Source organism: Pyrgilauda ruficollis, unplaced genomic scaffold (genome assembly GCF_017590135.1).
Source record: "Pyrgilauda ruficollis isolate IOZ18807 unplaced genomic scaffold, ASM1759013v1 scaffold14, whole genome shotgun sequence".
Taxonomy (NCBI): domain Eukaryota; kingdom Metazoa; phylum Chordata; class Aves; order Passeriformes; family Passeridae; genus Pyrgilauda; species Pyrgilauda ruficollis.
The window spans coordinates 8,106,532-8,230,788 of record NW_024512543.1 but is presented as its reverse complement, the minus strand read 5'-3'; the positions used below and the strand labels follow the sequence as shown (position 1 = coordinate 8,230,788).

The 124,257-nt window shown below is 40.6% G+C and overlaps 6 protein-coding genes and 1 long non-coding RNA gene across 12 annotated transcripts in view; 4 read left to right on the top strand and 3 right to left on the bottom strand.

The window, feature by feature from the left end:
• Nucleotides 1-345, bottom strand: part of INO80 (INO80 complex ATPase subunit) — a 63,214-nt gene extending 62,869 nt beyond the window's left edge. The window contains exon 1 of the mRNA XM_041460193.1: nt 207-345. The gene's annotated coding sequence lies outside the window, so the exon portion shown is untranslated. The remainder of the gene's footprint in view (nt 1-206) is intronic.
• Nucleotides 346-16,619: 16,274 nt separating this feature from the next.
• CHP1 (calcineurin like EF-hand protein 1) lies at nt 16,620-35,800 on the top strand. Its single transcript, XM_041460192.1, has 7 exons — nt 16,620-16,838; nt 22,901-22,973; nt 30,072-30,152; nt 31,323-31,450; nt 32,358-32,419; nt 33,365-33,487; nt 34,780-35,800. The coding sequence occupies exons 1-7, from the start codon at nt 16,772-16,774 to the stop codon at nt 34,831-34,833; spliced, it is 588 nt and encodes a 195-aa protein (XP_041316126.1). The 5' UTR covers nt 16,620-16,771; the 3' UTR covers nt 34,834-35,800.
• A 22-nt stretch (nt 35,801-35,822) lies between these two features.
• On the top strand, nt 35,823-58,569 carry LOC121349598. 2 transcript variants are annotated; one of them, XR_005954563.1, is made up of 5 exons: nt 35,823-39,328; nt 43,713-43,748; nt 44,303-44,531; nt 45,336-46,459; nt 57,967-58,569. It is a non-coding gene; the product is annotated as an uncharacterized LOC121349598 (long non-coding RNA). The 2 variants fall into 2 exon arrangements; XR_005954562.1 differs by lacking the exon at nt 57,967-58,569 and having other exon boundaries at nt 45,336-54,156.
• On the bottom strand, nt 51,004-60,151 carry OIP5 (Opa interacting protein 5). 4 transcript variants are annotated; one of them, XM_041460187.1, is made up of 5 exons: nt 59,798-60,151; nt 59,624-59,690; nt 58,552-58,674; nt 57,945-58,026; nt 51,004-56,663 (listed from the first exon to the last, which is right to left on the bottom strand). In XM_041460187.1, the coding sequence occupies exons 1-5, from the start codon at nt 60,135-60,137 to the stop codon at nt 56,589-56,591; spliced, it is 687 nt and encodes a 228-aa protein (XP_041316121.1). In that variant the 5' UTR covers nt 60,138-60,151; the 3' UTR covers nt 51,004-56,588. The 4 variants fall into 4 exon arrangements, with proteins under 4 accessions (XP_041316121.1, XP_041316123.1, XP_041316122.1 ...); XM_041460189.1 differs by having other exon boundaries at nt 58,552-58,605; XM_041460188.1 differs by having other exon boundaries at nt 59,822-60,151.
• A 253-nt stretch (nt 60,152-60,404) lies between these two features.
• On the top strand, nt 60,405-72,078 carry NUSAP1 (nucleolar and spindle associated protein 1). 2 transcript variants are annotated; one of them, XM_041460186.1, is made up of 11 exons: nt 60,405-60,612; nt 61,732-61,782; nt 62,852-63,043; nt 64,054-64,228; nt 66,186-66,269; nt 66,979-67,079; nt 68,029-68,216; nt 69,207-69,382; nt 70,333-70,443; nt 71,246-71,351; nt 71,822-72,078. In XM_041460186.1, the coding sequence occupies exons 1-11, from the start codon at nt 60,520-60,522 to the stop codon at nt 71,907-71,909; spliced, it is 1,365 nt and encodes a 454-aa protein (XP_041316120.1). In that variant the 5' UTR covers nt 60,405-60,519; the 3' UTR covers nt 71,910-72,078. The 2 variants fall into 2 exon arrangements, with proteins under 2 accessions (XP_041316120.1, XP_041316119.1); XM_041460185.1 differs by having other exon boundaries at nt 61,732-61,797.
• Nucleotides 72,079-74,616: 2,538 nt separating this feature from the next.
• On the bottom strand, nt 74,617-81,939 carry NDUFAF1 (NADH:ubiquinone oxidoreductase complex assembly factor 1). Its single transcript, XM_041459993.1, has 5 exons — nt 81,724-81,939; nt 79,775-80,376; nt 77,804-77,989; nt 76,538-76,612; nt 74,617-74,881 (listed from the first exon to the last, which is right to left on the bottom strand). Exons 2-5 carry the CDS (start codon nt 80,273-80,275, stop codon nt 74,741-74,743), a joined length of 903 nt encoding a protein of 300 aa, XP_041315927.1. The 5' UTR covers nt 80,276-80,376; nt 81,724-81,939; the 3' UTR covers nt 74,617-74,740.
• Nucleotides 81,940-81,987: 48 nt separating this feature from the next.
• Nucleotides 81,988-111,175, top strand: RTF1 (RTF1 homolog, Paf1/RNA polymerase II complex component). Its single transcript, XM_041459929.1, has 18 exons — nt 81,988-82,111; nt 84,687-84,797; nt 93,124-93,271; nt 94,747-94,951; nt 97,037-97,151; nt 98,716-98,827; nt 99,650-99,785; nt 100,394-100,571; nt 101,474-101,556; nt 101,891-101,978; nt 102,063-102,170; nt 102,674-102,751; nt 103,999-104,120; nt 104,493-104,550; nt 105,135-105,212; nt 106,284-106,379; nt 106,666-106,777; nt 108,407-111,175. The coding sequence occupies exons 1-18, from the start codon at nt 82,034-82,036 to the stop codon at nt 108,511-108,513; spliced, it is 2,013 nt and encodes a 670-aa protein (XP_041315863.1). The 5' UTR covers nt 81,988-82,033; the 3' UTR covers nt 108,514-111,175.
• The last annotated feature ends 13,082 nt before the right edge of the window (nt 111,176-124,257 follow it).

Genomic DNA, 124,257 nt, shown 5'->3' with positions numbered 1-124,257 from the left:
ACGGCGGCTCCACGGCCGCCGGTACCGCGAGGCGCATCCGGCGGGCAGGGCGGGGAAGGGGCCTGTCTCTTTAAGAAGAGGCCCGGCTGCTGCGGCCGCCGGTCGGCGCGGGGGGTGAAGCCGCGGCCTGCCCAGCCGGTGCCCCCACTGCCGCCTCCAGTAGCCCCGGCCCGGCGTGCCCTTGCGCAGTGGCCGCGGTGGCTCACCTGGGTAGCGGGCCCGGCGGCGACGCGGCGGCGGCGGCGGCGGGGGGCTGGGGGTGTCTCCCGGGCTCGCTCCCCCGCTTGCTCCACCCGGCCTCTCGCCCCGCGTTGCCGGGGCTGGCGTTGCCTGTCTCCTGCCGCGGGGCGCTCCCGGCTCCTGCCTCGCCAAGATGGCGCCCGCGCTGGTGCTGAGGAGGAGGCGGCGGCTGCGGGCGCTGGGACGGCGGCGGCGGCCACTTTCGCTCACTGAGAGGAGAGGAGCAGGGACACGGGGAGCCATGGCGGGGGGGAGGAGAGGCGCCATGCCCAGGCCTGATCAATCGAACCCCGCATGCCTCTCCGCCGCTCCGGCCCCGCGCCTGGGCCCCGCCGCCCCGTCCGCGCCGCCGTGGCCGCCGCACGGACCCCAGGCCCGTACGGCGGGGCTCGGCCCCGCAGGGACCCCGCGGGGGGCCCTTCCTCATCGATGCGCTCCTGCGGCCGATTGGTCGGGTCTGGCGATGACGGAAATTGCCGAAGGGACTCGGCCAGACGGCCGGGTGAGCCAGCGAGTCTCGCGCGAGGCGGGGCGGGGTCTCGCGATGCTGGCGCGGGGAGGCGGGTGCGTCCCGGAAGTGACGCGCGCTCGCCCTTGAGGCGGCGCGGGGGGCTCGGGTGGGCCCGGCCGCGCTCGGGGCTCGGGGCCGCTCGGTCCCGGGCCCGGGGCAGGCGGGGAGCTCCTGCCGGGCGTGTGTGCGTGTCGCGGAGGCCGCCCACGGCAGCCAGGCAGCTTGGCAGCCCCCGCAGATGACGAGAGCGGTGAGGGGCTGGCGGCGCTGGAAGCGGGGCGCTGTCAGGGTTAACACGTGCGGGCATTTGTGGGGCTCCGTGCGTTCTGCCGCTTGCGCTTTGTCATGCGCTAGGAGCTGCATTAGAGGAGCTCTGGAGGAAATAGGCCTGAAGGTTAATTGCGAACATGTTTTGCACCGTAAACGCGGTGTGGCCATCACCTGTTCGGCACCGCTGCCTCCCAAAACCCATTAACCAGTACACTTAGAGTAAATCCTTAAGTGGATGATTAATCCCCATCACCTACTGCACAGCGCTAAAAATCTGTATTTCATGCTAAGCTAGGTCATTCCAGCGCTCAGTAGGTACCAGTGTCCTGGTTTGGGCTGGATGGAGTTAATTCCTCAGTAGCTGGGACAGTACTGAGTTTTGCATGCAGAATAAAAAAACCTGATGTTTTGAGTTTTACTAAATCGTGTTTATCCTAAGTCAAACACTTGTCCTGTCTCATCCTCTGCCACTGAGAAGGAAATCTTGAGGGTGCACAGCCAGGACAGCTGACCAGAACTGACCAGAGGGATACTCCATACCACAGGACATCATGCCCAGTATAACTGAGGGCAGCTACTTGGAAATGAGGCCGATCTGGATTCAGGAAGGGAATCTGGAATTAGCATAGGGTGAGCAATTGTATTGTTTTTCTTTCCTTTTTTGTCATTCTTATTATTTACTCTATTTTTTTTTCAATTATTAAACTTTTCTTATCTTAAACTACACGTTTTACTTCTGATTCTCTGCCCCATTCCACTGGGGCAGGGTGGGAGGGAGCAGCTTCATCGTCCTTAGTTGCCAGCTGAGCTTAAACCACCACACACAGTTGCTAGGATATAAAAATAAGATCATTGCTACTGCTCCAGTAAAACTTCACTGGAGTTGTCCTTAACTAGTGATGCTGGTTGTACCCCTAAGCACAGCCAGGAATTGCTTTGTTTAGGAGGCATGCATGGTTTGGTTACCTGTTAGTACCACGCTCAGACAAACAGCTGGCACTGAGCAGCATCACTGCCTGATGGACCATTAAAAATAACTCTTTAATTCTTGAAGAAAATAGTAATTTTTAATCTTGTGCATCAGTGATGACTCCATTCCATTATATTTCTTTTCTCTATGCCATTCCCAAAAGAGAACCAAAGGGAAAACAGTACTTATATTTACCCAAGAAAATTCTGCTACTTTTTCCACACAGCAGGAATTTCCTCCAAAAGACAGACCATCATTATTTCCATTCAAAAATGGAATGTTGAATTACCTGTCATTGTAAAGTCAGGAGCTTTTGTTTGACACCTCTGCAAGGGGAATAGCCTCTTTTTTTCACTTGGATGTCTCCAAACACCCAGTCTAAGCTCATCAAATCATCTGTGTCAGAAATTAAATTCATACAGTCTGCTTGAGGTCAGTTTAAGGTCCTCCCACAGATTTTACATGAATTGGATTTTCAAGCTCTGCTTTGACAAAGTACATCCTTGATTGTTGAAGTATGTGTTTTGTTTGAGACCCTCCTTTTTTTTTTTTTTTTGTGGGAAAGCATTCACTATAACCTCTGTAGTTTCTGTCCTTCTGAGGATTGTTTCTCTTTATTAAATTCCATGGCTGATTGGATTAAAAGACCATCCTCATTTCATTCTGTAGTCTTCTATTGCTTTCTCCCTTCTCAGTTTCTGCATGTCTGCCAGCTGACACAGCTCCTCTGGCAGCTCCATGCAAGTGGGCTAATAACAAAAAAGAAACAGAAAAGAAATCAAATCAATAATACAAACTAACATACTGTAGTTTTGTTAGAACCAGGGCTGAGCTCCCTCTGTAATCAGCCAAAGGAGCACAACAATCCTGCTGTCACATACAGCCCAGCACCTTATCTACTGCAGCTTTACCCTAAGTGCACTGGGGATATCAACTGTGCTGCACGTGGGTGTGGTAATGGCTCTGTGGTACCAAAGCTCTGCACGTGAACTGGCACCTCTTAAACAAGAGGACTCTGCACTTCTAGGAAAATATTTGCTTCTGTACATCAACGGGTTCCCAGGCATCTGCTTCTTTGAATTTAAGTTCTAAACATGAGAACATGTCTGCATTTCCAAGTACCTAGCAACCATCAGTATGAACACGAGGAGGGTTAAACATGTAGCTCCTTTACTAGCTCTTTTCTAGTGACAGAGCTGCAGAGAAACAAACATTTTCCTAGGTGTCTGCATCCACAAGAACAATTACTGCTGGCAGACACTGAAAATGCAGGAACTGCCAAGCCTTTCAGGGTGGGAAGTTAGTGTTCACTCCTCCCCCTCAGCAGTGAGGAAGATTATCAGTTTCTGAAAGACACGGAAGAGGGAAGCTGAGGGTTTCGATAATGAAGTCCTGAGGATCAGAGGTCACTGCTTTGCATCTGGTTTGTGGGTGAAAAGTCAGGGAGTGTCCTCCCCTCCCCTTGCTTAGGAGGGAGCATCCACCATTCAGCAGACTCAGCTACCACTTGCAGATGATGACACAGGAAACCACAGGAAGTGTCAACATACCTTTCCAAAAACATCAGGATCAATGAGATGCCTTTCTTTTTATTTCCTTCCTTTTAATTATTTTCTCTATTTTCTTCTTCATCCTCTTCTGCCAGTACTACATCAACAAGAATGCTGCATTATCTCTTTTGGCTGCTGTGAACCACTGGCAACACTTTACTGTTGCTAGTAAATCAGACACAGGTACATGCAATGATGCAGAAGTCTGAAATCAAGCACTCCTGAATATGTTGAAGACCACAAGGATGATCTGACCCTAGTAGGAGCTCATTTAATCAGAAAGTGATTCTGGTGTTTTGCCACTCCACATTTGGAGTTTAAATATGTATTGCAAGCAGATTTCAAATAAAGTAGAAGAAACTTTTATTTGTGTGATCTACCCACAAGATACAGAAACAACAGAAAATTATTAACAGTGAAATGACAGTGAAAATGGCTCCTTTTGCTACCCATACTAGATTTCTAAAGCCAACTACTTTAGAATGCAGAAAGTATGACAAGCAGATGAGATATCAAATCAGTCTTCAGAATACCATTTGAAATACCCAGGATCAAGTTAATTCTTTGGCTAATATTATGGAATAGATGAATTTACAAAAGCATTGTCTTCAGCAAGCTGAGAACCCCTTTAAAAAATTCTACAAATAGCCCGATACAAAGCAGAATTTGTACTCTCTTCCTTTTAAAAAAACTGTTCTTTTCTCTTGTGCCATGCCTACTTTTGCATGCATTTCACATTGGAAATTCACATGCCAAGCGCTTTTTTTTTTTCCATGAACTAAGAACAACCTTATTTTTTGGCAGCTTTCCTCTAAAGAGAAAATATTTTCAAATATGGCCTCTTCTCTTATATCTGTGAAGCAACTATGACCTCTTGTGGTTATCTAATCTACTCCTAAATCCTCAATAATGGGATTTACAGCTCTGAGCCCTTAAGTAATTCCCAAAGGATCCAAGTCTGTGCTTCAGTGCTTTGTTAAACTAGGGCAAAGAAAAAGAGATTTTTTTCATGAAGATAGAGCTGCATTCTCTTTTCCTAATAAATACTTCAAGACATTTAAAACTGCAAAAATGAGGGCCTAAAAGGATTTAATCGTGTTAGTTCAGTCTCGTTCTTCTGAATGAGGATGTTTGACTACGTACTTTTCACCCAAATTTAATACCAACAATATCTTACACAGTTAGTGCAGGCTCTCACAAGATTATGTCATTGAGCAGACAGAAAAGGACCACACCAATACCACTGCTTGTTTGGTTTGCATGGACCTGTTCTTTCCAATAGTGCAATAAATCAAGCTCTTTCACCAAAAATCTCATTTCCTCCACTTTGTGCTTTAAAAATTAACAAGCAATTACAGAAGTCTCCACCATCCGACCTCTCCAAGGTACCTGAGCATACGCTACCACTGGTTCTGTGTAACCAAAGATGAAAAACATTACTTGATTTGATTTTTCACTTTTTTTTTTTTAAGATAACTATTGTGGGAATAAACAAGGATGACCAGATAACTCATGCTTTTACAGAAATAAAAATCTGTGGTGAACAAACGTTACTCAAAACCAGACTGTGCACAGACCAGCTCAGCAGTACAGTTGCTAGATCAGGAGAAAAACAGGACAAGATGTGGGGACCAAACACTCTCACCAAAAAAAAGCAACTCTGTCAGCTTCAGGTACCAGCACTTTGTGCCTGCCTGTCGCTCTTCATATCCTCACACACGTACCCTGTTGAGCCCAGTGGTTCTCAGTCTCTGAGGAGAGTGAACAGAAGGTGCAGTGACTGTGCTCATGCCTTAAGAGCTGCAACTCACCATCCATTGGGCAAACATGGGGTGGGTTCTGCTACTGAACTAACAGGAAATGGAGCTAGGGAGATACAGACACCAGCACTTCTGCTGCTGCACACAGGAAGCAAGGCATGTAGCATAAAGCAGGATGGACAGCTGCAGAAAAGGAAGCTGTAACTGGGTCCTCCAGAGTTTATCCATTAGAGCCTTAGATCCAATCACTAACCAGGGAAATAATCAAAGACGTACCTACCTCTGTGCTCACAAGGTGATCTCCAGACCCAGTCCAATAAGCATTTAAATAAGTTGTTAGGTCAGACATCAAGTTATCCATTAGAGATGAGTGATGAATATCCATTAGAAGGTACGTAGCTTTCAGAACAAATGCTTTAAGCAGAGAAGCTAGGAAGGGTCTCAAGGACCATATATCAGGATTCTCCTGCATTTCCCAGTGCAGATGAAAGCAGTTATTGTTGTGGTTTAATCCCAGCCACAAAATAAATACCATACAGCTGTAAGGTAACTCTCCTCAACCCCATCATGGTAGGGAGGAGAACTGGAAAGAAAAGGTAAACCTTGTGGGTTGAGATAAAAATAGTTTAATAATTGAAAAAACCAAAAAAGCTAATAATATAATAATGATAAGTGGGGGAAGAGAGAAATAAAATCCAAGAGAAAAAGTGATGCACAATGTGCCATCATTGAGCAGCATCAGCTCTCTTGCAGTAACTCCTCTGGTTTAAATACTGGGCATGGCATTCTGTGGTAGGGAGTATCCCTTTGCCCAGTTTGGATCACCTGTCCTAGCCATACTCCCACCTTTTTGTGCAGCTCCTCATGGCAGAGCATGGAAAATCAAAAAGCCCTTAGCTTAGGGTAAGCACTATTGAGTAACAACCAAATCATCAGTGTGTTGTCAACACTATTCTCATACTGAATCCAAAAACCACAGCACTGTACCAGTTACTAAGAAGAAAATGTACTCTGTCCCAAGACAGTTATTTCAGTTGAAAAAAAATTAAGAAAGCTTTTCATCATAGACTTCTGCAGTTTACAACATATTTCCTGATGTTGATCTTTATTTTCAGTGCAACTGAATGCTTTCAGTGTCTAAGGTCATCTGTGTTGGTTAGAGAAGCAGAAATTTGGAAGGAGGGATTGCTTCCTTAAAAAAAAAAAAAAAAAAAACAACAAACAAACATGCAAAAAACTCAACCAACAATAACACAAACCAAAAAACAACACACACCTATTCCAGCATTTAATGCTAGATTCTCTCTCATCTATCGCTGAAACTACATTGGATTCCTAAGAGCTGAAATAAAAGACATAAAGGCAAAAAACCTGCCTCCCATGAAGGGAGCTAGAGAAGCAGCTAGGGATAGTAACATCACCAGCAATCCCAACTGAAACCAGAAGAACATGAAAATAATCCCCAGTTAAACAGCATGGCCATGATACCCTGGTCAAAACTGCACTGTGGAGTGGTTTACACTGGTATACTTATTGCATACACATCACATGGTCATTTTCCACTTTTAGTATTCAAGGCAACGGGATGATTTGGTCTGGTACTAAGGAAGGCATCTTGTCATTTGGCTTAGGTTTGCTGTACAGAATTCTCAAAACAAATTTTGAGAGACACTATTGGAATTCTAAAACTTACATAAAAATAAAGCTGTGTTCCAATTAGAGGTTTCACTGAGTAGCTTTTATAGCAATATCAAATAACATTTAATCCAGGCTTTTGAAGAAGATTTTAAGTCTATGAACAGGCAGCACAAACCCACTTGTATTTACTGAGGAAGTTAAAAGACCAGAATGAAGGGATAAAAAATGCTCTTGTAGGAAAGGGATTGTTCCTATTTGGTAAAAAATCTTCCCTATATAGTGAGGTCTCGTTAAGTATCTGATATCCTTATTTAATAGCTTCTTTGGAAGTCTTCTCACCCTACCTCAACCCCTCCCCAGCACAAAAAAAGTAAGGCCATGTGATTAAAAATACTAGAAAAATGATAGAATCATTGAATCATTTAGCTTGGAAAAAACCTCAGAGATCATCAAGTCCAACTGTTCAGCCATCACTGACAAGTCCACCACGAAACCACATCCGTAAGTGCCACATCTACACATCTTTAGGGATGGTGACTACACAATTTTCCTGGACAGCCTGTTCCAGTGCCTGACCACCCTTTCAGTGAAGCAGCTTTTCCTCATATCCAATCTAAACCTCCCCTGGCACAACCTGAGTCCATTTCCTCTTCTCCTGTTGTTTATTACCAGAGGAAAGAGACCAATCCCCACCTCACTACAACCTCACTTCAGGTAATTGTAGAGAGCAATAAAGTGCCCTCTGAGCTTCCTTTCCTTCACACTAAACAACCCCAGCTCCCTCTGAGCAGCTCCCCAGCTGCTCCTCATAGGGCTTGTGCTTCAGACCCTTCACCAGCTCCGTTGCCTTTCTCTGGACATGCTGCAGCACCTCAATGTTGTTCTTGTAGTGAGGGGCCCAAAACTGAATGCAGGGTTTGAGGCATGACCTCACCAGTGCTGAGTACAGGGGGACAATCAATGCCCTGGTCCTGCTAGTCACCTTCTTTCTGGATTTTAGTAAGGCTTTTGATACTGCCCCTCAGAGCATCCTCCTGGACAAGTAGCCCAACTGTGGGATAAGCGGGTTCATGCTGGTCTGGGTGAAAAACTGGCTGAAGGACAGAGCTCAAAGGGTTCTAGTGAATGGAGCTACATCTATCTAGCTGACAACTGGCACCAGCTGAAGGATACTATGGTTATTTCTTGTGGTTCAGTTCCAGAACCTGTTTTGTTCAGTATATTTATCAACAATCTGGATGCAGGAGTTGAATGCACCATTAGGAAATTTGCCGATGGTACTAAACTGGAAGGTGTTGCTGACTCTTGAGGGACAAGAGGCCTTGGAGAGGGATCTACATAGATAGGAGCATTGGGCTACAATTAATGGAATGAAATTTTCCAAGTTGAAATGCCAGATTCTGCATCTAAGATGGAATAACATTGGACACAAGTATATATTGGGAGAGTGGCTGGGGAACAGCCATGCAGACAGGGATCTGACTGCCAGCAGGCTCAGTGGGAGTCAGCAGCGTGCCCTGGCATCTTGGGATGCATCAAACACAGCATCACCAGCTGCTCAGTGGAGATGAAGGTGCTGAGCTCATCTCCTGGTATCCAGTGACAGGACATGTGGGAATGGTTCCAAACTGCACCAGGGAAGGTTTAGGCTGGATATAAGGAAGAATTTCTTGGCTGAGAGGGTGTTCAAACACTGGAAGAAACTTCCTAGAGAGATGGTTGATGCTCCAAGCCTAACAGTTTTTAAGAGGCATTTGGACAATGTCCTTAATATCAGGCTTTAACTTGGCCAGCCATGAACTGGTCAGGCAGTTGGATTACATGCTCACTGTAGGTCCCTTCCGTATGAAACAGTTTGTTTTATGAAGCTTATATTCTCCAAATCTTAGAAGTTCTTAACCCATTAAGTTCTCCCTTGCTTGTTCCCATCTGAAAGATGAACAAAACCAAGGAAAATAGACAATGATAATTTGGGCTGCTGAACTGCACAAGAATTATTTCATTCTAACAGTGATGTCCATACAAGTTCCCTTTTCCCCCATTTGACTCAGGATTCATTTTAAGCAATATGCTCTGTTGAAACTAGGTTTCAGAATTAGTCAAAAATATTATCATATCCAGAACATTTTCCCACCCAAGTTATATATAGCCTGTATTGTACAATCTTTGTGGTTCTTCAAAACCTGAATTTCAAATGAGCTATTAGGAAATTCCAGCATAAGCACTGATTCGAACTAATGCTTGCACTTGTCTCTCAAGGCAGTGTTACAAAATGTCCGTAACTACAGCAATTTAATCATTGCTTACTGCCTTGCTCTTAAAAAAGAGCCTCACAGAAACATCTCAAGATGGGCAAAGGACAGCTCACAACTGAGTCTTCAGAAGGTGCCTCACTGAAGTCACCTGCTGTCTGCACTTCATGATGGCATCCCACTGGAAGGCATCTTCACCTGTAATGTGCAGACATGGTGCAGAAGGAAGCCACAAATGGTCACTGAAAACTGCAGAACAGTTGCAGAGCATCAGCAACCTGTGATGGAAGGGATCAATATGCCGTGATCAATGCCCATTAATCCAAGACAAAAGATTGTGGAGATTTGACAGTGGGGTTGCGTATTAGAAGTAAAGTATGCTATGAGCAAATTACTCACCCTTCTGACTGCATGCACTTGCAGAGCTAGCAGTTTGACTCCTTAAAGCTGTTATGTAAAAGAGTAGATTAGGTTTTAAGAATGACTTATATAAGTTTTGAGTTGTATTTGTCTATGGCTCCTTCTAGCCCAGTACTCTTAATATCAGAAGAGAGTAAACATACTTTCCCATGATGCAAGATAAGGAAAACATGGTGAATGAATAGGTAAGTTGTCAAACCTTTTGCCTATAAACTGATTTTGCCATTATGACTCATCTTTGACAACACATAGAGCCAGAAGGAAAGCAGGCAACAGAATAGTATGGTGTTTGCTTGTTTCTATTCCTGGTTTCATCCTTTTTGTATTGATCTGTGGAATCAGATAGCAGCAGTGAGTTCTTCACTTGTACATTTTATGGTTAAACCTTAACTCATAGACTCATGGACTTCTGTCTTATGGAAGGTCTCTCTCAAGCTGTCAAATTTTCTGTATTTTTTCAGCACACACCTTTAAGAAGAAGTGCACTATTGATTTTGGTAGTACACAGATATGCAACCCACATTTTACAAAGGCAGGAGTTTCAGAGTGTGAGGATGCCCAGGAAGCAAGGTTAGGGATGTAAGCACTGACAACAGCCAGTTGCCAGCTCACTATGCAGCTCTTTAGGCTCCTAGAGCCCAAGAGGTACACAACCCCTGCCCCCAAGGAAGACAAATGTAAAATAGCAGTATCAAACTTCCGCAAACTTTATTAAAAGTTACTTCAACAGGTGATTTTTTTAAGTATTATAAGAACACCAGTGGGGAAGACAGTGAACATCAGAACACTGCTACACTCTAAATAGTGTGTTAATTATATTAGTTTACGTATTGTAAGGAACAAACTGTTGCAGACACTGAATAAAACCAGGGATAACATTTTTCAAATTATGCAGGCAGGATTCCATGTAAACCAGAGTTCTTAATTCCACTGCTGCATTTTTACGCAGAGTCTCACTTGTGCACCCAGCCTGTTCCCATTTTAACAACACTGAGAAGCTTTCTCTAGGAAGCGCTTCACAAAAAGCATCTGTGAGAATTTGCTCAGAAGTACCTCCCAGTTATTCTTCCAGCAGTACAGAGCAGAAGACAAGACAGCTTAATTCAGGTACACTACAGGGTACCCAAAACCAGAGTCTGTCAGGCGCTTATTTCCATTAGAAGTAGGATTCAGGCCAAGGAATCAGAGTAATTGAGTCTCTGAGCATAGAGAACTATCAGTGTGAGGAAAGCAGGCACAGCAGCTCATACCAGGACAACAGAACAATGAGTGCAATTCTGTGTACCTTGGATCCTAGTGTGGGTAGTTCTGGTTAATAATTTCCACTGTTTCTGATGCATATTCTAGCCAGTACCTTTGGGAGTGCTGGTGGGAATTTTCAGCTCTACCTTTTTCATACAGTGAAGACTTAACACTGACTGATATTTGATCTGTAATGAAATAGCATAATTTTTAAGGGCAAAAGGCCAAACTAAGATTAGAAAGTAACTGAGAAAAACCTGTGCCATAGAAAGCTTACTACATACCCAGGTTAGGGATTTGAGGAGTTCCCACAGGCAGTCCTATCTACGACATGAAAAGTTAGTATGTATGCAAGCACAAGTCAGCTATGTATGACATATCCATGCCCATTATGAAGGATCATAGCCATTGTGTTACTTTCTTCTCTTCAAAAGGCTCTTAATTCTCCTGTTAGTCACATAAACACCACACAACCAGGGCCAGCACCAGCAAAATCAGATTTTTGTGATAACTTGGCCTGTTCCCTCATTTTCACCTCTGTTTTTACCAGCAGATGCTTCCCAGTGCTGGATGCCTGTATTTGAATCTGTTTCTACACTTGTGCAAGTGGCAGAAAAAACAAAGAACATAATGCACAAGCTGACCTGGCTCCTGCTTAAGTCACAGTAGCCTCAGGTTGTTCCAATTTGATCAAGAACAGCTAACACATCTTTAAAAAAAACAAGCACATTAAATCTGCTGCTATTATTGGGTAGTAACTACCTTTTAAAATGGGTCTACACAAGATTCTATCAGCCCTGCCTGCAGTTTCTTTCTAGCTAGAACAAAGCCACAGCATTCACATGGTTCAACAACCGTCACATTTTTGTAATGCTGACCTTCTCTGAGAGAATGCCCTGAAGTTTCTCTTGGTTAAATTTTTGTTCCCAACCAGAATACCTTTGAAGGGTACCTGTGTATCCAAGACACTGAAGGACACTGTACTGGTGAAAGAGACAGTCTGAGACACAGCAGCAGCCATGCATGACTTGAAGCATGAACGGTCTGATTTAAAGGCCTACAGTCTAGAGCATGACCCCAACTCTGTTATTTGACAAAGAAAAACCTGTCTGTTTAAAAGTGAACTGCAGCACTACTCTTTTTCATTATGATGCACAATGAAATAAAAAGGTTTCAGCTTTAAATATTATGTGCACTAAAAACAGAGTGCATCCCAATTTCCAGGCTTGGTTAGGGAACGGAAAAGATTGCTGCAAAGACAAAACTAACAGACAGATCACATCAACCCTTGCTTTTTTTTTTTTTTTTTTTACTCCTATACTTTGGTATCTGAACTGTTAAATATAAAAGTGAACGGACAGTGAAATACCTGAGACACTTAGACACTTAGCAACTCAGCTGTGGAGAATATGCAAACAGCAGACTACCCTAAAATGATCAAAGTATATATTTTATATGAAAGAAGATGTGGATTTCCTCTCCCTGGAATTGCTCAAGGCTAGAGCCTAACAGGTACACAAGCTCTACTTGGGGGTACACAACCAAAGCTGCTGGGTGGAGCTCTAAGCAATCTGGGCTAATACAAGGCGTCTCTAAAACCAGATAATCTTTAAGGTCCCTTCCAACCCAAACCATTCTATGATTGTATTTTCTCTCCCACTGCCCAGGTAAATGCAACTACCTGCTCTTTAGCCTATACAGGCTTTGCACTCTTGTCACCATTCTCTGGGAACAGAAGGAGCTGATTTCGGATCTGTGCCTGTATAAGCGTACACCTGCATATTGTCAGAGCAGGGACCACACAACCAGATCAGCCCCCGACAGCCAGCACAAACCCAAAGGGCAATAGTTGTTGCAGCATATGCCACAGTTGAGACAGCCATAATACACAAAGTATCACCACACAATTTCAGAAGGCTTGAAGCTTTCCCCCATACAGAGTATCACCACAGCACATCAGAATGCTTCAAGCGCCTGCCTGTACAGAGTAACATCCTATCACTTCAGAAGGCTGCAAGCATCTGCCTATCTTCTTTAGCCCAGCCCTTTAACCCCTCATGTTCATGCACTGCACCTGTGTGCCCTCTGCTCCCTTTGGTGGTTGGTCAGTGCCCCTGGGCACTCCATGGCTCATTGCTGTCAATGCTGCTCACCTGCTGCTCACAGCTGTGCCACTGGGGATGAGGCTCGGCTGCAGCCCCACCCCAATTACCACGAACTGTGTCCCTACAAATAGACTTTCTGAGCTTTGAGTTATCTATCATGCCATGTACATTTCAGGAATAAGTATAAGATTAAAATAGTCACCAAGAGGAATGCTCACTGGCTGAAGCACTTTGATTTCTCCAGAAGATCAGTTGTGCTGCTCAGCCACTTTTACAGTTGGTAAGAGCTACAGGATAAACATTTTGGAAAGCAGGCCAGTTTCCTTCCGATGTCTGCAGATAAAAAGCTCTGTACCTACCTTTCTGTTACCATTGTTCTCTTAGAATACATCCTGTTCTGATACAGACAAACCAAGAGATAACAATCTCTGGGAAAAATATTGTCTGACAAAGACTAAGTACATTGCTTGGCTAATATCCACATTACCTCAGAGGGAATATTTTGAGCTATCTGAAGCCCTGAGATGGTTCTCTAAGGAAACACAGGGAGAACTCCATGGGCCACAGTCTGCTTGGTTCTGTGTCTGCTTGTTTGTTCACTTCAACAGCTTAAAGTGCACCTGAGCAAGCAAGACAACCAAACCTAATACAGAATTCAAAACATTATTAAAATGACCATGCTGGTGCAATGTGAAAGAGAAATATTTCATGCAATGCCCTCTGCCTCTCTTCAGAAAATGAACTGCATTTGAAGCATATGAAGCAACTCCTTAATTCAGTGTGCATGGTTCTTAAACAAGATCCTGAAGCTAGCCAACAATAAGCTTATTTTCCACAAAAAAACCCTTATCTCAGATAAAACTGCACATTTATTCTGAAAATGTAAGGTGGAAGCAGAACCTGAATAGATGTTCACTGCAAAGATCAGCAACGGTCTTAAGGTAAACTGCAGTTCAAGGTACAAAGAATGAAGTGCCTGACCAGATCCCAAGATCGACGCAAATCAAATATCTGTCTGTAAGTCTTTACCCTGAATCAATAATATTCGATCCATTAGTTAGGTAGTGTAATTGGAGGACAATTATACAAGCTCACCAATATGAAAAAAACAGTTGCATCACTGAAACTTTACTGTAGTCAAATAGAAAAAAAAATCATAAAAAATGGTAACATCACAGGACCATAAAAAGAAATAAAATATTTGAATAAAATATTCAAATGTGGTCTTGTGAGAAGACTTAAAGTAAAACCATCTTGGAACATGGGTCTGCAGGAGGGAATTTGAAATATATTTTTACTAGTTTTCCGAAGGCACACTTACAAATGTTTTGAGAGCATCTATATAACTCTAACTTCCCTGTGCAATTGTTCTGGAACTGTTTCACCACAGGTGAAATGCTCATAGGAAATTCTCCCTGAAACCACAAGCTGACAAGGAAACAAACCAAGGAAATTCTTCTACCTAGGAACAGTACTGGGAAACAAGAAATAAAAAACAAAATCAAAACCAACGAACCAACCAAAACAAACAAACAAACAAAAATAAAAAAGAGAGGGAAAAATGTGAGAGAGAAGAATTGTAAACAATACTTCGGAGGAACCTTTTACCTTGGAAGAAGCCCTATACCCACCACCTTGTTCACTTTTTCAGAGCTGAGGAAAACAAACTTGGCACAACTGAGTTTGAAAATCAGAATTATAGTCAATGTGAGTTGTAGTTCCCCCAGCAAGTACCTCCCATCCCTTCTCCTCCTGTGAAAGGAACGAAACATTTCAATATACTCAAAAAGCATTGCTGTTCCCTTCCCTGAATCTGGTTAATTCAATGACAGAAACAATTTATATTTTAGTGCTGAAAAACAATGTTTGGGCACTTGTTAAAGACTAGTTAAGTCTAATGACTTAAGCATCCAATCAGAAACAAAGTCAGCATTGAACTACAACTAATTAATTTACAGACTATTACATATAAAGTAAAGCAAGCACAAAAAAAAAAGGCAGAATAAAATAAGTTAATCACTTGGTAAGTCCAGTAGATGCCTTCTAGCTAGTTGCCCCTCAGCACTTTGCTCCTATCCCTGAAGAAAGCAGATGCCAATAGAAATGCACAGGACCTTTATACACTAGAAATGTTTTTCTTAAATACTCCCATATTTATGCCATTAGTGAAGGAGGCTTAGATCAGATAAACAGATCATTTAGTAGAGATGCTTTTGCCTGTGTGAATAAAAGTAAGACCAATTTAACATGACCTTTAAGCATTTTAACTTCCCAGCACAGTCCCTAAGGGAAAGTCTCACACATGTACAACAACATATACAATGAACTTGCTTTCAGGTTGTAAACAGGGCACTCTTATCTCAACTGAATACCTTTGGAGGAGTTACTTTCATTAGCAGTCTCGTTGGACATTAACCATTGTTATTTAACCAGTAAGCTTTAATGCAATACAGTCCTAAGACTTTCCCAAAGCAAGTTGTTATTATTATTATTTCACTTGTAGATAATTGGGGAACAAAAGCTGTCTGATTTATACACCATTCTAATTCCTACCGATTTTAGGAGAAAAAAAGAAACTGAATAATTCAGATATGACCCAAAAAGGATTTAAAATGCTGAACTATTGGTGGGCATGACCCCCCTGCCCCAAAATGCAGTAAGCAAAGCCTCACCATTGATTATTCCATGACCAAAAATTATCCTTAATCCTGGAGTGCTTCTGCCAGTTTCCAAATTCTTCACTAACATGAAGGAGGGGAAAAAAATACAGACATACAGCAGGTTCCACTCTTTGGGGTAAAAGTTTATCATTACCACTGACCTACTGGAAAGCAGCTCTGCAGAGAAAGACCTGGGGGTCCTGGTGGACAACAAGCCACGAGCCAGCAGTGCCCTTGGGGCCGGGAAGGCCAATGGTGTCCTGTGCACTAGGAAGAGCACTGCCAGCAGATCGAGGGGGTTGATTCTGCTCCTCAACTCAGCCCTGGTGAGACTGCATCAGAAGTGGTGTGTTCAGTTCTTGGTTCCTCCGTACAATAGAGACATGGAGCTCCTGGAGCAACCAGTGGAGTGCAGTAAGGATGAATGGTCAACTGGAGGATAGGCTGAGGGAGCTGAGCCTGTTTGGCCTCGAGAAGAGATGATTGAGAGTGGATTTCTTCAGATGTCTATCAGTATCTGAAGGGAAGGCGTCAGAGGATGGAGCCAGGCCCTCCTCAGTGGAACTAAGCAACAGAACAAGGGGCAATGGGCAGAAATGGATACACAGAAGTTCCACCTGAACACGAGGGGAAACTCTATTGTGTGGGTGACCATGCACTGGAACAGGTTGCCCAGAGAGGTTGTGGAGTCTCCCTCACTGGAGACACTCAAGAATCATCTGGACGGGATCCTATGCCAAGTGCCGCTTGAGCAGGGAGCTTGGACCAGTTGACCCATTGCAGTCCCTTCCAACCTCACCCTTCTGCGATTCCGCGATTTGCAAAACAAAGCAAGACCGCAGGACCGGGAGCCGCTATCAGCCTGGGAGAGCAAGAACCACGCAGTTTCTTCAGGCGGCCGCTCTCCCGCTGTGCCCAGGAGCTTTCCACACGCGTGCGCGGGGGTTCGTGGGCGGCCGCCGGGTGAGGGCCGGGCGGAGGCGGCGGGCGGGGCCGCGGCAGTCGGTGCGCGCTCGCCTTCCGCCTCGGAGCAGCGGGGCGGCCGCGGTCGGGCCTGTGCCGGGGCGGCTGTGGCACCGCCGTCGCTGCTCTTCGGCTGCGTAACTCTTCCCCCGGCCCCTCCCTTCCCTTCCCCTCGGGTCCAGCGGCGGCGATGGGTTCCCGGGCGTCCACTCTGCTGCGGGACGAGGAGATCGAGGAGATCAAGAAGGAGACGGGCTGTGAGTGCGGGGGCCTGAGTGCGGCGGGGCGGGAAGGGAAGGGAAGGGAAGTCCGCGGTGTGGGCGGCCGGAGCGGGGCCGCTCGCAGTCCCTGGGGCCGGGCAGGCCCCGGCCGGCGCGGCCGCGGCGTTCGCGTCCGGGCAGTGCCCGGTCCCAGGCACCCGCAGCCCCCGGGGCCGGGCATGTCTGGCAGGCCAGCGGAAACCTGGGAAGCGCCTCTCGGTTCCCCCCCACCGCTGCTGGTAGCAGCAGCGAGATCCCAGTGGGACAGACGGGAAGCAGTGCTCTTGGTGTGTGCTGTATTGTATTCGGTCAGAGATAACTCCTTGGGTTTTGAAGAGTTGTCTGTCTCGATGTCTGGTGCTGGAGTTTCTCTCAGTTTTTAACCCAAAGAAGCTGTCGTTGGATAGTAATTTTTTTCTCCAAGTGTTATTTGTTTCATGGGCTAGTGCTAAAGTTGCCATAAGGGTATTCAGAATGAATGCTGAGTGGCATTTAAACCATAAAAGAAGTAATGTAACTCACAAGAGATAAGTGTTATTAACTAAAAACAAGTGAAAATTCCTGTACTAGTCAGCAACTGGGAGACTGGACTCTAATATTTAGGTACTTTACCCTACAGTATTTGATCGAGTTGTTCTGCATAAACATGAAGTAGCTTAGAGAAGGTGAAACTCCAGTGTTGTTAATTTGCCTGACAGAATGATTGCGTGAGAGTTCCAGCAAATGATAATAAATGATTTAGTTCCACTAAATGATAATAAATGCAGGATGCCTTCCTGACTATCTGGGAGCAGAGGTCATAACATCATAGGTATCACTTTGCTGTTTGTTCCCCAGGAAACTTCTCAGGTTAATATGCCTTGCCCAGCTGACAATTTTTCTTCTGAATATACTTCCTGAAAATGCTTTCTTCAATTTTCTTTCCAATATAAATGGTATCATATATTCTTCTAAAGTGTTAGTTTATTTGTGTCAGGAAAATGAGTGGCTACAGAAAAGGAGTAGAAGAAGATTAAGATAGTGCTGGAGTTACTGTAGTGGCAGGCTGAGTGAGTTAACATAGTTTCCATGATCCTTTTTCCATCTGTCATGAAAACCTTCTGCAGGAAGGCTGTGATAAACAAGTAGGAACGTCAAAGTCTGTTTATCCAGCAATAACTTTCTATTGCCTTTTTAATCACAAAGATCATGGAGTAAAGGTAGCCTCCTCTCATATATAAAGATGCTTCAAAATCCAAACCCCAAATCTGGACTATTTTTCCAGAAGGTTTTACATTTTTCCTCATGCTGCTACTTGATTTATTGTCTGCGGTGTTTTATTCCTTACTTACGTGATAGTTAAATAAATACCATTAAGATGGCTGTATAGGCATTGTAAGCAATAAATCCACTTGACTCTAGTTAGCCTCTAAATGCTTTTCTTGCATCATCAGAGGGTGATCAAAGTTATGACTGGTGGGTTTCAGCTTGGTGACCTGACGTCTGTTCATTTTCCCGTGGTTTTATCTAGTAAATTTTATAATTAATACCACTTTGTTAACCAACCATTGCTAATCTCTGATTCATGCTTGCTTGTAAGTCATCACAGTGTGTCTCATTGACATTATCAATCATTTTCTTCTTCTCCCCAGTCTGTAACTGCAGTTTAGGAATGTGATTTTTCTCTGCTTTTTATGCTTCTCTAGGTAGATGGAAAATTCCACCAAGTTGTTAGCACTGTTTTACACTTCATATAGGTGAAAATATTTATACAAGGTGGGGAAAAAACCCCAAACAAACACTGGTTGTCTGGATCAAAGTTCACAGGCAGAATGCTAAGGTGGTGTTACTGAATAGACTGCTGTGGTCTGTTGGAAACTTGATGCTGATGGTACTTCAGCTACTGAAGAGTTTGAGAAAGGGACTTTGTAGACGTGAAAAAATCTGGCAGCATTACAAGTCCATCTTGAACTGATGGTCTGATAAGTGCTCCCAAGGATTCCTTTTTGGCCTCTTTACTGTGAAATGTGTTTCCTACATTTCATCTGGGGTTGGTGTGAAGCACTGAGTAGGACACTTCACCAATTTGATTGAGTTCAGCTTTGGAATGAGATAATTTCTGCTCAGTTTCATGTAACACAAAACTGAATGGCTAATGATACTGACATGAGTGAGAAACTGTATGTTAATGTTCTTCAGCAGAACAGATGAAGAACATGTCTTTTAGGGCACTAGAAGCATAGTCTTTCAAAAGCTATGCAATGACACAATCTCTTGAATTAAATTTGCTTGGATTAAAATTATTTTTTTTTTTGTGGTAGTGAAAAGCACTTTGTAGCGTAAGTTCAGACACACGTGCAGAGGTAATGCATCAGGTTCTCAGCTGCAGGTGTGAAGCCTGAAGTTGACAGTCCTAAATCTCACATGATGTTGTCTGAAAATTGTTTGCTTTGCATATAAACGTTTTGAGATTTGAGCATGAAAACACCTTGAAGTCATCCTAATTGCTTTGATATTTCAGTAACAACTAAAAAAAACAGATGAGAGACCCGAGATGTTGCTTGTCTGCATTCTGTTGCAAGCTTTTGGAAAGCTGTTGGAATGTAACAGTATTCAAACTATTTGGTTCACACCCTTTGCTTCCATGCTTTGAAGCACTCTACCTAAGGATTAATAATAAATTAATGCTCATACCTTAATTTAGGAGGAAAAAAATGTTTGCATGGTAGCAGATAATAGTTTTTTCTGATGGATATTTATATATTTTTCTAAATACATAAATATATTTATATGAGTTTATGCTGCTGTTGTAGACAAGAACATGTAATTGCTAAAAACTTTACAGTGACTTAAGTAAAATAGAGAGAGCAACTCTTAATTTAGAGGTCTTGACCCTAAATTTTTAGGAGAATCTTAGTGGAGTAGCAGTATAGATAAAATGGTGTTTCAGCTAATTTTAAGGCTTAACCTTACATTTTCAGTCATAACCTTAGAAGCAGTAATAAATTGCAGATCTTAATTCTCCTGGGTATTCAGGAGAATCTTTATCTTTGTTTACAAATGCACTGAAAAATGTCCAGTGACACAGCTTTTGTGAGGGATGAGAGCCAAAGGAAATTACGACAGAGGACAGTGGTGAACCTGAATCATCCTCATTTTTCACAGAGCTATGATATGCTTTTTGTCTAGTGTGACGTTAATGAAAATATCACTTCTCCTGTCAACAGCTACGTAGTATTGCTCACATACTAGCTGTTACAGCGATGTTCCAAAAATGTAGATGCTGACATCAGTTTGGGAATGGTAGCTGAGTAGAATTCTCATCACCTTCTTTGTTTACAGGGAGGAGTGGGAGTATGGAGCTTCTAATAGGAGATCTAACTCCAGCCTTCTTTTTTTCACCATCAGTTGTTGTTATGGTATCTAAAACATTAACTCAGAAATGCTGAAGGTTGAAGTCTTTAGAGTACTGGTACTTGTTTTCTATGTGTGTGTTTCTTAACTTGAAAGTGAGCAAGCTGCCCAGTCTGATTGTAGAGAGTTGCCTGAGGTGCAACTGAGCAAATTGCCCAATCCTATGCAAAGAATGCAAGTTGCTGAGGAGACTAGAAGTCTGGGGGGGAGGGGGGGCATGTGTTTGAAAACCCAGTTCCTGGCAGGTCATGCTAAAGTAGGGAACTGTTGAACCTAAACAGATAGCCTTGAGAAAGAAAGAACAAACCTGAAAAAAGAAATTTGCCTCACTTGTCGCTGATCAAACAACTACTGTGCAACTTCTTGCCAAGTAAGTTTGAGCAAGTAGGAGAAGCATTGTGCATGTCCTGGTGAAGGCTTTTTAAACTACTTAATCTGAAAATCACAGTAAGTCCTAGTTTAACATTGTAGACTATCACACCTTTACTGAGTACACATAAACATTGAATTCAGTCTTATTTCATGTATTTATTAACTTTGTCAGACAAGACTGAAAAGCCAAGATCTCCTGTAGGGCCTTGTGGTTTAACCTCAGCTGATAACTAAGTACCATACAGATGCTTGCTTACTCCCTGGGTGGGGAGAGAGGGGAGGTAAAACCCATGGGTTGAGATAAAAAGTTTAATAGTTGAAATAAAGTAAAATATAATAATTTAAAAAATGTTAAGAATAACAGTGATAATACTAATTGCAATGAAAGAGAAATAAAACCCAAGAAAGACCAATGAAGCACAGTACAACTGCACACTCCCTGTTGACCAATGCCCAGCTTGTCCCCAAAATGTGATTGGCCCCTCCTGGCCAATTCCCTCAGTATACACCATGATGTTCTGTGATACAGAAGATCCCTTTGGCCCGATCAGCTGTTCTGGCTGTGCTCCCTCTCAGCTTTTTGTGCACCTCCTCACTGGCAGAGCCTGGGAAGCTGAGAAGCCCTTGGCTTAGGGTAAGCACTACCTAGCAACAGCCAAAACAGTGTGTTGTCATCGTTACTCTCCTATGAAATCCAAAAACCACAGCACTGTACCAGTTACTAAGAAGAAAATGAACTTCGTCCCAGCTGAAACCAGGTCAAGTGTTCGTTCAGTGTTAAAAGGAATTGCTATTCTATGTAGGTTTATCCCACTCACATCACAGACTTAGATCTAGTTGTCTGATATCTTGTATTGTCTAGTACCTTGGTAATATTGACACAGTTATGCTGAACTTAATACTGCCTTTTCTAAGTTATATTTCAAACTGCAATAAAGTTTAAAGACTTAAAGTCTGCAATAACTTTCTGCTTGCTTTGTAGCCCAACTCCTTCTCAAATTTCTTTAGAAATAAGCTTTCTAATTTTTAATTCCATGTCCTAGAAGCCTGGAAATTAATTTTGTGAGCAGTTGGCTCCTGGGTTGGGCACAAAGGTTTCAGTGAATGGGATAACATCAGCCCGGTGACCAGTCACTAATAGGGTTCTGCAGGGCTCTATTTCAGGGCGGGCTCCCGTTAACATCTTTGTGAAGGCATCCTAAGTAAGTTTGCCAGTGTCACTAAATTGGGAGGAGCTGTTGACTCGAGGAGCTGTTGACTCCCTCGAAGGCAGAGAGATCTTAACAGAGGGCTGGGCACCACAGTATTGCTGGTTTAATGAAGGATCTAAAAAATACGATTACATTTAATAATAAATCTATCTTTGGCTCCAAGTTATGGAACAAAGCCTTCTTCATCTCTCCTCTCTGCTGAGCAATGTTAGAACCTGAGGGGAAAGCATGAAGCTGTGACAGGGAATGTTTAGGTTGGATATTAGGACATGGTTCTTCACCCAGAGAGTGAATGGGCACTGGAATAGGCTCCCCAGGGAAGGAGTCACAGCACCAGCCTGACAGAATTCATTAAATGTTTGGACAATGCTCTCAGGCACATGGTGAGATTCTTGAGGATAGTGCTGTACAGGACCAGGAGCTGGACACCAGTGGTTCTTCTGGGTCCCTTCCAAGTCACATTATTCTCTTATTCTATGAGCCCCAAAGTGTTCAGATTTCAGCAGTCCTGTAAAGGAAGAAAAGTGAAGTAAAAATTAAAGCCTCTCTGACCACTTTCCAGATGCAGAGGAATTCAGTTCACTTTCTGTCTTTAGGTGGAAAACAAACAATGGGAATAGAGATAAGCAAAAGTGAAGGAAAGATCCTATAGCAGGGGTCTTTAGTGTCATGAGTGATACAGATGTCATCAGTGTAGGCTGTGTCCAGATTATTTCTAGCCATAAAGGAATGAAAGGAAATAAAGTGGAACTGTGAATCAAATATTTTTTATTTTTAATTGACATTTACTGAGCCAGGTAACCAAAAATTGTTAAAGATAAAAAATAGAAATGGGTAGAAGATAGAGTTAGACAGTTTTTTTGAAGAATGAGCTAATTTGTAGATTCTTGAATATTAAGCTGTGATTTATAGCTCACAAAATCCCTAAATGCTTCTTGTCATGTGCTTTTAATGTAATGGTTCTATGTGAACTCTTTTTTTGAATACAGCTTCTGGCAACAGTGCAGTTCAGTGTAATGAGGTTTTCTCCTGTGAGGAATCATTGACAGGCTAATTTGTCATCTTGTTTCTTTTTTTCTTCAGTCTCCCATAGTCAAATCACCCGCCTGTACAGTCGCTTCACCAGCCTGGACAAAGGAGAAAATGGCACTCTTAGGTGGGTAATTCAGCTGCACTTGCATTGGCACATCTGTATTAGTGGCTTGCTGTTGCAGGACATTTGCATGTTTTTCTCATTGGTAAATCACTGAGGCTTTCATACCTACTGCCTACATGATAGGTTTAATTGTTGAGCTGAGGTGCTCTAAGTACCAACTGTCTTTACTGTAGTGTTGAATGCGTGTTTTTCTTATTGGTAAATCACTGAGGCTGTTGTAACAAGTTCTTTCATACTTACTGCCTACATGATAGGTTTAATTGTTGAGCTGAGGTGCTCTAAGTACCAACTGTCTTTACTGTAGTGTTGAAGGTTTGTAGTAGTTAATAGGAGAAAGTTCAGATTTGGTATTCAAAGTCTTATAAAATTGTTCAGAATTGTGAAACAACACTTTCAGATTGTTATTTCTTATCTTTCTTTATATGTTGCTTCTACTGTTTAATACGAGAATGGTTCTGCTGTTTCATCTTTCTCCTGGCTTTCATTAAAAAAAAAGATCTATACTTGTTTCTGATATCCAGTATCTTTAAACACTACTTGGATCTGCAATCCATTTACTATATTTCACTTTGCACCTCTTGTTGAACACCCATATCTATTAGTATGCTTAAAAATAAAAAAAGAGCTGGAAACAAGTCATTGAGACTAAACAAACTTCTATTATTTAAAGTGGTGGTGCAGGACATCCTAAGATCTTTAGTTTGTTTCTTATCTACAACTCGAAAGCTACAGAACTGGTTTCTGACAGCTTAGTCAATTAAATAAAGATGAGTCTTCTATACGTTTCATTTTGATGGACCAAGTCTGCTAGAAAAGAGTATTCTCAACCAAAAAGTAAACTGTGGCTAGATGATGGCCTGTTAAAATATATCTCTGCCTGCTGTCATTCTGTAGCCTTCCCTGCTCTTGTGGATTTTGTTTCCCATTCACCATATAGCCACAGTGGCACAGGAAAGCTGGAGAAGAATGCAGGAGAGAGTAGAAAGGGGAAGGGGACATCGTTGTAGCGTAACATGAGATATGGCTCTTGCAGAGTTAATTTCTTTCATAGCAGCTCTATCCTAGTCAAATTCAGTGATTCAGGCATTACCTGAAGTTTTGTATGTTATCTTGTAAAATATAACTGCAGGATGCACTATAAACCCAGAAAAGCTATAGGCCTACCTATAAACCAATCTAACTGTAATGCTGGAATCAGCTCTGAACAGATCAAAGTGGCAAGTTGTAAGATACATGGTCTTTGGCAGTACTTTGGGCTTACTGCAGTTTCCTTTCCTGAGGGAAATGCGCAGTTCCTTCTGGTGCCACAAATTGCTGACTTCTCAGCATTTAAGTAATTGGATGTGGAATTGTATGGTAAACAGGACTACAGAGTGATTATTTTGGGTTAAAAATACTCTCCCTCCCCTTTTGCCTTTTGTAGGTTTTGAGGCTGATTGACTCCAGTGATTTGGACTGTGGCTATACTGTAAATTTCTAGACTTGCATAGCTGAAGGGATGATTAAATGGATTGTGCATGTAAAAAATTGGCTTGGGATGGGATATGCAGGAAGTTCAAAAGCCCACTCTGATACTTAAACCAATGCATTATATAAATTGTAGCATTGGCAATTCTGATGTAGAGATCAACTGATGAGATTGTGGATAAGCTTAAAGCTCCTTATGTTTAAAACTATTTGGAAAAGAACATTAACAGCCTTTTCAAACTTTATATGTGAACTTAATATTCATTGATGAATAAAGGTGATGGCTACTGGATTAGTCAAGCACAGTTTGAACATAGGACGTGCTCTTCCTCAACTCTTCCATGTCCTCCTCCAACAGTAAATGCACTTACTGAATCCATAAGGTTTGTATAAATGTCAAAGTGATCGTACTCAGTTTATGTAAGAGGAGTAATTGATTAAATATGCTTTGAATGTCTGTTGCACAATGCTTAGTTTCACAGTGTTATGCATCAGGAGGAGGTAGACTTCCATTGTTGATAATCACGTGGAAAGGAAGTGGAGGTTGTTTGGGAAATCCCAGCAACTGTGTATTATGACTGCTTAACTTGCAGTCTTGGCCTCTAAGCATAGCCCTCTCTCAAACATGTCTGACTTATGAGTGACATTCAATTTTTTAAACTTGTTCTGGTACCCTCAAAATGCAGACACTATTGAGTTTAAGTAATGGAAAACTACTTCCTGAAAAATAGATTGAGGAGAGAGCAAGAGCTACAGCTTGGAAGGTCATAGATGTTGGTTTCTGAGATACAGATCAAAGAGAACTTGATGCTTTAAGGCAAGTAAGAAGAAGTTATCACTTGCTTACTACCACCAAACAGTTTAGAGGGTATGTCTTCTGTTTGTTTCCTGTGAGGAAGATTTATTGTTTCCGTAAGGATGACTTACACCTTTGACTTACAAATCAAACATGACAAAATCACTCATGTGACCATGATTAGGAAAAGAAATGTCAGTCAGTTCTTTATGGCACGAAATAAATCTTTAAATGTGTACCACCCTTCTGAAGAAGGGTAAAGTAAAGAGCACTTTGTACAGAAAATCTGGTAGATGATGATTAATCCGAGTAGTTCTGGAACGATAATCAAAAGCAGAAATCTTTCATAGACAGATGTTTCTATCCAGTGTACCTATGTGCAATTTCAAGGCACTTTGTTTTTAAAGAGTTACAGAAATGAAATTATGGTTATTGGTAAAGACAAAGCTTGGTCTTCAAAAAATTTTTGGTTTTTGCTTCCTTTTCCCCCCTCTCACATATTTATTCTCTAAGCGACTACAGCCATTTTTACCTGTAAAGGTAAAAATGTCAGGTTTACCTTCACCTTTCTTGAAAAGTGTAGAAAATTTTGTATTTTTGCTTAGCTTCACTTTTTCTAAACAGAATGAGTAAGCTCCCTCAGACTTCCACCATCTGAACAAAACCATGTTGGAAAAGACAAGACAAAACTGTTCTTGAAAATTCTTTTGTCACCTTTGATTTCAATATTGTGACATGCTGAGTTGCCAAAACAAAAGATTGATACCCTTGGTTGTCCATAGCTACATCTAAATTGTGAAATCTGGAATGTACTTGTTCTTTCTACATGCTAACTGTAGCTCAGGAGGAAAAGAGTGCATGTTTCCTTACTTACATGCTGATTTCCCATATGAGGAAATAGTATAGCATGAACAGGGTAAGTATGTGATTGCTTTAGTGATTCTCCCAGCTTACTTGGGCTGGTACTGCAGTGTACACCACACAAGAATACTTTTGTTCCAAAGTTTATCAACTAGTAAGTAGCTCTAGACAAACATGTATAGAGCTATAAAAGGAGGTACTTATGTACACTGCAATCTTTGCATGTAACTTTTGTATGAAACCTCCCACTTAACAGTAGTTTCTTGGGCACTGGGGAGAAGACGGGTTAAGCACTTGAGAAATGGTTTTTACTGTACAGTAATTGGTATAGCCTGGTAAGCATGGAAGAAGGAAGGAAGGGAAAATGTTCTGAAAGCTGGTAACTACAGAGAATAGACACACTGAGCTGTTCATGCATGTCTCATGTTTATGAAAGCTGTTCACACGTGTCTTCTGGAGAACTTCAGAAAGCCTCTGATCCTGAGAGAAGGGTAACATGAGCCAACCAAGCCATCTGTCAGTCTTTGTCAGCTGACGGAACCATCTGGGTCTGGAAAGATGTCAGGCTTGTTCTTATTAGTTAAAACAGATACTGCAGGGTTGCAAAATGTAAAAGCTAGCTCTCTGAATGTGGAATTCTTTACTTTTGCTCAAGAAAATGCAGAACATTTTTAGCTTTATCTAAAATAGAAAAGACAGGAAGGATATGGGTTTGGATTGGAAAAGACGGTACAAGAATAGTCTATTCTTGCATCTTCAGCCACACTTTATGCATGCTGCCTTTTTTCTTTCCTTCGTTATTGCTCATCTAATTATCACCTTTTTGCATACTCCTTGGCTTATGTTTATGAACCAATTAGTGCTGTGATAGTTAAGCAACTCTTAACATTTGTGTGGAGCATGTGTAAGGATAGAGTTAGATGAGATGGATGACCCAATCCTGAAGGGGGGTATTGATATTCTTTCCTGATAACTTCTCCAGGCTTCCAGCACCTCATTGTCAGCTGTGATGCTGTTAGATTTTTTGAATTTTTTGAACTGCCTCAAGTTGTGAATTCAACAGAAAGCTAATTGGTTAGGGGGAAGGTAGGGTTTTTGTTATGGGGGATACATTAGACCATCAAAAGATTAGATGAATGACAAAGCTGATGTTAGCAAGGTAACGGAGCAATGGAACCTCTGCAGTAGTAAGCTCTTAAATCTTTTTGACCACCTTGCATGATATACCTTACTGCTTTTAATTATTTCCCTTCTTCAAGTAATTTCTTGTTACTTGTATCCTTCCTTTCCTCTACCACTTCTGATGCACGTATATGTGGGAGTTTTTTCCTTTCCATTATTTTACTTTCCCTCAGCTTTAGATACCCCTCCTCATCCCTGGTGAGGGATGTTTTGCTAACATCTAGAAGTAACAGCAGAATGACCAACCAGAAATGGAGGGAAAAAAAAAGGGTCTTGTAGGCTTCTTGCAGTCTTTGGGATAAGGCAGAACCACCTTTACAGTAGGGATCTGCTGTGTGCCTTGGAGGGAATACTCATGCTTAGGAACACTTGCCTTGCTTAGAATCTAGAAATTCTTCACTGCAAATTACATCTAATTGTGAATACATCTAATTGTGCTGGCATATGTATTAAATGGTTGGTCAGCATAATGTTCACATGCAGTTAAAGGTTGCTTTGCCTGTTGCATTTAAGCAAAGATTTCATAAGAGCCAGGTTCATGTAAAGATACCTTAGAAGAGCCTTGTTGCTCATGAGCACGTAAGAAGTAGAGGGTATTAAATTTCATGTAAGCACCAGCTTCAGCCAGGTGAAGTTGGTCCCTAATGACTGTGGGAAAGCTTAGCTTTATAAAGTGGAGAATAACTTACTTCACATTCATTTGCTTTTATGGCTGTTGCAGCTATTTCAGTTATAACACTCACTCAGGAATGTGCTCTTAATAAGCAGAAGTGCTCTACTGCAGCCCTGATAATAACAGGAGAAATAGATTTGAAACCAGGGAATTATTTGTGGTTAATTGTTAATCTCCTGTTAGAAAACAGAATCACTGGAGGCTGAAATGCCAAGTGTCTACTGAGGCTGAATACTAAAAAGTCATGATATGCAAGTAAAAAATTCTGAAGCATTAGGATTTTGGTCTATGTGGAAGAGAGGGCAGCTGCTGCTTTTAGGTTATAAAGTTAGCATTGACATTGAAGTTCTGCTATTAAAATATTGTTATTAGGACATAGGCTTTCCACATCACTGCATCTCCTGCTTAAATCACTAATGCATACTTTGCCCTTCAGCAACAGCTTAAAATGCAGCAGTCCTGAAGGGTCTGGTGACAAGTTGATCATGCTAAACAGATGCTAACTTTGCCTATTAAAAATAACACGGGACCTGGTCAGAGCAAAGTGTGCTGGGATAACTTAAAAATATGGTCAGGTTGCTCTGTTAGAAGGTCAGACAGTTTAACCATGTTGTAACAGATGCACTGTAATTAGGATTCTTAACAGTGCTGTGGTGGTGACTGGGTGCAAAAAATGCTTTAGAATACATTTAAATCTAGAACATCTTGCTTCTCTGCCTTTCCTGAGCTAGACTGGTGATAAAGTCAGCCAATTTCTTTTTTACCCTTTAATATCACAGCATTATAAAAGGCTTTTATATTTAAATCTCAAAATTTGTTTGTGTTTACTTTAGTAAACCAGGCTTATGGTATAATTATGTCATGAGTCAGACCTTGTAGCCAGTTTAGTTAGTGAGCATAGTTTTGAGCAAACATTCAGTAATCAAGTTTGAGACTTTGACCCTAACTTCAAAAACAGCAGGATTGACTTGAAGGGAACTGCCAGTATTTCTGGAGATTGGGCAGGAAATGTAATGTCACATATCCAGACAGAATAGTGTGGGAATTTTTTACAGCTTAACTCCCTTGCTGTTTGCAATTTAAAATCTAGGTGATCATGAAGTACATCTTCAACTAACTGAGTTGCTGTGTTCTGTTGTAAGGAAAAACAAACCAATCAAACCTGCTCACTAAGACACATTTGGTCTGTTTGCCTTGGTCACATCAAGATTACCCACTTTCCTGTCACTGACAGTCTGTCAGGTTGAAAGAAAAGAGAAAATACTAGTGCAATTCTAATAGGAGAATGAAGCCTGTGTTCATGTCATACTGTTCTAAAATGTGTATGCAGTACAACTCATGATGTCTTTCAGATCAGAAGAATAACAATGTAAGCATAGCTGTGTTTATATTATGCTGTGTACATATAATCATGACCAGAAAAGAGAATGGCTGGCAAGAGCAGCGAGTATTTCCTGTACTGGTGAAATTATATCTGGTGTACAGGTGCCTGTAAAAGTGTAAAATTGCCAATTTAAAATAGGAATACTGCTTGGTTGAAGCTAAAATAATCTGAAATTTGGTGTTTATAATAAGATACAGATTTGTTGCATAAACAAACAAAAAAATCTATCGGAACATGCTAATGACCTATAGTGTGCTTGGAGTTAGTATGGTGTTCTTCCAGAATCTGAAATGAGACAATCTGGAAAAGTCATGACAACTCATATGATTAAGTACCAGAATAATTATTTTAAAACCCCAATGAATATTTTCATCTTGGAGCCATAATTTCTTTCAAAGCAACTTCAGAAGCTTTCCTTTTCTTACATTGCAAACTAGTTGGCATCATTACAGTAAGGTTTCTAGCACAAATGATGTTAGTGTCTGAGAAGGGTTGTTAACATGATAAATGAGCACTGCTAGTTTGTAATGCAATATAGGTTTGGCATTGTCTTTTGTTTTATTTTGTGCCATTAGTCATAAAGAAAACATGATTTAAAAAGTTGCATTTTCAAAATTACCAAATGTCTTGCTGCAGAACTAGGATTCCAGTGATGTTTTACTGTGAATTCTTTTTAAGCAACTTCTTCTCTGACTTCAACTTTATGCTGACTGGTTGTGTTCTTGCTTTCCTTAGCCGTGAAGACTTCCAGCGGATTCCAGAGCTTGCCATCAATCCACTTGGAGACAGAATTATCAATGCCTTTTTTCCAGAAGGGTGAGTTTCAACAAACTAAATTTATGAGCAGGCGCAAAATTTGTAGTTTGTCAGAAGATTTCATAGGAGTGAAATGCTGATAATTAAAGCACAGAATTTGAATTGACTAATAACTGAACACTTCAAACTTGTGAGAAATACTTTATGACTTTACAAAACTATTTTGTGTTTATTTATTGACAAACTCAGTCTTCTGTCACAGTTTTTCACTCTTCTTCCTAAACTACTGAACACTTACGAAGAAATTCCGGGCTGTGTGTGGACTTTGGTTCTTAAAGCAAACTTGTATCAAGACTATTCTGTGTTCAGTAGTGTTACAATTAACTAATTTGGTCTTATTGTATCTGATATAGTAAATGTACCATTGTTATTAGGTTGGCTTTTTTGGTTGGTTGATTTTAGGTTTTTGTTACATTTAAGACAGATTATGACACTTCTAACACAAATCCAAAGAGATTGTCAAATTTTCAGTATTGTCTCTCTTCATTATACCTCTTGGGATTGTGGAATCTCTTGAACACAGTTGCTATTACTGATTAATGAAGCTTGGAATCAAGTCATATTATCAGCTAAAACCAGGCAGGGTTTACTGAACAGAAAGGCATCCTGGGAAGCACTTACATGGCTGGTTCCCAGAGAAACTAGAAAACTCTGTCAGAGAGCAGTGAGCAATGACAGCCCCACAGGCAGGGGCCAAGGATGCCAGCAAAGCTGGAAGGGGAGATGTACTGGCTGAAGAAGGGCACACAGCTGAACACCAAAAGCAGAGCAGGCCCAATGACTGCAGTCAGGTCAACCAACAGTCTGGTGCTTGGCAGTGCTGAAACTATATCAAGTCAATCCAGATCAGCGAGATACATTGCTACATTCACGTGTAGCGGCAGCATAGCTCAGGCATGGGTTAAGGGTGAGGGCTTCAGCTTAAACAGACTTTGCAGGTCAGGGAAGGGGAGCCCTCGATAAGATTTCTTACAGCTTCTGTTTTTTCACACATCATACTTTGTAACAGCATGATTCCAGCATGTAACAGCACAGGCAGCCAAACCTTGCAGAGGTGGGAATGAAAGAGTTCACATGGTCTTGGTGCTTTGGATATTAATAGTCTTCTTTACTGAAATGAAGAGCTTGTATAAGGTATGCCAAAAACTGACCTGCTGAGTTCTTACACAGAGAGGACCAGGTGAATTTCCGTGGATTCATGAGGACACTAGCCCACTTCCGACCCATAGAAGATAATGAAAAGAGCAAAGACCAGAATGGACCAGAACCACTGAACAGCAGAAGTAACAAGCTCCACTGTAAGAAATATGAACCTTCCTATAGAATAAATTATTTTTCCATCTTCTTTTTGGTTGGGGTTTTTTGTCCCCTTAGGAATGGAGGAAAGGGGCTTGGGATTTCCTGCACAGTTATTTCCTGTGGAATGATCTCTTCTAATGCCTGATGTTTTAAAAAGCTTACTTGGAACCGTATCTGTTCAGAATGTCAACAATTGAGCCATTTTTATTTTAGAATTTGATGGAATTAGGTAACTCTTGAGTAATATATATATTTTGCAAAATGTCTCATAACAGAAGTGTTTCAAAATGATTTGTATTCAAAATTATTTCAGATTTAGAAGCCACATCCCATACCTGAATGAGCTTTTATGTTTATTTCTTCAGTTCTTCCATATAATTCTACTTTTTTTCCCCACCTTCAGCTGAGTACTTAAGTATTTGGATGTCTGCCTACAGTATATGAGCAGAATGCTCTTTCTTGCTAATCAAAGTTGGCAACAGTCCTCAGAGCTCTTAAAATTTCTGTCATATCTCATGCATAATATAGTCAAAGAGAATGAATGATAATATAAAAATGGTTGGCTCTGAAATTAAAGGTCTCAATGTATCTTAGTGATAATTATTCTTATGTGACTTGAAGTTTTTAGGAAATACCCTGCAAGCAGAGTGCTTGTGAACATAAAATTTTTCCATTATTGGCAATAATGCTATTCCTGTGTGTGATAACAATACTTCATGGAACTGAGCATGAGGTTTATGGTGAATTAAAATTCTAAGCTAATTCTCTTAAAATAATTTACAAGTACTTAGTTTTGTTGTTTTTCTTTTAGATACATCTATTGTTATTGTTTAGATAAATCTATTGTTATGAAGAAAAATAATGGCATTTGAATTTAACTGCTCCTTCTTTCTTTGTTCCCTGTAGTTGCTTTTCGATTATATGATCTAGATAAAGATGACAAAATTTCCAGGGATGAGCTTCTCCAGGTAAATAGCACAGGGCTGCTTTGAGTGACTCAATCATGACGTTCTCTGTGACTTCACACCCACTTAGAAGAAGGGAGTTGCAACATTTTCTCAAAAGAACTGCTGGCGTAACATGGTGGCTTTGCTTACCTCTGCCTTAAAGCTTTAGAAATAGTATGGGACTTAATTCTTACTTGGTAGGCTAGGCAGAGCCTGTTGCTAGTGACACCTAAACATTCAACAAATACACTAAGCTCCTTAAAAACCACCTTCTGTAGCTTGCAAAGGTGCTTCTAAAAGGATTTCAAAAGGACAGTCACTGAGGTGGATTAGGTTGTTTGCCTGATCCTCTGTGCATCCTCTGTACAGAATAAAACTTCTTGAAATGTCAGCAAAGGTAATCAAAGTTCATCAGTTCTGCATATGTATGAAACTAGGCTTGTGCTAGGAGTAATTACATGCTACTAATCCTGGGAAGTACACATGGCAATTTGTGGTTCCTGATGTAAGAAAAAGGTTTGTTTTTGCCTGGACCTGCCCTCTTCTATCCACTTAGAAAATGCTTTACTGAATGTGGAGGGTAATGGCACTTGTCACTGGACCATGTACTTTCAACATTCCTGTAGACAAATATCTCAAACAGCAGATATTCAATCAAATGCTGGTATGTTTTCTGGGGGAAAAAGTAGAAACATTGGACAAAATTACTCATTCCTAGGTCCAAAACTTTCTCTTGCTTCTGCCTCTTCCTGCTGCCTAGTGAAAAAGCAGGATTCTTTGTCTATGGTAGCTGCAAAATATACCTGTATTTCGTGAAAGACTTAATGTACAAAGGACAACAGAAGTCTGGCTAGAAATTGCTTCAGTGAAAATCTTGTGTGGTGTTATTTTGACAGTACATATAAAAGGAAAGCACTAAGAATACTTCTGTTGCTATGTCAGTGATTGTTATTTTGTATGCTACAGGTATTACGGATGATGGTTGGTGTAAATATTTCTGATGAACAGTTGGGCAGCATTGCTGACAGGACAATCCAGGAAGCTGATCAAGATGGAGATAGTGCCATCTCCTTTGCAGAATTTGTGAAGGTTTGTAAACTATGGTTTTAATGACTTAATGAAGCTGCTCAGTAATGAGCAAGTCATTCAGACAAATGCAAATGAGGAAGTCATTGAAATAGTTATGCCTGCATTTGGGCAAAGCCTTCTGCTAGCTTTTCCATCCCGTTATTAGTCATGTTTTGGGTTTTTTTAATACTGTCAGGGTGTTAATAATTAGTCCACATGTTTCTTTATACTCTTAAATAAAGCTTACAGCCCTGAATATACTGAAGAACTTTCACTTTTTGTTTTGCAAATGCTTCTTTCTACACAAGTAACCTACTAGCACAGTTACAACAGATTAATTCTTCTGTTGTAATAGCACTGATCAGCTTTCACATGTAGATTTCATTTGTTAGCAACACAACTAATGCTGGTATTCAAGTTCCTAGCTCTGGTACTTTGAATTACGTGTTTTGATAGTCTGAAATCGGAAGCCATTTTAGATAGTCAGTGGAGAAAGTTATCCTGTAGCAGAACAATTTCAGCTACCTAATGGGATACTATTGACAAGAGAAACTAGACTTATCTTGGAGATGACAAAAAGGCAACAGAAACAAGTTGCAACATGGGAAATCGTGGTTTGCTCTAAGGAAAACTTTTTGCTAAGAGGATGGTCATAGCTTCTGAAAGATGTAGAAATTCCTTCCTTGGAGATACTTAAAGCTTAACCAGGACAAAACCCTGAGCAATCTGATTTAGCAGGTACTGCTTTTAAGTAGGAATTGAGGGATTGGACTGAAAGACTTCCAGAGGTCGCTTCAAACATAAATTACTCTCATCTTGGAGCACTGAAGTCTACTACCTGAAAAGCCTGGAGCAGAGTAATATCTTCATGCCTCAGTGTTAATAGCAATTTAGTGAATGAACTTGCCACCCCAGTTTTACAATCATCTGCATTAGTGGTGCTCTGGTCTTTTGCTCTTCAATGATTGCTCACATCCCTTTCTCTACTCCATTCTCCCTTGAGTTTCCTGACTGGACATTACCACATAATCTAGTTTTGGAAATCATTTTGGCCTTTCTGTGCTGTTGGGCAGACTGAAACCACATTAGTTACATTTTGATCAACAGCCTTCTTGTGGCTTTGATGGCTAAGTTCCTTCCCTTGGACAGACCTTAGCCCACAATGAGAAACAGCAGTCTCCATCTAGATAAAGGCCTGGCATGCTGAATTGAAGACATCCCATTTTCCTGCCCATTTCCTCACTACTAGAATAAGAAACCTTGTAGGAGAGATGTACAGTAACTTAAGTAGCTGTTTCTCAATTTTATTGCAGGTTTTGGAGAAGGTGGATGTAGAGCAGAAAATGAGCATTCGATTCCTTCACTGATGGATGGAGAGCCTATTCCTTTCTACTCCAACTATGTAATGAATAGAACTTCATTTTCTCCTTAGCACCATACCCCAGAGCATTGCTACTGGTGCATATACAATACATCTCCAACCCCTCCTTGATTTGTTCTACCAATGTGAACATTCCCTGTGCAACAGGAACAAAGGGAAATGGCTGCCATGCAACTTGGAAAAGGAGCTTTTTTAATGCTGTCCATCCTGGGGTTTTTGCCCTTTCTCTTGTCTCCTTCTGCACTACTGTTTCGGTAAAAATATCTCTCCTTAAACACTACTGTTTAATCTACAAACTGATTCTTCTGAGCTCTGAATCTGAGAATGGAAAAACAGGAATATGCCACAGAAGTGCCCTCTGAAATGTTTCAGAGACAAGCATCTACTCAAATACTAGGTGCATTGGTAATTATTCACTTTTGCCACATTACAGCTGCCTTTTTAAAAAAAAATATTGTTGCCCCTTTCCCATTTGGCTCTTTACATGCAGACTTGTTTCTTCAGTGCTTCTAAGTCTGCCTTTTACTTGAGAACTTCTCAACTTCTATGGCTTCTTGTACAACTAGCACAAATGCATGATGATAGCTAAGAGTACTTTAAAGTACTGTGAATAGATTTTGTTCTTTGTGGGATGAATTCACAGGGACAATAGTAGAATCTATGGTGGGGACAGGCTGTGGTATGAATTCACAGGGACAATAGTAGAATCTGTGGTGGGGACAGGCTGTGGTATTCTCAAAAGGAATAGGAAATCTGCACTATGTCACTTGAACTGTTCTAGCAGCAGAGGCAGAAACTTGTTTCTTTCCTTTGCATAGCTTGCAGGCTTGACAGCCGGTGGACTATGAAGTGTCTTCTCCAGATTGTTTTCGTCTAAGATCCCTCCCTTCCTCAGGGTGGTTTTGCTTCTGAAAGTGTAAATTTGTTTACCAGTGTACAAAATGCAAGAAAACCAGTCATGCTGTTTCGGTAAAAATATCTCTCCTTAAACACTACTGTTTAATCTACAAACTGATTCTTCTGAGCTCTGAATCTGAGAATGGAAAAACAGGAATATGCCACAGAAGTGCCCTCTGAAATGTTTCAGAGACAAGCATCTACTCAAATACTAGGTGCATTGGTAATTATTCACTTTTGCCACATTACAGCTGCCTTTTTAAAAAAAAATATTGTTGCCCCTTTCCCATTTGGCTCTTTACATGCAGACTTGTTTCTTCAGTGCTTCTAAGTCTGCCTTTTACTTGAGAACTTCTCAACTTCTATGGCTTCTTGTACAACTAGCACAAATGCATGATGATAGCTAAGAGTACTTTAAAGTACTGTGAATAGATTTTGTTCTTTGTGGGATGAATTCACAGGGACAATAGTAGAATCTATGGTGGGGACAGGCTGTGGTATGAATTCACAGGGACAATAGTAGAATCTGTGGTGGGGACAGGCTGTGGTATTCTCAAAAGGAATAGGAAATCTGCACTATGTCACTTGAACTGTTCTAGCAGCAGAGGCAGAAACTTGTTTCTTTCCTTTGCATAGCTTGCAGGCTTGACAGCCGGTGGACTATGAAGTGTCTTCTCCAGATTGTTTTCATCTAAGATCCCTCCCTTCCTCAGGGTGGTTTTGCTTCTGAAAGTGTAAATTTGTTTACCAGTGTACAAAATGCAAGAAAACCAGTCATGCTAAAATCTGGATTTGTAGTTCTGTTTTGCTCCCTGGTAACAGTGTCATGAAACACGAAATCGTGAAACTGATTTCATAGGGCTTTTTCCCAATTCTAGTGGCCTGCATAATGAGTAATTATTTATATTTTCCAGTATGAAAGTCCTGGTCTGTTATATTTGTGTTGAGGGTGGTAGCTGTATTTAAGAAAGCTCTGGCATAAGAATACAATTTGGGAAAGATCATATTATCCCAGATTTTTCAGAATGTATTTCTATAAAAATCTCTTTGCCAAGTGTAAGATGATTAATACGATTAATGTAATGCTGATAAATTCAAGAGATCGGTATCCTCAAAGGTTCAATAGTAACTATTTTCTGTGGCTAGATTGACATATGATCTTGTGTAGTTCAGCTGGAGCATTCCACAATCTGGGAGATACTTCCAATAAAACCAAAAAATCCTGGGAGCTTGTTTATTGAAGAATCGGTGTTATAACTGCTTCTCTGTCGTGTGTTAACATTTCTATAAATACTTCCCGGTCTCAAAACTACTGTTAAATGTGCATTTCCTTTTTTCTCAGTTTCTTCAGTCATCACTTTCGTTGAAAGATAACACGCAAGTCTCTGAAGGATTTTTGATTTGTTATAAATAAAGGAATTCAAAAGTAAAATGTTGCACTTCATAGTTTTGCAGAGTGCAGCACAGTTCTGGAAGGAAATGTAAATGAAAAAGCTCTACTCTGTATGAGAAAGAAACATTATACTTTTATAACTGCCTCCTGTAAAATGGGAATGTAACAGTGCTAATGAAAAGTAAAAATTGCTTGTAGGCTTTGTGATTTGCCTAGAGGTAGGTGTTGCTGTCTTCTGATGCTATAGTTGTAACCTACAGTTGTGCCTTACTGTCCCGGTGAGACTGGATGTTGTATTTATCAATCCATAAATAAACCTTCACTGTATAAACAAAAACCAAAACCAAACCATCCCCCAGCTCTTCCTGTAGGGCAACCAACTATCCTTTAATTACTGGATAAAGCTAAATACCAGTAAAAGAATGGTGCTAGCAGGTTTTACAGATCAGTTTCCTATAACTGATAGAGTGTTATTTATTTTCAGAGATTGATAATCCTTTATTCTGCTGGCAAAACATGAGCTGCAGAAGAGGACACAAAGGCTCGTTTGTGACATTTGTTCCTACAAGCTCCCACCTCAGATATTTTTGCTAATGCGCTTGAAGGTGAACACAAATGGTCTAACAGATGTACTGCAAAAAAAAAAAACCTCATAACACAATCGATCAAAGAACAACCAACCTTCCTACAATAAAAAAAAAGATTCTCAACTATCAGAATCTAACTTTGCCATTAGCAGAATAAATCGCATGCAAATAAATATCTTACTCAATATTCTGAAAACTGTATATATAACATGCAGTTTAAAAGGTGGTGGACAGAAAGTGGTGTTTTAGAGACTGAGATCTTAAATTTGTTAAATTTAACTAAGCTGTACAGATACAAGCAGATTTCCACTAAAGTAGTATTTTTACCATACCTGGTTGCTTATAAAAGTATTTTGTCTTGAGAAAGGTCATCTTGAAGGTGAACATGATGGCAGCTCAGAGATGGAGCTGCTTAATATTTCATCTTTGTCTGTTGAAAAAGTAGTACAAGGGACAGGATTTTAAATAGAGATGAGCCATTCTCCAGTCTTCTGAGGGATAGTCTCTTCAAATCTGCAGCCATGAGTTGATGTTGAGACTGGCTGGAGGCTTGACTGCCGAAATGTGTGGGTGCAAGAGGTTACCAGAGTATTGTGAAGAAAGCAGAAATAGGTTTGATATCTAAATCAGTACTGAAACCTGTAGGCCCCTTAGCTTGGCAACAAATAGGAAAAGAAAAGAATCCAAATACAGGATTTGACTCATGAAGAGCAGGGGTAAAAATTATGTTCTGTAACTGTACAATGGAACATAAAAACCTGCTTTTGCTTCTTTGAATCTGGAGCTTTGGTTGTAAATAGAATGTGGGTATAATACTGGAGTTAGCAAAAGCGGTTCATTGCAGGCTGCTCTAAAACGTGACGCGGCAGAAAAGCGTTGTATTAAATGTTTGAACACACGTGTAAAGATTTGGAGTGAAATAGTTTGTAGCAATCTGGGATGAATCATGGTGAGACGGGGGTGTTTCTCGACAGTTTTCTGAATGGGTACGTACTCCTCTTCACACTCTTCAATGCATCCACCCATCAGCTAGAAGTGCAAAATTACCGCTGCTAAAAAAAAATTATTAAAAAAAAAAAAAAGGCAGATGACAGAAACCCGGCCGAATGACTGAAGGCAGAAGGACTGAAGGCCGCCTTTGGGAGCAACCACGATGCTCGGTGAGCTCAGCAGGTGCTGTAGGGCCGCCGGACCGGGACCCTCCCCGGCCGGCTGTGCGGGCGGGTGCTCAGCCCGGCCGCCCTTGCGGAGCGGCCCCTTTAAATCCCCGTGGAGGTCACCGCAGGACTCGCCCCGGGCCAGTCCCGCTCGCGCCGCCCGAGCCAATCCCTTCGCTGTGCCCTGCCCGGGGCCAATCCGAGCGGGCCGCCTTGGAGGCGGGAGGCCAGTCCCCTGATGGACGGCGCCGCTGGCCAATCGCCGCCAATACCGGAGGGCTGATGCACGGGCACGGCACCCAATAGGCTCGCGGTCGAGTGGGCGGGCCCGGGCGCAGCGAGCCCCCGCCGGGAGGCCGGGGGAAGGAGGGGAAGATGGCGGAGTGAGGGGCGGAGGAGGCGGAGTGGCCGGGCCGGCCGCGGCCCCGCGGCTTCGGCCGCGCTCAGGTGAGTGCGGAGGGAGCAGCGGCCGCGTCCAGGCCGGAGCCTGGTGCCGGATCCCTGATCGGGCTGGGACCGAGCGCCCGCGCACCCGCCTCCCCGTCCTGCCCCGTGATTGGGCTGGGCCCGGGCTCGGGCTCGGGCTCGGGCTCGTTCCCGCGGCGCCGGGCCGGAGCAGTGGGAGCGGCTGGCCGCCCTCGCCGCGCCGGCCCCGAGCGAGGAGCGGGCCGGTGTCCGTGTGGGGACGGACGGCAGCCGGAACCGGGCCGGTGCTACCCGCTCGCCGCCCTGAAAAGTCTGAGCAACTTCGGCGCTGGGGACGCGGGCGTCCTGCAGCTCCGGGCTGCAGCAGATGGCCGAGCGGGAGAGCCTGCTCCCTGCACGGCGATACCCCGCAGCCCACTGCGCACAGCTGCGGCCGGCAGCGACCTGCGGGAGGGAAAGCCAAATGTGTCATCTGAAATGAGGCTTCGCATGTCTGGCTACGAGCATAGCGCCGAATACTGCTACGCTGCTGTTACCGTTCTTATTCATGCGATGTGTGGGCTGGATGAATTCTGCTAATCTGAATGGTTGTATCCTTTTATGATGTCTGTAGTGCTGACACAGGAGTGCGCAAAAGGGATGGCTTCCTAGTTGTTTGACAAAACCAGAAGGTACAAAAATCTGCCCTGCAAAATAAGTTCTATGGAAAGTGGAGAGATTATGGAATTTGATTTAGCTTTATAAATTCATGTTGATAATAAGGTAAAAAGAATTTAAGACACCATGAAACACGTGAAGTTTATTGTTAAACTGTCTTCTTTCCAAGTTAGTAGCATGCAGGCCAGGTATGCCCTGAATTCTTCAAAATTGTCCGTGGTATTTTGTGCTAGAGAATGATACTTAGTTTAAATTTGAAGGGAAAAAAAAAAGGGAGGATCAACAGTTCTTACTGAAAGGAAAATAATTAGTGTCACTGGCATGAGATTCCTTGTGTTCTATATTTGATAGCAGTTCTTAAAATCTCGAGTTCGTCCTAGAATTGTGACTGCATTTTCAATCTGCAAGTCAGGTAAAAGAAATAAGTTCAAGTGGTTAAATGAGAAGCATAGCTTTAGATTTTGTGGAGACATGGTGTGTTTGCACACATGACCTAATAATGAGGTAGTTCTTTGTAACTGGTGAAATAACTCAAATATAAGCATGTCTTATAATTAGTCCTGAAAGCAGTAGCTGCTTAGGAGAAAAATTTCTTAGGGAACATTTTGCTGATTTTCGTGTGCAACATTACTCTTGTAGTAACAGTAATAGCGTTAGGACCAACGTAACATTAAGACACAGTATGCTGCTACTGATGAATATTCCTACTTCTATATGTCTGTGCATGAACTTTTAAAATATGCTAGGAGATTTGTCTTTGGCATACTATATATAAAGAAGAGTCTGGAATATCACTTGAACACTTCCCCGTGTTCATTCTTAAAAACTAAAAAAGGAGCAGTGTTTGAAACCAGTCCTGACATGCCAGAGTTTATGTGAGTGCGAGATGCAAAACCTTCACAGTCTTCAGGGGATTTAAAAAAAGAGGATTTTTGTAAAATAGAGTGTGGAAGAAGGGTTGTTTCTTTGCCTGAACAGTATTCTATAGCATATTCCTACAGAGTGTGTATCACAGAATTGAAAGCTCATCTTTAAGCAGTTTTCCCTGTTTTCTCTGCTGTGGTACGAAGTACTGTTAACATATTGTACCAACAATGAAGTGGAGGTGCATTGGAAACCTGTTAAAAGAGGAAAGGGGTTTTATTTAAAAATACACAGTGAAACGAAAAATTAAGGTGGAGTGTGTATGTGTCTCTACAGCAGCCAAGCACCATAGCAGCATGCTATGGATCCAACAGACTGGCAGTCTGTGTTGGCAGGGGACATCAGGTCCTTACTGTCTCCTGGCCTCTTCCTAGGCTGGCAACCATTCTAGGCTTCAGATGTGCCTTTGTGTACCCTTTTGGAGGGGACATTGCCCTGTGTCTCTGCATTGTCCCGACTCTGTGGGTTATCAGTGTTGTTTCCAGATCTGGGTGTCTTCTGAAGTGGCAGGGAATGCGAGCTGCTCACCTGGGTGCTGCTAAGGTAAGCCCCTTAGAGCCCAGTTCCTGCTCAGTGTTACATTTGGTGCCTGCACACCCCGGCACTCCTTTCTCCAGTCACACCAATCTTAGACTTTCTTTTACAAGTTCTCACTTTTGCCTCATAGTTTGGTTTTAGATGCCTAGTTCAAAGTTGCCTAGAAAGCAAAAAGAGCATTAAATCAGCTAATTTTTTACAGGACTGTAAGCTACTTTCTGTTGTATTTGTGTTTGTAATTTAAGTGTTTGTAGTTGTCCACTTTCCAGGTTAAATTTGACAGTTTTTAAGCCATAGGGAAAACCATAGTGTATTTGTGTAGGACTAATTTTGCTTTCCATATCTCCATCGGTCTACACTGTACTTCAAATTTTTTGTGTTTTGGTCTTTCTATATTAACCTGTTTCTAGATATTTCCTTCCTTACTTCCTCATTCTTCTCAGGCTCCAGGCAAGAGATGAGGATTCGTCTTCTGAGTCCTTTTGGTTCTGCTCATTTCCTGGAGGATTTGTGTCTGTGTAAGAGTCAAAGATAGTGTTTTGGAAAGCCAGATATGATGGATCTCAGTTTTTGTTGTACCTTAAAACAGAGCATGGAGGGTGGAGTGAAGGTTGGTTGCATAGCTGTATTCTCTTATATTAATATAGTCTCCAATTCCAGTGGAGATTATTCCATTCCGCTCCAATTCCATTCTGATTATGTCAGAACACTGACTTTTGTGGGTTTTATTTTGCCATACTGGTGGATTGGTAACAGAATATGTTAATTTATATGAGAAGACAAATATTGCAGTTTTGCTGGTAAATTTATTTGTGAGATACTCCTTCACCTCTTTTTGGCTTTGGAATTCTTGAAGTTACTGAACTTCTTCGATACGGGCACCTATCTGAATGTGAGATTTAAAGTTCATGGAATCCAATCTCTAGTTATGGTAGAGCGAAAAAAATTAATGGGCAATAGGTCAAGACTTAATGAAAATAATACATTCTGAATTTTTAACAAAGAAGGAGTCACGTAGGCAGTGTTGAGCTGTCACAGTTATTTCTTGCTCCACATCAATTGATTGTACGTTCAGTGCAGTATGAAACAAGAAAAATGGCATTTTTTTCTTTGTAATGTCCACTAGCTTTTATCTGAAGAGTTCATAGTGTCACCATCTGTCTCAGTGCCTGCTCATTTTCAATAACGTTGGTATATATCCAGTTTTATTTGCAAGTTCTCTTGGACTACTGTGAACTCTGCTCATGTAATTGATGAAAGTCAGCTAGAGGGTGTATCAAGCAGAGTAGTTAAAAACTGGGGCATTCAAAGTCAGTGAACTTGTTAAAAATAAAAAAGTAGGTTAAAGCTAACTGAATTTCAGTGTTGGATGAACCATTCCTTTGCTTGAGTTGCTTTAAATGTCACCAGCTGCATTCTTTTTTAATAAGACTTACTTTAGTGTTTAATGTTTTAAACACATTTTAGTGTTTAGTTTAGTTAATTCGTAGTCTTAGTGAAAGAAGACCTAGCTTTTCAAATATTGAATTGGTTTCTATTATGACAAGGCAGTTTGGGATTATTACCAATTAATTACCAATCCTGGTAACTGTTCCTTTTTAAGTTAATTCTTTTGTGAAGCATTTGCTGTTAGTTCCTTAATGTCTCAAAATCACATAATGGTTGGCGGGTTCTTGAGGGAAAATTTGAGTAGGAAGGGTCAGAACTGACAACATGGGAAGGAAGTAACTACCCTGAAATAGGGATTGTCTGATGGCTGGGGATTTCCTGAAGGTCCAGGTGCATGGTGCTTTTAGAAATGCTGTGTTGTACAGGAGTATGGAAGGTAATAATACTTTGCTGAGGAATTTTGAATTATTTAGGTTCTGTGTGATGAGATAGTTCTGCTTATGGCAGTCTGATATTCTTCCAGTTAGGTTGTCAGCTGAGCATCCTCACTACAGCAGTTTGTTATTAACGTGAAAGAGTTTCTTGCCTTAGTGGAGACTGAATATGTGTCCATCTCAGGTCCCATGAAACTTAAATGTGTGCCTCCAATTATTTAAAGTTTGTGTGTCCTGGCTTTTCCACACTTGGGTCCAGTTCTCTTGATTTAAACTAAAAGAGGGGGTATATCTGATAATTTGAAAAATAACATCAGCATGTTTTATGTAGGAAGCCTAAAAATGTTACCTGGTTCATAGAAGGTACAGCTAATCTTTTGTGCCTTGTGCAGATAATCATGTATGATCTGAGCTGCTTCCTAGATGCAAATTTAATTTTGTTTATTCATCTCTTTCTTTCTAAGCTCATTGAAGAGGATGTGGAATGATCAAAAATAATGGTGAGTACAATTGGGAGGTTATTTAGGTACTAAATGTAAGGTACTAAACCAAGTTTGTCAGCTGATTTAGTTCCCTTTTCCCTGACCTAAGAAATCCATAATTGAGATTTTAATTTTTTGTAGTGTGCTTTCAGAGAACTGGAATGTTGCCACAGTGTCAGATTTCAGCTTGGGCTTTACCTTAAAGAAATATTGATTTGACTATTATATATTCTAACAAGAATAAATGCCTTGAAAGTTATAAAATCCCTGTCCTGTGATGTCATTTGCTCTGCTAAGACAAATTGTATTAACTTGGAATAGTTATGTTCAAAGTGTTATTTGTTAAGTGATAGGATTGGAAGGATGATAAAATAACCAAATGTAAATTATAGAAATGTAAAAATAGAAAAAAAAATACATTCAGAATTTCTAAGATTACAATAATCTTCTGTAGTTTTGATTTATTTTTTCCCAGTGAATGAAATAAAGATACTGTGGTAGTTAAGGTGTGCAGCAATGGGCTGTATTCTGTTCTCAGCTCTGTCACAAACTTTTGGCATGTTTAATTGCAGCTCTCCAGGTCTGTTTTTCCGCATCTTCATAAGAATAAGACTTTCCCAACAGTCTGAGTGTCGATGGTCAACAATGATCAGCTGAAATATTTGAGTGACTCAAGAGAGATATCGATAGTGACATGTACTATATTTCCATTTTCACGGTCTACTCACTGCTTCTAATGTAGGAGCTGAAAATTGTCACTGGAAGATTATTTCTGGACTTGATCGACGGAATGGTTAAGAGGTAATTAAAATAAGAAATACAGACAGGGAAAAGAGAGGAAGAGGTTAGTTGTTCTCACGTTCTTGTATATGAGAACGATTTTTTTTTTCCTTTTTTTGCTCTATTTTGGATCTCATACTTTAGCACAAGAGAATGGTAATAAACATTCTGGCAATAGCGATGCAGCAGTGCACCCAGCTTAATGCAAAAATATCAGTAACATATTAACAGCTGCTGTAACTAGGTAGTACCAGGTGAGTATCACTGATGGAAGGCCAGGAGATCTGAAAAGATGAGTTATTGAAATTTGTCTATGCTGTGGATAAGTGGGGAGAAATGAGTAAAAGTACGAAGCTAATGTGTGTGATCCTAAACCTGTTGTAAGTGCTCTTTTCCTCTCCAGCACTGACAGTTTCATAATTAGCTGAGTGGTAGTTTATGATGTCTCTTTGAGCTGTGACCTGCTAGAGCAGAGCACATACACTCTGTGCCATGTGCACTCTGCTGCTGCCTCGTCATTGTCATCTCTGTGTTGGAGACACGCTGAAGCCCCACAGCTAATTAACAGTGGTGTATTTTTAGCTGCATCGCTTCTGAGTAAGTGTACAGTTCAGCATTTCTGAAATGTTTCCTTAGCCAGCTTGTGGACATCTAAAGTTAGATACAGGATCTTACAGACCAAGGGACTATTGCAGTTTGTGAAACCAGATTTTATCCATTAGAGTCAGGCTTTTAAAGTAGTGAACTGGTGGGCATTTTAACGTTGATTGTATTTTATTCTGATTCCTAAACTACCTTCCCTGTTTTTTTAATTTGGAATTCCAGATCCTTTCCTAAGAAGGTGGTCTTCTTACTTGCTCAAAGGCTATGAAATGTGGATGTTTCTCTTCTAGCAAGCAAAACCCGTCCTTCATTTCCATGGAGCTGAATGAACAAAGGTCTGTCCACTTCTGTTTGAATCATCTCACCAAACATTTGATTCACCAGATGACTTCTCCCACAGAAGCAGCCCACTGTTTTATCAAAACTCAGAAGCAGAGTAACAGAAATCAACATTTGTTTTCCTAAAAAAATGTCTTCTGTGCCAGCTCTTCATTCAGCTTTCTGCATTCCGTTTTAAAATGAAAAATACTTTGTAATCAGATGCAAGCGGAAGCTGGTGTTTTTCACTGGTATTTCCTTCTTAATTTTAGGAAGGTTAAGTACTTTGCTGTGTCAAATTGGAATTCCTAGCAGACAAAGCGTCTACATGCATTGCTGTGTCAGACTGACCTGATATATATGAAAAGTTGCAGCAGGAAAACCAGAATGTTTTCTGCTCTGACATGAGGAAGAAGCTTACCAAACAACTAGGGGCATCTCATACAGGTATTTTCCAGTCCAGGTCCCAGGCCTGACTTTGTAGATAGGTGTGAACTCACATAACGCAGCTAATGCACAAGAACAAATACAGAATCACCTTGTCCATACTGTGTGTCCCAGGCTGTGATCAAAATGTGTATTTGCATGTGTGGACCTCTGTAAGTGCAGGATATGAAGAGCTTTCACCTGAAGAAGAAATTACTCTGCATCATTTCATTTTTAGCAAAGAAAAAAGAAGCTTTGAAGGCCTCTGGGGTAACAGGATAATGACTAGATTTGCATTATATCATTACCTTCCTCAGGCTTTTAATGAATCCTTAGCATCAAAAGGAACAAGACCATTCTACAGTAGAAGAGATGGGCAGAACATCTTTCTTTATTATAGAAATTAACTTCTGATGGGATTGAAGAGACCAGAGCTGTAAAGTTGCAGTTTCTCTACCTGGCTTCCTCAACACAATTTCAGCTTTTCCTACTGCTGATGAAATCTCATTTTTTGATTCTTTGATGCCTGAGAGGACCTGTATGTTTCCTCCATCTAGGTAGAAATAGGCCCAAGAAAATGGAATGTTAGCCACGTAAGAGGGGTGAGTTGAGAGCAGAAATACCTAGTTCAGTCCTTTTTCTGGCTCTTCTTATTCCTTCCCAAACTAAGGCACAATCTGGTTGTTCTCATGTTTACACAAGATTCTTTGTCTATGTAATTTGTGATTATATAGGATTTTTTCTGTCATTCTGGGATGGGAGCATATATTGTTTACGTGCTCCCTACTATGGGATTATCTATAACAAGTAAGATTTTTGGCAAAAAACTACCAGAACTGGGATATGTATTATATTCCACCTCAAAACTGAAACTCTTTTTAGTGCACCTTATTCCAAGCTTGTGATTTAGAAATGTGGCTTGCTAGCTTAAAGTATGGGAGATACTAAAATGGTTGGGGAAGTGTTCTAGATTTCTTGTTCTATTTTTCCTTTTAGAAAACTGCTGGAGAGAGCCAGACAGCGTGAAAGTAGCTGAAAAAGCAAACAATTGAAATCCTTCTTAAATCTTGGTGATTGATTGCCAGGGCAGCATTCTAGTATCAAAAATGTGGTGACATTTTATGGGACCAAGTTCCATAGTAGAGTGAGGACAAGTGTTGATGTTGATCCTAATTGTCCAAGTAATGTCTGTGTTTAGACTTGTTTTGTAACAATAGGATTTAATGACAGCTTTACCCGTTTTGTGTTTCCATGAAGCAAAGAGCAGACACGTAAGCTTAAAGAGTGGTGGGCAGGGCGCTGCATATCAAGTAATGCCAACTTTAATGAGCAGAGAGGTGCTCTAAAATGGTGTGTAACATTGTGGTGAGCTGTGTGATAAGAGTTAACATTGAGCTTGATGAGGCAACCACCAGCTTGGCCTGACTTTGCTGAATATGGTCTGAACTTTCTGGCATTGGAGGCAGCTAAAAAAGCGCACTTTGTTTTAGGGCCTCCTTATGTTGAAGTCAATAGGATTTAATGGAGATGTCTGTAGAAGCAGGATCCATCTCTAAGTGATGGAAAATACTGTCAATATCGTAGGATTACAGTGGTTGGGAAGTATGTGGTATAAGAAATGTCTGATTTTAGATCTGGGAATTTTCTTCCTTCTGCCCATACTTACCCCTCTGATGTTAGAGATAGCAATTGTTTCTTGCACAGCTTGATGACAAGACCAGAAGGTATTTTTGTTTTCTGTGGACATGTACGAAAATTGCAAATTTGCCTGACTAGAGAGCTGATAATCTAAGCTCCTTAAACTCATTATTTTGTAACCTGGCATTGTAACAAAAAAGTAGAATGACTGATTTTTTTCCTAACTCCTATTCATGACAGTGTAGCAGCATTAGTTTTTGAGTTTAATTTTAGAACATCAGGATTTTATTAGATAAAGGATCTGCGGCTTTCACAGAAGTAATACTCCAATAGTGCATGCCCAGAAGACCCCCTTTGGTGTACCTTCCTGGCCAGCACCTTTAAAGAGCTGCTGTGTTTGGAAATGCTGCTTCATCTGACTCACTCTTCCTTGCTCCGCTTTTTCTTTGTGTTGGTTGGAAATCTTCCCATGTGAAAGATTACAAAAACAAGGGGCATGTGCAATAGCTCATATATATATATATACATATATATATTTTAATACTTGTGGACAAAATGATGTTACAAGTTGTTTGAAAACAACAAAATCACCAATGTCTTCCATTTTGAGATGTGTATAGTTCCATAAGCATTAGTGCTTTGTAGCAAACTGTAGTGCCATGTTAGGACCAGTGCATGAGCCTAGTAGTATTTTTACAATTTCTGAGTGACAAATTTATTAGTAAACAGTGATGATAATGTAATTAACACTAGAAAGGATACAATAGGAATGTCACAAACATGGTCTAAACATGCAGTATCCTCCCTTTGACAATGGCAATGCTATCCTTAGAAATGGAACTCATTCACTTAATGGGCTTCATAGAATCATAGTTGACTTTTTGATATTTGTCTGTCTGTCCAACTGCAGTAGTAAGCTAGAGTATGCAAGTATCCATAATTCTCATCCCTATCGGCGTGATTCTTTTCTTTTAAAGCTTTGTTGTTTTCTTCCATTTTCAGTTTTATTGAACCATCCATTACCCATCCTGTGATATACTCACAAAAGTATGAATATGCTAAGGAGTTTGTGTGCATTGTGTACACATCTCTTACCTTCAGATAATTTACAAAGTCTGTTAAGTAATCTTGTCTTTTTTTCACCTCTGACTCTATGATTGTTATAGCTAGCAAAACATTATCCTCATTGTGTGATAAGTTAATAGTTGCAAAATGTGATGTGCTCATTATGCATAGAAGACTTTCCTCCATTACTGCAGGAATGGGGAACCTTTTTTGGCTGAAATCCTATTGAATCTTAAAATAACTTTGGTGGATCCTGCATTTACATACATCTTAATAAGAGAGAATACGTTAAGGTCAAAGGCTGTTGGAAAAGGATGTTGCAGGCTGTATCTGTGCAGCAGGCTGTCTCTAGCCAATGGATCAGAGATTCCCCACCCCTGTATTATTGAGAATTCAGTATCTTCTGTTTTAGGTAACTTCCAGTTTTGCTTTCCAGCTCTAAGCTCAATTTTAATGATTTCTGTCTCTCCCTCTGCTTTTTTCAGAAGGAAAGTTTAGACCAGGGAAGTAAAATTGATTTAGCACTCAATGGACAGCTTGGACTGGTCGAATAGGAGACTGGTATGATTCTTGAGATGTGCATTGCTCTGTGGATGGCATCCTCTGATTTCCTAGGAATAAGTCTTTTATTTGATGCCAGTGCTGCTCTTCACCCATTTCTCTCTTTCAGCTTAGAGAGGATACTGCATCTTTTTTTCCTGAGACCTGCCTGTAAATGGCCATTAGGGGGAGGGAGGGAATGGGTAGCTTGGTTTTGTAATTTTGGTACGATATATCTTTAAAGTAATTAATCAAGAAGCATGTACTTCCGTGCAATGACAGTAATCCAGGCAGAGTTAATGTATGTAACAGGGAAAAAAAACCCCAACAAAACCAACCAAACAACCCTCTGCATCTAATAAATTTCTGAGAAAATTGGACAGGTGGGCCATTTACAGCAGAGCTCTGGGGGACCTGTGCTAAGAGTCAGGTTCAATTCTAAATGGACATAGCTGTACCATTGAATAAAGTAGTTTAGTGCTTGGGAGAATCAATTGAAAAATACCTCTGAAACTGGAATGCAAAATAGCACAGTATGTAGGGGGAAGAATCCCTGATGCAAACAAAGCCATAAGATGATTTAATAAGAAAATAGAACTTTAGTAGCAATAACTGTTTTGCATGTGATAGTAAATAACTTGCATTAGCAAGACTGTACAGTAGAGTAAGTGGGTAATAACCAAATAAGTTTGTGGCGCTCTGTGCTGCAGGGAGTTGTGTGAAGAGTCTTCCTGAGAAGAAAGGTGAATTCTTCTTATGTTCCTCTCATTGGAGGGAATTTGGCACTTGAATACTAAGTTAATGAACTTGATATATATATATTAAAAAAAGAAAAGAAAAATTAGCTTTGCCACAAGTCTGAAGCACTGTCAGTGAGTGCTGGGGGAAGGGCAGACAGTTCTCTTTGAAAGGATAGCTGAAGTTTTTCTTTCTCTGTAGCCTAGTACTTGCTGTATTTCTCTGAGAAACTAAACTTTTCCAAATACTGTACTGTGAAGAGAACCTGATTCTAAAGTGAGAAGTTTTTGTGGTGGGAAGTGATTTTTGTTTTCTTTCTTTATCAAGACCAATCTGAGGTAGTCTTTAAATAAAAAAAACCTCAAAACATTAGAGAGCACTTGACCCTCAAAACATTTGTGCATGCCACGCACAACTGTAGAAGTCTAAAGATGCTACAGCAGAAAATAATTTCAGCTTTGCTAAACACTGTTTCAGACCACAATTGATTTCAGTTGATGCCTGAAGTTTTGCAGAGGAAAGTACTGTGAAGCCTCTGGTAACACAAAGGGTTATTGATCTTCACCTGTAGATCTGCATCCAAAAAATTATTTGCCATCAAAGGGTTGCATAAAAGAGCCACAGGAGTTCTAAACTGTTCCTAGTTGACACTTTTCAGTGTAGATACCTCATCAATGGACACAGTGAGCCCCAACATATAGTAGTGTATTCTGAACAGAATCAGATCAGTCTGGCTGCATTTCTTCTGCAAAGCTGAAGTAATTTAGTCTGTTAAGCTTTCAGCTTAATGGAAGCTTCTTGTGTTTTTAAAGCATGGGGGTGAAGCACTTTGGTTCTTCATAAACGGACAGTGGAACTGTGAGGGCTGTGAGCATTTTTGCAGTATAAAGTAACAGGATAAGCATGAGACTGTCTAAATTAAGTGTTGGCTAATATGTAATATGCTTATGAAAACTAATTGATCTGAAAGATTATAATCAGCTTAAATTCCAACTGTTGATTTTTTGATAAAATTGGAAGCTGGCCATAGGGGACCTTCATTTGATTGCTCTCTGATTGCATTAGATAAATTATGAAATCTGTGATCAGCAAGTACATTTACATAATAATGAAATTATAATGAAAACAAAGTCATATTCATGCTTCAGAAGTATGAACTTTGTGGCTGAACAGAATTCTTCAAGGGTATATCCACTCAGAACAGAGGGGAGGAAATAAAGACTGATGTAGCCAGGCAAGCTATCTACATATATTTCCCAGTTCAGGCTTTTAGTAAGGATCTGAATTCTGTGGGTTGCTGACTAGGAATTACTATTCACAGCAAGAAAAGAAATCCCTTTGCCTTTCAGCTCTTGTACTATGGCATGACTTTTGCTTCAACCTCCTTGCTTTAACAGCTTCTAAACTGAAGTGGAAGTGTCAGGTGCTACCACTCTTGAGTGTGGTATATCAAAAGGTATAATGACCAGTATGGACATGCCTCCTTTAGCAGTACTAAACGCAGATGATACAAATATGTTCTGTTTGTATATCCAGTAGTGCTGCTGCAGAAGGTCTAGCCAGTACTTGTGTTGGGAATTGTACCTTCTGAAACTGAGGGTATTTGTCAAATTTATAGAAAAAATAAAGTCTTGCAAAGACTTCTTGATAGTAAGTCGGAAGAAATTGTACTGAGCTTGAGGATACTGACACTTCACATGAGGATTACATTGTCAGGAACTGGCAGTCTGGCTTTTTGGGGGGCAGAAAAGGAAAAAATATTGAAGATAGAACTATTTTTGATGTATAACAAATCTTAGAAATTAGTGCTTCTTGCATCCTTAGGAAACTGGCTGGTCTTCCTCCAAAACTAATATTCCTGCTTGCTGATCAGGTACAGAGCTTCAAAATGACAATTCAAGTTAGATTCCATTGGATTTCTTTCATGGAACGATCCAGCATTTTGCCCCTGTAGCACTTTGACTGGCGCACAAAAGCCAACAGTTGAATCAGGGTGTCTTGTTCAACAGTGCAGAGCACTAACCATGGTTTCTGATGTCTGTTCCCTTTCAATCTCTACACTTCCTCCTGCATTTTAGAGAAAGTGTCAGTGTTCATGATGTCAGCAGAGCATATTTCTGTCTCTGAGCCTATGTACCGGGTTATAATACAGACAAACTTGCAAGACTTTTACCCCATCTAAAGTTAAAGACAGAAGGTAACTTTCTGTTCAGTGTGTCCTATGTAAATCCTGTCTGCTTCTCTCCACTTCCCCTCCAAATGAGTGTGTTTGCAGGTCAAATAAAAGGCAGGTAGTTTGTAATGCCTTAGGCATGAAGAACTGCATGGAGAAACTGAAGGAAAGCGGCACAGGCCCACAAACCAAATCTTAGAGCTAGTATTCTAATTATGCATGATTCAAAATGTCTAGTGTAATGTAGTTATTACCAGTAAATTGAGATATGCATTTATACATAATGAAGCAATAGGAATTAATATACCAATAGCTTGAACTTCCTGCTTTGATTTTGGGTTTTTTTAGAGAATGTGCTGCCTCTGTAGAGAAGGGGGCAGAATGTATAGATAGGGACAGAAGCATGGCACCAAAACTGTAAATCGGGAACCGGAATCAGCAGAACTCGCCTTTATAACCTCTAGTCTGGTTCATATCACTGTCCTGAGCATGTAAACAGCAGGGCATGAACTAAGCATGTTTAGAGGCGAGATGAGGTTTCTCACCTGCTGCAGCTGTAGCAAGGAAAAGGGTGCAGAGTTTCTTACATGGTGCAGGGGAGCGACTGGTGGGAAGGAAAAAAATCAAACCCACAAAAAAATCACCCCAAAACCCAAGCTGACAAATGAGTAACAGGAACCACAGACTCAAATTGAGTGTAGTATTTGCCAGACAGTAGGTAATAAGCTTGAGTGTGGTGAGAGAAATTATTTGGAGAATACTGAAATTAATAAGCACAGTACATATTTTTCAGGTGTTGAATAGCTTTTTAAGAGACAGTATTTTCAGGTAACTCTAGCCACATAGGCAGCTGTACTGAAGCATACTGGTACCAGCCAGCAATAATGGCATCTGCAGGAATGAACCTGAAAATACTGGTAACCTTGTATATTTTTTAAGTTCTTTAAAGAGATTTTTAAAAACAGAAAATGAGATTTGATCACTGAAGGTCTTTATCTTCTGCAACAGAGGTTGCAATTGTCTTTTTTTCTTTATTTCACTTACTAGATAAAAGGGAATTTGGGTGCCATCTTTCTGTAAACTCTTAGTGTGTTCTCTGTAATTCAAGTCTCTTAGTGGATAATACAGTCAATTTCTGCTGGCAGTTTGAAAATAAGAGAATATGTGGCATAGCCTACATCTCTAATACTTTTCCAAGTTTAAACTTGTAATTAAACATATAGAATACTGGCTTGTAATTGCAGAATTCCATACTTGTAGCTTAGCTTAATTTTGTAAGTGGGCTTAACTTGTGCAGAACACTTCTCCATGTACAGAGGCTCAGTCCTCTCTAAGTAGAAAGAAGTGTCTTGGAGGAAGAAAAGGTGTGTCAAGTTAACTCCTGTTCATACTTCGTAGCCAACCATTCATAAAGCACTGTGTTTTGGGTTTAGAATGGGAAGTGTGGTTTTACCTATGAATGCTCTTTTTAAATATGTAAGGATTGCCAAATGAAGATATGAATATTAGAAGATAACTATTCCATGGTATCAAAAGTTGGATTGAATGAAAGTCTTTGAGCCAACTTCTTCAAGAAACAAGAAAATTTCTAAGGCAAAGTTAGCCCAGTGGTTAACCATGGTAACTTTTAATTCTTTAGAACACTATGCATGGTTTTAAAGTCTGTTAAGTATTGTAATGAGTAAGCCATTGTATTCTTTGTATTTCCCTTCAGTATAACTTGGGGAAAAGCTACTTCAGAATATCAGTGAAGTTATTTTCCTTTTGAAAAATATAACAGCAAAGGAAAAATATTAGGTATAAATTCCTAAAAATTACCTTAGTACTTAATAGGCTAAAGAATACTTATACTGAACTTCTGATAGCATTCTTGCATGGATTAGTGGAGGAAATTATTGGTGTGACTACAGACTATGTACTCCCATTGCACACGTTTTACATGGTAACAGTGAAAGAATGTCTCCCTGCAAATTCTGATTTTCTCCAAAAGGCAGCTTGCTTTTATATCTATGCATCTTTGAGGATTTCAAGATAAGATTTTATTCTTTTGACACTGTAAAGAGGAACTGTTTAAAAATGAACCTGGAAACTCTGCACCTGTATACAAACTTTTTTAGCAATAAAGCAGCACAGGCTGAGAATGCACTAAAACTGGATGTGTCATCTGTTCAGAAGACAAATTAACCAAATTACTGTACATTCCACTCCACTTCTGAGGTCTACTTGCTGTAGCTTTGTCAAAACTTAACAACTCAGGCTGAATTCATATATGCTGGATATCTGCTTTGGGGCCACCTGTCCCAGCATGCACAAGCTCTTGTGCACTTCATGCACCAGAGCTTCTGACTTAAACAGCAGCTAAACAAAAATTGTTATTCCACTCATTCTAAGATGCATAACTTTGATCCCTTCAATTCTCTGCTTCTTGTATTCATTGCCTAAAAGTAACAAGGCCCCTCAGAAAACTGTTTTATGGACGTATTGTTTATTGTTTCGGTGACTGCACTTCCAAAAAATTTCTTCTGTGGTTGGTGGAGGTCTTCCCAGTTTCAAAGATTACAGAAATGCAGTTTAAAAATTTACCTGCTATTCGTCAGCACATACTCATTATTTATTTAAATCCATGCTATGTAATACAATTTGTGGAACCAATACTTTAATGCTTCATAACAAATGAGGATCCAAGCAAGATAAAGTGATGGGTTTTTTCTGCAAAATAATCAAAGGAAAAGAAGGAGGCCTAGGACTCACATAATAGTGGCAGTGATTTAGACCATAGGAATTTCTGAGTTTCAGCTTTTATTTACGAAGTTCTTTCTTCACAACTTTAAATATAATACAAAAATGTAACTGACAGCTTTCTTTTTCTTTTAGGGATCAGTACTAATGAAGCAAAACAATTTTACATTATTCATAATACAGACATAAAATAGCAAGAAACAGTCTCAATGCAGAAACTAGAATGAAAGAGCAAAAGCAAACAGTCCCATTATCAATCCTATTTCTTAGACTCATGCAATTACACAAGCACTAAGGAAGTACTACATAGGTGGTATTAGAATTTGTGAGAGTCCCTCCTCTCCTTGCAGAACAACTGTTGATACTCTATGGTTGTGCTTATGACAATGAACTGAGACCATAAGAACTCCCAAACAGAAGGCAGCACAGTGAGCATTAGTAGCAGCCTAAGTACCAGCTGCCCACCTAAAACCTCTGAGGTGCCTTATCTCAGTGAGTTTTGTCCCCTCTGCTCCAAGCAGAGTTATTTTACAAATAAGACAAAACACAGAACTGGCAGCAGCAGCAACGAGGTCTGCAACCTGCTGGTGATATACATGGAAGGAGAATGCAATTTGCATCACTGGAATTAAGCTGATCAAGTAAATAGAATCCTCTCTAGACTACTACAGCAAACTACTAACTTTCCATAAATTTATTATCCCTTTTGGAAAAAACATTAGTCCTTTAGGCAGCAAAGGGGAGAGGAAAAGGGACCTTAATCTTCCAAAAACAAGAATTAGGGATATTCTGTCCCAGTAAAAAAGGGTAAGTAGTGCTTTCTTTTCTGTAAAATTATTTTCTAAATATTTGGAAATAAGTAGAACCAATTTTCAACAGAGAGCGATGCCAATGAGCCATGAGTAGGTATTTTGAATGAAACATCCTAACTGGCCAGGCAATCATAACTTCGGGAAAGCAGTGCTTCCACGATTGTGTAGAAGACTGTTCCTTGGTTTCATAGTTAACATTCCAGAAAGAAATGTTCAGTTGCTCACAGCCGTAGCTGGCAAAATTTGACTCAGTCATGTTCCTGGGGCTGCACTTCAGCAGACGTGGAAGGCACGTGGGTTGCCCTTTACCTGAAATTCAAAACCTTGTGCTCTGCATCCATGGTGCCATCCAGACTCATGCTCTAAGAACATTGCAGCATCTGTGACGTGCTTGTCTGCTGCTTTTGCAGGCAAGGCATACAAGCAAATCTCAGAACTATTCAGGAGTCCATTTAGCAGTGGCTCACATATCAGATGTAGCTAATGAGCCACTTGACCAAAATGTAGCTGCCATTAAAACCAAGGCTGCCATTAACAATGTGTCTGTATTAAAAGGCAGGACAAGAGCTTCAGGTTTTTAAGAATGTTCAGTTTGTAATGGTGGCTCTTGAATAGCATCACCTTGTTAAGTATATTTTGCATAGCTCCAGAAACCTGACTTCAGTATTTCAAAGGCTGGTTTTCCCCTTGAAGTCATTAGAAAAACCAAAGTTATATTTACAGAGCCTCAGAGAGTAACATGCTGCATGGGTGAGCTATTCAGTCTTCCAAGCTTAACTTCAGTGTGTCAGATTCTCCTCCTGAAGGGAGGCACTTCATCGTCAGTTCTTTCCACACACAGTAAAGTGACAGATCAATACTCACACCTGGTCTGGTGCATTATTTCTTTGTAATGACCAAACTCAGCAGAGATGCAGAAACAACTCCAGCAGTTCTTGAAAATGGGTATTGGTTGGCATTAACTCTTGCACATCCTGATAGTAAGTCATCAGTAAGGATCTGTTGAAGAGTTTTGCCATTCTTCTGTTACATAATTATTTTATCCAGCTTCCTAGTCAATAATTCTACACGACCACTTAACTCCACAAGCTTTTCTTTCATCTAGGAAAAAAGAGAAGAGTATTAAAATTAGCAAAAAATCTTCTAACACTGGATCTTTGAATGACCTGCACCCCACTTTAAGTGGCTAAAGAGCAGCTCACTTTCAAGATGGGAAAATATAGAGGGGCTTGATCTCTATACTGCATGTTTAGTACTGACAAAACCAGCACCCAGATCAGAGGGCTCATTAAAAACTGGAGATGGATCAATGTTTACCTGTATCAGCCCTTCCAGGGACATGATGCAAGATGGAGATGGAGTTGCTGCAGTTTTACTGTGATGAACCTGAACTTTCCTAGTTAACTCAAGTTTTCACACAGTCAGAGACCTTCTTTGACAATATGTGGACACCCTGTTTCCTCATTAGCTTAGGAATACATGTGGACATTATGTCTCAAAAAGCAAAGGCCAGATGCTGGAGCTTGTTCTGGTCAACAAGCAAACTCTCTACAGTCACATAATTTGTGTTTGCAATGAAGTGCTGTCATATTTTTACTTCAGTCATGTATTATTACTAAATCATGTCTCAACTTCAGAAGTTTTATCTAGATAAGATTTTTGTATTTTAGCCTCACTGGACCTGTTAAAACACTCTGATCTTATAGAAACTGGAAGATGACTTGGAAGAAGACTGAACTTAAGAAATATAGAAGGCCCATTACAAGAGAAACTAAAACCTAAATTCAACCCCAAAAAAAAGTAATGAAAAAATTATCACATAAATAGTGGATATGCTGGCTGTCTCCTACACACAATAATTTATTTGAGCTAAGGCACAGGCAATTAACTGACATAACTAGTCAGGTTAAAGATAGAACATCCAACTGGAACACCAAAACAGGAGGGAGGTCCTAGAGTTCCCTCTGAAACTACAATTACTATCATGCTGTTTTGAGCTTATGCAGACATAAAAATATAACTTTAAAAATCCCTTTCAAATAAAAAAAGGTATATTTTTAAATTCTTCAACAATGACATCACAAGTCGTAATACTTAGGCCAAGTCTGTATAAATGATTTCAGGGTTTTTTTTTCTCTGCAAGGTATAGAGAAAAAGGATAACAAACTTGCCAAAATTTAGCTACAACTGGGTATGTTCCGCAGCTTAGAGGTCTTAGAAAATGCTTCACGTCTCATGAATTGAGTCAGTTATTGTCAAATAAGGCAGCATTTTTTTCAATCTTAGGCACTAAAAAATCCCACATTTGTGTCAATGTCTTTGAATTAATGTCCAAAATTATCAGCATTTTAAAAGTATTTTTCATTATTGTGGAAATCTTACTTTCTGCATGTTTTCCTTTAAGGTCACAGCTGGAAAATTCACCTTAGAAGCTTCTATAATCATTTGATTTTTTAAGAGGTAACTGGAAAACAAAAGGGGAAAGGAAAAAAAAAACCACAAGAAAAACAGTTTAAAAACCTATAGTTGCACTGTTTAGACAGACGATTTAAGATGATTTTAAAGCAGATACAAGGTTGTTGCCAAAAGTAATAATTATGAAAATATTCAAAACATAACAATGGTTTTACTTTGGAATCAAGATCCTCTCATCACCTGCTATAAGTAATTTACAGCTGCTGTAGTCAAGCCCTCAGCCTGTCATGGAATGACTTTGATAACCTTACATTAGCCAGATGAATCTGGAACTGAAGAGATTTCAGCATTGCACACAACTAAATACGAAGTCTTACCTTACACAAGGACACTCAAGAGGTGCAAGGCAAATCAAAGGGATTCACGTCAACACAATTTAGACATCGAGAATATTAAAATCCCACACCAGTGTGCTCAGAGAAAAGTCAAACCACTTTTGTTAGCTGTAGGCTAGTTGTACAGTAACTTACAGCCACCTGTGAAGTCAGTGGCCATAAGAATGCAGTGCACTCACCACATGATGCTGTCCTTGAAGAAACAGAACAAGTCCCGGAGATGTGCCAGGTCACTGCCAGAAGAATAAAGAATGAAGCCCACGGCCAAGCCACAAGACCGACACAATAATAAATAATAAGCACTAAAAGGAGAAAGGGAAGTGTTTTTAAACAGAAGCTTTCAAAACCACAGATGCTATATCTTTGTCAGAGGGCATCAAATCTTCAGTTCCATTGGGCAAAATCCAAGGCATAACAACGCAACGCCTCCTCCTCCAAAAAGTAATATGTACAAAAACAACATGACCATAAGAAATTGGGCATGTTGTGAAAGAAGTAATCTCTCTAATAAGTGAAGTAGCTATTAAGGAAGAAAATGCACATCTTATTATCACAGAGTGGTTTAGAGTATTCTACTCAAACATTATTTAAGTAATAAAACAATGCATGTACCAGTTGTAAATTCTTTCTAATAAAATATATGATTACCCCATGCAGAGAGAGGGGCAAGGAAAAAAGTCAAAAAAAGAGCAATCTTATATTGAAAAAGTTCCCAGTCCTGACAGTTTGTAAAACAGCCTTTAAAAATTATTTAAACCAGCTACTGGTTCTGTAAGCCCCGAGATGACATTTTACATTCTTCCTGTTAGACTGAGTTAGCTAACCTTGCAAACGGTAAGTTCCTCAATAGGGCAGCACAAATTTTTTATTTTCAGTATTAAAAAAAACCAACCAACCAATAGCCACCCCTCCCCCGAAACCAAACCAACCAAACCCTGAGATGTTTTAAGTAAGAGACCTTTTAGGGAAGGGAAGAAAGGGACCTACAAGTTAAGCTGTTTTCTGTCTTATCTACTGCATTGCTCGAACGCTTCTCTTCACCTACAGAGGTTATAGCAGCAAAACTCTTTGATTTCAAGTGAAAACTACATCCCTACAAAAGGTTTCTCCATCCGAAGTGTGAAACAGGCACAGAAGTCACTTGGGAACTTGCCAGGCCTGTCAGAACCCCCGCGCCCGGCTTTGCCCGCACGATTTACCGCGGCGGCCACTCACGGCAGGCCCGGTGCCAGAACTACGGGACCTACGCACCATCCCAGGAGAGCTCCCTCGAGGCCGATCAGCAGCGAGTCCTCCCAGGTCACATCGCTGGTGACTTCTGAGGAGAAAGAGACGCGCTGCAGCCGAGAGCTCCCGGCCCACCCTCCGCCCGGCCGCCGCTGCCCGCCCCGAGCCCCGCGCGGGGCAGCGGCGCCTCCTCCGCACCCGCCGGCCCGACGAGGCACTGACTGAAGCAGACGAGGATGCTGAGCTCCGACGGCTCCTGCCCGCACAGCTGCAGCGAGTCCCCCAGCACCGTCCAGCAGCTACGGCAGTGGAACACGGCGCACTCCTCCGGCAGCGGACCCTGCCGCCGCGGCGGCGATGCTGGCTCCGCGGCCGGCGGCAAGGAAGACGACGGCGGCGACGGCGGCGATGGCGGCGGCGGCGGCACGGACAGCGAGGCCCAGGCGGTAGCGGCGGGGGCAGGCGCCCGCTCCAGCACAATGGCCCCGGAGAGCTGCGGCTCCTGGAACAGCTTTTGCAGCCGCTGCCGCACCGCCATCTCCTCCCGCCAAGCGTTCGGGCGCGGGGCCCGCCCCCCGAGTACCGCGATTGGAGCGTGGCCCGCATCTCTGCATTACCATTGGTCAGCGGGCGCGTCAATCGCCGCCGCCCGCGGCTATTGGGTAGCGGGCCGCACCGCGCGCGCCTTTCTCTGCCGGGAACGCTTCATCGCACTTGAAAATAAGCACGCGCGGCAGCCCGCTCCGCCATTGGCGACTCCCGCGCTCCGCCCCTCTAGGCCACTCCCCTTCTGTAGCCCAGCCAATGGCCTGGCGCAGCGGGCCGTTTGAACGGCGGGGGCGGTGCGAGCGGTGTCGGTTGCGCGCGAGCGGTGTCGGCTGGCGCGCGGCGGGCAGGGCCGGCCGCTCGGAGCTGCTGTCATGGCGTTCGCTTCGCTGAAGCCCCTGGAGGCGCTGAAATACGCTGAGCTCCAGCGCATCGCCAAGGCCGCCGGGCTGAGGGCAAACCTGCGGGTGAGGCGGGGGCGGCTGCGAGGGGACAATGCCCACGGTGCTCCGGGTTCTGGGGTGCCCCCGTGCCCCGTGGCGAGAACGCATTCCCAGCCTCCCGGGGCTCACCCTCCCGGGCCTGGAGCGGCGCTGGCAGCGGCACCGCCCGCGGGTGCGGCGGTGGCATCGCGCTGGGCGCCCCGGGGCTGTGCTGCCGTCCGGAGCGCGGGCAAGCGCTCGGGGAGGGGGAGAGCGGGGCTCCGGTGTCCCGCGGGCATCGAGAAGGGGCGGCTGCCCCCTCCTCCGCTGGCCCGGCTGTTCCCCCACGCCGGTGTCCCCGCGCCGTTCGGCGGCGGCGCGCGTAGCTGCGTGTGTTTGTTTGTTTGGCTTGGCTTGTTCTTTTCTTACGGCGCGGAGCGGGAGGAGCAGTGACAAGGGAGTGCCTTGAGCGGGGAGAGGGAGGGCGGTCCCGGGTCCCGCTGGAGCTGCGGGTGCGTGTGAGGCTCGGCCGGGCTCCTCCGGCAGCAGCGGCAGGAGCCATCAAGCCTTGAAAGAAACATCTTGGGTGGGCAAGGCAGCTCCCTGGCCTCACAGGACTGAGAGTTTTTCTGGCAATGTTAGTTTTGGGGTACATTGATTGTTTAAACTTATATGTTTAAGTGTCCTTCGTAGCCTGAATTATCAATGGTGTTGAGTTTGTGTTACTTGTTTTCATTGTTGTTTTATTACTATTACTGCTGAATGTATGCGAGGGATGAAAATAATGCTTTGTGTGTAGCGTGGGCAAGACAGGAGCAATTGGAGAAATTTGACACGATTTTAATTCAGGTTCAGCTGTGGGGCTTAAAACAGTTTGTCTCCTTCCTTGAGCAATTAACCTCCTGGAAAATAGAGCAGGAGAAACCTAGTCAAGGAAATTTGCCTTTGTGCCTCCTTGGAGAATATGCTGCAGATTCATCTGTGGCCTTAGGCACTGTCTCTGATGACTGACTCGAGCGAGTCCCCGGTGTGCCTCACGCTGTTGGATTCAGGAAATGTCCTGCTCGTTTGCTGGATCTGTTCACAGCATGCGGGGTGGGCTGGGCAGCTCTTCGGTGCCTTAATGGACTGTTTGGTTCACGTGTCGTTTTGATTTCTCTTCAGGCAGACAAATTATTGGAATCATTGAAGCAGCACTTTGAAAGGACAAATGGAGTAAGTGAAAATATGGTAACGTATACAAATAATAATAAGACGTTGTTTTAAAGAAATGCAAACCTTAATTTGTAACCCATAGAGCAGGGCATGTGCTGAAGGGTGATTTTGACCACAATGGGAACTGTAATAGAAATACCTTTTTCTTCTTTGTGCCCTTCGTTTAAAGTACTTATATACTGATAGAAGTAGATATGCTAATGTTAGTTTTGAGGCAGCCTCTATGACTGAAAGCTGATTTCCTTTCAGCTGCCAAAATTAACAATGTATTTTTTAACATCACTACAAACCTATTCTCTGTGAACAATAACATTTAATTTCCACTGAACAAACCTTAATTCTTCCTTGTTTGGCTCCAGACACTATTCAGTACCAAATATAAAAATATTTTATGCATTTTGCATGCATAAATGAAGGGGACTAGGTACTAGTTGGAAAGTATTTTGCATCTACTGCAATTTACTTCCACTTATAATGAAAGCAATACAGTTGTGCTACTTCCTTTATTTGCCTCTTAGTGTTTTGTTTTCTTAACTTTTTAAAAAGTTTTCTGTAAGCAGAATATTTTGTTGAGTGTGGCAATATTTTTGATTAAAGTAATTTATCTCCTTTTTCTAAAATACATTTCCCTTTAAGTGTATCCCTTAACAATCTTCTTTGAAGTCTTGAGGAACTGGTATAAACCTTGGAGGCTTTTAAAAAATTTTTACGAGTAGAAAAGGAGCCCTTTACTGGTGAAAAGTATTCCACAAATATACAAATATGGGAGGGTCATGGCATCATGCAAGTTGGATTTCAAATATCAAATACTAGGCTTTTATAATCTTATTAAAACGAAATATGATAAAGCAATAATAGGAATTGTATTTCAAGTCTCCAAACAATGAGCTTTGATGCTTAGGGGAATCTAGATAGTGCCAGTTTCTTGATTACTGGGCTGCTACATGGCGTGCTACTGTTTATCCTCAGTGTTAAATACTTTTTTAAATAATAAAATTGAAACTGGTCTGGAGTATTTAATTCCTATTTGTGTCAGGTATCTTCCAGTTATAGTATTTTTCTGCTGCAGGGTCCTGTAAAGAGTGCATCTGCTTCTATTAAATCAGATGAACTGAGCAATCAGGAGGAAATTTTGTCTGATTCAGTGTGTTTCATTACAAAAAGAAATGGTAAGGATAAGAAGATAACCAGAAAAAAGAGGAACTCCCGTGAGGAAACTAATAGCAGTGAAGAAAACCCAGTGCTTTCTGATGAGAAACAGGTGATTTGCTTTGCATGCTTTTGTGTTCTGTCCTCTCTCTGAGCATAATTTAAGCACACTTGATTTCTTTTCAATCACCATTTATAGATGGGGTGTGTTTGTATGTATATAGACATGTACAGAAATTGACATTCAAGCATTCTGGTACTGGTCTTTTGTATTTTGTAGCACTGACTTTTGGCCATTTATGCACTTTCCCATGATAGACAGACATTACTTCTAGTCACTGATTCAAGAAAATAAATTCCTCTAAGAAATATACAATTCCAAACACTTTATCTGAGTGTAAGGCTGCCTTCACTAGTTCATTGTAGTATTTTCAATCTTAGACTAGTTTCAGAATTTACCTAAAATAAGGCTGTTATCACTATTTTGATACAGAAAAATTATCAGAAGTTGCACAATTGCCTAAACCTCATAACCTTTTTTATTGTGAGGGTTGTGTGACTTCGGGAGTGAAAGTTACAAGGTGAGATGGAGGTTGACTTTTTTTTGAGTTACAAGGAAGTAGATAAATTAGGAACTGTCTGAAAGACTTTTACTGAGGTAGAGGAGGGAAATAAGGAAAATGAGGAGTGCTAGTCTTTTAGTATTAGAGAATTGTACAGTACACAAGAATACAACAGTAAAAAGTAACATCCCCAGTGAATTTAATCTTACTTGCAAATAATTGACTTTAATCCATAAAGGCAATTTTATACTAAAATGTGAGAGCTATGCAGGTCAAAGCTTTATATCTAAGTTTGTGAAGAAATAGGGTAAGTATTGCGCAGGTTAATTCAGTTTGGACTTGAAAAAATCTCTGGCTCAATCTCCCAATCAAAGCAGACTCAGCTATGAGGTTAGAGCCCAGTGCTTTGGGCTTTATCCAACCTGATGCTGAAAACCCTTGAGGATGAAGGCTGTGCACCTCTCTGGGCAATCTGATCCATGGCCCACTGTTCTCAGAACAGCTTTGCTTTATATCCAGTTGGAGCAAACTGGTTAAACAAAAGATGTTTAAATTGCAGGTGCATTCTGAAATGAAAGAAAATGAAATGCCTCAGGGTGAGTACAAAAAACGAGAGAAGATATCACGAAACAAAATGGAGATAACTGAAGAGAGAGCTATTGAGAATCCAAGGATGGGTGCTGGCCAGAAGAAACAAGCAGAGAAGACTTCTACTAAAGGCAGGGGAGAACAACGTAAGTACAAAACTGGATCTATCGGGGTTCGGTGTTATTTGTCTCTGCCCCGATACGGGAAAGGTGGTTCTGGGCAGGCCGCGCTCGAAGGATGAGTCTGGACTCTTGAATTTTTGGTCTTCGATCTTGTTTATTATTTCTTATCTACAATATTTTCTGTCTGCCCAGCCGAGGTCTGTTCAGCAAGGCAGCCCAGTGCACTCTCCCCCGCCCACGGGGCGGCTGTGTCTTTTATAGTAAAAATTACATCTAACATATTTACCTTTAATTCCCAATACTTTTCACCCTTATTAACAAGTGCATTTTTTACCATGAACCAATCCACAAATGCCAACATCATCATAGAAAATGGAAGACATGAAGAAGAAAGAAGAACCTGGGACCACGCCCTGAATCGTCCATCTTGTCTCCATGACCCCCCTGTACCAAAATTCTAAAATCTATATTTCACCCTGTAAATACACCATTCAAACACTAAGGTTTCTCATTTCCTCATACATAGATGACTCATCTCTAAAAGGATCAAAGTCAAGCCACCAGACACTTTTGGCAACATTCCAAGGTCTCTGAGCCCCCCAAGGGTTCTCTCAGTGACTCTGGACATCCGGAGTGATATGCTGAGTTCCCACAGGATCAAAGTAACTTTAATTAGTGCTACTTACAATAAAATTATCTTTTGATTATTCTGTCTTCGTACCATTTTTGTGGCACACCTGTTGATCAGTACCTTGTTTTGTGGATACTAGAAGAAAATTGGTCTGGTTTGTGTTACTTGTTTAAGGTTGTAACACAAATCCACAAATTCTGCAGCATAGGAATTTTACTGGCTTTGACTTCAGAGTCTTGCTTTTAGTGAAGGAGTTTTCAGAGGGCTGAGTGTATTTGAGTTTTATGAAATATGAATTAATTTATCCCCCACTGCTTTGTGTATGCAGCTGAGAAGAAGAAATGAGTTTGTCTACCTAATCTGATAATTTCTTGATATTGAAGGGTCTGTCAAGATACACTTCTGCATTTGCTCTATTAGGCTCAGTGTATGTAGTCTGTAAGTTTATTATGGATATTCTTGTTGTTCCATAGAATTTACAAGGACAATCTTGTGGGAGACCACTAATAATTTTGAACTAACTCAAAAGTGTGGGTTTTTCTGTGAAGGTTGTTGTTTTTAAAAACAAAAGCAATAGGATATGTGGGGGATTCTTGGGGGCATCACTCATCCTGACAGTTGGTACAGTGCTCCTCTCTTCCTGTAGCTGTAGTAACAACTCTGCAGTTAATATCAACAAATTTTTTTTTTTTTTAACTGCACACCGTTATTTGTTTCCAGTAAGGATTTCTTTCAATATATTGTGGTCATCTAAGTTTACTTTTGAGGGGATGTGAATGACCAGAAATGCAAATATTTGCTGTTGATATGCAAATACTGAACTTGATGTAAGGTTGTTACCTGATTTTTTTTTTTCTTAAGAAAATAAATCATTAAAATGTGAACATGAGTGTATTACTACACCTGAGAACAGAGACGATAAAAATAACTTTGACTCTGTATGTAACTAAGGCAGTGGCAGAAAACTTGGTCAAAAGGTATTTTTTCTTTAGTGTCAACATTTAAAAAACACAGATCAAAGCCTGTGAATTCAAAGTTTTTGTTTACCACAAGCACAGTTCTCTTGTAAACTTTCCCTGAAAAATATTCTACTATCATCATATACTAACCTAATATGACTTTAGGATTCGTGCTGGGCTTGTGGTTTGTCAAGATATATTATTAATGACAAACCAATTAAAACACTTTTGAGAGTCTTAGAACATACCTATTCCAGCTGGTTTTATTTCTCAAAGCCTAAACCCACTTTGAAGAGAAAGTATGTCTTGAAACACACACTGGAACAATGTACTGTGACTACTTTAAATCCTCCAGGAGTCGTAATGATTTTGTCTAATCTTGCTGTACCAGGTAATGCCCATCCTGCAGGAGGGAAGATCCCTGTACATGTGGGCCGTGCATCGAGGTCTGCAAGAGTGACAGCTACGACACCAAGTAAGACAACCTGCCATCTTTAGGAAGAGATGTGTGTTCTCTGTATAAAGGGAGACTTGACTTAGGTTTTTACAACTCAGGTTTCTATTCCTGCTCAAATAAAAGAATTTCCTTTCTTTAAAAAGCAAGCCAAAAAAATTTCCCAAATGTTACATTTCAAGGTACATATTCCAGCTTGTAAATTCATAGTAGTAAATGACTGGCATGTATGTTAAAAAAAACTGGTTTATTGAACATTTTGGTGACTTCTCCATACAATACTTGTATTAATAATTTTCAAAGAACAGGAACACATACATGCTACTATTCCTGCTTGTTTAGTTTCCACTTTATAAATACTATGGTTGTGCTGTACTGCTATACATTAGTTCATGTTCATTACTTCTTAAAATGTGTTAAATAATCTCAAATGTAGAACTATTTGTTGTTTTCTTTAACTGCAGAATTTGGGGGTTGGGTTGGATGATCTTTAAAGGTCTCTTCCAACCCAAACCATGATTCTATAATCCTTCAGATTACCAGGTAGTGGGCCATGTGAATAGAATCTTTTGGTCCTGTTTGGTCAGCTGTGTCTACAACCTTTAATTAGAGGGATGCGTTGCCTTCTTTGAGGTCACGACCATGGGTGTCACAAAATTCTCCTATTGTATACTAAACTCCCTTAGAACCATAATGTATCTGTGAATGTTCTTATTTTTGAACTTCTTAGACTTTAAAAAGTTGCATGAGGCTCAGTTCAAGAAAATGGAATCTATTGCTGACTACATTGAGAGGAAAAAAAAACTGAACGAAAGTTGCAGTACAGTCAAGGTAAGAGATTACACAGGAAGGTACCCACTGTTGGCATATTCAGTTATTTCCAGGGTCTTTCTGTAAAAGTCCTACCAGGTCCCTTTAGATCAGTAAGTAACTGGTCATGTGAACATGCAGTGGAATATTATAACCAATATATATAGTTATTTGTATATAACTTATGTAACAATACAAAGTTTTATGTGTTAACAGTGTACAGCTGTAGAAACCAACAACTAACTTGTTTTTGAGTAAAAATAATTGTCACAATTACTTTTGTGAAAGATCTCCTGGACCTTTTGTTTACAACTGTCTGAAAAAATCAAGATTACAAACCTTGCTGCAAAATTTAACCAAGGGGATAGGTTATTTTTCAAAGAGCAGGAATTAAATATTTTCTCTTTTGTACCTGAACTATCATCCCATGGCTGCATATGATTCTCCTTAAAAATACATTCAGTATGTGTTGTTCTCAGTTCTTGTATTTCATCCTCACATGGGTGAAAGCTGCTAACAGGGCCTCTCACAAAGTGCAGTAGAGCCTAAAAAAGTGACAGTAACGTATCAATGAATGTGTGAGTGAATATGGCCATAGAATTGTTCAGGTTGATTACTCTAGCACTGTCCCTGTCAAACAGCAATAATGAATAAAATTCCTGAACACTACATTTATTTTTTTAATTGTATCAATGTATACTTCAGACAAATTACTATTGCCAGGTGCTGACCAGAAAATCAAATCCCTTAAGAGCATCAGAAAAAGACACTCTGTATTTGAAGATATGTGTTGTCAGGTCAATTTAATAATAAAAATACTTACGTTTAAAATATGCTTTGAAAGAGGAAAAAAAGGGAGAAAACTGAAGAGGCCATATGCTTTAGATTCACTGTGTGTTTTCTCTTCCTCTTGGCTGCTTTATAGATAAATTTTCAACAGTCTGGTAACTCAGAATTTGCTTTTCCCTAGAAACAAGCCAGTGGCAAAAGATTTTTATTCAGCCCAAATCCAGAAAGAGGCAGGTTCTCCACCACCAGCACTCCTTGTAACCTGCGGCGCTCACCACGCAATTCTCTGAACGCTGCTAATCGGAGCATTTTATCCCAGAAGTCTTCATTTCGTCCTTCTGTACTTTCAACATCCAAAATGAATGTCAGGTAAAAAGTACAAACCAAAACTACCAGCAAGCCATTTGGTGTGATACACATGAAATAATCAACATTGACTATGATTTTACTACATTATTTCGCTTCCAAACCTGAACTATGCAAGACTAATTCTGATTACTAAATTTCAGCCTGGCTTTGTGGGTGGTTTAAGCCTCACTGTGATGTTACTGTCTTCATTCTTCATTTTTATGTCTCTTAGAAGATCCTGGCTTTCATTTTTCTAAAGCCAAGTGATGCAAAATCAAGCAAATTATTTTTCTTCTACTACTGTGTTAGGTTTTCTATTTTGCCAGGCAGCCTAATAGTTTCTGTTTATCCTAATTAATTTTTCTGTGAATTTTTAAAATCAAAACTCTCTTCAGTATTCCAGGTAAGTCTTGTAATGGTTTTTAGGTACTTTCTTCCTTTTGTCCTGTACTTCCCCTCTCCTTCAGTGGCACAGTGTCACAGCAGGGGTCCTCCATATACACATTTGGAATATGTATGGAATGTGTGTGTCTTGGTATGCAGGTAACTTGTGTGTTTCAAAATCTTCAGCTTCTTCCTCTTGTAGGTCTTTGAGGTCCAGCATTCTGTTAGTTGTCTTTCAATTTTTCTTAATATGAATTTTATAACTAACAAAATAAGCAGTGCTTTACTACAGAATCCAGGTCTAAAGTAAATCATATCTGTTGGTGAATAAACCTACTAGCTTATTGCACCTAAGTATATTTGCTTTTCAAAATAACAAGAAAGTCAGTTCTTTGTAGTTTCTGATAGTACTTACTGCTATTGACACTGGCTCCAAACTTAGTGTTATGCCAGCAAGGTATTTTAGTATGGTTTTTGTATGAGCTGTGAACATCTTTCACACAGTAAATCTGTAATAAATAAATTAATAATAAATAATATAGAAGGCAGAACCTTCTATATTCTGGTACATTGCTTACATTCCTTGTAGGTGACTAAATTTGTCTTCATATTTCTAAAATCTTTCAGATTCTCAGAAGCCACAAAAGATAATGAGCACAAACGCTCTCTTCTCAAGACTCCATCTAGAATGTCTCCATACATGGAGGAGATCTGCACACCTGACACTCAAAAGAGCTGCAAACTAATAAGTCAGAAGAACAGTAAGGGAAATGCAAAAAATAATGATCTGACTGCATCAAAGGGTAAGGTGGATGGTGAATATTTGGCTCTTTCAAATCAAGACTTTCGTCTTACTGAATTACTATACAAGTTTTTAACTACCAAATGTCATGTAGACCCAGGTTTTAATTTAATTCTCTAATTTATGACTGGTTCTTCAGAAATGGCAGTAGTTTCTTTGTTTCCTGTGATTTCCAGTGCTTTGAATAAAATGTTTAGGTGCCACAACTTAAACATATGGTATCTAGTCACCTACAGAAAAGAGGATAGAAAGTCTTCTAGACCTTCAGGGACTACATAGTAAAAGATTCATATAGCAGACACAGGGACACCCCATCTGCACAGAAAGGAATTCCTGACACCTTGTTCTCCTTGTAGGGTTAGCATGCATCAGGCTTCTAGCTGATGGACAAGCTGTTATCAGCCTCAGCACCCTGATAACTCAGGAACTAAAACTAAGAAAAGTCAGAAGTCTTCTGATTAGTAACAATCTCTGCAGCAGCACAGTGCTGCTATCCAGCCATTGACACCCTTAGCATCACAGGGATATTTGCACATGTCAAGAACCCAGAGCTTCCTGGTTTGCTGTGTGATAGTACTGATGTTTTCAAGGGGCAAGAAAAGTTCCACAATGATCTGAAGCTGACCTGTTCCAAAATAATTCTTCTTTAACGTGAAAAACCACTTGGTTCCAAATAGGTATAGAAGAAACACAATTTCCCTTGAAGGACTAGAAAAACACATGGAGCTGTATGTGTTCTTCCATAGTATAATCATAGCTAAAGGGCCAGTACTCTGCAACTCTTGTCCCTCCCTATTTCAAGTGAGAATTACATTGTTTGTGCAATTCTGTCTTTAGAAGTAGCAGCAGGAGCATTTAATGGCTCTTTGGTCTTGACAATCGTGGTGTGGTCTTTCTGTGTACATCGATGCTCTCGCTATTCTAACTATGGTATCTCGATGCCTTTTGTAGTTCTTACCCCCTTCAAGTTTGGAGTTCAACCTGCAGAACCCACAAGTGGAAAGAAGACATTTGATCTCAAAGCAAGCCTCTCGCGGCCACTTCGGTATCAGCCACACAAAGGTACTGTGACCCCGTGCGGCCTGCGTTGGTCACAGCCCTCAGTTGTGACCCCATGCAGCCTGAGTTGGCCACAGCCCTCAGTGTGACCCTGTACAGCCTGCGTTGGTCACAGCCCTCACTGGGTCACAGCCCTCACTGTGTGCAGCCTGCGTTGGTCACAGCCCTCAGTGTGACCCTGTACCGCCTGCACTGGTCACAGCCCTCACTGTGACCCTGTACAGCCTGCGTTGGTCACAGCCCTCACTGTGACCCTGTACAGCCTGCGTTGGTCACAGCCCTCACACTCAGCTGCTCCTAAGGGGCGCTTTGATACAAACAGTGAGGACAAAGTTACAGTCTCTTTTCCTGTCCCTTTTCCTTTTTCTCTGGGTTCCCACATAGTCTGACGTTAAGTTTCTTCATAATATATGCTTCAAGAGCCTCCCTAATGAAGATTAAGATTTTATGACCAAAAGCCCATAAATACCAGAATCAATATCCTTGCATTCCACTGAATAGGTGCATGTACAGGAAATACAAACTATTCCTTACACAGTGAGGTGGGTTTTTTTAATCTCGTGTGAGGAGCTGAACTTTGCATGGTGTGTGTTACTTCTAAGTATAGTCATCTGTTTCTACTTACAGAAGAACTACTTGTAGGGAATGGGCTGGTGAAACTGACAATACAGGTTAAAGAGGCATTGCATCTTCAAAACAACCAGTAAGAAACAGACTAGCTAGGATGAATTCATGATAAGAAGTTAAGCACACAATTAGTTACTGAACTATTAAACTAGTCTCTCTTCTTGCTCCTAAATTGTAGGACGACTGAAACCGTGGGGAGAATTTAAAGAAAATGCTGTTCCCGGTAGGTCTGGTGGTGTCTGTTCACATAGGAAAGATTACAAACAGCCACATCTCCAGACAAGGTTAGTACACCACTCATCTTTTTATAGATAGTGTTACTTAAAATAATATGATGATTCATTCTTCTTCTTAGGATTTAAATGTAGTTTAGGAAAGAATACTTTTGTATTAACGCCATTTTTCCTTCCAATGACTACTTAATTTCAAGAAGGCCAACAAAAGGCTGCTTTGAATTTGTTAAGACTTTTTTTTCCATGAACAATATCAGTTCCAGAGTTTAGAGACTTACCTTCATCTTGGAAGAAGCTGTCAGTATTGACATGCTCTTACCTCAGGTGTTAAACCTGCATGTCTCAGCAGACATATTTGCCTGAATGTTTGGGTTCAGTCCATAATGGTACTCTTATCTCTGCCTATGGCAAAGGCAGCACACTGATTAAACTTGTGTTGGGCTGTGGTCAGCTTCAGATTCCTTTGGTTGCTAGTGTCTCTACCTTTAAAACTTGACATAGTCTCTTTTTTTTTCCTCCAGGGACGAAAGGCGCGAGACACTTGAGCAAGAGAGAAAAAAGAAAAAGGCTCATGCTCTTGGCAAACGTAGAGGCCTATCTGGGTGTTAGAACAAACAAGGATCTAAGACTTCACTGTAAATACTGTTCCTCTTGTGAAAAATGCCAATCACTTGTTTTTAAAAATTTAAAAAGTTTAATAGCAATAAAATGGTAATAAAAATAGTAATATAATTAGAGTAATAGAATTTGAACAATTGAGATTAGAACGTATGGACACTGCAGCGCGGCCGCAGCCATCACCGCAGCCATCAAAGCCGGCGGGGCTGCGGGCGGAGCCGCGGGGTCCGGTGCCTCCCGCGGGGCTGGCCGAGGCTGGATCGGTTCCGCGCCCGCCCGGAGTGGGGGGAGCGGAGAATGCTGCGGCGAAGCGGGCGGGGCCGGCCCGGAAAGCGGCGGGACCGGCTCCCCATCCCCCCCAGGAGAAAGAGCGGGGGGGAAGGCAGCTCTGTCTGCGCACACTCCAAGGGAGCAGAGGAAAACTTTTGCTCAGCCGTGGGTGATGAGGGGTGGCTGAGAACCCGCGGTTCGTCTTCTTCGAGAGGTTCCTCTCGTACCGTACCTGGTGGAAACGGGGCGCGGCCGCGCCACCGACCCACGAACCCCCCCGCAGCATCCCTTTTTTTCAAATCAGGGAAGTGGCCTTAAGTGCACTCCACACATTATCGGGAGTTCAACACCCTGATCCTTTGTCCACTCAAAAACAGACTCCATGAAATCCCAAAGATCTAAATCGAGGGAGTATACCACATTTGTAAAAAATCTATGAAATTTTGCCCATCTGAAAAACTCATAACACTCCTGGGGTGACCATCAATTCCATGCGTCCGGAGGTCCCCAATTGTTGCATTGTACTCTCTGTGTGTGGAGTCACAAGACTTGACTCCATTTCAGAAGGCTGATTTATTGAAGAAAATGTAAGTGGAAAAAAAAATGCTCAAGAAGCCTCCTTGCAACTTAGGATACACTTGTGCATCAGAATGTGTTGTGTGCTAGAATGCAGGCAATCAGGCCTTAGATAGCAGCAGCTTCAAAATGTTCCACCGTGTTCAAAATGACCAGATTTGGAAGTACCTGCTTGCCCTGTTCTCCAGATCAATTCTTAAGTTCTCTAAGTTACAGCAATTACTCAGCATTTCTAATTGAATGCCTATGAAACAGTAGGGAATTTCAAAAAGAAGAAAAAATATGCAAGCTCTCTGGCAAACTAATGCATAATTGTAAACTACCTTTTTGAAAAAGTCACAACTGAATTTACAAATTACCAACTGAATACTTTGAACAGTTAAGGTTTTGTTCCTTTCTATGGTAAATAGCAGATGTTAAAATTCTCTTGCTTTTCACCTCTAAGATGCTTAAAAGAGGTTATAATTGTGTTGAGGTACACTCAATACCGTGGTTTTAAAAGAAGCTGTTATTTTTACATTAAAGAATACATAGAAAAGTTGTCTGAATTTTTTAGGGATAGAAGTAGAAATTTAGCAGCTGTAATCTCAGCTGTTGAACAAATAAATGTTTCACTGTATTTACGTCCCATAAAATAAATGTTGTGATGTCAAGAAAAACCAAATTTCTAAATAAATTTAATGGGGGAAATAAATATTTTGTATATGTCCTGTTTATCACTGGCTTTATCATTTAGTATACTAACTACAACTGCTCCTTACTCTGGCACTCTTTTTGTTCACATTTGTATTTACTGCTGTGTTTTCCTGTGCCAAGTTTTCCTCACCAACTCACCTGCCTCCCACTCCATGAAAGATGTTTGCTCTGATATCTTCCTGGTATCATCCTTCTTCTACAATTAAGCTGCTGAAATCAGTGCAAAAGGAAGATGACAGTACAAGATCCTGTTTCAGCTTGCTTCACTGTGGTCTCTTCCATAGAAAATACAGGTACATTTAATATTTCTGAAGTATACTTGAAGAAGGTCACTGTGGAGGAGGTCACTGCTTTGATTATTTAAATTTGACAGCTGAAACATACTCTTGAGAAAGCAAGTGGTGAGTAGTTATCCTGAATTACTGAAAACGGGATTTCTCTGCAAAAGGGAGGTATTAAGGTTCTGTGCCACCAGTGGAGGCTGTGAACTCTTACAACACAGCTGAGTTAGGCTAACTGCACACAGCAGAAGTGGGATCTGCTCTGCCCTGTAATGGTGCTAAGTATGCCAAGCTCTGCTTCCTCAGGGAGCAGACAGAGCTGCAGCTTTCCTCCCCCTACTCCTTTGGAGCACTGCTTCTTTCCACCTTGGCTCTGTATCACTCTAGGATTACTGTCAACAGCTCTGAAGGAAAAGTCAAGCCTGCTGCATAGCTCTTGTTTCCATCTTGGCAACAAGAGCTATGGCAGCTTTTGCTTTTTTTAGCTATCTAGAGGAGCCAAAGCTAAAGGTTGAAATACTTCTGCCTTTTCCACTTCTGGTGCTGCTCTTTGCAAATTTCAGTAGCTGAGTCACACTTAAGCACCAGTCCCCAGAGTATTAATTCTCATACCTTTTTCAGTTTAAAACTAGCAGATGCAAGTGTTTTACAACTGTCAACAAACCACAATGTAGAAAATAAAAGTGTTGGACAAGAAAAGAACAACAAACTTGCGAAATACTTTTTTCAGTAAAGGTCAGGACAGAAGCCAAGAAGAGTTACTACTTTGTAAGAACATCACAACTGCTCTCAGGCTACGTTGCAATCCATCCATCTGTGTACAGTCTCTCCATGATTCTGTATTTGGGAGTTTAAAGATACCAGTAGTGCCACACTTCATGCACTTATCTCTTTAATGTTTACATAGGCTCTTCAAGATGTTACAAACCACATGTTAAGAAGTATTTTATAAAAATAAACCACATATCTGAAGAATGTTTCAAAGGACACCAGCCCAACTTAGACTGGAGTGTTCTTGTCATATGCTTCATAGGCAAACTTTTCTTTATGAGCTCTGTCGTTTAGCAGACCAATAAAATCAATCTCCAGCTGGAATGGACCATCTACTTTATCTCCAATGGTGAATCCAAGGGTTCTAACCTGATTAAAAGACACAGAGGGTAGAACAGTATTTATAATATCACAATCAAACTCAGTTGTATCTCCCAATTCATATTTAACACACCGATCACAGCCATCTTCTTTAAAATGGTATTTGTTCAAAATGCAGCAGCATTTTTTAAGGTTTGAACACTTCACTATCCCATTTTCAATACAGACCCCAGTGGGAAATGACTCCACATGTGCCTGTCTACCACTGTGTTAATAAACCCTTGATTTAAAATGGCCCAAGCCTAAAGCAAGTTACTTTTATCCTTCATGCTTTCTATACAGCCACTTTTATCACAATTTGATTTTATGAAAATGTGTTTAGAAATCCCAATTCTTTCGCTAATAGGAGAAACAAAGATGTAATTAAGGATGGAAGGGATCATTCTAGATAGTGATACACCATCTACTCTGTGAAAACAACAAACCAGACATTTTAGAACTTAATTTTAAGCTGGTATGAAACTTAATTACTGAGTTTAATAGTAAGACAAGGCTCTTAGCCACTGTTTTCCAATTAGAATAATGTTTTTAAATATAAGAACAAGTCTGTGTGGCTCGTGCATGCTTTCTATTAGCCTGTGGCTGGCCCAAATGCTCCCTCTGCTCTCACAGGTTACAAAACACCTCCATCATTAACAGCTCAGTCCAGTCACCAGTGCAGGCCACCTCATAAACTCAGCTGCCCCAAAGCCCTGCTGAAAGTGCAGGTCTGAGCAGTGCCCATGATTTTAAGTTTGCTGCTGTAAGTTTGGGAAAATAATGCCTAGGCTGTGTCAAATGCTGTGTTAAATGTAGACTGAATGTAAATCTATATTGCAAATATATGCTAAATAAATAACAGAACAAAGCTAGGTAAATGCACTGACACTCCTCTGGATCATTCTAATGATTTCAATGCTATTCCTGCCCCAGCAGCAAGCTCTACAAGCAGCCCCTTGGCTTTTAGAGTCCAGAGAGTTTTTGAAGCTCTTTTTTAGCAAATCACATAATAACAGATAATCTACAGGAGTCACCTAAACTCTGCTCTGAAGAATCTATTCCTTTGCAAGCTCTAAATACATTGACTGTTTCCTGCCTTTTTTATTCCTATTTAACAATTATTTTCTGCTTTTCCAGGTTCCTAGGAAAACATACGTTAGTGTGATGAGGGCCATTCATTTAAGAGTTGGACTTGATGGTCCTGTGGGTCCCTTCCAACTCCAAATATTCTGTATGTGACCAAGACATTTTATGAAGATTTCTTAAACTACCTTCCCACTGCTTCCCTGATTTCTGGGTTTCTTTAAAATACATTTTTAAAATTACACTACAAGTGCATAATTTTTGCTGTCAAATGCTGCATATAAAATAACCATCAATAAAAGTTAAATGAAGGATACTTAGATCAAGTACTGATTTGTCCCTTTAACTCCAAGTAAATATTTTTAAATAGCCCATACACAACTTCATTTTCTCATTTAGCACATGTGAGAATAAGTACCTTATAACATGAAGAGGCCCTTCAATTTCAAATTCACAAACATTAGAGAATTTGTAAGTTATCTATATCAGGCCATCTTGAAGGAAATTTCCTACAGAGCAGTTGTGTGTTCCTTATACTGCCTTTTAAAATGAAATTTCAAATAAAGCCAACTGAAAACTTGCCTTGTCTAACCAGACAGGATGCTGGTTATCCTGGACTCTTCCCCGACTGGAGAGAAAGAATTTGGAGAATGGAATCTGACATAAACAAAACAAAATCAGACTTTAGTGTCACCAGTGTATAAAATAGAGACTTAGGGAAAAGAAAATAACGTGTTAGTAAAGTAACACTCTGCTGTATCTGGTACTAGAATTAGTTGGGTACATAAAACTGGCACAAAGAAATGGGCCACATTAACTCTTTCAGCTGGCCATTCACAGCCAGCTCCAGGCCCACCCTGCCCTGTGGTGGCCGCAGCCATCACACGGGAGCGTGTCCCTGCCAGGACACAATGAACGGCTGCGGCACGGAAGGTGGCTGTTTACATTGAGAATATCTCCTTCCAGTACCATGGAAATATAAACCAGAAATTACTGCCAAGTCTAGCATGGGTACATACTGACAGCTCATCTGTACCCAGGCTGTGCATTTCACAGTCCAAACTTCGTACTCTGGCATCAGTATCTCTAGCAAAGCGCTTCAGGGTAATGTAAAAATTTCTTTGAAAGTAGTGGGAGCAAGAAAGCAGGGCTGGCTGGTGGCTGGTGAGGGTGAGAGGAAAACATCCAAGCCAGCAGTGATACTCCTTCATCCTCCTGGCTCCTCGTCTGTGGAGCAGCAGGCTGTTCCCACATGATTGGACAATGGTATTGTGGAGCACTCAACACCAATTCATAAGAATGTGCAAACCTCCCTATAGTTGTCATCAGAGAATTACAAAAGGTCCTCAAGTTGCACCAGAAAAGAGCCACAGCTCACACTTCTTAAAAATATTCTGTGTCACAGTCAAGGGTCACAAATTACAAACCCCAACTCTTGAGTCTGACTGACTCCAGAGAGGCTCCAAGTTAAGCAAATCCTGTTGCATGGAACAAATCCTACAACAGCCCACACCCATTTGTATTACAGATAAAATGATAACCACAGAGAATATTCCAGGCAATGCCTGCTGAGTTTCAATTGGTGTATCTATCCTATTACTCAGTAAGAGCCAACAGTAGGCATTCAGAGAAACATGGTGGATCAATTCTTTAACACAACTGACACAGTGTGCCCTCCCCTACTCCAGTTTTGGTTACTCTCAAGCTAAAGGCACATGTCTATTGTATAATGAAAACGTTGAGTGGACAGCAATAGAAACTAACTGTGAATGTGGAAAGAATCCCCTTCCTGTGTTTTGACCAGGACCTCAAGACGGTCTCACTAGTTTGAAGGATTCATTAGCTCACCTTTATTTCCTCCCAGTACGGGCCTCCTCGGGTAAACATGAAGTAGCTGTAGAGATCATCCTTTTGATGAGAGAAGTAGGGGTCTGTATAAATGTTCACCATCCAAGGTCTGCCATCACCACGGACACGTAAATACAGACTGTTGAAGTTTGACCAGTCATAATACTTCTTCCTGTTAAAAGATCCCTACAAATTATTGATAAATAGAATTACTCCTCCTTAATAGAGGGACACCTTCATTATGAGGAACAGAGCATTGTTGCTTTGATCATGCCCTTGTTATTATGTCAGATAGTATTTACTGTAACACAGTGAACACAGCTACACTGTTATCACCCTGGCCGATGAGCTCACTGAATTTCCTTCAGAACTACACTAGAGACACAAACTGCAATATTGCTGCCTTAGGACTCACACTTTCATTATAAGCCACAATCTCGTAACTATCAGAAATCAGACCTCTTTCCTAGGACTGAATTCCCTACCAGGCAGTAACACAAATGCTGCAGTGATAGATCAGCACTTATGTAGTTCACTAAGTTTAATATTCTGTGGTCAGTTCTAGATCATTCAGAAGCGATAGCAGGAAATTGAAGCAGTGAAATAATTTATCCCCTTTGAAAACTTTCCAATGGAAGACTAATGAACACTGGGAGCATTTAATGTTTTCTAACTTTTTTTTCATTAACTGTGTAAAATAATAAGATTGCAAGCATGTCTAATTCTTTATTGCATTTTTTTCCAAAGATCTGAAAAATCCTGAGATGTTGCCATTTGCCTGATGACATATCCAAGAGTCCTTCAGTCCTTCTACACTGAAGTCACTTGGAGCAATGAGGGACAGAGGGCAAAGTTATTCTTAGCTAGACTTGACAAGAAGTCAAAATTAGCATCAAAAATTCAGATTCTTCCCCTTTATTTTACAGCACTACTATGATTACCTATCAGCTATTGTTCTACAAACTCATCTTGTAGGTAACAGAATAAGTAGATTATGAATATATAATTATAAGGCCTATAGCTACTTCATTTTATGGTTTCAACAGTTTTAAGCCTTTTCTACTTAAATAAAGATTGATACACTCCACTACTTAAGAATTAGGAGATGAAAGTTTGGGTCACATTTTCATAAGTCAGTAGCAGTGCTGAGAGTTTAATTCAGACAAGACTCCACTTGTTCCAGTCATCTGATCTAATGTCACTATTTAAATCAGTCTTCATGTCTCTCACTTACCCATTGATTTTGCTTACTCATATTTTCTGCTCCCCAAGATTCTGGCCCAGAAATTATTCTACCTAAGCACTTGTGCCAACACACAAACAACAGAACACATTAAATATTTAAGGATTTTATCCAGTGCGTGAAAATGTTCCTCTACTTTTAAAGGTGCTTAGAAATAAGGGATGAAACAAGCAGTATCCATAATAAGCACATCCGTTTCTGGTTCTATTTTGCTCAATTCTGAGCTATCAAAGATTTGTGTCTCGCTTTTTTTCTGATGTACAGTAGGAGGCAGGCCTTTAAAAAGTACATTTCAAAGCCTTGTTTTCTGCTCCTGTGAGAAAATGATTCATTCACCCTAACCAAGTCTGATGAATAGACCAAGTTAAAGCCCAGAAATTCTTACTTATGAGACATTCAATCAATTTCAAATTTAGAAAGATAATCACACCAATTTTGGATATAAAGATTCATTCCACATCCTTCATTTGTAAGGATGCTGCAAACAGGTCTGTCTATTGTACATAAGTAAATGATCAAATATGTATTATTCCTTTTCTAAGAAAGGAAAACAAAATCCAAGAAAAAACTTAAGTTCCTTCCAAGTCAAAGCAGGCACAGCAGTAATAATGTCTGAGAGAAACCTGAAAGTGACCAGCAGTAAAGAGCAGGCCACTTGCTGTCACTGGGATTCCACAAACACCCTCAGATTCATATCAGAAGCTGTGCAAACACGAAGCTGTACTTACCACTAGTGGTCTGGATCTCATACTGCAATACCCACTGTATTTTGTCTCCCCATCACGAGGCACTTCTGTATTGAGGGTTCCATACAGCAGAGCAGCCTGGTTATTCCTACCCAATTTGATGTAAACTTTACTTTTCCCTCCAATCTCCATATCAGAGGAAATAACCCATTTATTTAAATCTTCTTGGCTCCTAAACTGCCACAACACCCTTGTTTGTTCCAACAAGTGCTGACTTAATGGATGGCCTCCAGGTCCCTTTAAGTAATCTAAAGTTTCCTTCTTCAGCAAGCTTAGTTGAGTCTTCAGGTGATCAATGCTCTTCTTAAAGCTGAAATCAACATTCTGCCAAGACAATTTTTTCTCAGGCTCTGCCCCGGGCCTCCTGTAGCTGCTGTACAATTTTGAATTGTTGAGGACAGGTCCAAGTGAGGAGAGTAAAACTTTGTGCCTGCAGCACCCACCATGGAAGGAAGCACCGTTCAGCATCACAGCCAGAGCCATACTGGTCACTTGAAGAATTCACATCCAGTAAGGCACTTAATGGATTGAAAGCTAATTTAAAAACAAAACTAGTATTCAGAGCTATCTTAGTTGATCTTCACCTTTAATGAAAAAGAGAAAAGCTTATTCAAAAAATTGCATACAGGATGCTTGTGAAATTATTTAACTTTTATAATCAATACTAGCTAGAAATCCAAGTCATTGGAAAACAGAATGAAAAAACCATCAGGAATGACACTTCCTCAGAGCTTGAGTTTACTTATTGACTTCCACCCTATGCTTTCCCTTCTGCCCATGGTGTAAAATCCCCAATGCAAATAAGAAAACCCAAGTAAACTACTTAAAATAAAACTGAAAATATAAAAGAAAATACAATTTATCTTCATCCCTTCTACCAATAAGTTTAGTGTTATGGACAACACCAGCAAAAACAACCCATGAAGGTTTCTAAAAGATGACACCTATATAACTAAAAAGTTTTATTCCTGCATGAAAATCACAAATTCACAACAGGTAGATGCTGCTGCCACAATGACAAACATGACAACCTCATCTGACACAGATGACAAGACTTTTCAAATACTAAGTCCTGCAGCAGTCATACCATAATCTTCTTCCAAGTCATCCTCAATATAACTATGCTAGGATTACAGAGACATTTGCAAAGACTGAAAAGTTTAACGTGAAAGACTACAATTCAATGTGTTTTTTTTTTTTTTTAAATAAGGCTTTAGGAAAACTCTTCTCAATGCTCTGTACAAGGCTATTTTCTCTTACTTGCAAATTTATACTTTTTTTTTTTTGTTGCTGTTGTTGTGTTTTTTTCATGCCACAGAACAAAACCAAAATTGATGTCATATGCATGCAATTTCTGTGAGCTTTTAGGAACGGAGTCAGGCACCCCACTCATACCCTCTGTATGTCATTCACCTTCCTTTACTCACTGTAAAATTTACTACTGTTATTCTCACACTCTAATTAAGTTATGCCTAAAGCTACACTGAAGCAGCTTTTAGAATTCACATTTCAGTAGCTTAGGATTCACATTATTCTCTGTCGTGCACTTCACACGACCGGAGGCAAGTTCGCGATCAAGAAACCCTGTCTCCTCATTGCTTCAGCCAAGTGCAAGAAGAGAACGGAGAATCTGCATACATTCTACTTCAGCCCGCTTTTTGTCCCTCGGCAAGGCTTTAGCAGCCCGCCGCTGTGGCGCCAGCCCGGTGCCCGGCCCGGCAGCTGCGAAGCCTCCGCTTCTGCCACGGCCCCGCTTGCGCCGCACCGGCCGCGGCCTGGGCGCCGGCCCGGAGCCCGCCCGCACGACTGAGCCCGGCGGGCAGAGGCGAGGCCAGGACGGGGGGGCGGCGGCCGAACCCCGTGCCCGCAGAGCGGCCGCCTCGCCGCTCCTGCTCCGTGAGCGACAGACCCCGGCATGCACACCGCCTCACCTTCCCGCCGCCGGGTCCGCCGCGCCCGGGCCAGCCAAGGAACGAGCACCGCGCCGCTCCGGTTCCGCCGCGAGCGACGGCGGCCACCGACGTCCCGCGCACAGCGGCGGCCGAGGCGCGACCCGCGATCTCCGCAGGTCTCCGGGCACCGCAGGAGCGGCCGCGGGGACAGCGCGCAGCTCCGTGCGGGGACAGCGGCAGCGGCAGCCCCGCCCTCGCCCCGCCCCACGCGCCGCGCATGCGCGGTGCCCTTTGTGTCGGGCGGCCGCCGCCGCCGCCGGGGCGGGGAGGGGGCACCGCCGGCTCCGCCATGGTGAAGAAACGGAAAGGCCGTGTCCTTATCGACTCCGACACCGAGGACAGCGGCAGCGAGGAGAACCTGGACCAGGTGCGCGGGCAGGCCCGGCCCGAACGCGGGGCCTGGGATCGCCGGCCCGCGCGAGGCTCGGCGCCGCCATCCCTCCCTCGCTCCCGCCCGTGGTCCCGCGCTGCTCTCGCCCTCCTCAGCCCGATGGGGCCCCGCGGCCGCCGTGCGGAGAGCCCGTGTCCCTCCGGCGGGTCCCGGCCCGCCCCTGGCAGGAGGCCCGCGTTGGCGGGGGCTCTTTGCAGCGGGCCCGGTGCTCGGCGCCGGCGGGACGGAGGGGCGGTGGATGCTCCGGGGCGATGCTCCGGGCGGTCTGGCCCTGAGGAGGGGTTAGCGAGGCCCGGCTGCCAGCGGTCTCCTCACCTCGAGTAGTGGGGAAAGAGGCCCAAAGGGCTGGGCAACTTTTCCATGCTACTTTGGTACGCCGGGAGAAGAGCGTGTCAGGTCCCTGCCTCTCCTCGGGGCAGGCAGGCTCCCGGAGTGTTAATGCGTGTTTAATGCGACCCTCTCAATCTTGGTGACTATGCTGGGGAGCTCTGTTGGTGGGAAACCAGCCTGTAGATGTAAGAAGGGGTAGTGTTTATTTTTTTGTCATCGGAGCATCTCCCGGGGTTGTAAGTGCGATGTCTGGTATGAGTTCAAGCGTGTCTGGGCTGCAAAAGGGATGTCTCCCCCTGTGGAGCAGGCTGCTTTCAAAGATTCACCTTTTGGTGTAGCAGGTATTGATGGTGTGATTCCAATGGTAAATAAAGACATTGTGGGTGAAGTGTGTTGGAGCATGTATGGCAGTACTTGGTCCGGGGAGAAGTTTGGCGGGTTGAATATGCTGAAGCCGACATGTCTGGTGTAATTTATTTGTTGGACCTTCAGAGTTTTTAATATAGAAGCTGTTGCTATGTTGCAATAAAAAGCCTTCCCAAACACACAAAAATACTTTTGCAGATTGGGGCTTCAGAAAGATCAGATCAGATCCTCTGTTAAAACAAATACACTGGAGCTGCTGTGGTTGATCTTGCATAGCTCTAGAGTCCTTAGCACTGCCAACATCTCGCTGCTAGTGTATCAGTTTGAGAGTTTTAGAACTCGAAAATGGGAGTTGGAGTAGCTCTAGCATAGTCAGACAATCGGAGTGATGGTGGTAGGAGTAACCACGTGGTTCTGCATCTGTTCCATCCCTCAGTGGCAGCAGGCATCTGCAGCTGTACCTGAGGAGTAGGTGCTTCCCCCTCCACTGAGCTGTTTGTAGAAACTGTGACAGCAGGGAGGTGTGTGTGCAAAGATGAAGATCAGGTAGCAGGGAAGCCATGTTTTTGAGATGAGAGAATACTGACTTAAATGTTAAATACCAATTAAATGTTTGACAGCTTCCTGTGGCAATCTAGGCTTGTTGAATCAAATGGCTACCAGCCTTTTAAATATAGTATCGTGGAAAATAGAGAACAAATGTAGAAAGAAAAAAAAATAATATGGCTTTAAAGTGGTGCTACTTCTCAAGAGTTTCCCAAAGAGAAGCACTACTGAAGCTTCTTCAGGAGCTTCCAGAGATCTTTTGATTGTACAAATGTGCTGTGTTGATGTTGCAGGGCTTCTTTAGAGAACGGTTGGTAAAATGCCAATACTAATGAACTAATGAAAAGTTTCTTGGTTAGTAGGCGGACGATCAGCTTCTGCAGTGTTTATGTTCTCATTTGAGGTAGTAAATTGTAATCAATTTGTTGAGATAATCTTCCAGTTATGAAACTAATGGAAACCAATCCAGCATCAACTTCCCAAGACTGCAGAAGTTGGTGTGGCTGTATTTCTACACACAGCTAAGACTCATTAGCCCCAGAGTAATGTTTCTGAGAATAGATTCTGTGTCCTGGACCGCAAAGACAGTGACACAGCTTCAAAAATGTTTGTTTTGTGCTACTGCTTGTGTCACCTGAACAAGTGATGAACAGCAGATGATGAGAGTATTTGAGAGCCATGTAGTTCTTTATGTGGGTGTGTGTTGCCTGTGAAAGTGTTTCCTTTTGAGCAGAACAGCTCTAGTGAGTTTCACAGACTTTGAGCTCGATACCTGCTCTGTCTGTCCTAAGCTTTAAGTGCATTCTGGGGCATGTACCAGCAGTGAAAAGGAATTTAACTAAATATTACCAACCACGGTGTAAAAGTGATGCCTAAAGCACTTCCCCTTTAAAGTGTATAATTGCAAACATTTCTGTTGTTTAGGAGAAGAAGCTGCTATCTACTGGTATTTGGCTTTTTCGGGCTGATGCTTCATGGTGTAGTTAGGGTGGTTTTGAATTATTACCCAATCCAAATAAGACAAATCTGGACATGACTCTGAAAGTAATTTGTCTTACGTTGTTTATGCCAAGAAAGTAATGGTACTAATAGTTACCTTTTATAACTTGTTATCTTTAAAATCCTTTTGTAGCATCCCGTATTAAAACTGTGTATTTATCAAACATAAGTAGACTTGTTCCTTAGTAGGTGGCAATAATCGTGCTGCTGTGATGTGCTCAGATATTGCAGAGAGCCTGTGTGTGCACTGACCTGGATTGTTAAAACTAATTATGCCACTTTGAAATAATTGTGTGTGTTTTTACACCAGGAGCTCCTGTCATTGGCCAAACGGAAACGCAGTGACTCTGAAGAAAAGGAACCACCTGTGAGCAAACCTACAGCCTCTTCGGACTCTGAGACATCAGACAGTGATGATGAGGTGACTTTATCATGTTATCAGTGACATTGCTGTGGGTTGTCTGAGCATACCTAAGCAGTGAAAGTGTATTTATCATACAGTGTATTTAGCCTGCTGACTTCATAAGATGGGACTGGCTATCAGTGATGGAGACTGATGGACACCTATTAAGGCCAGAGAATTTTTTTTTTAAATGAATATATTTGAATTCTAATTGTATACAAAATAGTCTGTATACAGAAAAGATGATTGCCAGTTTAATCCCATGTTCATATGGTGTGGGGAACTGGCTGCTTTAAACCAGTGTTTGTCCTGTGTCGTGCTCACTGCTGAAGTAGGAGTGAAGCTGCTAAAGCTGGACTGTGAATTCAGGGGGCGAGATTTTCACCTTTTGAGTGGAGCTTCCTTCCTAAGAGAAGGGTCAAGGCAGATAGTATATTTTACAGGTAGTAAAACTGTTCTACTTAGCTACTTTTATTGTCCAAGAACTGTGCTGTGAATTAGCTGTCTGGCCATTTGGATATGCAACAGGGTGTGCTTTGATTTACATCTTTGAAGAAAGAGGCGAGAAAGAGTTCAGCATGACTTTGTTCTAAGGTTTCTCAATTTCTTGTATAACAGTGCTTATCTGCTGGTTCTGTTTTTTAGTATTTGTTCTTGGTACTACAGTCTAGAGCTGGTTAAAAGCCTGTGCATCTAGAAAAGAAAATTTAAAAAACCCTATTAAAACAGGCACTGACAAATGTTATGCAGGTATTTGAGTAAAAGCAATTTCTGGAAAGCTTACAAATATTTTTGCACACTTTCTGCAAATTACGGTGAGGTCATTTATTCCACCTATTCTTAAACATTTGACAGGGAGGTGTTTGGTGTGGGTTTTTGTATTTTTTTTTTTCTTCTAAAGTAACAGTAACAGATTATCCATTGTGGCAACTTGCAGACTAACAGGGTAGGCCAGTGATAAACTATAAAGCATTTGTTAGTGTAGCAGAGTTCTTCCAATAAGTGTGAAGAATATGCAGTTTTATTTTCTTTCTGAGGCATTTTTAAAATAAATATGCTTGGAACTCTGTTCCAAATCAATCATTTTCTTAAAAAGCCTGCTTCTTGTATGTCTAATATACCTTTGAGGAATAGAGACAGACAAAATTGTGAACAACCTAGATATATTAGGTTTCTTATTGGGGAACTACTCAGTCTGTCACGGTGTGTGTTCAGATCTGCTGGCTCACAGTTTATTTATTCTAAGTTATGTGGAGACAAGCTTGTCTGGAAAAAGTAGACTTGGGTGTGGAGAGCATGTGGATGATAAAGCTTTCCATTCTGTGTTTATCTCTGAAAGCTGTCAGAATTTTAACTTGTCTAATAAGTAAAGTCTGCCTTTTTATTATGCGTAGAATGTGACAATACCTCTTCACAAATTTGCACAGACCTTTGTGATCAGCAGTGCTACTGTTGCACCTAGCGTGTTTGATACTCTTGCTAATCTGCATCTCCTTTCAAATTGATACTGTGTTCTTTCTGACCTCCATGCAGCAAGAGGAAAAAGATTTAGAGAAGAGGTAATTAGGACACTTGCTTCTATTCCTGTGCCTGAAATATGCATTCTGAACTGCTGCTTGTCACAGCAGGATGAGTGGCTGGCTTACAACAGTTCTGCTTCTGCCAGTCATTCCGTTCTGTGTGTCCCTGGGCTTGACTACACTAGTCCTGCTGAATAACTCAGGTTTTAATAAGTATTCTTGTGGTTGGTTTGAAGTTTGTTCAGTCTTGGGAATTAGAATGGGGGGGGTGGTCTAAACGTTGAATTTGTATTATTGGACTTCCTGCAAGGTGGAGACCTTGAGGCAAAAGCATAGAAATTGTTGCCCTGGACAAACGTGCCTAATCACACCCATGTGTTTCCACAGAGGCTTTTCAGTGTGCATGTCCTTTGTGATTCCTGGAAAGCACTAAATGTTCCAAGATTGGCACTATGTTGCGTGTACAGGAAAGAAGCCTAAATCTATTGCAGAGCGTAATGCAGCATACTGCTTTCTTTTAGAGGGAGAAAAATTTGTGGGGCATAGGGGAGAGAAAAACATTTTGGAATTACTGAATAACAGCAGGTACAAATCATGCTGCATCTATACAATAGTGCCCAAGGGATGTCACTACATCTTTAATGTTACATTTATGTGTTCAGTGAGAATGCGCTTCTCACCCAGATGCTGAGTTCTGTAACACTTCTGTAACCACTTCTGTGGTCTGAATCAAATTTCCGAGCCACCAGACCAAAAGTGAGTTGCAAGCAATGAAATAGGAGGGATGCTCTGAAATGTCTTCTGGTGGGACATTCTTGACTGAATTACTATAGTCTTTTGTTCAGAGAGAGATGACTGCGAGTTCAATGACTGAAGGGCTTTGCAATGAGGAGAGCTACCTTTGCAAAGAGATGTACTAATCTGGACACAGATGGCTCCTTTATGTGGTGTGTGACCATGTCTGCTCAAGAGCTCACCATGTTAAACTGGTAGCTTTCTGCATGTAACCAGTTTGGTGCTAGCCAGGTTACTGCTGGGGCTACCATGCCAGAGGTTTGTGAGTTCACAAAGTGTTCTTGTTACTGATTGAGGACATTAGGTGGATGATGTTCCTCAGTTGCAGTAGGTTAATTCTGGGCTCTTGCTTTTCCTTTTAAGCATCTTTGCTTACAGTAAGATAATTCATTCTATTGTGTGAGAAGAGTGGGTGACTTCTGCAACAACTTCACTGACATTAGTTTTGATTAGACAGAAAGCCACAATGCTACAGGAGCTCCTGTTTGTTTCTCTTGACAATTGCACTCGTTCTAATGTCAGGAAGGGCTCAGTTCTGCCTTTCAACACCTACAGGATAAGGACAGAATATCCTTCCAGAACTAGAAAACTTATATAATGAGTGCTGAGTACTATTCTGGAGTTTAGTGAGGATTATCTCTTTATACCTTTTTTTACAAATGTGTTAAGTTGTTAGGGACCTGTATAACTGAGGATCTTGTCAAGAGCTATGGGACAGAGGAGGAGATGAGCAGTAGTCATGTAGCTAGTGAGGAGATTGGTTTCAAGTAACAGCCTAGAGGGTTTTATGCCTCTTTGTATCTCCTTACTGCACTTCAGTTAGGGCACTCCAGCAAAGCACAGATGAACAGAACACTGCATGTGTTCTTTTTGTTTTGGCGATGTCTTTTTGTGGGTTTGTAGAAATTACAGTACTGAATGTTGACTTTTCCTGTGCTCTTTTATTTTATAATACTGCTTAATTAAACCTTCAAAAATGAGTGGGTTCTCCAGTACTATGAGGCCTTTGCCACACATTTTTTTCAAGCTTAGGAAATTTGAAGCAGGCCATGGTTTAATCTTCTTATACACAGCTTATAGACTGTGTGCTTTGTAACTGAGACTTTTCCTGGAGACAGTTTCCTTCAGCCATTAATGGGTGCAACAGTAAAGTTTTTCTCGAGTAAGAGAGGTGGTGTTGCTTCCTCCTCTCCAAATACAGTGCAAGTGCAAATCTGAATAGCACAAGCAAATTGTATGAAGGCTGGCATATCCAAAGGAGTAATGTGAGTAAGCTGTGGACAAAATTGGTATAAAATTTAGTCTGTAACTAACTTCTTTAAATTGCAAACTAGCATGGAGATAACTTCTTGGGATTTGATTTCTGGGAGCTTCTTGGAGCTGTACTTGAATGAAAAAAGTAGATCAGGTGTCTGGTGATACTCTAGCCCATCAAGCCTTCTTCACCTAGTTCCTGGGAAAGCCTCTGCTGTGGCTTCCAAAGGTGTTTTCTTTATTTGCTTATTTCCATTTTGGTGTTCGTGCCTAGAGTTTCCTCTCTGTGTCTAAAATAGTTCTTGAAGTTTTCTGATTGCTAGGCTGTTGTCATGATGAAAGTGTTTGAGGTGTTCACATGACAGGTGTAGATCCTGAAAGACAGGATAAATAACAGGGGCTTTTTATTTACTATTTCATTTTAAAAGTAGTGGTAGAGAGCATTTTCCTCCTTGAAGCTCTTGGAGTGCTGTCTATAGAGTTTTCCAAGCTTTGAGAAAGCCTGAAGACAGTAATTGCTGCCTTATTTTCATGTCTGTGCTTCCTGCTGTTGAGTTCAGATAGGCTGAAACTGTAGTTTCATGGCTTGCCTGGTGGACTGCCTTATTTTTTTCCTGTATGAATGCATGAAAGTTTGTAAGCTGAGCGCTGATGTTACCTAGCTTGGTGCACTGAAATGCAATGACAACAGGACAACTGAAGTTCATCTGGCCTTGGAAAGGAACACGTTGGTAAGGGACCTATTTTGCTTTGATCTTGTGGCTTGTAGTTTGCATTTTGCTTATAAAGCCATTGGATGTGGCAGAAGGGAAGGATATGGAAGACAGGCTGGCAACCTTACTTGTGCATCTCTGGCTTGATAGGGGGTTAAAAAAAAGCTGGGAGAACACCTATTTGCAAATCAAAATCTCAGTGTGTAATGCATTTAGAAACTGTGTAGAAGGAAACAGAACTATTGAATAGACGGAAACAGCAACTACCTGAGCAGTAAAACAGTTCTGCACTCTAAGCTCACTTCAGGTATAGGGTTTTTTCCTTTTTTCTTCTCCACAATCTCATTTAATCTCCCTACTGGAAATATGTTCCACGTTTGCTGAGCTATAAATTATTTTCTTAAATCACTTTGTGTAGTTGTTTTTTTAGAAGCTGACTTACAAATCTAGGTAATTTCTAATGTGATGAGTTGGGCTTTTTTTTCCCTAAGTCCATTCTGGTTACTGTGGCTTAATTTGGACTTCTTAGAGTCAAAGAATTATTTAAATTGACAAGGACCTTTAGGATCATCATGTCCAACTGTTTCTTGAAGGAAATATGCAAGCTATTAGCGCTGTGAACCTTGGCAGCAAGAGGAAATTTCAAAAGGCTCTTCTGGCTACTTCTTGCGAGAGAGCCATAAAGCTCTGTTGTTTGGTAGTGCTAAACAATGAGCAGAAAGCCATGTTGCAGTACACTTGTGCACGGGTTTATGAACTTGCTGTGTCTGGAACCATGGAAGGTTCCAGATGGTGGCCGAGGCGGCAGCGGTGAATAGAGGGGCTGTTCCCAGGAGGCCATACAGCCATGGGAGGCATGTGAGAGGCATTGCCTGGGGCTGCCTGACTGCAGCGTGGAAGAGGGGACCTGGAGAAGCAGCAGTAGAGGACAGATTTTTGGAAAGTGATTGTTGTTTGGAATAAGGGAAAAAGAGCAAAGAGATGTTTCTGACTATAACTAAGTACATTTTTACTCGATGTTGCATGTGAACATTTTTGATTTCTACTGGTGTGCTGGAGCATGAGGAAGGGACTCAAGACTTTGGTTTTCCAGTATTTCCTTCCCTCTCCCTCCTAGACGGCTGTTGTGTCCTCCTCTGTTGCAAGAAGAAATTCATATGGTCACTCTTTCTGAGCAGTGCAGATAAGTCATTGGGTGTCCAGCTGACAACTGCAGCAGCATCCAGATGCAGAGCAATTTGTGAACCTTGGAGTCTTGTCCTGTGTCCTTGTTTTGAGTGGTCCCACATTTGTCCTAGCTCTTGTCTTGTCTTATCGTGTCTTGTTTTGTTGTGTAGTTGTTCTGGGAATAACCAGGCATTCATGAGAGATTGAGGTAACTGAATAAGGCTAGAAGCAACTGAGTTGGGTAAGAATTTGGCTTTGTGACAGTACTGAAATTGGAAGATGGACATAGAGGTCACTTGAATGAACAGCAGTGAGATGAAGTGTTATCTCCAGGGTGAAATAGAAACCAAAGCACACTTTCCTAGATGAGAGAGCAGATTTTTTAATTACCTTGTCCTATGTTGGTTTGTTTGGGTGGTTTTTGGTTTTGGTGGTGTGGTTTTTTGTTTGTGGGGTTTTCTTTTGTTTTTGCTTTGAGGTTTTTTGGTCATTTTTTTTGTTGTTGTTGTCATTGTTTGTTTGTATGAGTTTGGGATTTTTGTTGTTTGGGTGGGGATGTTTTTGTTTGGTGTTTCTTTGTGAGGTTTTTCTTTTTTTTGGTTGTTGGTTTGTTTTGGGTTTTTTTTTCCAAGTGTTTGTCACATAGGTTTCTTTTCAGTCCTATCTTCCTGGTCACAGGTTTTCTCCACAATTCTAGTGAGTTAAAAGCTGAAAACAGTGATATGTAACACACATGTACAGCTATTAAACATTTTATTCATTGAAGTCCTGCTGGTTTTTATCTGATCATAGCTTCTTTCATCTCAGCATGACCTCTCAAGGTCTTGATATAACTGTGCTGTCTACTGTGGCTTTCTGTGTGCTGCTTCCTTGCTGTGCAGCATGCTGACATGGGGTATAATTCAGCATTAGAACACTGAAAAGAAGTGGCAGAGCTCTGGGAGGGAGGCACCTCTGCATCACTGCTAAACACTGAGTTTCACTTTTCTTGCTGTTGTGTCTTCTCTGGTATGCTGGTGGTAGGTGAGTGTTTGGGCAAATAGCAAAAATGCACTTTTCTGTTCACCTCGGAGATGATTCCCTAATGCTGAGATTTGAGTAAATTTAGACAAAGTGCAAGCTTGTTCTTTACTGATTTATATGAGCATAGTACCCAGAAATAATACTAGACAGCAATATTGTAACACTGAACAAGTAAAACTTTAATGCTGAAGCCAGTAAAAACTTCAATACAAGCTCAGGCTGGTATGAAGTCAGAAGCTTTCTGTGCAGCTTCTCACCTGCCCTACAGACCATAACAGACTGGGGTGCCTGCATAGGGTATGAATTGCAAGGCTCACCACTGTACTTTTACCTCAGGAACAAAATAAAACCAGCTTTTGCCTTGACAGAGACTTGAATACTCTCTCTGACAGAGACTTGAATGGTGCCTGAAGTACGTGCTGAAGCATTTGGTAATATGGAAAGTACAAAGTTGGGTGTGACAGTAATCAAAACCTGGGAAATTCCAAAGGTATTTGTTCAGGTATTGTTAGATTAGGTAGTAGCTTATAACTACTTGCTTGAGTTTCATCTAGAGTAATTCAACACCGGGGTTCTCTGAGGATGGTGTGTTATCAGGCAGAACAATTTATCAAATTTGATGGAATGATGACTATCTGCAGAGATAGACTTGATTTATCCCCCAGGATAGAGTGATTGGGTAAGAAGCCTGAAGTTTGTATCGGTTTGAGGTCAATTCTAAGGTGTTTTTTTTTTCTCACTTAGAGTAGTTTTCAGTGCAAGACCTCAGTTATGCATAGTTGTATTTGCTCACTTGCATTATGACTGGTTTTTTAAGACAGCATGTTCAGCCGGATGGTGATGTGCTTGAAAGATGAGAATAATATACAGGTATTAAGAAGATTTATGTGTGTGTATAAAGCCTGAGGGTAAGAATTTCTAGAAGGAGGTGGTGAAGTACAAAATACTGTAATGTCTTTAAGTAACACATGGGCAATCTTTATTGCTTCTATTCCCTTCTGGCTTTACCCAGGTAGTTGGAGCAATGTAAAAATTCTATTAAGAAATCACACTGTAAGGTAAATACTAGTTCTTCTGGGACTTTGGGATTTAAAACGGCTATATGTCTGGTGTATGTCTGGGGGTGTAAGTCCTGAACTTGGAAACTGTGGTCTAAGTTAACTGAAAAGATGACATTAAAAGAAAATTAAATTTAGGACTTGATACTGTATTTCTTCTTTTTTTTTTTGCCTAACTTCTGTGATCTGATTTGATTCTACTTCGTGTACATAGTGGGTAGTGCCACCACCTGCATCTATGCTATCACTGTTAGCTTGTTGCATAGAAATACAGACACACTGTATTTTTGGTAAAACCGAGATCTTGAAAAGGCTGTCATGTATAACAGGTGTCCTTTATGAAATGTAGAATCTGCTCCTGGTTAAACTAGTTCTGGAAAAACATCAGTTGCTTCTGTTTAATAGTAAACTGAAGCTAATCTTTACAAACATATTGGACACATTTTTAAAAAATTGTTTTCTTAGGGAAATATTTTCAATACCTCCTTGCTTGGCAGATATTGCCAACTTTGAAGTATTCATTATCTTTTAAAAGCAGTTACCTACCAACTGTTAAAACTGGGGTTTTTTTCAAAGGAAAAACTTCAGTCAACCACACAACACTCTACTCCCAAAAACCTTGTAAAAGGCTCTCATTTATGTGGTAAGTTTCCTATTGCCTTCTCTTTTTTTTCTCTTCTTTACACTTGTATGATTTTTTTTTGCTGTCAGATATTGGGCTATTTCCCAGCTGGTTTTACTCCAGTGTTCTAGAGAGGGGAGAAGAGAGTGGTGTTTGTGTCTCATGATCTCTTTCTTGGTTCCTTCCTTGCAGTGGACTGTTGGAGGTTCTAAAAACAAAAAAAAGGGAAAAGCGGGTAAGGCAGAGAAGAAAGGAGCCATGAAGAGACAGATGAACAAAGCTGCCTCTTCTGGCAGCTCGGATAAAGACAGCTCGGCTGAGAGCTCGGCGCCTGAAGAGGGTAAGATAATACATGTGCACTTACTTAGAGTGATTCCAAGTGAACTTACCTGTTGTGTACCCTGAAGAGAAATGTTGCATGGTGATGTTGAAGACTGTCTTCAAAGATTTTTAGTTGTGTAACTTACAGTCGGGGTAACTTTTACATTTACTGTGGCTTAAACTAATTCAGTGTAGCATTTGCTGTGAGCACTCCATTACAACTGCAAACTAAATGCTATTTCAGCTGAAGAATTAATGACATTTCATTGCTTGACTTTCTCCTGGAAAATTCTTTGCTTCCTTCTAGCATGTCCTACCTACCCATGTGGGTAGCATTTTTGATTCTCATTGACGTATTTTCCCATCCCAAACTTCTTGTGATAACAAAGGGAAAGGTACTTAGTATTTGTGATGCAAATAGGAGCTTATCTTTTATGCATTTGCTCTGAGTTGGAATTCTTACACATTTATACTGACACAGAAGAAGAAAAATCATTCTATAACTTTGCCAGAATTTTTTTACATGAATATTGAATAGATTTCAATGCTGGGCAAACTTCCTGTCTTCTGTTTTCATCATATCCATGAAGGTTTGCAGGTGCTTACTTGCAATTTCCGTTGATACTAAAAAAGGAAGTTTAAAAAAGTATCTGAAGGAGCTTACAGTTTTAAGTGTATCAAGCACAGCAGATACAGACAAAGGCATGGACTGAGTGCACCTGTATATACCAGTGTTACAAATCAAGGGTTTTCACAGTGAGCTTGCAAAACTGGAAATTTCCAGAAATACTAATACCAAAATGGAAGTGAAAGAAGGAATCCTAGTGGCCTGCTTTCGTAATTCAGTATAATTTAGTCAATTAGGTGAGATAATCAAAGCGCCTGGACTTGGGTCAAGTTTAAAAATGGTATTACCCAATACTTTAGGGGAGTCAACTGTTCCCTAAACCCCTGTCTAGCTGGGATAGTGTCAGGGCATTGCCAGCCCTGAGGATATTGCTTTCAACTTTATCTCCTGGTGTAGCAATTCAGAGTGTTTCAGTCTTCACATGACTAATTTTGGTCCTTCGTGTTGCTATAATGAGGTGGTTAATGTGCAGTTCCGTGGTGGTTGATCATGGTGTTTGAGGTGTGTGCACACAAATTCACGGCTGTATAAGCAGCTTGTCAGGGACATAAGCATATAGGCATAGAAGTCTAACTTTAAGACTGCAACACATTATTAAAAGGCCTTTTAAATTTGTTTGTTATACTAAGAGTTTTTAATTATAACCCAGTTTGTATTCAAATATGGTACCACTCATTTTATAATTTTTTTTAGCATACATATATTATGGTAATTTCAAGCTGGCCTTAAATTTCATTATGTGTATGTTTTTGGTATAGTGGAAGATAAGTATAAAATTAATTCATGTTATCCCTTGCTAATACACTACAATGAAGTGATTGGGCTTTGTCCCACCTGAATCTCACGACCTTGTATTTTTGATTTAGGAGAAGTCTCTGACTCAGAAAGCAACAGCTCCTCATCTAGCTCAGATTCAGATTCTTCATCTGAAGACGAGGAGTTCCATGATGGCTATGGAGAAGACCTGATGGGTGATGAAGAAGACCGAGCTCGACTGGAACAAATGACGGAAAAGGAGAGAGAGCAGGAACTGTTTAACCGGATAGAGAAGAGAGAAGTGCTGAAGAGAAGGTGAATTTTATATCTGTTGATATTTGGTAGCAAATTCTTAAAGGCTGCATGGGGAGTATTCTGACTGTGCTCTCTCGTTTAAGGTCCAAGCATTCAGCACTGTTAAGTGAGTTAAGCTTGATTGTCTATTTTTTGTAACTAAACTGTCCCTGTAGTAGTTAAGAAGCACACAGTGGGAGTTCTGCGTTTTTTCTTGTAGGAGACAGTATCTAAAAGTTTCTCAGCTGTTGAATATGCATGGTTCTATCAGCTACCCTTGTAGTTATGTTACTGCCCCATAGGTTAGATGCCAGACAGTCAGAAGGCCTGCTTTTTCTTCATATTTTTTGTATTAACTGTCATGTGCTGGTGCTTTGAAAAAAGGCAAACAAAGCATAAGGTGTACATGAGTTTCTGCAATTTTTCAGAAAACCATGGTGAAGCACAGATCAGTGTAAGGGTTGCCTGTATATGGGTGTGAAACTGCTTTGGGCCCTAATAGAAGGTAGAGATAATGAAATAATGAGGAGTGGTGTTGGATATGTCCTTTTCATGGAATCTTTTGTGGATTTCTACCTTATGTACTGTTGTTTTGTTGTTTGTAGCTGTTACACTGTCCAAGCAGCTTCTTTATAGTAAAGGTATTTTACTTCCCATGTGTCTTAATTGAAAGGATTTGGCATGTATGGGACAAGGTTTCTCGAGTTTCTTTCTTCTTTAGTGCCTTCTCTTTTCTCACTTGCTGAGAAATTTCCCTAGAGGACTGATGTCTGTTGAGTAAATCATGTCAATACAAGCGACTGCCAAACTGTGTTTGTCCAAACCATAGCTAGAGCACTGCCTGCCTGCCTTGATTTTAACACCACATTCAGAGTCTGATGTGGTCTGCTGCTCTCCTCAAAGGGATCAGAATGATTGTAAATTTGGATTTAGATCATGTAAGACATCATATCTTTCAAATTTTACTCTCTATTTCATGGTAACTGAATGTCTCTGTTTTAGAATGAATGCTGGAGAATGCCTGATACAAACAAGCTAAATAGTCAAAGCTTGAATTACTGATTTAATCTTAAATGAATTTGTGCTGTCTGTGTAAAGTCTTGGCAGTTAGAACTAAGGGAGTAGTGGGGTAGTCATTTATGATAAGTTGAATCTTTCAAAAGCTCTTTGTATGCACATCATGCTGTGAGTTCATTTGGATTACAGCAGACAGTGCATCTGATATAATGCCTGTGCCTTGTGTGTCATGCTTCATGTTAAAGGCATAAAGGGCAATGAGCTCATTTGACACTTCAGTTTGTTGTTTACAAAATCCAGGTGTAAAGGACTGAAGAGGAATGGACTGTGTAATGTGCATTTGGCTAACACATTTTGAATTTCAGTTTTTGGAAGATATTTTTTTTCTTGTGTATGTCCATATGCACACTTTACTAAAGCAATGACCAGTCCAGGGTGCAGTGGAATCTCGGTATCGGGTCTGTTCCATTGAAATTACTACTCTTCTGACTTCAGTGGCTAAAAATAAGACATCAGGGTGATATATTTCATGAAGGTAGACATGAAAGTGCCTAAATTCTTCTGCAGAAACTGAATCTAATGAGAATTCAGCTGCTGAAGGAGGACTTGAAACGTTGCAGTCATACAGACCAGTGCCAGTAGAAAGGTGAAGTTTAAGCATGAAAAAATTAGCATGATAGTGGCTTTAAAGAAAAAAAAAATCTTTAGCTGTTTAGGTTCAAATTATGTGAAATAGCCATATGATTTTAGAGTTGGAGGCAGCATGCAATGATCGCTGCACTGGCAAAGAGGAAGATGGAGCAAGGGCATATTTCTGTGGAATAGTAATTTCTACATGGTCTCATCAACCCTTTAGGTTAGTTCTCTGTAGGACTGCGCTCGGTGTGATCAGCTTTTCTTCACTATATTTTCTTGGGGAAGGGAGAGGATGGGAATAGGGGACAGGAAACATAAAAGGGACAAAGCAACAAGCAGTTGAAGTGCTACTTTCAGCCTAATAGCAATTGTGATAGCATCTGAGCAATTCTTTTGCTCTCTCAGGAAGAGCATTCTTTCATACATTCTTTTTGTTCCAATAACTTCTACTAGATTTGAAATCAAGAAAAAACTAAAAACAGCAAAAAAGAAAGAAAAGAAAGAGAAAAAGAAAAAGCAAGAGGAAGAGCAGGAGAAGAAAAAACTCACACAGATCCAGGAATCCCAGGTAGGAAATGAAACTGTTCTTGGTAATAAGCCCTTTTCCCTTGGAGAAAGGAGATAGGATATGGCCTCTCTACCCCTGATGTTTTCCCTTAATGTCAAATAGTGTAGTAAGCAGATCAGAATTTAGTTAATGTATATGCTCAAGCTATCTTCAGTTTTTCCAGTTAATTTAAGGAAATTAACATCTTTGGCCTATTGAAGGGTGCACTGATACTACTTTAATGAAAAATACAAAGTTGCAGCTGTGTCTGCAGTTGCTATGATAGCCCTCCCACATGAGAAAAGGAGAGCAACCTTTTATCAAACTTCTTTAGCTAAACTTCCGTACATGCTCATCTTGAAAAGTTTGAGAGAGCAGACCAAAAACTGCTCAGCTGTCATACTAATTATTTTGCGTGCACATACATGCAGTGGCAAAGATGCTTAGTTTCCTCTGGCAGGGATGTCAACGAAAACCTTGAATACCAGGAGGAGCAGAAATAGTTTTGTAGTTTTTCTACCTCCAGTAAAAAGAGGACAACACTAGTTTTTGAGGCCAGGCCTCTGTAACTGAACTGTGGTTTCAAATAGTGAAGATCTTGCCATTATATAGAGTCAGGGCAAGTAGGCTCCCGGAGTGGGATGAGATTCATCTTGCCTAACTTCAGCCATCTAAGAACTAGTTGGTTGTTTACACTTTTTGTTGCCCATTGTTTTGTTCAATGGAAGAGAGCATCTTCAGCTGACAATTCATTGTGTTATTTTCTAGTGAAACAGATGTTTAACACCTAAAATCAAACTGGGTGAGAGTTTTCCCTTAGGCACACGTTGAGTGGAATGAATCACATTTCCCTACTCCCTCAACTCCATATATGTACATGTGTGTATACTTTAATAGTCCATTTATTTCACAAAGTGTACATGCAAATACATATATGCATGTGTAAAAGGATCTTATTTAGAGTACTTTTACAGTGCCTTCAGAAATTACTTCAACTTAGCTGAAATTACTGTCTTTCATGCTTATTTTAGAGGCTGCTTTCTCTATAGAGATAGACCTGTTAGAAATGGAAAACACAGGAGGACTTTAAACATTTAAGATTTGGATCTATCTTGCAGATTTTACAGGCAACTTTTTCTGCTTTAAGTATTTTTTAACATAACTTTTTTCTTTGCTACTAAATGAAAACTAGTGCTTTGATTTGGCCTTGCAGAAGCAGCAAATGAGAAGACTATTCATCCAGTTTTTCCTCATTACATGTAATTTGCTGAATTACTTCTGTGTTATTTCTCTAGTCCTTTTTTAACTTAAAGGAGGAATTTTGAGACTAAGACTTGGTGGCAGAAGTGTTGAACTATAAATACGTTCATTATTTTTGATATGAAGCAGAATAAAGAAATATGCTCCAGATTGATTTCCCTCTCTAGCTTCCATAAAAAATGAACTGAAAAAAACTGATTTCAAAAAGGAGTAAGTTAGTAATTTCTATTTGAAAAAATTTCCGAGTATGCAAACAAATCTTTGTTTTGATGCTTTTCAACTTACAGATTTATGGTGTTGAGAGATTTTCTGTACATGTTTTTAGGTCATGTCACATAACAAAGAGCGGAGATCAAAGCGGGATGAAAAGCTAGACAAGAAATCTCAGGCAATGGAGGAGCTAAAAGCAGAAAGAGAGAAAAGGAAGAACAGAACAGGTATGAAAGGATGTTGCTACAGTTTTTGAGGCATTATTGCAGCTTCTGAAAGTATTACTTCCTGTTTCAAATTAATGTGACAGTCCTACACCTTGGAGTGAATGAATTCCATGTCTGTGCTTTCCTTGGTCCTTGCCCAACGTGACCACCTAGGGTGATACTTGGCAATTTACCACTGATAGAGTATTCCTCACCCCTACCCCTCCCTGGAGTGGCCTAAAAACAGAACTTTCATCGCAGTCCACTGAATGGCTCTTAGGTTTAATTAATGTGTCTGAATTGGTCACTTGGATTCAGGTTTTTAATCTCTGAATCATTCAAATTCCTACCTATTGTACTTGTGATACCCTGTCTACATTTGCTTGTTTCGTCACTGGCACATCATCTTGTCCATCTTGCCACTGACTTTTGACAAAACCATTTTTTTTTCTCTACTGGATTTTATTGTGATCTTCTCCAAACTTGAGGGTTTTTTATTTTTCCTTATAAAATAACAGTGAGTTTTCTGATCATAATAGTTTTTTTCTTGTATATCCAGTTGTTACACCCATCTTGAATTATTATGTGCAGTCAAGTTGGGAGACAGAAATTAAGTACAACTGAGGTTTAGGATGATTTTAAATACATCATGTATATGCAAAGAGAGAAGTCAATGAAGTGCACAGCTTACTAGTGGATTTGAACATGTGCCACCTGTATCTAGTGTAAAATTAATACCTGTCTGCCTCTTGGATTTTTTTAAAGCAATTAAGGTTCAGCTTTTAAAGGGAAGCATTTTATAAAATATTTATAGCTTTTCCTTGTTCTTTGTCCTTCACCCAGCTGAATTGCTTGCAAAAAAACAGCCATTAAAAACTAGTGAAGTATACTCTGATGATGAAGAGGAGGAGGAGGATGATAAGTCTAGTGAGAAAAGTGATCGCTCATCCAGATCGTCATCCTCTGATGAAGAGGAAGAGTAAGTAGTAAACACTGGGCTATGATTACTTGTAAGTATGTTCAAAAATAGAGATCTACTTTCGGTAGACACATGCTGTTTTAGAGGATTCTTTGGGGCAGTTCAGTGTCTCTAAAGTGTTTTTGCCTCTGGGCAAAATTGCATTGCTCAGATTTGAGTCCTTGGCACTATATCATGGTTCATGGGACTTGTTTACCTTGGGTGAGTTTGCAACTTCAGTTCCCTGCTGTCAGGTTTAGCCCAGATTACACTGTTGTTTACTGATTTGTTTAGTCCTGCAGTTCAGCCGCTGCAGAACTGGCATATATCTGGGCAGATACATGTGCTGGCTTATCTTAAAGCTTTAGTCTATAACTGCCTTGGTGTGTGTCTTTCTGCTTTCTGGTAGCAGGGGCAGTGTTTAATAAGTCTAGGATTTCACATTAAGCCTTTCTTATCAATGCTAAATTCACACATCTACAGTCAACTAGTGCATGATGAATCATTGCTTTTACTCGTTATTTAAATTAAGTAAGCTGCTCATGCTGCACCTTACTCAGGACCCTCTTTCCGGGTTTTGATTACGTCTCTACTTTTTTCTTTATTCCCTCTCACCTTTCCCAAATCAGGAAAGAAGAAATTCCTCCCAAGTCCCAGCCGGTGTCCTTGCCTGAAGAACTGAACCGGGTACGGTTGTCGCGGCACAAGCTGGAGCGCTGGTGTCACATGCCCTTCTTTGCCAAGACAGTCACTGGCTGCTTCGTCCGTATTGGCATCGGCAATCACAACAGTAAACCTGTTTACCGGGTGAGTTCAGCTCGGAGGGATTTGGTTCTTTTTGTGTGCTGGAACAAAATATGTGCAGCTTATCAGGTCTCAGGTACCGGTGACTGTTTGACTGATAAAAAAAGATTGCTTGTAACCAGAAAATGTAATTGCTGCCAAAGAGGTGGAGGAGACTAGTTTAAGAATAAATAAATCTGTGTGACCACCTAGGGGAGGAGATAAATTTAGTGAGAGAGAGCACTAAAAAAGCCTGATCTTCCAGTTTTGGTTCATGCTGTCTTACCATTTGTATTGCAAACTAGAGTTCCAGACTCTGCTTAGACCAAGTAAGGCTGAATAAGATTCATTCCTTATTTCTAGGACTGTTCTCAAGATATTGTGTGGTCTTGACTCTTCTTTTACAAAGTTTCTAGTACACCCCTGTGCCTTCGGAAGAGACTGTGTGGAGAACACAGTTTGTTTTTGTGTTTCATTGCTGTAATCATAGGATACAATAATAGTCTCTAAAATTGCCTTAAAATGGTCCCCAGAAGGGTTGTGTTTAGTATCTGAGCAGCAGTAGTGTATTTCATTTGAAACATATGTTAACCCAAACCAGCATTATTTGAGAAGGAAACAGGAAAGGTCGGAAAATGTACATTATTTGGGCAGGAAGGCAGAGCGGAGAAGACGGAAAAACTGCATCAGGTATTCAGATGGAATAATTTATTAACTCAAAAATTATGTATGAAGCAACTCATTCAGTACCTGATAATATGTGCTGAAGAATCTTGCTTTCCTTGATCTGATTAGAATTGTTAACTAGGTTAAGGTTTTTTATTTCTAGTGAAAAGGCTTGAATATGCCAGATACATTCCAGGAACATGAAAAAAACCCCTAAACCACTCTTGCATCCTTCTTATATATTTTACTCTGTGATACAGGTTGCTGAAATAACTGGTGTAGTAGAGACTGCAAAGGTTTACCAGCTTGGTGGCACACGGACAAACAAAGGCCTACAGTTGCGGTGAGATACTAAAGGAATCCTCTTTAGTTCATAAATCAGTGTCCTTTTCCTAGCAAATAATGGTCTGTGTGGGATTTGGAGGTGAGAACTGAAAAATAGACCGAGCCTTGTCACGCTACTTAATGCTGGAATGCTTGGGTTGGGTTTATTTGGTTTTTTTTTCCTCCTTGTGCATAGTGGAAATTATAAAATACCCCAAAAATTTCATGCAGGGTGTTGTGATTATGTTGACATGTGGTTTATTTTTGGACTTCTTTAATCAGATTACACATACAGATCCAATGTCACCACTTTACACCATCACAAGAGGATGTTTTGCATTTTATTGTTGCAGGCATGGCAATGATTCACGTGTGTTTCGCTTGGAGTTTGTCTCAAATCAGGAATTTACTGAAAGTGAATTTATGAAGTGGAAGGAAGCAGTAAGTTTGTTAGACTTCAGTTTCTTCTTAGCAGCCTTCTACCAAGCATGCTTTAAGTGGAAAGTAACTCTGTCTTGTGTTTAGATGTTCTCTGCTGGGATGCAGCTACCCACACTAGATGAGATAAACAAGAAGGAAGTGTCCATCAAAGAAGCCCTCAACTACAAGTTCAATGATCAGGACATTGAAGAGGTAAATGGTGCATTATAGTGAAGCTGTGTCAGCGCTTAAAAGCGACAGTAATTCATGCAGTAGCAGTTACAAAGCAAAATGATCATGGTATTTGCTTTCCAAGAAGGAAATAAAGGGCTCAAAAGGAAGTTTCTTAACTGGATAGAGTAACTTGGTGCCCTGTTATCTCCTCTTGGTTGCATATCTCTGAACTCCTGAGTATGGCAACTTAGTTCTCAAGTTCTGAAAAACTGGACAGCATCATGGTAGTTGCATTTATCATAGATTTTGCAGTTCTGTACTTGCTTAGTACTGACCAAAGGTGATTAGCATCAGGCTTTTGTAGGTGGTGAGGAGAATGGAGCTGTAACTCATTACCAAAGGCACTAACTGAAAAATGGAACCATATGTCAAATTCAGTGGCAATAAATACATTTCTTAGGTGATACTCATCTGTTGCTTCTAATGTCCAAGTTCTGAAATCTCTACTTGCATATTCATGTTTTTTCCTCTGCATCTTACAGATTGTGAAAGAGAAGGAAAGGTTCAGAAAAGCACCTCCAAATTATGCCATGAAGAAAACTCAGCTATTAAAGGAGAAGGTGAGAGATGAGATGATGTCTGCAAGCTTAATGCAGTCTTTGATTTCAAAGAACAGGAGCTCATCTGGGTTGGCAGTAGTCATCAGTAGGCTCAACTTCAACTGTGCAGCGGGAAGGTGGTTCTCAAAGTTCATTGCTGGGATCAGAATACTCAGAATCCAGTCAGCTATTACACCCCTTTTTGTTTTTTTAGGGGCAATTGCCATCAATTTTAGCTATCTCTTCTTGTGTCCGTTAAACAAGGTCTTAACCTGGTCTGCCTCAGAAACTTTTCCTTTTTTCTTAGTTTTTGTTTTTTCTTTTTGGGTATTTTTTGGGTCCATTTTGTTGTTGTTTTTTGTTTTGGTTTTGTTTGGTTTTGTTTTTACAGTACCTCATAATAATGTTTGAAAGTTGATTTCCTCTTCTTATTTTAAGGTAGTAAAAACAGAAGTTGGGTTACATTTTTTACTCAGGGCTAACTGAATTGTCACTTTATGCCTGGTAATTTCTATTGAAAAAAAAAAGAAGTGGCTGAAAGGTTTACTTGCCACAAACTGTTTTTACCTGTAGTCTTCCTGGAACAAGTAGACCTAACTGCATAAAAGCCAAAGCCAAGAAGTGAAGAAAAGGAGCAGTCTTAAGTATTTCTGAAGATAGGACTGGACGAATAGAACCAAAATTTGTCTGTCTTTCTCGAGACATTAAAGCTTCATATACAGTAAAACCCAAGAGTTTGTATTAATATACATTTCTTGGTTCCTTAGTGTAACTGTATTTTTCTGGTCACTATTTTACTACACATGAACATGTAAATTATTATGTTCCCGTCACAGCGAGTGCAGTTGCTTTCGTTGTCACCAGGTGGCACAATAAGCTGTTGTCGTGCCTCAGGGGACTCTCCGCTCCCTGAAGTAAATGGCAGCTGGCAGTTGTGGCAATAATTCTTTTCCTGACGTGCTAAATGGGCATGTTAAATTTTAATAAAACTTGTAACTTAAGTCATCTAACTGACCTGTCCTCCCCGTGCTGGACTGGTGTTCCTACATCCTCCTTAGTGCAAGGGTTTTCAGAGTTCCTCAGAATAAGAAATCCAGTTTTGCCTTGAGCTGTAAGGAAAGTGTAGCTCTTTGCTGTACTCTTACCATGCAGGGAAGAACATTCATGACTGGAGTAGGGTTGGCTGACTGATTCATGGATATATCCGTTGTCTCTCTGAGTAATTCTGGGTAGAGAGTAGTGCCTAATGAGTTCCTGTTTGGTTAAAGGCTATGGCTGAGGATTTGGGGGACCAAGATAAGGCCAAGCAGATTCAAGATCAGCTTAACGAACTTGAAGAGAGAGCAGAGGCCCTGGATCGTCAACGAACAAAAAACATTTCTGCAATCAGGTAAGAAGCAGATTTTGGGAATTTTCTTTCTTAAATAGTATCAAACAATATCTAAAAAAGAGAAACTAATGCATTAACAAATTAACTGCAGGATTTTGTTTCTTTTTTCCTGTACAGTGTGTTAATGTGTATTGTAATGGCTCTATTAGTGCTTGTCTATCTTCACTTTCTTGTATCTGTCATGCAGTTAAAACTGTCAAAAATGTAAACTCTTTACTATATACCCCAGGGGGCAGTTGCATTGCAATAAGAGTAATTTGTGGTCAGGATGAAGCTGCAAGAATGCTTTCAGCTGTTTTGCTGTCTAGGGACTGATAAATGACAGTCACTTTTTTTTCTTTCCCCCACCCTCCTTTTTTTTCCATTCTGCAGTTACATCAACCAGAGAAATAGAGAGTGGAATATCGTTGAGTCTGAGAAGGCTCTTGTGGTAAATAGTGCTGAATTAATACTTTTCTACAAGTAGAGATGAAATGATGCAAAGAGGGATAATTGCATGGCGAAGTCACTAATTTTTTAAAATGATCTGTAAAATCTTTCATATAGGCAAATGACATGATTTGAAAGCACATTGCTTTATCCTTTTGCTCAATTCAGTTATCGGCAGATTAGTCACTATAAGAATGACTTAATGCTTTTTATATGGGAAAGAAAAGAAGTCTCTTCATAAAGAAGACTTCAGATAATAAAACAGTGAAGGAGATATTCAGTGCTTTGTGGTTACATTTTTATTAAGGAAGAGTTAAGCTTGTTAACAAATGCTTAAGCATTAACCGTCCTGAGAGTTGTGTGCCTATTTTCTGTTCTTGCATGCAATAAGGACAGTTTTGTCTTGTGAAGCACAGGACGATGTGTGCATTAAAATCTTTCTAATTTGTAATGTTGTTGCTGGTTTTTCTCTGATCTTGGTATTGTATATAGCAGATGAGTAATTGCATGGATGGGGGGCTGTGGGAGGATTTAAAAGAGTACAAGTAGCAAACTCTGCAAAACCGTGTGCTATTTCTTCTCCAGGCTGAAAGTCACAGCATGAAAAACCAACAAATGGACCCCTTTACTAGGCGGCAGTGCAAGCCCACAATAGTGTCTAATGTGAGTGTAAGACTTAAGTTCAGTTGAGAAAATTTGTTGAGAAACAGAAACCAATGTAATGCAGAATGTAGGAACAAAAATTCCCAACTGTGCCATATGCTATTAACGCCCTGAATGCCAGTGTGAGATACAGCTGAGTGACATCCTGGTCCCTCTTCTTTTTTAATGCAAAGTGTGAAGGACATAAGTGATGTGGGTATGTACTGCAAAAGCAACCATGATCGAGACTTCTGTCGTGAGTTCATCTATGTCAAATTATTCAAATTTAGTTAACTCTGGGAAGACAGTTTGCTTTAGATGTGAGTTTCACTTTTAATTAGCTGAAAGTTTCCTGAAAGATCAGTTTAAGGTGAGAGCAGAACAAACATTTTGGGCCTGAAGTAGTTAAACAAAAGCCTCCCTCGTGATACTGTGGCAAAACCTTCTCCTGCAGTCCCTCTGTATATAATGAGTAATGATGTTACTTCATGATGAGTGACAAGGTGATCTCCTCCTTCTAAGTAATCTGGCCTTGTTGAGGTCTGTTTTGGAAGAGTATGTGGTTCTGATGTAGGTACCTAAAAAACCAACTGCTCAGGTTGGCTTTCATCAATCTCCACAAACCAGCAAGGAAATAAAAGAGAAATTCTGTTGCGGGTTTGAATGAAATATTTCTGAAAAACTTCTTTATTAGAAAAGAATTGTAACTGAGTAGCTTTATTATGCTAGAGAACTATTAGGTAAAGAAAATAGTCTTCTATAGTCTTCTTGTCTGTGTTTCAGGCAGAACTGTAAGCTGAAAGCAAATACATATTACAGTAGCATTAAGAGTAGTCACAGAAACAAACCATATAATCAGGAAATGTATTTCTGGTTTTTTTCTGAAGATGATTTTTAGTTTGTTATTGTCAGATAATGTCAGGATGATTTCAGTAGCCTTCTGAGATTCTGAAAGTTGGGTGAACGCATATACAGTCTCTTACGATTTTAGATTCATGGATATGAACACTGTTTTAACAAAATGTAGTTCTACCTTTTACAAATTTAAATGCAGTATTTTTTTTATTTTTGCCTAATATTTCACCCTTGCAGTCCAGAGATCCTGCTGTCCAAGCTGCCATCCTTGCCCAGCTAAATGCAAAATATGGATCTGGTGTGTTACCAGATGCTCCAAAGGACATAAATAAGGTAAGTTTCCATTGGTCTCTGTTATGTTCCTTGCCCTTTTGCTCTGTGAAGCTTGTGAGTAATAGCAGGTGTCCATGCTTCAATTCTAGAACAGGGTGTCCTGTAGAGCTTTATCATAAAAAAGCAATTTTCAGTTTCTTGGTTATTGGAAAAGGAAATTTAAGTTGCTCTAGCAGTATGCAAGCTACACTAGGTATGTTTATGACAGAAGAAGGGAAAAAACATTTTTATCTCTGTTTGTATGGCCAGATAAGGTTTGGAGACTTACCTGTAGTTTTCATTTCAGGGTCAAGGAAAAGATAAAGATGTGAACTCTAAATCAGCTAGTGACCTCTCAGAAGATCTTTTCAAAGTGCATGACTTTGATGTAAAGATTGATCTTCAGGTTCCCAGTTCAGGTAGGTGTTCCATCTGAGTTTGGAGATGTGATTGTCCAGCCCATTTTGATAGAACTTACTTCTTCCAGAATAATTTTTTCAAAATTTTTTGTGGGCTTTTGAAAATGGGAGTAAGGACTCTGTTTACCATCTTGGCAAGTATCTTGAACTGAGGAGGAGGGGATGTGTGATAGTGACATCCATTGAGAAAACAAGAACAACCAGACTGTGTTAGACTAAAAGCCTGTATGTCCCCATATTGTTGTTTTGAAGCCTAGGGAGAGAAGGAGAAAATAAGTGGGCTTTAATATGCTCTTCCAGTCTACATTATCTATAATAATCTTGCATAATCTTTGGGGAAAGGACGGGTGTTGTATTTAAGTGTTGGCAGCTACCTTGATACTTACTTTGTTAATTTGTCTAATAACTTTCAATGACAGATAAGCTGTGTGTCTGTTCTGTGTGTTCTGTTCTGTCCTCTGTGCACACACTGTGGGGATAAAGTGTTTTTACTCGATTTTGAATGTGCTGCTTTACCAAGTTGCTGTTCTCTTAACGTAGACATTGCAGATGGTATTAAAGCTAAATTTTAGGGGAACAAAAACTTTGACCAGTGAGTGAAGATAATAGACACAAACTTGCTGGCTCTTCCTCCTTGTTATCTTTACTTTGACAGCAGGAGATGTGTGACAAGAACAGTTGTGTATCATAGGATCATTTTGATTGAAAAAGACCCTCAAGATTATTAAGTCCAACCATTAACTCAGCATTCACAAATCCACCACTAAGCCAGGTTCCCATGTGCCACAGCTACACATCTTTTAAATACCTCCAAGGATGGTGACTTAACCACTTCCCTGAGCAGCTTGTTCCAATGCTTGACAACCCTCTTGGTACAGAAATTTCTCCTAATATCCAGTCTAAACCTCCCTAGTACAATTTGAGGCTATTTTCTTGTGTCCTATAAAGTTGTTTTCCAGTGGTAGGAAAGCATGGGAGGAGTATACCAGTGCAATTTGGCATATAAGGTTTAGTATTTCTTTCATTACTTGAAGGATTAGATCTGCAGTTTCTTGGAGGACAATAATTTAGTAAGAATGCACAAAGACAAATCTTGTCAAGAAGCAAGAGCAGAAGTTTTTCCAAACTAGGTCAATATGGAAACTCTGGATGTTAGACTAGAGAATGAGGCAGGAGTTCAAGAACAAGAGACTTCATGTAACAGAGTTACGAACTTGAGAGTTAGCAAGCAGATGAGGGTTAGGCATTGAAAGACACTGAAGAGAGAAGGATGAGGAGCACAGTTTTCCTTAGACAGAACACCATTTTGGCATCTTATTTTGTGCAGTCTCCTTGCTTAGCAGGAGAATCTGGAGACTGATGAAAATGTGTGTTGTAGATGTAGATAAAACGTTTGACTTTTTCTGCTTACTGTCTGTCTCTGGATTAACATACAGAGTCAAAATTGCATGTGCTGCATCTATGAATATAAGCTCCCCGATACTGTCTGTATTATTAACTGAAGTTCTAACCTGATGTGTACTAGAGAGTCCAAACATGATTTTGTGGTGAAGTTGTCAGCAAAAACAACAAGTAAAAATTTATAGTTTACCTGTAGTTTTGTCCTTACTTTTTTCTTGTCCCCAACAGAATCTAAGGCACTGGCCATCACCTCCAAGGCTCCTCCAGCAAAAGATGGTGCCCCTCGGAGATCGTTGAACTTGGAGGACTACAAAAAGAGACGGGGGCTTATTTGAGCATGCCCACTCTGCTGCTTCTGATCCTGCATGCTCCATGATGATGTCCTACTTTTTCTTCCTCCCTTTTAAGTTCTCCCTTCTGGGTTGGAGCAGCAATGGAGCTGGGAAGAGACTCTTTAAAACTGCCAGTCATCTGTAACATAAACCATTCAACTATTTACTGTATAGACCTCCCTTCTTGCCCTTTCCTCTGCTCCCCTCACAAATGTGGATCTGTGCTATTTGGGGTTTTCCCATTTCTTTTAGTTTGAGTTTTGTTTTTATTTTGTTGATGCAGCTCGTTGGTCCACTCTGTGTTCAGTATTAGCCTGAGGTCTGGATTTCCATAGGAATCTCTTGGCAGTCACAGAATCAGCACTTGGTGATCTCCCCTTGCATACCACCACAGGCACAGTGAATAAACATTGGCGCCAAGACCTTTGTGGCTGGAAGGTCATCTGCACTTTCTCCCTCTTCTTCCTCCTTCATCCTAGCTTTGGAGAAGGGAATCTTCAAAAACTGGCCTAGGTTCAAAGTGTAAATTTTTTTGGGAGGGTTGTGTGACTTTTTTTCAGGTGTTTTTTATCATTTTTAAGCTGCAGTACTATTTGTATCCGTCTGTCACAGTTCTTTACGGCTGTTTGAATTTCTACCAGCTGTACTTGAGCATCTGAAATTGCAAGAAAGAAACTCATTAAATGTGATTCTTCTTACTAAAATGGCTTGGCTGATATAGCTATTTAACTTCATATTCTCTTTTTTAATTACACTTAACCCATGAGAAAGAGGTACACAGCTCTTAATGTGGGACTTGTCATCTATAGCACATCCAGACTCTACAGCTGTAACGGGGTGAAGTAGCTTTTTATGGGGTGATCCTGGGGAGCTCATTTGGTTGGGCTTTAGTTTCTTCTCCAAGCCTTCAATATATATTTGTTAAGTTATCATGTCTTCACTGGACTCCAGCTTACTTTGTTTCTTGCTTTCTGAACCATTTCAATGGGGCTTCTATCAATAAATAAAATTTTTTTAAATGATCACATTCTATGGAAGGGGAAGGACATAATAGAAAGATCAATGGGTAATATGAGAGGTAGGTGATGGACATTTTTCACATATAAACTGGTACAAGTGGAGTGCAACACAAGCACAAGAATTATATGGCTTTATGGAATATTTGACTAGGCACAAATTGACAGCTAAATTATCACTCAGGTGTAAAAAAGAAAAAAAAAATCAAATGTAAATATAAGTGACATTTAACAAAGAACTTTTCCAAACAAGATACAACTGAATATATGAAACTAAGAACTAAATTAAAAGAGAATTAGAAGTCTAAAAGGTTAGAGGCCCTCGTTCAGGTAAGCGTGCAAGCACGTGTGTGTTCCTACTCAGGCCAGTACGTATATAACAACTTCAGCACTGCACTGGATAGGAATGTTTCTGAGGGACTCTAAGGAGGGAAAATGCAATGCTCTTCTTGTGTCAGAGCATTGCTGTTTTTCTGAAACCATACACTGGTTATCTTAAAACCTGTGTTTGATACTTTCTTGCTGGATTCTTAATGAAACTTTAATCTAGTTCTTATTTAACTTTCTCTTCCTTTTTTTAACAGTAGCTTTAAAGAAACATCATGTAATGTATGCAGATTGATTCTACGAACTGTGTATAAAAAGAAAATCAACGTATGAAACCTACCATGTAAACAAATAAATAGAAATATTTCAGTACTTATTTACTGAATAGTCCACAGTTCTAGGACATGTGGATTATTCTGTAAATATGTAATCATAGACTACTTTATTTGATGGTCTATTTTAGCAGCTTCTCTGGAGTTACAGTAGGCTGTCACATATACATACTTAAAACTTTTTAAGATTGGATTTATGGGATGTACCATCATAACTTCATAGGAAACATTGTGATTCACTGTGTAGATAAGCATTTGATATTATTTGGTTTTTTTAACAGCTAAAGTGATTTGTGATTAAAAAAAAAATTAAGCTTACTTTGCAATAGACAGAGTTTTAAAAATAATCACTCTCTAATGGTTTGCAGAAATAATTGCCAAATCAAATGGTTCAGGAACTGTTTTTTTCCACAGAAATGCCTCAGAGCTCTGAGATGCAGTGACAAGTGGTCTCTAAAGGTAAATTTAACCCAAATACAGTATTTTTAATATGCTTGGCCTTGATGTTATTTTAGTTAACTTCTACATTTGGTAACACAAGACTATCTGTAAAACACCAAAATGTGGATGAGACCCATACAGTGTTGCAAGTAACTTTTAGTAGAGAAAACTGAAACACGGGAGATGCAGTGAGTTTAGGATGCCAATCTGAATGATGGACTATGTCCTAGTTATCTGCAATTATGAAGCTGCCACTTACCTTCTCAAAGTCTCTGGGTTTTGATAAAATACTGTTTTTCAGAGAAGGCAACCGTCAGTAAATTATGGAAACCTCTTATATTGAGAATAATACATGAAGAAAGTACTCTTGAACAGTTACATAATTGTATGAAAGCTGTAATCTTTTTTCCTTTAAGTGCATGTAAAGGTGAGTGACTACACCTCCCACTTGTTAGAGAGGGAGAGATTTGTTTACTTTGTTTCATTGGTGTCCTAGCATAGTTCATCACAATTGTACAGACTTATATAAATAAACTTGGTTTGTTGGTTTAATAAGGTTGATTGTTTATCCCTTGATCTGAGGTGCTAAGGGTTTCCTGTCTAGGTCTTTTTTTTTCAGAAACTGACATTCCATTTATCAGTTTAGACTATTATATTTAATACTAATATTGTGAAATAATTAATGAAAAGTAAGTCCTCTTTCTTTGCAAGAGCAGCTGTTGACTCCCAGATCACTCTGTAACATCTGGAATTGGTCCTTATCTCTAGACTCAAATGGAGCCTCTTGGAAGGTTGGTTCACTTGCACCTCTACTGCATCTCACATAAAACACAGACTTTGCTTGTCTTGTAGAAATCCAGTCTACTTTTGTCATCAAAAATGCTAAAGCATATAGCTGAACTTAAAGAAGCTACTGAGTAAGGTGAAACAAGATTTCTCAGGGGCGCTCAGTGTGAGGATGAGATACAACAGGCGTAATTTGAAACAGGGTAAGTTCTGCCAAGATGTAATATTTAAAAAATTACCCTTAGGACAGTTAAATAGTGAACTAGGTTGCCTGAGAGATTTTTCTGTCTCTTTTGGAGGTTTTCAAGAGAATGCTAGATTAAGGCATGAGTAACACGATCCAGTCTTGTAGCTTACCCAGCTTGGAGAAGGAGCATGGATTGGGGATCACCCTGAGCTCCTTTCTGATCTGAATTAATGTATGAGTCCATTTTGACCTGCAGAGTAATGCAGCACCCAGAATTTGTCTCACAGACATGGTGGCTTAGGGTGAGCAGTGCAGGATTTCCCAACACACATCCTTTCTGAGACTCTGGTTGTGGACACCTATAGGGTTCCTGCTAGGGCTGTGAAACTAAATTGTCCCTAGAGATTAACCACTGAGCAGGCTGGAAGACTTGGCCTGGAAGTTTGAGTTAAGAGCTCTGAGATTTGCTTAGCAAAGTGTTCCTTTGCTATACTTGTGAGTTGTAAATTAGGTACTTAAGTTACTGATACATATGCAGCCTTACTTTCAGCACAGTAGTTTAGTCTTTTAGAGGGAAATGCTTAAGTAGCCAAACTTTTTTTTCTTTTTTTTTTTTAATCTTGAACTCACTGGTTTTACCTTACCACCATCATCAACTGCTTCAGATGTTAGATCACCTCTTACACTCAGTAGCTGAAGGAATCTCAAATGAGCAATTTCTTAAGTCTATTGTGTGTGGAATTATCTGGGTAAAAAACAAAACCTAACCCTCAACTTAGGTTTCTGCTTGGTTTGTTGGACAGTGGAGCTAGTAAATATGGAGAGTTGTAGGTAATACCTTAAACTTCTACAGCTCTTTGGAAAGCCAGCCATTCAATACTTGCTTGGGGTTTTTTATGCCTTGACATATATCAATATGTTAAAGGCTCCTGTGGCCCAGCTGTGTCAGGCCATAACAGGTAGGCATTACCCATGTAACTCCAGCCTTTGGAGACTTGCCTCTTTTTATTTAGTATACTTCTTTCTGCTGAGAAGATGCAGTATTGAGCTAAGAGTATGAGCAGTTAAAGAAGGTAAATTAAAGTAGGAACTTCTCAGAAATAGCCAATATATTGCCATTACCTATCAGTCACAGAAGGCAGGGTATTGATAGTACTTAGGATGATGTATCTGGTATTTTATATGAGACTGCATGTAGACTGTGTCTAATTTTAGGGTTCCCCAGTTCAAGGAAGATTTCAGCCACCTGAAACAAATTTAGTGAAAGGCCACCGAGATGGTCATGGATTAGGGCTTGTTCAGCTTCTTCCAAGAAGGTCATGATGAGCACTGTAATAGTGTATTATGGCTGTTAGTAACAGGCCATAAACTTAGTACTGAGTCTGCAGGCCTGAGGAGGGATATCATGCTTCCCCTTACGAACTTTCTTTGGCCTGCCTGTATCTTTGCTTTACATAGCTTTGCTATAACAATTTCTATAACTGGCCGGGTGTCTGTGATTAATTTCTTTTACTTCTGTTTCCTGTGGGTGGTGCAACCATAGTTTTATATATGTAAGAGTATTAAGCAGGTATTTTATGTGCAATAAGTTATTTATGACCAAAATGATGATGTGGAGAGAAATGCAGGCATGTTATGTAATAGCAGGCCTTTAGAATTGGAAACAAAGGATGTAGAATAGAAGAATACAGATTAATGATGTGTGGAACTGGAAACCCCACAGTCCTGTATTGGTGGGTGGCTACTCACCAGCAGTCAAATATAGGGGTGGGGGCATTTGATTCTTTGTTTGGGCTGTGGGTTTTTTTAGTGTGGTTTGTTTCTTAGTAGGTTTTTCTGATTTTGTGTTGGTTGGTGGTGGGTTTTTTGTTTGGCTTGGTTTGGTTATTTAAGGCAGAGCAAGAACTGGACAAAATTGTGTTTAGGAAGTAACAGAAAAAAGAAATCACATCTAACATATATGAAGTGCTCATTATATAATTGGATTTGAAGGCAAATAAGGAAAAATAAAGATGTAAAAGCATGTTGGCAAACATAAAAACCACCCCAAGTAGATCATAGAGAGGGAGAAAGAAGAAAGCAGCAGCATATTCCACACAACAAAGGACTTCAGATGCTGATAGCTTCAAGTTATCTTTTCCAGCTGTCTGGAGATGTTAATTTTGAGATGCAGAGTAACAGTAGAAGGGTGAAAATAACCCCTAAAAAGGAGGGAAATGGAGAAATGTGTCTTACAAGTTTATTACTGCAACTTCTGTGTAAAAGTACACAACCTGTATTATTGTTCTTTTCCTATAGTAATTACATCTACACTAATAAACTAATTGGGTTAAGATTTCCATGTGCTAATAATAAATTCTTAGCTTTACTTGTATATATGTTATGCTTCCTCTTTACCCATAAACAAGATCTTCAGTGTAACAGAAGATGCAACTTCAGGAGGAGCTAATAGCAGCCTTCCAGTGAATGTGGAGAGGTGGTCAGAAAAGTCTGCTTTTTACTGTTGTGGGTTCTGGGAGGATTAGAGACAATGGTATAATTTGAAACTAGAGTTTTCATTAAAGGTGGTGGAACTCCTTTATGAGGACAGTGAACAAGCTGCCCAAAGAGCTTATCTTTGGAGGTTTTCAACTGGATAAAGCTGGAGCAATGTGGCCTTGGATCTGATCCAGCTGGGTGTAGGAGGCTAATCTTGGGGACCTCCTGAGGTCCCTTTCAGTCTAAATTATACTATGACTCTATTTACAGTAGATTCTAAGTGAAGCCTGAGTTTACTTTGCTGTAGCTTGTCTGTTCCATAGTGAAACTGCTTTAAGAAAACCGATAGGAGTTACCCAACTTGTCAAACAGGACCATGCTATTTGCCAATGAGTGATTTTTGTGAGTCTGGCTTCTCTAAATATACAGTGCACATAAGTTTCTTAAGTTTTGTCTTTTAATTGAATGCAAAATGTAAAGTGCAGTTCTGTTACTGTAGCCCGCTGCTGGTGTGGGCAGCAATTCTCTCACTGGGAAAATCCTGGAATTTAACAACTGTCTTCCTAAATTCTGTGTGCTGCATTCCAGTAGTCTGTGGATTGTTAAGTGTATTTTCTGTAGAGCAAATGATTTACCTAAGTGTGATTCAGTTGTGTAGAACGTATTTTGGGTAGAATGTACTCTGTTTCATTAACTTGGCTCTCTGTCTTCAGTACTGGAACATGAGAGTAATTATTTGAAAAGAAAAAAATTGTTTTCTTAAGTGCTGGCACTCAGTGTCAAAGTGTGAGCTGGATACTTTAAGAGACTCAGTACCCTTATGCAGTATGAAGCAAGGGAGTGTATTAAGAGTGATAGTTATGGAGAGGTGTTCTTTGTGGGTTTTTTTTTTTTTCTTTTCTTCATATCAAGCTTTAGAAAAAGATTTGGTTTAATTTCTTGGTGTGTTTGATTGTGACAACAGCTGATGTCTAATTCCTGAAAGCTAACTGCAGACTCTCTGCTCCACTAAAACTCTTTAGATGCCATTTTGAGCTCCTGTCTTTCAACACATTTGTAATCCCATGGCAACAGAAGAAACCCTGAGCCATAAGGAGGATGGGCAAAGAGTGGTCATAGCCTGGAAACACTAGGAACCTCTGGTCCTTGAGGAGGAATACTGTGCAAACTTAAAGACACAATATGTTGCTTTCTGATGGCAAGCCTTCCACTTCTGCCAAATGTGGAACCAGGTTTGAGTGAAGCACATTGTTTTCACCCATGTTACAGAAAACCACCATGCAGGAAGTAATTTTCTAAAATTATTTTTAAGAAACAATGAAATTTTGAAATTCGTCAATTGGGTAATTAGTGGTTACTCATACAAATGCTTGTAAGCAACATCCCTGACTTAATTGAATGTGCATAAATTATTGTGGATTCTGCACAAGTTTATTTGGTTTTAGTAAATGTATTCAATTTTGCTATATGAGAACTATGGGTTTTGAGTACTATTCTGGAGAAATTAGAATAGGTCAGTACAGAAACCCATGATCACAAAAAAAGAGAAAGGGAAGAAAGCCATTGGCAAATAAACTTGCTGGAAGTCTCAGGTTCATGTCCTAAATCTCACATTAACATTCAAGTAAAAACTTTATATTTCCTCAGTCTTTCTGAGGCAGATTTTTTTGTTATTAAACGTCTGTCAGCTTGTTCTGCAGAAAATACAAGGATGGATAGGGTAATAAATTACCCAAAGATGAGTAACTTTGTCAACTTGTTAAAGACCATGTGAGACATGATTGATAAATACAGCTTAATGCTAAGTGAGCATTGAAATGGAAGCAAAGAATACAGGTTATTTTCTGGCATGAGTATATATGTATAATGACCAAAAGACATGAAGTCTTGGGGGAGATCGAATTTTTGATTCAGTGGGTTGAAGGAAGGGGCAGTAGAGTAGAAGATTAGAGACTGGGAGTGATCTGCCTTTGTAAATGGCATAAATAAGATCATGATGCCTTGTTTCAATGTGCCTGCTTCAGGAAAGAAATTCAAAATATCTTCCCTTTAGGGCAGGGAGGGGGATATTTCAACAGCTGTAAAATGTGCCCTAAAATCAAACAGATAAAATTTTATGTGAGACTCGAGATGATTTGGGCTTTATTGAAAGACCGTTCTTGAATCATTTGTTGGCTCTCCTTCAAGACTACAGACAAACATGGAATTGTCAGATACCCCACCTGGCACACAAGAATATTTGCCTGGAGTGCAACAGTGTGAGTGGTGTCTACTTCATCTCTTTGTAATTCTTCCTGGTGGTATATCTGCCTACAGGTAACTTGCTTCCCTTATTTTTCAAAGTGAAATTGCTGTGTAGAAGCTCAACTCCTGAAAGTAGTCATGTGGCAATCAGTTTTTAGGCTGTGTGCTGGAAGCGGTAGCAGAAGCAGAAACAATTTGAACACCAGTGACTTGGCAGCTGTTGTGTGGCTCTTTCAGATAGGGCAGCTCTAGCAAAGCCATTGCTGCCCAACTGACTTTTTGTATTGATTAATGCTGCGGAAATTAGAGCAAAATTATTGCTCATATCCCACATGTGCTTTAGAAGGTTACTATGACAAATTACAGCTTCTCCCAAGAGTGGTGCCAATGCAATTATTTTTCTGGCTGCAGTTAGCACAAGCACTCACTCAACAGTTAGTTTAATGTAGTCTTCCTTGGTTGGGAACAAACATCTGTGACTAGAAAAAGCAGATCATATACAGCATATATACTTAAAAGGAAAAAAACACACTTTTGTTTTGTGCATTGCTCTTGAAGACTTCCTAGTTGTCAAAAACTGAGAGTAGCTATTTTTATTGTAATAACGCTCTCCCCCTGGAAATATTACAATGGACTATAGAGGAAAATTGGTTTCCCAGTATTGACGTAAACTTAAATGTTTTAATAAATGCTGTCTTCTTCTGAGAAAGACTAGATGAATTTCAAACACAAAGCAATTACTTTCAATTCTGAATCAGGGTTAGTTAATTATTAAATTGATTATTGATTTTTATTTCCATTGCAAACTTCCGCAATATTTTCTCAAATGATCAAAGATAGGAAGTTGAAGATATCAAACTATGATGGCCAAACTTGAGGTGAAATATAAGCTGAGTACCATTTTAGCATTTTATAAAATCCTCTTCTAGCTCTACTCCTGGTAAAGGATTTGCTATGAGGAGTTCTGTGATTTAGCTTAGCAACCAAAGTCTGGAAGTGGGAATGAACTTCTGTAACAGCGTGGGGTATATGGTCTTTAACAAACACCTTCGCTTTGGGCTAACATCCCTTTAGTGCATAACAATGAAGAGTTTTTTATTTTAGAGCATTAATATTACAGAGTATACTCTTGGGTTTCCTGTCACTGTGTTGCCTGTTTCAGCTAGCACAATCCGTTCACAGCAGCTAGTGCTCTTCCAGAGGCACATAAGAGTAGAGAGGGGGAAAAATAAGTTATATCTTGAAACACTTTTGGGTTAAATGTCCAGAAGTCTGAAGACATACAGTCCCAAGTACTATATTGTGGTCTATTTAGCCAGTGTTACAATGAAAGGGAAGACTCTTTCCTCCCGCTGGGAGGCAGCGGGAACTGGATAGAGTCCTCATGAGGAATGTTTTCACTCATGAGTGACTCGAATTGCAAAGTCATAGGGCAGGACTCTTCCTATGGTGATTATTTTGTGTTATTTACTAAAAGTGAAGGCAGAGCTAGTTGTGGACTGCCACACACTAAAGTTTTGACTTATGGGCAGAGACAGCCTGGGTAGTTCTTCAGGTCCTCCTCTCTTCAAAAAGTGATGCATAAAGAGATCCACTGTAATCTACCATAAAGTGACTCATCACTCATGACAAATTTGTTGATGACTGGTTAATAGTAATAGTCATCAGTTATTACTATAAAATTAGAAAGCATTTAAATTTTGAAGGATTATTGCCCCTCTGTTTTTCTCTGTTCCTGCTCATGAACTTCCACCTTGAGTAAATTCTTCATTTTATCACACCTTGCATATTTATATGGTACATTAGTTCCATTTGCTGCAGTCAGAGGGAATAAGGATGCTAACTTACCCTTGGAGGTAGAAACTAAGTTATAAGATAATCCATTTGCATAAGAAACTAAGTTATAAGATAACCCATTTTGTCTTAACATAAATAAGTCTCAGCTAACACTGTTCTTCAAAGTCCTTGGGTATTTTTGCCCTGGGCTCTTGGGGATGGGAGCAGATGGCCACAGCAGAACAACAGATGTTTTTTCAGGTGTTAAAGTAGGGCTGCATTGAAGTGGGAGTTTGACAAAAATACAACAAATGTGATCCAAACCCCAGCCTTGAGAGGAGGGGCTGGCAGAGTGGGCTGTCACAGAGCGAGTGGTCCAGGCTGCATGAAGGTATTTCTAACTCTTCGTCTCTCAGTATGGCCTTTCTCAAAAACCAAAGATGTGATGCGGGAGCTGCAGTGCCTGGGAAGCAAAACGAATGCAAGGCAGTGCCCCAAAGGCAAGCACATACAAACCTGAGAACTGTGCTCCTACAGCAGGGCCTGGCTCCATTTGTGGTCTCTTGGCTTGTCTTTCCAGTTCCCTGAGCTCAGGGGAGCAGGGAGGTAAGGTTGCTCCCAAGCATGCTGAATAGCTGCCACAATTCAGCAGCATCTCCTAAGCACCCTTCTCCAAATGCCTGCACTGGCTTTTTGCCACAAGCTTGTAATAACACAGCTGCACCTGATTAGGTTCTGGGAAAAAATGTGTCTGTAGTTTACTATTGCCTTTGTTTTCTTCATAAAACAACATACATATTTATGCATACTCCTCTTCTTAACTTATTACCGAGCCTGAAAATTAATCCTGTGGAAAAACCAACATGGTATTGTAGAAAGTCATTCAGTATTAAGAAGAACTGATTTGTCAAGTTCAGGGAGACAAAGCACCATTCAGCCATGGCAGGGAGCTGTCGTAACAATCCATTGGGCAAGCACATTCAGAAATTATACTTTTTGCAAGTGAAGTGAGTGACAACATTTGACCCTTTTAATGGGGTAAGAGCCAGGCTATTGTTACAATTCTAGGTGCCTTTTTAGCACTAGCATTAAATAAACACAGCAAAAGGTGAATTTCCTGAGGGGTTTCTCTTGGTGTGGGAGGACTAAGACTGTAGTCTTTGGATGTGAATAAAGTTGTTCAGTTTGCTTGCGTGGTTGTGGAAGGAGCTAGTGGCTCACTGGCCGAACAGGTTGAGATGGTGCTTCAGCTTACACCTGTCAAAATGTTTACATGCTCTTTTTTGTCTCCTTTATCCCAGACTTTATCTTCAGACATGAACAAAGCTAAGAGAAAATGCGACTTGCTCAAAAAGTGGTACTTGCATTAGAAGGGAAAAAGAGAAGGGGCACTTGCTTGTCTTGATAGAATACTTAAGGTGAAGTTTCTTGTTCCTGAAAATACCAGACCATGAGGCTACAGAGCTAACTTGCATCAGTTGTGAACACTGCATTCAGTTTCCAAGAATTAAACAAACACTCCTGAAGCTAGTAATCAGGTTGGAGAGACAAGGGTTTTGTGGAATCTTTGCTAGTCTCTTTGTGGTCTTGAAATTGATTTGGGATTCATTTAAAAAAATGAAAGCAGAAACAGAATCACAGAATATGCTGAGTTGAAAGGGACCCAAGAGAACCACTGAGTCTGACTCCTGGCCCTGCACTGAACCATCCCTTGCAAGGATCTCTCTAAAAAAGTAAAGACATCCTGTGGATGTATAACCATAATAAGCTTTACTTTCTTACTTATCTGACCAGGCTGTCGAAGATTGATTTCTCTCTTTTCTGTCAGGGGACTGAAAGATTCACAATAAAATTGTGTGATGGGAGAGAAATATAGTAGGTTTTCTGACAGGTTCCCAACAGGATGGTCTTATAAATACTGCAAATCTGTCCAGTGGAGAAAGAAAGTTGTGCTGGGAATACTCCATTGCTTCTTTAGAGGGAGAAGCAGCATTCCCCTTCTAGGTGGGGAAGGGCTTCCATCAGAGCTGCCAGGCTGAGTCTGTTCAAATGTCCCTTGGAGCCATTGTCCTGTCTCAGACAACAGCCAGTGTGGGATGATTAGGACACGAACATAAGAAATAGGCCACGAAGAAACCGTTCTTTGAGAGCTTAACATCCACAGTTCAGGAACATCCTGAGCCAGAGGTGGTTTTGAAACAGTTACACTTGCTCAGTAACCATCAGCAGACCTAGCCTCTTTCTGTTTGTTCACAAGCTCTTTTGGAAGCACGAGAAGACTAAAGTGGCAGAAGACACAGCATTTTTTACAGCCAATAGAAGCTAAGAAACATGAAGAGGACTCTCTGGGACTCACTGGTCAAGAGATCTCTGGAGCAGGAATAAGGGTCAAGGAGAAACTATGATGGTCTTTGATGGATCCAAAATTTGCAGAGGAGTTGTGTACTGTGGGTGTGATTGTAGACTTAAAAAGTCAGTCTTTAACAACAGCCTTGTTGTTAAAGATCTTGAGTTTTTTTCTTCTTTCAAGCAATGGTGAAGAGGAGCTAAAAGGAAGTGTGGTACTGGAGGAAACATTGTGGTGAGCAAGTGTCAGTGACATTCTCCAAGGCCTCTGCTTTTTATTAGATCAAGACAACAAACTGCAACATGAGCAGTGTGAGGAGCAGAGTTCTTGCCCAACCATCATGCTTTTTAGCTGGCTGGCTTGCTGGCATGTGCTCCTTGTTGAGGTGTAAGCAGAACCAATACAGGGGTTTTGCTGGTGTGGGGAAACAAGCATAATTCTTCTGGCAGGTATGTGTGTTCACAGTGTCCTCTGTTGTGAGGATTCAGCTGTCTGAGCTGTGCTGCCCTGGAAAAGACTGGGAGAAATTGCTATAGTGTCTGTCACTTGCTACCCACATGACTTTGCCATCTTTCTTAATTTGATTACAAGATCATTTTGCTTGGGACTTGTCCTAAGGTCTTATTTGGTTGACAATATATAATCCACTCTCTCTTTCTCTTTATATCCCATTTCTGGGATATACTTTTCTAATTATTTCAGACAGTGGCTATGTGCCTTCATTTTTAAGGCTCTCTGCTATTCATTCCCACCCTATTAATTCTCTTTCATTGTTAATGAGGCACTGACTCCTGTCTCTGATCTCTATGGCTGACTTAAATATCTTTCAGAAAAGTTCCTCCATGCTCCCTTACCATGCTGCTTGTCCAGTTTCGAGGCACTTTATGTGAATATTCTCAAGGATATCAATTCATCCTTCTGTTTCCTCTACAGAGCCCCAGTTCCCCACCCTGGCACCTCTAGCCACGCTACCTTCCTTTTGTGCTTGCTTCCCAGCCTGTCAGGCTCAGCCTTCTGCCCCGGCTCTTGCCTGGGCAGTGCACCACAGCCATCCAGCAGGAGAAAGCAGCAGAGATTTCCACCCCCACACCCACCCCCCCACTGAGTTTTTAACCTCACATTTAGTGGCAGGTGCCAGTGCAGCACCAGCTCCTGCAGTGTTATTTTGGGCTGCAAGTCACTGACAGAATTTTCCAACAGGCGGTTAAAAAGAAAATCATGTTCCAGGCTGAGGCCACTGCCATGTGGTTTTTCATCCTGCCAGCTGGCAAAGTACTGCTGCTGAACTGCCACTTCTGTTTGTTAATACTTGTTGCAGCTTTCCTTTCCTTTGCTTTAGTTTTCTGTTTTAACGTAAGGTCAGAAAAAGAGATTTTGCTAGGTGAATTTTGTGAATTTGTTAGGTGAATGTTGCGCAAATGCAGAAGAGCAGATAACACAGGGCGAATAAAGCACAGACCTGTTTTAAGGAGCAGATATGGGAGGAAAAGCAGAAAATTTAATCCTCTATGACAAATCATGGTGAGTAAAGCAGAGAAGAAATTTTTTCAAACCTATCAATATTTTCTTATCCTTCGGAACCTATGGAGCCACCATCACAACTATATATAAAGGGCTGAAAGCTGAAAGAAAGCAGTTTTGCCATCTCAAGAGTTCAACTGTTTGCCAGAAGCTCCTGTTCTCCTACTGTGATCACTGTAACATTCACTGCAACATCAGAGGGCCTTGGGACAAGATGCCAAACAGGCCTGAGGCATACCCTGTGGAGTTTAAGGGGTACATCTCAAAGGAGAGAGTATGGAATTAGCCAAGTTCTGTGTGAATGCGGCAGGGTAAGAAAATCACTGAATTACTTAGCTTGGAAAAGACTTCTAAGACAGAGTCCAACTCCTAACCTAGCACTCTAGCACTAACATTTTCACCATGAAACCATGTCTCTAAATGCCACATGCACATGTTTTTTGAATGCTTCTGGTGATTTCACCACTTCCCTAGGTATGCTGTTCCAGTGCAGATCACCCTTTCAGTGAAGAAACTTCTGCTACTAGCCTGGTCTCCTTTGGCACAATGTGAGGTAATTTCCACTATTCTATCACTTTTACCTCCATTCAGGAAGTTGTAGAGAGTGATAAGGTCACTCCTGATCTTCTTTTACTCTAGGCTAAACAGTCCCAGCTTGCTCAGCCATTCCTCACAGGACTTACTCTCTAGACCTTTCCCCAGCTCCATTGCCCTTCTCTGGATGCACTCCCAGCCCTCAATGTCCTTGTAGTGAGGGGCCCAAGCTGGATACAGCACTCGAGGTGTGGCCTCGCCAGTGCCCAGTACAGGGGCTCAATCACTGTCCTGGTCCTGCTGGCCACACTGTTGCTGCTACAGGCCGGGATGCCATTGGTCTTCTTGGCCGCCTGGGCACTGGATCACATTCAGCTGCTGTCAGCCAGCACCCTCAGGTTCTTTTCTGCTGGGCAGCTTTCCAGCCACTCTTCCCCCAGCCTGTAGTGCTGCGTGGGGTTATTGTGACCCAAGTGCAGGACCTGACACTTGGCCTTGTTGAAGGTCATACAGCTGGCCTCAGCCCACCAGTCCAGCCTGTCCAGGTCCCTCTGCACAGCCTTCCTACCCTCCAGCACATCAACACTCCCACACAATTTTGTACTGCCTGCAAAGTAACTGAGAGGGCACATGGTCCCCTCATTCAGGTCATGGCCTTCCCAAATGTTCACAAGTGCTATTTTTTAGTTTTACTATTCCTTTAAAGTGTTTGAAAAGGAAACTAAACTGTAAGTCTTAATGCTACTTAAATGTTCCAGATGAAAAGTTTATATCCATACATTGGGTTTTCAGAATATTTATTTTCTCATCTACCATAAAGATAGTAATTTGTATTAATAATAGTAATGTATTACATTCCACATATTTTCTCCTTCCTTTCTTCAAACCTGAGATTTTTTGTAAGGATGTTTGAAAATTTAATTTTTTGATGAAAAATGGTATAAATAATTTTTTTTTTCTCACATAACTTTTAAATAATCTTGTCCTCTCTCCATATCACACATTTTTCCACTTCAAAATTATGTGCAGCACATATTCTCTTTTCCTCTTAGGAGTAAATAAGTACAGAGATGAACTGATTAGAATGTTCTCTTTTTTTCCCCCAAATTGCAGGATGTTTTTAAAGGGAATATGAGGAAGTATAATCTCTAGATCTTATGATGAAGAACTGGTAGTGTAAACCAGGTGACTTCATTTTTTAAATACCACTCCAATAGGTAATGAGCACACAGGTTAATTTCAAAGATACTGATCTCTTTTCTGTTAGTGACAATCCAGTTTGAAGCAAACAAATATTTCCAGTGTTGCTAACGTTTTACCAGTACCACCAAACCACAGAGGAACTCTTGTAAAAAGTGTCAGATCACTATCACAGAAAGGTCACAAGGACTTGATCCCTTTACTGTGTTCAATACTCAAGAATTTTTACTGAGGTATTTATCATCTGAATGAACACAGCAAATGTCTTGTGTGAATGTATTTTATGTGACTCTGATGCATGAGTTGTTTGCTCTTACTAAAAGTATTAATTCCAGCACTTCCTTGCATTAATCATAGGACTTGAATGAAAACTTCTGTCTCAAAACATTGTTTCTTTGGTGTTTGTGCCCACTTCCAGCATCCTGAATAGGCATCTTTGTGTGGGCAGAGGACATTGTCCAATGCAGTAACTGTTGCATTCTGTGGCCTTGGAAGACAGTGTAGTCCATTCAAACTCCAGGTGTTATTTTTCATTATGAGTCAAGTCATCATGAAATT

Coding starts and splice junctions, on each gene's coding strand:
- OIP5 (XM_041460187.1), bottom strand. CDS start 60,137: ATGGCGGTGCGGCAGCGGCTGCAAAAGCTGTTCCAGGAGCCGCAGCTC. Junction 59,691..59,797: donor GTGCCTCGTCGGGCCGGCGG/GTGCGGAGGAGG, acceptor CTTTCTCCTCAG/AAGTCACCAGCGATGTGACC. Junction 58,027..58,551: donor TTCAAGGACAGCATCATGTG/GTGAGTGCACTG, acceptor TTTGTTTTCCAG/TTACCTCTTAAAAAATCAAA.
- NDUFAF1 (XM_041459993.1), bottom strand. CDS start 80,275: ATGGCTCTGGCTGTGATGCTGAACGGTGCTTCCTTCCATGGTGGGTGC. Junction 76,613..77,803: donor CGTACTGGGAGGAAATAAAG/GTGAGCTAATGA, acceptor TGTTTATGTCAG/ATTCCATTCTCCAAATTCTT. Junction 74,882..76,537: donor ATCCTGTCTGGTTAGACAAG/GCAAGTTTTCAG, acceptor TCTTTTAATCAG/GTTAGAACCCTTGGATTCAC.
- CHP1 (XM_041460192.1), top strand. CDS start 16,772: ATGGGTTCCCGGGCGTCCACTCTGCTGCGGGACGAGGAGATCGAGGAG. Junction 16,839..22,900: donor GATCAAGAAGGAGACGGGCT/GTGAGTGCGGGG, acceptor TTTTTTCTTCAG/TCTCCCATAGTCAAATCACC. Junction 33,488..34,779: donor CCTTTGCAGAATTTGTGAAG/GTTTGTAAACTA, acceptor ATTTTATTGCAG/GTTTTGGAGAAGGTGGATGT.
- RTF1 (XM_041459929.1), top strand. CDS start 82,034: ATGGTGAAGAAACGGAAAGGCCGTGTCCTTATCGACTCCGACACCGAG. Junction 98,828..99,649: donor GAAAAGGAAGAACAGAACAG/GTATGAAAGGAT, acceptor TCCTTCACCCAG/CTGAATTGCTTGCAAAAAAA. Junction 106,380..106,665: donor CTCCAAAGGACATAAATAAG/GTAAGTTTCCAT, acceptor TTTTCATTTCAG/GGTCAAGGAAAAGATAAAGA.
- NUSAP1 (XM_041460185.1), top strand. CDS start 60,520: ATGGCGTTCGCTTCGCTGAAGCCCCTGGAGGCGCTGAAATACGCTGAG. Junction 63,044..64,053: donor TGCTTTCTGATGAGAAACAG/GTGATTTGCTTT, acceptor TTTAAATTGCAG/GTGCATTCTGAAATGAAAGA. Junction 70,444..71,245: donor TCGGTATCAGCCACACAAAG/GTACTGTGACCC, acceptor CCTAAATTGTAG/GACGACTGAAACCGTGGGGA.